Genomic DNA, 144,179 nt, shown 5'->3' with positions numbered 1-144,179 from the left:
ACACCCCAGAACCTCCAGGCAGGCTGGATAGGTTGGTGTGGCTCACTCCAGGGTCATCTCCAAGGACATCTGCAGACCTTACACATACACAAAGTGTAGTAACTACAGCACCAGTCACTCAGCCTCCTAATTGTTCTTCCAGGCATGATCCTGTGGGATACAGTAATAGTAAGAATGATTTTTTAAATTACACAAATCTGTCAAGAGGCATCTTCTGTTTCTAGAGGCACATTGTAAAAGAAAGTCTCCTTAAGCCTGTTACTTCAAGAGACTCTTTAAAGGTCTCATCAGGAACGAACAGTATTTGACTTTATTTAGTTCTCTTTCTTTCAGTGGTACTATTATCTTTGAGGGCATGTTAATGGATCTTGAATGTAATAACTTTTCTCTTGCCCAGGTTCTGGTAGTGTAATTGCCTAAAAACTCCTTAAATTTTTTACTCAGGATTCTTTGAGTGAGAATCATGAGGCAAGGGGGTGCATTTCCAACATCTGCAGCCCTCATTTCATGATATAAAATAAGGCAATAAAGTAACTGTCAATGGCAACACATTGTTAAGAAGTTCGCTCACCTTCCTCAAGGGGCTATAATCTTTATAGACTGACTCACAGTGGAAAAAAAAAGAGGTTTTCTTTTCCAGGGCCTGTCCCACTTCTCATAAAAAATTTTTGGATTTACTTGATTCCTGTCTCTGGGAAAGAGATTTATCTCACCTTTTAAGAGGATATTGGAAAACAGGAAGTTGTGTGTATCTTCCTAGCACGGGCAGGATCTTTATGCACACATCTTTCAGGGTGAAGCCATAGTGCTTGAGGACACTTTTCATTAAGAGTGTAATCGTGCACACAAAAGATTATGTCTGCACATGCTTCCAAATCATATACTGGCTTAAAATTAATAATTGGAAAAAAAATAAATCTGTTGTCTTTAGCTCTGAGAAGAGGTTGTTCAGAGTTAAGTGTGCCACATTTTAAGATAAACATGATGGTCTTTGTTTAGAATAAACTCTATTTCATAAACATGAACCCACAGGAGTTCACTGGAGCTGCAAAATTAAGATTTTCTAAAAGGCATACATACAAGTGTTAGAAAATAAAAGATTATGCAAAACTTATTAGAACAACACAGCTTATTTTCTGAAGATTCATGAGGCTATATTTTCACCTTACTATAAGTATAATCAACATATTACATTGATTATTTATGTATAGATTACTGCCAATTATGGGATTTTTATTGTCCAGTTCAAACTGCTGATGAAAGGTAAAACAAGCTGCATAGGGTTTGCTCAAAGAGGACAGCAAAGCAAACAAAAAAACCCACAGCAACACATATAGCCCACAAAAACAGACTATGAAATAGGAGTATGCACAAATTTCAAGTGTATCTACATTATAAAACACATTCTAATTACAGTACTTCTTCATTTGTAGGAGAAGAAATTTTAATACAAAGCTTTGATTTCTTGCTTTGGAAAAAGAAGTGATACCTTTGATCCATTTATTTTCCTCATTTTCCAAGTCCTTCAAATCTAAAAAACCCAGTTTGTTCTTTGAAGCGTAACTAAAATAAAAAGAACATCCCGGAAATCTCTACCTGACGCTAAATAGTTCTATGCCAAGTCTTTCAAATTTACAACTAGAGCACATATTTAACTTTTGTTCATTTCTCTTATTGCAAGTTTAACCTGTTTCTTTGTGTCCTTCCCAGATATAATGCACTTAAAAACACGCATCTCTGGCCTTAGAGGAGCCTATGGCCATAGGCTCAATATTATTAGAAAACAGGCACCTCTGCAGAGTGGTGCATGAACTTCTTGGTTATCTCTCATCTCCTTCAATGTGTATTTCTAGTGCTTAATGCAGCCAAGTTGTACCAAAAATAAAAAAATCTGAACACTTTTCCACCTAGAAAAAGAAAAGTCAGCATCTGCACCCAAGTAAAACAGATGGCTACAGCATGCACCTCAAAGGCCAACTCTCCCCTCAAACTGGCATTCATTTATTACAAGGCCTCCACAAGTCCCACTTGGTCACTCCACAACAGTCCATGTCCCACTTGGATGCTCCCCAATAGTCCAGTCCAGTGTGCAAACACCAGTGGGAACGTTCCTGTTCTGCCTTTGTTCCCATGCTCAAGTGCAGAAAGATTTTGGATTATATGTTGTGAGGTCTCCTGCCCGACCTGCAAGATGTAGGATGGTGTGGTAGAGCTTGCCAGCTCTAAACCTGTCTCCTTACAAATGGCAAGCTTTCCATTTTCTTTGTACTGTTATAGGGACTGACAATATTAGTGACACTTAACTCTTCTCCAAGCCTCTGCAGTTTTCTTTGTGTTCTCCCAGAAAACCACACAAGTCTGTGTGGTTCAGAAAGACTAATTTCTTACATTGGAGGAAATTGCTTCTGTTTCCAGTTACTGGTATTTTATTGCTATTTTCACACAACACAGCTATTCTGGTAAAAAGTCCACCATTTTCCCTATAGTTCATATATAAACACCACAGTTCACAACTTCTACACTGACACAGCTACATTTACATTAACTTTGCAAACTACTTCTAGTCAAATGCTGATCCAACTCAAATATAGCTGAGCTCCACAAGCCACCCCCAATTCCAGTGACAATTTGCTCTGGCAGGATGGTATTCCTGTGGTTGCCTGAAGCAAATTCCCACAATACTGCTTTGAAATAAGTCATAACATGCAGAGCCTGAACCTAAGGATGCAGTCTGAGGAGAGTCAGCGAAGACAGGGGCTACAATACACTCTAAAACATATCAAACATCATTTACTACTTTATCTCTGAGAGCACATAATAACAAACAGGATAGAATTGCAAACTCATTTTTACCTACCAAGTAGCAAATAACTCAGAACTCTAGCACATCTCATTACAGAAATCTCAAACTGCATGTGGAACATCTGAGATGTTAAAACAGCACTGCAAGGTACTTTAAGTAAGTGCTGTGGTTAGGAAGGTATTATGACTCCCTACAGAGATAGGTTAAGCTAATGCTAAATGAAGTGGAAACAAAGAAAGTGTTGTTTTGAAGCAGAATGGTTCCTAATTCCCCTTTCCACAGTAATTGGACATGCAACCCTGCTACAGTGCAGAGAAGCAAAAATGAGCCTTGAAGGGTACAAGGGATGTGTAGACTGGTACAACAGGAGTCCAGAAGTCATGATTCACTTTGTGGTTGCTGGGCTGTGCAAAGCTCCAGACACACTCCCTTGGGTACTTACGGACTAAGAGCAAGAGGCCAGGGCAGCCAGCCAGCCACATCTTAGCCCACCCTACAAACTCTTCCCTCTGCAATGTAAATATACTAAGGCAGTAGTATTGTGCTGGGAATCACTGGTTTTAGAAATCTGCTTGTTTTTCTGCTTGTTTCAGCTGTGAATCCCTAGGGACCCCTAGCACAGGCTGGCCCACGGTGTTTGGACAATGACAGCCACCAGATGATTAACCCCTTTGCCCTCTGCTGCTCAGTCTGTGTCTGACACGACATTGATTATTTGAGCTCCACATACTGACCATGTCAGCACAGCTCAGCACACACATCACATCTTACAACTTTCACCAGGGGCACAAGCACCAGGGTTTGGGCCCAGAGGTGAACTGGACCACCTTCCAACGTGGGTGAACCACTGAGGCAAGCAAACAGAGTGGTTCTTAACAGGAAAAAAAAAGAAAAATAAAGTGACTTTTCAAAAAACCCTCCTGTTCAAGCCCTACCCTCAGCCATGCTGCAAGCTCAGAGAAACACAGGCTTCAGTCTGAGATGGTCTTCTTTTGCCTAGTGACATTTATGCACAGCTACCAGCCATCACCCCTAAGAAACACGTGTGGTCAGTCATCTTTCTCCTTTGTTTTACTGCCCATAAGGTCTTTATAATATTAATATAAAGTAATTCAGGATTAATTTCATTCATAAATAATTTGTTATGAATTTAACAGCTAACTTTCTAGACAAAATCTGTATTTCAACCTCTATTAAACTTGTATTTTAAAACTGTAATATGCTAATTTGCTAATGCCTGCCTCCTTTTGAGTCATGAGAATGCTGAATACTAACTCACATCTTGAGCAATACAACATCAAGCATCATCTACTGATAAAACTGGTAGGAAAAGCCATGATGAGTAATGCAAGGAATCCCTCCACAGCCTGTGCAGGAGTACCTAGGAAAGTGTCACAATGCACTGTTGTTATTTGCAGTCCTGCAGTAATTTTTGTCAATGAGGCATCAGTCACCCAAGACCCAGTTCACGCAGCAAACAAGAGCCAGAGTTCAAATAGATGCAATCAGAAAGACAGCAATATTTTTGGGGTTTGTTTTTTGTCTGGAATATTTATTTTGGTTGGAAAGAGCTGATTTGTTGCAAGAGGAACACTTGCACTTTGAAAGTTAAAAGTTGATAAAAAACCCAAACCAAACCAAACCATACCAAACCATACCAAACCAAACAGAAGACTCAGGGAGAACAAGGAAACTAGGAGAGGATGCTGGTGAGCATGGCAATCACATAATTAATATAAGCCTGACACCAAGCTGGTTTTTAGACTTGTAGACATGCAACATTAATAATCAAATTAATATTATTTTTCTTGCAGCTCTCCACTATTCTGCACTTATTAAAAGAAGGAATACATTATTAGCTTTTATGTCAGTCTTTGTACATCGAGCATATTGTGTGTGTGCACAAGCACCATGAAAAGCCTAGTTATTTTCTCTGACAGAGAGTAAGATCCCAGTCTCTCTTCCTCCTTTCCCACAGAAGTATTAGTTTCTGAAGCAGGATGTAGTGTCCACAGCATCAGCTTACCAGAGAGACAGATTTCCATTTAAAGCCACAGGAGGCTGCACGTAGATGGTATCTCTAAAAATCCTGTTCATCAAGCCTGTATTTGTTTTTGTGAAAGCCATGAGGATGACATAAAAACAAAACATTCCCCGGATTAATGAAATGCTGAGCACTTTAAAACAATTTTCCCATTCCAATAAGGAACAAAGAAGTTTCCAAACCAATTTTCCTAAATGCATGTTGACAAGCTTCACAAGGGAAAGCTTTTTATTATTTTACTCCTCAATAAGACAAAATTGCTTTCAACTTAAAAATCCCCACAAATCTGGCAGACAGCAATCTTGGTAACATTCTAGAGGCTTACAAAATGCAGTAGAATAGAGGCCACTGCTTTCAGCGACCAACTGAAGGTGCAGAAACTGTGCCTTGTGATCCACTTTGTAGTTCACATTGTGGCAGCAGCGGAGCTCAGGTGCTGCAGTTGAAGCCCTAATTCTACAAGGGCACTGATGAGATTCCTGCCTGTGTGCTGAGCACTGGAAAGCTCTCAGGAGAGCACAGAAGGTGTAGGATCACTGTCAGGTCAAAGCCTGGCTGGGGGTTACTCTTGGCTTGGTAAGACATTTTCTTGACTTCTTGATTTAGAGCATTAGAAGCCAGCTACATCTCTGGCTGTAAATTCTGTTTATCTGGTGAGACACGTTGCAAAGAGTCACCTTTGGTTTGCCAGATATTTCTGTGCCTCAGTGGTATGGCACAAAAACAGAAGTGGCTTTAGATCCCATTTGCTGCTGTATTTTATGATCATGAAAATGCGCCTCCCCTGTTGTACCATTAACCTGCTTCCTCTGAGGCTTTCTTTATAAGGTAATGGCCAAATTTTGTGGTTTTCCATGTGTAATAGTTATACTACTTTAAAAATTATTTTCTTGCTAATGAACAGACTATATCCCTCTGTGTAGTATTAAGCCATCCTCTTAAACATCCACCTCACTTTATCTTCACACACATGTACAAAACTTTACAATGTGATCTCCACCAGCTAGAAAGCATTACAACTAGTGTTGATGAAGATACTGAAGATGTCACCAAAATCAAAGGCTTATGGAATAGAAATAATCTCTAATCTCAGCTATTCCAGGAACATAAAACTCTATAAGGAATATCTACAAGTTGACCATCAGATCCGAATTATTATTCAAGGCTTATTTTTAAATGATTCAGGAATATTTTTAAATTATTTTTAAATGCCTGTAAGGATGAGGAGAGACGGACGGGTTGCATGACTTCTTTTAATATATTGTTTTTTTGGAGGAAAAGTATTGAGAAAAGGAGGAGAAGAAGGGAAAACAGTGTCATGAGCTTTTAAACTATTGTAGAAATGCAATAAAAAGGAAGCCTGCCTGGTTCAGTAGCTGCCTTATTTCTAAAAGGCTACAGTACAAAACTGGGTATGACAATTTGCTAGACGCTCACATTTTTGTGTTTATTTAAGAGTATAAATTCTTGTGAGAATAATGACAGAGGGAAACCCTCAGGTTAAAATCTTCATCTGCACTGCCAACAAAACATCTCAAGAGAGGTGGTGCAGTTTCACAGGTAAAAGAAATATTTTATCAGGTAATCGAAAAGCACAAGGCTGGGTACAGGAGAGGAACTGATTTGAAAATATGGCTTTTGAGATTGCTGCTGGAAACACAACAATCCCTCTAGAAAGAACATTTTAAGTATTTAAGGGGGTAGACAAGACTTTTACTATTTCCTTAGCTTCGTAATTGCATTCAAGTTAGTAGAGTTATGATGAGTCTCTGACTTCTACCATCTGCTGCTGCTGAGGAAGGTCTGCCCTCACCTAGAAGTTCTGCTTTCACCCTTTGGCTTTCCAACAGAGCTGTCACTTCCCAGAAATGCTGCCTGCTGTTTGATCTGCCTGCAGTGCCTCGTCACCTCTCCCTGCTGAGTCTCCAAAGGCACCTCTGGCCAGCAGAGAGTGACACGGTGCTGCCATTGTCTATAAAACCAATTGAGTAAGATGTTAAAAGAATAAAGTGCTTAAAATGTTCATTAGTATTTAGAAGCACATATATCTTCCTAATTAGCTTTGTCACTGGATCAAATTAACAAGGTTTTAATGACAGTTAGTAAGTGATACATTCATTAATTTAGGAAATGATTAATTTTCTCTGACTTTTTAAATTCCCTTCCAATAAAATAAATTCTGGCATCAGTTTTTCAATTAGGCATGATGTCTTCATTTCACATGCTGTAATACTGCAGCTTGAACACCAGGATAGGGTGAGTACATTCAAGAAAAAAAAGTGATTAATTCCAAATAATTGTGTGATCTCTGAAGTTAAGTTTTTATTTTACAAAAAAAACTGTTCAATTTTGGCTAAAGTACATTAACTGTACTTAAAATTCTTCCATACCAACCTAAAATATGCTTAAGTATCACTTGATTAGTATTATTTCTTAGACGTTTTTACATATGCACAACATCAGCGCTATACAAAGAAAGAAAGAAAGAAAAAAGAAGCATTAAACATAATAAAGAGCCATTATTTCATCATAACCTGGCTTGACCATCTTCCTGTCCAAATCAATAAAACTGCTCACATTAGTACCAGGCTAGAGCTTAGTAAAACCTATTTATTATGATTATGCATTTTATCAGTATCTTTGCAGAAACATGCAAGAAGGTCAAGCTAGCATTCTTCTAGTAATTTTTAAAACACAAGAATTTCTGTTTTAACATCTCCAGCCTAAGAAATTGCATAAGACAGTCTGATCTGTGAGGTGTAGGAACTGCAGGATTCCATACAGTTTTGCTTAAAGGAATGCAGACTTTTATTTTATCAGATTATATGAAGAAAAAAAGAAAGGTACAGTATTAATTAGAGTATTAACAAGCTAATGCACATCCTATGCATTAAGTTTGCTCTGATTACCCAGAAAATTAATGCTTGCAAAAGATGCTCTCCCTTTCAATGCCGTGGGGTCCCCAGCCTTTAATAAAAATGTAAAACCTTAGCCATTAGTCATGGCTCTAAGAATTTACAGTGCTTCCCAAATGGCTTTTGAGGTAACATCTTTCCGTCCTTGAGAACTCTTTATAGCTGACAAACTTCTAACAATTGATTCCTGAGATATTAGAACTACTTCCAGTTTGCAGGGACTGTTCCAAGTCTCAGCAGCAGATGTGGCCATGTGACACTTCTCTGTGGTTTTGTTTTCTGACAGATGAGCAAATTCCTGCATCCCAACTGCACAAAGCTGTGCAGAGGCTGCTCAACAAGAAAACCCTAACATGGAAATGGGGGAGGTTCTGTCAGCCTAAGAAACTTTAAACCTGTCAGACTTTGACGGCTGTCAGACTTTGCATTAGCACTGCCACAACATCCCTCAGTACTGTGCCTCAGAGTGGCTTTAAATGCACCTTCTGGAAAGTACGTGTATTTAATCTGCTCACTGATATGACAGTGACCATTTGAGCTTCCCGAGATAATGCTTCTTCCTGTCCTAGAGAAAGCAAAAAAACCCAGAAATTCTTGGGAGCTAAGCAATCTCCAAAATTACTTAGGGCAATTTCATGCCATAGAAGTGAAAGAAATTTGTGCTTTCCAAGCTGCAAAAAGCTGACTTGAAATCAAATTTTTTAACCTATTTTTCAGTTCATAGTGAAATTTGAAGCCTTTTGAGTAGAAATATAGTGGTTATGTAGCTTGTTAGAAGCCATATGGCACACAGTTATAGGTGAAGTTTTTAACAGCCTGCTCTTCAGTGTACTTGGAGCAATGCAAATCAGGAACAGATTTACTGTGCCAGTAAAGCCAGGACCAGTAATACAAATCCAGGAAAAGGCTGGCAATATAATGGTGGCATATCAAGGCAGAAAAATACACAAATAATGCTACAAAGTAACTGTTTTCTGAGCAATTAAAAAGGGGCACATTTGCATCTAGTTATTAAAAAATTCTCCCTACTGCTTCAAGAAAAAAATATTCTTTTTTAATATTTGATTATGTTACATTTCAGTAGCAAGATCTGTAATATCTCTACAGGGAGCAGTGTACTGGAAAGACTCTATTTTACTGAAAAAGGCACTGCAAATCTGTTAAAAAATGAAGCACAGTTTTATGCTTGTTAATAAACCTCCAACTCTGTTCCCAAGCATTGGGATGGGATTGTATTTTTATTGATATTGAAGTGAATTGCACTTTCTGATTGGGATCTTCAGATCTTTCTGTAATACATAAGGCAAATAAAAATGAAAAGTGAGCCTGAAGTGCAGAGGCAGTGCCTCTGCCCACACCTTTTGTTGGCATTTGCTCAGCAATGTGAGAGGTGTTTGCACAGACCTCCAGACCCCCCAGCTTTGTCTAGACTGCCCTACTTTGTTTTAGGTTTTGCTTTGTAGTAGTGTGTGGTGCAAGGCATACATGACTGCATTTGCTAAACCTATCTAGTTTACCCTAATTAAAAATTTACAGAGGTGCCACAATAAAATTCTCTATGTTAATAACTTCATCTATCCCAGTTTTCCCTGTGACCTACCCTTTTCCAGCCGAGCAGCAGTATCTGGAAATTATGCTGTCATATGGCAAATTTAAGGAGATCTGCAAAGGAAGGACCAATGTACTCATAAGGTGCTTGATTCAATTCTTTTTAATATCCAGAAGCCACAAAAAATTTAATTTTTTAGGGCTTCTGTCCTGCAAAATCCAGACTATTTTTTTCTAAATTAAATTGGACCCAGGGAAAGGAAGAAAATCTCCCTGTAAAGATTAGACAAATATGAAATGACATTAGAAGTGACCTGGTAAATACTTCATGACGTCTAATTTCATGATACATCTGCTGCTTAACTAAAACTGTATTGCGCTGCAAAGCAATGGCTACTCAATCTATTTTCCTGGTGCCATTCTTTATAAATGCCTTCATTCTTGGGGCAGTATATTAGGGTCTTTAAAGCAAAAGGGGATTAGCAAAGATTGGTGCCAACCCAATCCTTCTCCCATATATAAGGTAAGAAGGGAGACGCTGTGTGCAACAGTGGCAACTAGAGCAGCGGCAGCTTCTGAACTGAAGTAATTTTGGGTTTTCACTTTCATGGCCAGTTTGTAAGTAGTAAGTGGATCAGGTGAATTTGAATTGTCTGCTGTGAAAGAATAGCTCAAGGCTATACATTTGCTGCAAAATTAATTTTGTTTCTCACACAAACACTCTCACATGCAGTTACCATAGTTTCTTCTGTAATACAGGAATTAAATAGTACCCATAGTACAATAGTACCCATTGTATTCAAATCGGTGTGATTACTCCTATTTGGAATTTTGCACCTCGTTGTAATCCAGCCATGAGGTTACCATCCAAGACCCTCCTAACGGCAGCGAGTCTGTGATGTTGTTGTGGCTTAGGAACAAAATTAACTCTATCCTAGCCACAACCAGAACACATTGGTGCCATCAAAAATACCTAGGCCTTTTCCTCACTGTATTTGGAGCCACTGACTTTGTCTAAGTCACAGGAACAAATTCTCGGTACTGTACTGATGGATCCAGCTGGGTGTGTGCTCTGCCCATGCTCCAGCCAGCTGCCTGCAAACCGTGGGCCAGAAGCCACGTAACTGCATTAGCCCTGACCGTGCCTGGGAGGGACAGAGGCTATCAGGGCCAGGATGGGCTGTCACCAGCAGCTCCTGTCCTCCAGAGGCAGGACGTGTCAGAGCAATGGGGATGGTGTGCTGGGTTGAAAGCTCAAGTTCTTACACCGGTTCCTGAAGAAAAGCTCATTAATTGCTAAAGGCTGAATGTGCCCCAAGCCTATTTTTGTCGTAAATAGGGCTATCACGAACAGTTAAAAGTGCCCCACACTGCACACAAGTATTTAGATTCTGTTCTGGTTTCCTGCAAGGACAGGGCTAAGTTTCTGCAGTAGCCATGAGGGAACAGTCTGGAGCTGTGTGGGCATGGCCAAGACATTGTGCTATTCCATAGCATCTTATGTCATGGTTGGGGAGTGGGCAAAAGGCACTCTCTCTCTTCCCAGGTCCCTTTTCCAGGGGAGGAAGCAGCAAACAGAGCAGTGGGGTAACACTGATCCCATCTGGAGGATCTGTCCATACTGTGTCCATTGTCCTGATCTGTGGGAAAGTTTTGCCTGTAAATCATTCTCTTTTTGTATGCTTTTATTTATATCGTTGCTGTTTGTTTTCTTATCTCATTGTAGTTTCCAGTAAATTGCTTTTATCTCAGTCTGTAACCTCTGACTTTTGTGTCTCCCACCAGAGTAGGGAGGAGAACAACTGTGGGAGGGATGGGGCACTGAATTAGGGAGTGCTGATCCTAAACCATGACAGATTCTCTTCAGATTAAATGTATTAAGTGACTGTGCATCTACCAGGGAACAAGAATTGACCTTGGTCAGCTTTAATGCATAGGCAAATTTCTCCCTATGGACAGTCAAGGATTTTAAGCATTTCTACACTTACTCCATCATTTTAAGTGATACATATCACTTTGTCCAAATTCATAACAATTACTCATAGTGACAGCATAGAACAATCATATGAGATATTGGTTCCTCAGTGAAATATTTCATAAAATTGTCAAATATACTATTATGTGAAGCATTACACATTGTTATATGCAAATAATGTAGTCAAATAAAGATAAATATCTTGGCACAAACACAGTAGAATAAATTTAATGACAAGCAAATGTTGAGAATAAAATTGCCTAGTTTTTGTTCTTACTGGTTATATATAGAAAAACAATTGTCATACTGATTTTTTGAAAGCAAAGCCCCTTTTATTTAGAAAGTCATTACAGAGCAAATATTTTAAATTTTCAAATAATTACTTGAAGTGCTTTTACTGTTTTTTGAAATGATAGAAAGTTGCAATAGAAGAACACCCACACAGAGAAAGCAGACAGAATTAGCTCCTGCCTCAAGTAAGGCTTATCTCAGGGAGAAAAACAGTCTACATCTGCTACAAGTATTTCCACTGGCAGAGAAGCCAGCTCTAGGAGAGAGTTTTCATGGTCAGTTGCACTTGCTTTTCAGAAACTCATCTTATTTTCACCTGAATTTGTCTAGTGTCAGTTTCTGGTCACTGCGATGCTCCCATGGGCAGCTCACACGTGCCAGTCACTGCCCAGGTGCAGGTTAGCTGGGACATGGATGCTGAGCTGGCTGCAGGAAGCCAGCCCAAGCCAGCCCCCCGACTCAGGACACAGCTGCAAGGGCTCATCTCACTCCTCCACACCTCTGGGGAATCCTACTCTCCCAGTATTTGAGACAACAGCAGGCAGACCAGGTTTTCCTGGTTTTTTAACTATTCCTGTGGCCCTTTCCTCAGTCTTTCAGAATTTTCAGTATTATTCCTTAGCTCAGGTCTTACTTGATATTCCTCTGAATTATACATTTGCAGAGCAATACCAGCTTTTCTAGCTACTTGTCCAGTACTTTGCAATGGGATTTCATGGTCAGTTAGCTTTCTATCATAAAGCTGCAGCACTCCCAAGTTCCCTATTTTGTAGAATGTTATGCAACAGCCTGGAAAAATGCCCTGCCTACTCTCATAGCTATTTGTGTAACTATATAAAAAATACAAAAAAAAAAAAAAAAAAAAAAAAAAAAAAGCATTCAGTTAGTGCATTTTTCCAACATCTTTAGATTTGCTTGGTATCCTAACTTTTGCTCAGTATCAACTTTTGCTTGTCCTAAGACCTCTGAGGTGAGATACAATACCATATTCTATTTAAAATTACTCCTCATTACTCCAAGAATTAAAACTATTTCTACATTATCACAGAAAATATTAACCCCCATTATATGAACTTCTCCCCAGAAGAGAACAGAAATATGTAATAAGCAATTCTTCCCTTGGTAGATTAAAATTATAAAATTCAAGCAATTGCACCTAAAGGGCTGCAGTATAATCACCAGACAATTCAAATAAGTATAACTCCTTTTGGTCTTCCTAGATTTGTTCACTTTTACTTTTGTATTTCAAAAAATGTTCTTTGTTTTTTCTGACTGTTCCTTAATTCTTGCTTTAGGATCTTGAACAATACTTCTAGAGGAAATATTTATTTTTTAAAATGTATCTGGATTGTGGGTTCAGCATCTTGTAAAATGCACTTGACTGACTACTAATTGTTACTTTCATTGTTCTGTTCAAATCCTCTCTCCACCTGATTTTGCTAACATTTATTTTTGAGCTTTTGGAAACCATTTCTTGTAAACCACCTAGTATGACTGTTCTTTAGAATGTGCATTGCACAGATCACATCAACATAACACACATGTAGTAGATTCCAGCTAATTATGCACCTTAAGTTTTCTTTATAATTTTGTCCCAAGAGTATTTAAGAACATTTGCTACAGAAAAGCAGGCTGGAGACTTGGAGTTCACCAGCAAATAATTTCCTCGTTGAACTAAATTTAAACAGCTAGGAAATATAAAAATAGAGTGTGCAATGCTGATGCCTAGTGGTGAAGAATGAAATAGAGCCACAGAATTGTAGAATTGTTAAGATTAGAAAAGATCTCTGAGATCATTGTGTCCAACCATTAACCCAAAACCTGCCAGGGACACTGCTACACCATGCAGCCCTTTTATCTAGCATGGTAGGAGGGAGGTAATTGGTGAATTAATCAGGACAAAGGCTATTATTGTCCAAATCCTCCTTTTTTCTCTGTGTGTGTTTACATGTATGTGTATGTTGAAAAAATGGAAGAAAATTGCCGGTGAAAGTAGACAAGTGTACAAAAAAATCTGATTGTCGAACAACTGGATTTGAGAAAAGGCCAAAGATTGTGATCACAAAGTGAAAACATCTCACCTCATGACAAACACTAGTGACAAGCTGATTAATTGAAAAATCAGTGGCAGACATATGACTTTCAGCAAGACAAATTGCTTGGTAATGGGAAAAAAAAAAAAAAAGGAATTTTGGGAAAAACTCAAAGCATGGCTTTCAGTAGGATACATAAGGCTTCCTCAGCCCAGCTTTTCAAATGGAACCTTTGCAAAATCATTAAATCACTGCCTGCTTGAAGCACTTGGGCATGGATAAGCATGAGTTGAAATCCAAAAGAGATGAGTGCATAGAAAACACTCTCAGACAATTTTCTTTTCACTTGCTTCAGGAGAAATGCAAATGCATAAGACATTAAACAATATCCACAGACAGAACTCACCCTGGGAAGGTGCTACTTACCCCCTCCAGCACTGCTGCAGGCGAAGCAAACCTGAGCCATCGGTGCTCTTCGGAGGGCTCAGCTCTTGGGCAGCTGGCACGGTGCTGGAGGGACCAGGAGAGATCTTGGGGTCACACAGGTCAGTAGGAGCCCTGCAACTAAAGTCCTTCAAGAATCCACAAGAAAACCTGCCCAACACAAAGGAGCTTGGTGGGTGAGGAAATGTAAGCAGAAGATGAGATTGGACATGTGTCTTAATGGGCACTTAAGTTACCTGCACATTAGTCCCTGGAGGCAGGTTGTATGGTGGTTGAGTTATTGCCAAAATGCTTCAAAATGTTTCATTCCCAGTGACAGTGGACAGCAACCTTTGATTTTCATTGAATTATGAAGCTACAAGCCTTTCTTTTTTGATTAATATCCTTATAAGTTTATTGTATGCTACATGAGTCAGCATCATTCATCTCTCGAGAGCTGAGGCAGGTACAAAAAAATCATTAGGATTTGACAAGTCCAAATTATCATACTGAGGTGACAAAGTGGTTAGTGGCTAAATCTTGTGAGAAATTTATATAAACATGTAAAAGAAAAACTTTATGAAAGAAACTGTCACTTACTGAATAATGAATATGTAACTACAGCTCTTAGATGAGAGATGCAATCATGAATACAGATATTTTTTTTTTGTGCTTATACAATGTGTAAATAACTTTAAAATACATTGCTCAATAGAGTTGCAATTTTTGTTTAAATTATTTTATTCTATAGAGTTGTCATTTTTGTTTACATCTATTTTCAATAGACTTATGACAACAGAGGGAAAAACAAAGAAAATTGAAATATTTGCTTATAGAATACCACATCAATTCTTTAAAAAGTTATGTTAGCGATTGTTTCAGTTCCTGCTCCGATACACGATTACTGTCTCATCACCATTCCTTTTAAGAGACCTCAGACAGTGTTTCTTTGCTTCTCCCTGCCCGGACTGGGTCCATGAGCAATCAGGCAGCACCCTCTACTGGGCATTTTTTCCTCCCTATGACATCCAAACGCCTCTTTTCTGAAATAATTTGGCAAGCAGGTGAAGGCAGAGCGGATCAGCTGAGGTCTGTGCAAAATCAAGCTTTCTCATGGGCTCTAATCTGTTCCCTCTGCGTCTCTTGGGTAGTAACTTCTTTACTTCAATTAAGGTGATTAAGATTTATTAACTAAAATCTAATTTTTGTTCCGTTTCAGAGCAGTATTTCAAAATAATTAAGGTGACCTAAAATAATAGGATTTATCTGCTTTCTACAAAGATGTAAGATCATCGGAGTGGTATTTAAGTTTTTTGCTATTACAGATGGGGGAAAAATCAGATATTGCCTTCTATAGGTTACAAGATTTTGCATCTCAAATCCAGCCATATATAGGAAGTAAATATAAAATTAGCAGAGAGCTTTCCAGCAGGGCATGCATGTGTTTTGTAACATATAAGCCTAATCCCAGACATAAACCTTTTTCCACCAACTCCTTGTTACGAAAGCGGCACCAGCTTCCATCTGCCACGAGGAATCCTGTCTGTAATCTTGGCACCAGATGTCACCAGCTGCACAATTAAAAATTGCAACTGTGTGGAAAGAAACCACTCTTCTGCTGGGAACCCCACACATATTTAGTAGTAAAGAGCCTGGCATCTAGTAAATGTGGCTTTGCTGCTCACAAAGGAGTATGTTCGGTGTGCACCTACTCCCTTTACAATCATTGAAATCTTTCATCAGTGTTAAGGAGAATAGGCCAAATGTAGTCTAGAAGGGAATAGGATGGGACACATGGTCACATATTGGAAAAATGGTTAAAAATACTAAGCCAGAAAATCATGTAATCTGTTTACATCAATGAGAAGGATCTGAAAGTGTTTCTGTTTGAGGTACTATGCAAATCGACAAGGAAGATTTTGTCCACAAGCACACATTTCTAGGGGCTTGGTTCCTCACCAGAAGTTTACTTTAGGATCAAATAAGCCAGAAGTTATTTCACCTCCTGCTGCTGCTGCTTATTCCCACATCTACATCAATCTCTCCTGCTGGCAAAAGCAATTATGAGGCCAAACTGGTCTGGGGAGATTATTGCTTCCTGCTGCTGTTGGATTGGTTTCAACTTGGATTAAGCCCTCAGTTCAGTTTCCTGCACAGCCAACACAAACTTGTGCTCTCACAAGGGAGGCTGCAAAGACAGGACAAGCAATTCTCTGCACATGGATAATAACATGCTGGTAACACACAAGTCAGCATGAGAAATTTGGGCAGGATGACATTTACCAGTAACAACAGCAATGGAGCATCTCCCTATCTCTGGTCCCTCCTAGTCTCCTTCATCAGTTACACCAATAGCCCCCACATCTATTCCAAGAATGAAAGTTTAAAGCTCTTACTTCAAAATATTACTTCTAGTACAAGAGGTACATTTTTATTTCATCCTACACATGGAGAAAAAATATTATTTGATTAAATCTTTTCCCTTTACAAAAGTTATATGAATAAGTCCAGTCACAAACTGCTGCCAGAAATGCCTGACATATTCCAGTCTTCTTACAAAAGAGTGAAATATTGTAGCAAAATAAAATAAAAAGTTCTAAAGCCAGGTTTAAACACATAGCATTTCTAAAAATAATACGGGGAACAAGTTCTCTTCCCTCAGCCAAGTTTGTTGAGTTACTGTAAAAAATAAGGCCACATCACACTGGGATTCAAACTACAAGTATACATCAGTAATGTGCTCACATCTAAAAGCAAAACTAAACAGCGAATGTGGTAATGGAACATTAAGCATTAGGGATGGACATGATTTATGCTGCTTACCAGATATATTTCTATCTGAGGTTGCCAAAAGTAACCCCAGAACATATTCCGGACTTCAAGAAGGCTGAAAGAAGGTCATATAAAAAAGAGATGGCAAATTCAGAAAAAAATAGTATTGTCAGAAATTAGTTCTGGAACAATGCTTTGAATGGTCTCACAACTTCTGAGATTAGACCCCTTTTGTTCAATTTACAGCCTATGTTCTAGGAGATGGAAACATCCTAAGATCCATGTAGTGCAGCTCCATAGGTGAAAGGAGATGCTTGGGGACCAAACAGGAAGAGCAACCACCTGAGTAAGCTGAAGGCTGGAGCAAGAATTTGGGCTGTGGAAACTGTTCAGGAAATGCTTTCCCTTTAGATTCATTAACTTGGTTCCTTGTTTCTGATCAGGCTTTAGAGATCTCATCATCGCACTCAAGGTTTTACAAAGGGAAAAACCTGGTTTGTGTCCAGACCCTTTGACCTCTAGTAGCTACTACACAAACCAGGGAAGCCTATGAAAATATAGAATAAAAAAATTGAAGAGATGGAAAAAAAACGTAGAAGTATATAATGAAATACATCAGCAAATTGAAATAATAATTATTAATACTTAGAGTAGCCATGCTATATCATTTTGAGACACACTGTTTTTTCTATATAGATTTGGGGTCCATGCATTTTTTGTAGTTTAAAAGCCATGATCGTTGGTACCAAATTTCTGTGGGCATCTCTGGGTAATGGCACCATCCTTTGTGCAAAGACATAAAGAGTGGGAGGTCCTAAGTAGTGCTCTATGTATGATGATTTGAAGTGCTTGAGATATTAGGGTAAAAAGACCATACTGACCCAGTTAGAGGAATCGGGGCATGTAGTGGACTATATCCAGAAAGCAGGGAAAAATATTATTTCCATAAAATTATTACAGAAATATGATGTGCTGTTATTAATTGAGAGTCCCTCACAAAATCAGTAAAAGACACCAGAGACTTACATGGTGGCAGAAGTAAGAAAATGTCAGGCTTAATATTAATACAGCCAGTTTTAAGGACTTCAGATCAGTGCAGAACAGACTGCTGTCATTTTGTGCTGTAGAGAGAACTAAAATTGGGATTTTTATCTGTCAAAAATATGAAAAGTGTTGTCTTGACAACCTTCATTCAGTTTAAAGCTGACTGCTTCTCTTTTGATAACTTAGGAGGCATAAGAACATTTTAAAACCAATAAAAGTTTCTATTCCAATAGTTTGTACCAGTTTAATCAAAGTGCAATTAAACCAAATTTTAATTCTGTTTGATGTGACTGATATTTGTTAATTTGGTGTGATATACCCATTTTCATTTATTTGCAACCAGACAGAAGTGCAATGCAGTTTATCATTATAAAGACTTTATAAATTACTAAGAAAATGTACCTGGATATCATGCATTAAGCTTCTCATTGTGACTAATGTGTGTTTTTATTTATATTTGAGATGTAACTCAATATGGTGATAATAACACAAAGAAATTTTAAAAGTCCTGATTGATACAAGTGAGGGGCATAAGCCAAGAATAACACAAAATTAAGATGCTTTAAAAATATCTGTTGGGGTTTTTTCTCTGTTATGCTTCTCTTTCATGTTTCTATTATGCTGCTCCTTCAATTGATGCATGTTCCACTACCTTGCCTTTTATCTCCAGTTTCCAAATCAGACACCTCTCATTAAATCAATGCTGGTTTTAATGCCACAAGTGAATTTATTAGCAGCATCGCTATGGAAGGGACATGGTTAAATTAGAGATAGATTTGGCTCACTTCACAGGAATAATTATCAGCACTCTGCAGTTGCCTATTCATTATGACCTGATTCAAACCCCAGCAGTCAGCTAGAAGTTATTACCAGTGGATTTAGACCTGATTGTCAATGAAGCTAAATAAAATCCAAAGAAAATTATGAAAGACAAGTAGATCATCTTACCTATCATACCCAAAAATATTATAGCCAGGTCCAACTGCCTGACTGAAATCAGCTTTTCAAAGAAAATATTACCTTGGAAAGTTATATATTGTGCAGTGTTTTTCATGCAGCAAATACGCAAGAGTGAGAGATAAACTGAAAATAGCTCAGTATGCTGAGATTAGCTCAGAGTGTGAGAGCATGGGGCTAATTACACCAAGAGTGTGGGTTCAATCTCCATACAGCCCATTTATTTAAGAGTTGAACTCAAGGACCCTTTTGTCCCTTCCAACTCAGAATATTCTGTGCACACTGTGAACCTGCAAGGAAAAATAATTAAAACAGTGCATGAAGAGTAAGAAACAAAGTATCAGTAAATCTCCTGGTAGAAAAGTTGGCACCAGGTTCCCAGGATGTGTTAATTAGGTTTAAGGGTGTGCGTTCAAAGATGATTATAAGAACCAATATAACATAACACTGTTACATGAAAGCAACATGACAGACTTGGATTGTGTGAAGCCGATATCCGCACTAGATAAGAAGAATGAGAAAGGCTGGGGTTAGTTTGTGCAGTCACCCATGCCATAAACCACTCTCCTTCCAGTCAAACTTCTCTAAACAAAGCAGGCACTTGCAATGTGTCACTGGCTCTCCAGGCGACGCGGTTTCATCGAGACCAGCCACCACCTGCAGAGCAGATGTACCCATGGAGGGTTTGAAAATTAACAATTTGCAGAAGAAAAAACATAATTACTCCATTTTATAGAATGGGAGAGAGATGTACAGTATGAAACAGCTTGTTAAAGATGAGAGTATAATGCCAAGATTAAATTTTGGAAGTTCCTGAATGTCCAGTCCCTTTTCAATCTATTTTTCTGATCTTCTGCCTTATTTAGCTCATTATTGTTGTTCTTTTACTGCTTTTAACTTCAGAACAGAATTACACTGAGGTTTGACTGATCTCACACAATAAATTGCACGTGTAACTCCATTTCCTTTCATAGTTTTTATTAACAAAAAAGTGAGAGAGGCATCTTACACACAAGATTTAGGTTTTGTTTTATGAGGATACTGAAATCTCATTATAATTTGCTTAACCCAAATTACTCACAGAACTCAGTTTGAACCTTGCTGGTGAAAGCTCATGAAAATGAAAGAGAATTTATTCCAGACAGGACGCTGAGTCCATCCTGACCAGGAGACTGCCCTACATGGAGGAGTAAGTGACCCACACTAACTTACTAACCTGAGTTAAGGTGCTGCAAACCCAGCAAGGCTGGGCTGTGCTCAGCCACATTCCTTGGCTGCAGGACAACCTCAGCCACCTCACTGCAACACTGCAGCCTGTGGGCAGCACGCCTTCAGTATCAGCACCACCTGCACTACCTCACCTGCGTCCAAAAGTACGGGAAGAAGTGCTCACCTGAATATCCCTTATGTTTTATTTTCTTGTAGGAAAATTATATAATAGCTCATTTGTATGGAAAGAAGGAGCCTCTGTCAATGGAGGGGATTCAGAGTGTCATGGGAATATCCATCTGGCGCTGAAAGAATGCTGTGTGCTCAGAATCTGAAGGGAATTTACTCACCATCTATAATCCTTTTTTTACAATATCTTATTAAAGAGCTATTTTATTAAGTCATTTGTTATTAGTCATTTCTTCAGAAAGAGCACTGCTCCATCTCTTTCTCACCTCGTGAACTCTGCTGCTGGTGAAGAATAAATTTAAGTATGAGTTTGCACTTATTTAAGTAAAATATAAATTAATATACAACTTCAGTTTCAACTTCTGCCAAGAATTCTTTAAGTCAAAGTGTACCTCTAAATCTAGCACCCGAATACACCTTTCATCACCTTTCTTTTTTTAATCTCATGGAAGGAACACCCAGCTACCTTCCTAAAAGGGTACTGTTTTTAAAATATGAAGCACCAAACATTGCCATTGAAAATTCTTGGGGCACGTGTTTCAGTCTGGAAGCTGTTGCTCAGTAACATGGTGAAGCCATAGCAGAGCTTCGTGCTGCCTTCTGAAGGAACTTCATGAGCTTGGAAAGACCCCTCAAGCCCTTCCTGCTTGATTTGCTCCTCCAATTACAAACTTCTTCCAATTACACACTTCCTCAAGGACAACCTAGCCCAAGGGTGACAGCAATGCTCCAAGTAATTAAAGAACAAAACCTGAGAAACAAAGGTTTAATTTAAAGAGCAGGTGGAAGTCCCACATTTCCTTCTGCCAGTGTGCCCAGCAGCAGGGCATGCCTTCAGTAAGACAGAACCTTTACTTTTAAAATGTGCCATCAGGTCTATTAGGGAAAGCATCAATAATTAAAGTTAATGCCTGGAAACTGGCATCAGCTACGGGCATGATGACTCAAGCTCTTGGAGATCCATTCATTATGTTCAACTACAAAAGCTAGAAGTTATAAAAAATGCATGAATAAATTCTTTAAGTATTAACACGCTACTTCTTTAAATGTTTGCTCTGACCCAGGTGGCGCTGCTCTGTCTTTTTCTGCAGCTTCTTTTCACTTAAATGATTTTAGATTATTGTAGCTATCTCTCAGGATTAAACAAATTACTCTCTTTAAAGCATATTACAAAAGGATCCTACTTAGTAAGAGATAGAAAATGGCCTCTGGCATCCTCTCCTCCAAGTCATTATAAAATGTTAGATTTCACAGCAAAATTTATAATCTCAAATTTAAGTCTCTTGAGCTAGATAATGCCATTTGCTAAATTCCCTTCTGGGCTTGGCAAAATTGAGTAAAAACAAGCTAAATACTACAGAAGAGATCCTGTTTTGTATTTCTAATAATTACCAAGGTAAAACAGTAGACACAGTGCCACAGTAAAACTTTTGGTCAAAGGTGATCACACTCAAGTGTCTTCCACATTAAATCAGCAGCAAAAACAGATAAAAAGAACTTTGTGGAAGTTTGCACATTTCTTATATGGTAGAGTGAAAAATTTTTGTTCTGCAGTTTTTGGGTTAATTTTCTAGATGGCATTCATTTCCTGTTTTGATTAAGTTTGCTTTTAGGGTGGTATTTCAAGATTCTTTGTTGATGCCAAATTTTGGTGTTTTTTTCATGCCTGTTAGGGCTTGGCTGAAGTTTTGAAATTCATAGATTTACAGAGTGTTTTCCATTTCTTTCTGCACTTGAATTTTCCTTTTCAGGACAAGAGGAGTCAGTAGCATTTTCCAGATGAAAGAAGAGCCAGATGTTTCAAAGAAGGAGAGTTTGAACCTTTCTGTTTCTGGCTCTGCGACCAAAAATCCAGAAGTTGCAAGCTACCCATCATTCTTTCTCAAAAAGGTAATCTAAAAAGAATCCAAAATTCCAAAGGGATTTGGATGGGCCAGAAATGTCTTTACAGATGAGATTAAAAATATGAGAGTTGCAAATTCGGTGCTTGTAATACTTTTGTAAAACAGAATTACATTTTAACTCAGCATGGTAGTTTTGCTTTACTGGACCTCATAAGACATCTGAATTTTTGTCATTGAATTCCTGAAGAATTCACAGCAGAAATCTACACAACTGAATAATAAACTGTTAGAACATTCGCTGCACTAACCAACTGTTTATTAAATCTAATTATTCTGCATACCTTATTTGTTTTAAAGCAATAACAATCATAAGCCAAGTAAAATTAGAGGATTGGCATTTAGCATTAAAACAGACACTGTCTGACCTTCACATGACTAACTATAGGAAAAAGCCTATACTGGGCACATAATTTCTTTAAAGAACATTCAGAGCTGAAAATGGATTAAGATATATCGTATTTTGACTTCAAACACATTTTATATGTGGTTTGAAATCCGTTTAATTGACTCTCCTGAACTCTTAGTGGCTGTTTTGTCCAGGAGTAAAAGGGCTGCCTTTGAGAGTGGGTGGGTCTGTCAGGATTTAGGGACCAGTACTTTGGTACCTAGAATTATGAAAGATTTCTGGGTTTTGGCCCAGAGGCCGGAAAATTATCACATTATCATAATGTGGTCAGTATCACAACTCCAAGAACAAATTAGCTGCCCCATCCTGTTTGTTTTGTCTTATCTGTTATGAAAAAATATCCAATTAAAGTGGTTCTAAAAACCTTTCTATGATCAAGTTCTTATGCTCCACTGTCTTTATAAAGAGTTGTTGAGTACTAATGCAAATCTTCTTGCTCTACATTTTGTTTTGATCCTTATAGGTATGACGTGACAATTTCATCACCCTAACCTTCACAGAAAGCTTCTATACACTCTGATAGTTTTATTTAGTCTGTATAGGAAAAACAATATGAAGGTGAAGCAAATTTTCTCCTCAACAATTTGATTTTCTAAATCTCTGATGATAGTTTTGTGGACCCTTGGTATTCCTCTTTCCTGTGTGTTTCAGGCACCAGTAATCTCCAGGAATGTCCTCAGGATTTGGATATCACAACGGTGGAAAGGATGTTCCTGCAGTGTTTATGGTAGAAAATGAGCCAGCAATGCGTCCTTGCTGCAGAGAAGGTAAAAGTGGTGTCTGGCTGTGCTAGAGAAAGCATTGCCTGCAGATCAAGGCAGGTAATTCCTCACCCTCTGCTGAGTGCTGGGGAGGCTGCCTGTGTACTGTGTCCAGTACTGGGGTGCTCAGGACAAAAGAGATATGAACATACTGGAGAGAGTCCAATGAAGGGTCATGAAGATGATTAAGAAACTGGAGCATTTCTTCTATTAGAAAAGGACTATTTAGCTCATGAAGAGAAAGCTCAACATGCATAAATGTCTGAAAGGAGGCTGCAAAGAGGACAGAACCAGGCCCCTTTCAGGGGTGCCCAGAGGCAGTGGGCACAGGCTGAAATGCAGGACTACCCCTCAGAAAACACTTTTTTACTGAGGGTGAGGGTGACAAGCACTGGAATGGGTTGCCCAAAGGTGTTTGGAGTTTCCATCTCCGCAGGTGTCAGAAGCTGTCTGGCCATGGCCTGGGTAGATGGCTCTTGGTGGCTGCGACTGAGCAGGGGGTTGGACAAGGTGACCTCCAGAGGTGCCCCCCTTCCTCAACCATACTGTGATTCTGTGATAACAATCTTGATGTGCTTCATGGAGAATTACTATAAAAGAAACCAAATTTGGTCTTTGCCTGTATATGACAAAACCTTTGCAATTTGCATCAGCTGTTACTGGACAGTGCTGACCACTATGTAGCAATATTGCAAAACGGGAAGTTTACAGCAGATGCTGCTGCTTTGAGATCTCTTCAACGTATCTGCTGACTGTAATTGCCATTGCTAAAGTGCTGAAGAAGTTTCTCCATGCTTTAAATTTCTTCTACATCAGTTTATTCATGCAAGAGCTGAAAACCTCCATACTGTACCTCCAAATCCCAAGAGCTGAGCAAGCTTTTAAACTCTTTTTCTATATTCCATTACCTAGTTCACCTTAAGTAGACAAATTCTTAAAGAGTTTAAACTTCAATCTCTTTCCCTGTAAAACAAAGAACCACAAGCCCTTGCTGACTGTATGACATTAATAATGCATAAAGATGTAGATGGACATCTACCATGTGAGTGAAAGACATTTTCTCTGCTTTAGAGGGTATTTCCCCATCAAAATATGCATAATGAAATTTGTAAGGAGCAAAGAAAACAGAAGAAACATTTCTTTAAAATGGCTAGACTACCATTCTTAAGCTATGAATATATTAAATACTTGTAAATGCAACAAAAAAGTTATTGTAAAAAGTTACATTTTTCTCAGGGCCACTTGAACTTTTAAAATGTATCTCTCATCATAAAGACGACTGCAAAGAAGTGAGAGGGTTTAGCAGTTCTGGAAGATTGTCACTTTCCCTGTATGGATGACTCAAAGCACAGATGTCTTCTAGTGGCTGGGTGGCAGCAGATGGAAGAGGTGGGTTTTATACCCTCCTGGGTATATCAAGTGAACAGCAGAGATCTGCAGACATGAAATCATACCTGTCTTCCATGCATACAGATCTAGTTTGTCCTTTGTGGAAAGTAATTTACACTACTGTGTGGGTCAATACCTGCCTTTTGAGCTATTGTGAGGCTTTCAAAGCAACCAAAGCAGCTTCCCTCTGGAAGCTACAGTATTACAAGACTGGCAAAAGACTGAGGTTGCCTGGAGAAGAGGAGCCACTAGGCATTTTCAGTCTTGACTGTGGTGCAGTAATTGAGACTAGACCTATTTCACCTGCAAAGGAAAGCTGTGAAAGTAGCTTCTGGATTAGCTTCTCCTTTATTACCCAATTTTCTGAGGTGTATGAGATACTTCTTCCAGTACACAAAAATTTTGACATTCAGCTCACAGAACCAGAAAAGTTATCTGTCTTGGAAAAAGTTAATGCTAAGGGAGTGAATTATTAAAAGTATAATCTTTTTGTCTCAGGACACAGGATGGTCTCCCACACTCATTCCTATCTCATGGTGAAATGGGATGAATCTCATCCTCTGCTCCTTTGAGCACCTCTGTCTCAAACAGCATTTTCAAATCTAAAATTAAACAAAAAACTTTGAATCATAGAGCAAAATACCAAAAACTTTCATCTGGTTTAGTAAGTATGTTACTCTCCAAAATTAAAATTAACATTTTTTTGGTTAAAAAAAAACAAAACAGGAGAGGGAAGGGAAAATATATTTAGCTTTTTCTGTGCCTCAAGGGCTCCACTGATCTCTTCTGGGTTTTCCTCAAGCTCTTCTGATTCCTGGATGCAGCTGAGTCTCCAGACTCCCCAGGGATGTGGGCACATCACCAAGCCTTACAGAGCTCAAGAAACATTTGGACAATGCTCTCAGGCACAGGGTGTGACTCCTGGGGTGCCCTGTGCACTGCCAGGAGCTGGACTCGATGGTCCTGATGGGTCCCTTCCAACTCAGGATACTCTATGATTCCTTCCCTATTACTCTCTACAGTATTTACATACAGAACAATATAATTTATTTAACGGCATATTCTGTAGCACTAGTGGTTATTATAAATTATGTGCTAATTTCAGTTTTTTGTAGAACAAGAAACAAGTTTTCAATATCTTGGTTAAATTATTTTTTTAAAAATCCACAAAACCATGACCATCATGAACCAATGCACTTTGCTAAAATTTACAACAAACAATGTTGCCGTTGACATTCTCAAATTGAGTTACATTATTGTAGAGTAGTTTGAGCATTATTCAAAGCCTGACTTATCTCTGAGAATATTAAATATTGAATTTTATTTGCTTAGCATTGACAAAAGAGTCTGATTAAAAACACTTAACCTTTTATACCCATCTAGAACCATTATTTGATTCCATTAAATAACTCTGTGAAGTCTCTCCTTGCTTTCCTGTATGTATCATTAAACACACCAACAACCAAAAGCACTTCTGGCCTATCACTGAAGACCACAAAGTATCCTACAGATACACTGCAGTGTTCTAAGAGGGTCAGTAAGTTTCCCCATTTCTCCATTCTCAATGGAGATAAATCAGGTTTCTTACTTCAAAGTTTCCTGCAGAGAACATAATCAATTAACTCCAGTACTTGCCATGTCTTGATCTAAAACCTACTGCTTTCATTAGAACAGGAATACGCTGGGTAAATAGCATTAGAAAACTACTTAGAGAGAATTCTGACCTCAGGGACTCATAATCTGAATAACAACTAAGACACTTAAAAATGTCTTTGGTAAATAGATTAGAAATACAAAAAAGAATCCTGGAGTGGGCAACAAAAACTTTTGGTTATTTGTAATCTTAAAAAGAAAAATAAATCTTCAGCCTTATATCTAAAATGACTGCTATATTAAATTGTAGGACATAGTTTTCCCCAGCTTGCCATTTCGTCCTGTACAGATGTTCTTTCTGTAGATGTAGAACAAATATTTCTGTCCTAGGGCTGCAATGCCATCTATAAAACAATGAGTTTTCCCATTCATCAATATAAATGAAGCTGTGCACACCAAAATTATCAGATACCACTCATCAATACACATTCATGTGTCCAAAAGTGCAGATTTCACTATTTTGACACGACTAATATTCAGTTATTAATGAAAAGGACAGAAAGTAATTGTTAAAGCACTACCTTCTTTGCCTTTGAAAAGTAAACTTTAAGGGTTTTTTAATTATTGTTTTTTTTAATTTTAAAGTACATACATAAAATCTCCCTCTTCAGCTTCCAGAGGCAAAAGTCTGAGCCTTGAAATTTTAACCGTTTCAGAATTTTCTGAACAGTATTAAATAGCATTCACCTGGTGCATGTCCTGGTCATGTAATCATGGTTCCAACTTCACATATAAAGGACACATACAGAAAACCAAAAAACTAAATGTGCTGAAATATCACAAGTAAATAAGTTTAACATATTGGCAGCAAAATGTAGACATTGGAACATTTCTTAGAAAACCAAAGATTTCCCTCGCTGAGACTTTATTAAGGGCTGTATGGTGAGCAAGATTATGTCACACCACCACCAAAACACTTGATTAGTACCTTGCAGTCACATTTACTTCAGCTGTTCTCCATCATACCAATCACACTTTTACATTAAAAACATAAATACCAATTTTCACCTAGAGCCTGAGCACACAGCAGTCTAAAAGACTGATTCTTATTTTTTTTACTGAAGTATTGATCTTCAAGGTCTTTCAAAGACCTAAAAAAAGGAAATAGCAAAGTAATTGGAAAAATTCACTTATGCTGTCTTGAGACATGTCACACATGCAGACAATGTGTGTTTCAGAAATGTTTACAAAGGAGGAAATTTTCCAGTGTAGTGGGTCCCCTAAACAGGGAGAGGAGAGGAGAGGAGAGGAGAGGAGAGGAGAGGAGAGGAGAGGAGAGGAGAGGAGAGGAGAGGAGAGGAGAGGAGAGGAGAGGAGAGGAGAGGAGAGGAGAGGAGAGGAGAGGAGAGGAGAGGAGAGGAGAGGAGAGGAGAGGAGAGGAGAGGCGAGGAGAGGCGAGGAGAGGAGAGGAGAGGAGAGGAGAGGAGAGGAGAGGAGAGGAGAGGAGAGGAGAGGAGAGGAGAGGAGAGGAGAGGAGAGGAGAGGAGAGGAGAGGAGAGGAGAGGAGAGGAGAGGAGAGGAGAGGAGAGGAGAGGAGAGGAGAGGAGAGGAGAGGAGAGGAGAGGAGAGGAGAGGAGAGGAGAGGAGAGGAGAGGAGAGGAGAGGAGAGGAGAGGAGAAATCTCTTGAACGGTTTGAAGGATTTTAAATTCAAATAATCATCCTTAACATTTTAGAGAGTATTCTATATGCCACACTGGTTTTGCTATGCAGCAGAACATTGATTTTGCTACAGTGGACATTTATTTCTTAACTACTTTGGACACAGTTTGATGGGGCTGTGGCTTAATTTGCAAAATATCAGAAAGGTACTTGTCAACATTTTACATCGCAAGGTCAAGAGCCTGAGGTACAATTAACATTTTTTGATTAGCCTTTGGATATGGTTTTATTTGAAAATACTGCTTGATTGGAGAGTGGTGCAGTGTCCTCCCCTTTAACTTTCAAAGAATTATAGCTTGGAGGTGTGTTTTATGAGATAAATACGACAATGTTCTGCTCTTCTCTGGAATTATTTGTAATAATAATAATAATAAAAGCCCTGTTTTTATTAAAAAAGGGCTCTTTGAAATTTAAGAAATATTAAGAAATATTTAAGAAATATTAAGTAGAACAGAACACTGATTATACTGCAAATTCTGTAAACTGACAAAAAAAGAGGTTAGCTTGAACTGTGAGCGTTAGAATATAACTAGTGATACTTAGTTTAACAGTCACCTTCATTTTAAGTCTGATGCATCTGATGCTGCAGCCTCTTAAAGGTGGCAGTATTTGTCTATATTTGCCAAATGCTATAGAACAAGTCTCATGCTTGCAGAAAAGGCTTATCCTATTTATGTAACTAAACAAAAACCTATTAACTCTAAAAAGCCTGTTTATTTTGTATCCACTAAAAAAATGGAATCAAAATTTCTTTGCTTTTAATAAAAGAGGATTACTCTATTTACATAAATGTATTAAACCTTGGAGTGCAGAAAAACATGTTGTCCCTCTATGTCTTTCTTGTCCTGCTTAATTGTGAGAAAAAAACTTGATAAACCTACAGAGAGTGTATTTGAACTGTTTGAAAGTCTAAAAAAACTCTCCCATAATCAGAAATAAATCTCCCATCTTGAATATTCATTGCCCTGGTATCAAAGAACTGTTTTCATGCATCCTTAATTATCTCATTTCACCCTTGTTCTCTCTTTACCCTCTGCAGAATGTAAAATAACAGCAAATACTCAAACCAAATTGCTGCCTCAATACGAGAAATAGCCACAGTTCTCTTAAAGTACTGCCATATTTTAGTACTCTAGTATTTATGTCTAATAATATATACTGAAGGGCCAAGTGTCCCCAGAGTATACACACTGCCAGTGTTCAATACTGTCATCTGCTCTTCTTTCATACCACAGCAAAGGTTGCCAAGTGCAGCTCCCTCAAGACTGGGGAACTGATATCAGATAGATCAGGGCTCTCACTCAAGGCAGGAGTGACAGCTCCAAGTGAAATAGTCTGAAACATCGGAACTGTCAATAATGTTGCACACTCTGAGCAAATGCTCTTTCTCCTTCTAAATTATATTTGCATAAATACAATGGTTATGTGTATGGGGCTGCAGCATTACTGGATTAATTATTTATCAACAGAAATCTATTTTCCTTACCTGCCTGCAGTCTTGCTGGCTTCTTTGCTTGGAGCAACTATTCGGTAAATACTTAAGCTTTTCAAAACCTGTGCTCTGAAACGAGGGGAGTATGTAAACCTTCAAATATGTGGGTTGCATCCCACTTTCTCCACAGACACTTAACATATTTTAATTATAAACGTTCTATGGAGGCTTGCTTTAGAGCAGGCTGTAGGCCCATGGCCTGACAGGCCTGCCTGAGAAACTAGCCTGGGAAATTCATGGGAGGATTCAAAACAATCCTCAAAGACACAAAACAGCCTGCAGGTGCTGTTTTCTGATTCCCGTGTTTTCCTTGCTTGAGAAGGTCAGGGGGTGGTGAACCCCACTGACCAATGATGGTAATGTAGTATTTTACTAACCAATAAGAGTTTCCTTTCTGTACTCTTCACGAACTAGTCTATATAACATGACTGAAGCAATAAACTAGAGATTCTCTCCTGTTCTGACTCCTTTGAGAGTCCGTGTCGTTCTTTCCGCCGTTCCCAATTAGAACGACATCTGGTGACCCCGCGTGATGACGGACCGACCCTCCGAGGTCTGATAACCCGACGTGATGTGCAGCCGACCCCCGAGGTCAGAAAACAACCGACGTGAAGACATCTGCTAATCCCCTGAGGGTAAGCAGCGAGCGGGAAAAACGCCAGCCCTTCCCCCTAGAGGGGTAAGTGGAATTCTCCCGGGCTTTCCAAGAGAAAGCTGGTTTTTAACCAACGGGATAGTGAGCCTGCCGGAGAGTGGGCTTGGAACGGCTATCTTGGTGAAGTAGAGCTTGAAATCCCGGGTCCAAGCCGATAGCGTTTGCATAATTGCATTCGCGGAGCCGCCAAGATAAAAAATTTTTTCATAATGGAGAACTGTGATTTAGCTGATAAGCAACTTGTCAGCTTTGCATGGCAAGACGCCTTGCTGAGCATGGGACTCTGTATTCCTGAAGAAGATATACGCGCTTTGTTCCACTGGGTGAAAGCGCAGGAGTTTGCTGTGACTGTGAATAATGTGTTTAACCTTGAGATTTGGTGGTCAGTGGGAGACCACCTGTGGACTAAGCTAGCTGCGGGAGATACCAGTGCGTGCAGCTTAGCAGCAACTTGGGGAGTGATTTTTAAGGCACTGGAACAGTGCCAGCCTAAAAACAGTGAAACCGAACTGTGTAGCAGTCCTTCAGCTCTGCCCGGACCCTTAGAGAACTTTAGCAGCGGGCAAGAGCAGTCCGTGAGCCGGAGATCTTCCTCTCCAGGAAAATTTGAGCGCCCGCCCTCCACGGAGCTCGGCGTGCAAGTTTTACCAGCAGAAAAACAACAGAAGAGCGAAAATCGCTCGGCTCTGCCTTTACCGCACCCACAAGCGCCGCCATCGCCAGCGCCGCGAGAGCCGCCTCAGCCTGCGCCCTCCGCGGAACCCCCGCTGCGAGCACTGCTGCCAGCGGCCGCCGTGGAGCCTCCGCCGGTGCCCCGCGTCGCCACAGCAGCAGCAGCAGCAGCGAGAAAAAAACGAGAAAAAAGGTGGAAAAGAAGGAAGAAAAAGCTAACTCAGGACGCCGCCCGCCGCCACCGGCCGCGGGCCGGGCGGCCGGCCGGGCCCCCTGGCTCCGGCCGGCTGCAAAAACCCCCTAAAAGCCGAGCCCAAGCCCGGATCTGGAGCCGGGGCCGGAGCCGTGGCGAGAATTCCCCCCCCACACACCCATCCAAAGTGCCGGCCGAAAAGCGGCGGGGGAGGGGGGGGGGGAGCCCAAACCCCCCTTTCGCTCGCGCACGCGCGCCCCCTGAGCTCCTTTCTTCTGTGCCGCGCGGAGCGAGCCGCGCGGGTCGGCGCGGAGCCGCGGGACCTACACAACACCCCCGCTCGCCCGCGCTCGCCCGCGCTCCAGCGGGGAAGCGGCGGGGAGGACGGGGAGCGAACTCCGCTCCCCCCCGCGCCCGTCAGTGCGGCCCGCGCGCGCGGACCGTGCTACAGGCGCCGGGCCGGGTTCTGCCAGCCTTGTGCTGCCGGGTTCTTCTGCGAACCCGAGCCGCCCCGCGAGACGGTGCCGAGGCTCGAGCAGTGCCCTGGCCAGCACACGTTCTCCCCCCGCCTTGCAGGGAGTGAGCCGCACCGAAGTCCTGCGGTCCCTGCGAAACCCAAATTTGCCCACCTTAAACCACTTTAGTGTTCTTTTAAACTACTATATTGACAAGTTAGACTGTCAGTTTGAACAGACTAACAATGTTTTGTATTAGTTCACTAAGTTAAGAATATTTGACTCAACCATCAAATCCTTGCAAGGAAAACAATCTTTAAACATCAAAATCATAAACCAAAATTCCAAATTAATATCCATTCCAATATCTAGAATAAAAAACCACTTGTGCCGTGTTTGTTCTCTCTCCTGCAAGGGCCCAGCAGGATGTTACAAACACTGTACATTTTTTATTTTTTTTCCTAAACCGAAAAGGTGAGTTATGGAGGCTTGCTTTAGAGCAGGCTGTAGGCCCATGGCCTGACAGGCCTGCCTGAGAAACTAGCCTGGGAAATTCATGGGAGGATTCAAAACAATCCTCAAAGACACAAAACAGCCTGCAGGTGCTGTTTTCTGATTCCCGTGTTTTCCTTGCTTGAGAAGGTCAGGGGGTGGTGAACCCCACTGACCAATGATGGTAATGTAGTATTTTACTAACCAATAAGAGTTTCCTTTCTGTACTCTTCACGAACTAGTCTATATAACATGACTGAAGCAATAAACTAGAGATTCTCTCCTGTTCTGACTCCTTTGAGAGTCCGTGTCGTTCTTTCCGCCGTTCCCAATTAGAACGACAACGTTCCTCCAGCAGTGATGGGGAAGTATCCGAGAAACAAATTTTTGGATTCTTCAGAAAAAGTCCTGAGATACATCTTAATCTATGAAACAAATTCTTTACAAAATACAATAATATACAGGTTGCGGAATAATTGATACTTAATATTGAACGCTTTCTACTACACAAATGAAAACTCAACCAAGATCTACAACCTTCTGAGTTTCATCTTTTATACAGTAGCTGAATTTTAACCTGCTCTGTCCACTACAGAGTCTGTGTCTGAAACATGTTAAACTTTCTGGTGTGATTTTTTTTCTTACTATCGCTTCAAGAATATAGGGAAAAGCAGAAAGAAATTGTTGTGATCTGTCCAGGCAGATCTCTACACCTGGCCACATCTCCTGTAAATGAAGGAGCCTTTATATATGTGCAGGATCAACCAGATGGGCAGACCACAGCAAAGTTTGGGACTGAATGGGTAAAATGAGGAATAAATCTCCATGAGTAGACAACATTTGACAACATTTTGTGTCTGACATTGCATAAAACAAGAATGTGTAGAAACTATATTATTTCACAGGATAAAAAGTATCTTGTGAAACAACTTATCACAGAAGAAACCATATGCTTTGCAGAGGATAAGTCATGGTTGTACATGTTTTAAACTGTCAAAAAAAGCAGACAATTCTGTGGTCATATTGTCCAGTTAAAGAAGAATACACAGGCTTCAGGGTAATGTCAGAACAAGACATTTCTCTGAAGAAAGCTAGAAATAAAGAAACTGACATAGGTAAGGCTGGCATGGGGTAAAAAATAAATTCCTCCCATGAACCCATGAAAACAGAGGAAACAAAAGGCAGAAACAAATAGTTTTCACAAAAAAACCCCTTACTTCAGGTCCTTCAGGGACCATTGGAACTTAAACTGTCCAATATATATAGACAAGCCAACTGGGAAAAAAGGTAAATAGTAAATAATTAGGTAACACAATTTATCAAGAATACAACCTTTTCCAGGTTGGCCAAATCTAGAGCTGACAGTGAGTGACAAATATTTGATGGGCTTCTACATTCAGCTGAGAAACACCCTTCAACAACAGGACAAGAAAAAGCTTGAGGCAAATGTAGGAAGACTGGTCAGAGATATAAGGAGACTGTAAAAAGGTTACAGTCTTTCAGTCTGCAAATTAAATAATTAGGGGCAAGGATATAGTGTAAGCTACAAAATCACAAACCACTTGAAAACAGAAAGTAACCAATCCTCCACTTCTTACAACAAGCATGAGGAAATGTCCAAAGATACTTTCAGATAGCAGGTTTAAAAAGAAAAAAAAAAGGAATACTTTTTTTATCCAACATATTAACAGAATTATGGAATTCATTTCCAAGGGATGTTAAGGACAAAAGTATAAATGATTTAAAAATTAAGTTAGCTAATTTCATAGAAGATAGGTCTACTGGTGGTTACTAAACATAATGTACTGAACACAATCTCAGAGTTAGAATGTCCCTAAGGTATTGATTAGCAGGATCCAGCTGATTTTAGGAAAGGCCACTTGCATGGGAGCAACCTGGATTCTCCAACCGATACTCCACTTTCTTTACTGCTACTCCAGAGTCAAGGCAGGATATTGAAAAGCAGGGAAAACTCTCCCTTTTGGCTTAATATGACTGTTTTATCTTCTTTGTATCAGAGCTACTCTTCTTGTGTACTCTTACTATGGAGAATAAATAGACAACAAGGTTAACCAGGTTACCTGTAAAATAATCACTGGATTTGAGTAACAGCTCTTCCAACATGAGACAGCCTAAACTGAACTTTGCCTAGGGCACTCCTGGGCAGTGTACCTAGTAAAAAGAAAAGCAGTACAAAGAGTTCTTATTTGAATGAAAGAAAAATACTTCAAAACATATTTATGTATGTACTTTGTTTTCAATGATAACAGTTAATCCAATGGGATTATTCATTTGCTTCAAGGGTAAGCAGCTGGAGAAAAGAGGAGCAAAGCAAAGCAATGAAAAAAAAAGTGCATTTCAAGGAAAGCAGTGGCATACTTGTTGCTATGTGTACATTATTTAAAATGTACATTTATAATTTAAACGATCATAATCATCTGCAACATTCTAGCATTGAAAACTTTTTTACAAAAGGCAATTGCACAAAAGGCACACATGCAAGTGCATGCAATCATTATTGCCACACACCCAATTTCCCCACTTCTTGATTAATGCTATTGACAGACATTCGAAAGGCCACACAAGAGAGAACACACCCAGACCAGTGCTTCAGCAGGAGTCCATGCTCTATCAAGGCACTCACTCCAGAAGAAACTGATGCTGGGGTAATGTGGACTCTCTGGTGTCCAAAATACATTGATTATGACCAAAACTTCTTCTGTGGTTAGAGATTCACAGCAGCCCTCACCAGCTTTGTCTGATGTCCAAGCAGGGAATAGGTCCCCCATAGCCATAATGGAACTCTGCTACAAAATCAACCACCCAGAGGCAGAAATTCTTTGGAAACCAGGTTTAATTTGTTGCAGAATAATTATTTCATTAGTTCAGTAAAAGGGCTTGATTCTGAAATGTTTTTATGTTTGGCAGACATAATGAAAATTCATTAACCTGTTGCAATATGCTTGAATTGTTGGGGTGGGAGGACAGATATATTTGATACTTTCACTCAGTAAAAGTACTTTTTATCAGTACTTTTACTTTGCCAGGCTATTGGAAAAATGTACCAAAATATGAAAACAAAATCAACAGTCTCTAGCTTGGATCCACTAAACAGTGCAATTGAACTAATCTTCTCATTATGCAATATTCCCTAGTTTTAACTCAAATTTCAGACAAAAAAAAGTTATGAAGCAGCTCCTAGTTTTATTTTATTGATCTTACAGCAATATGTAATTTTAGTTTTTTATTTTCAGTTCTGGAGTGAAATATAAGAATTGAATGAAGACCAAGAAGAAAAAAAACATAATGAATCCAAGTTTTCAACACCAAACTTTAAGGAGTTCACAAGTCATAAAAAGCAGAATTCTGGGCTGGACACCTACTCTGTCTTTAAAATACTCTGCATCAAGTTTTCCTCAGTTTATGCACCCAGAGAGTTTCAAGAACATCCACTGGGTGAAGCAAACAGAGGATTAGAAATCTTTAAGTGCTGCAGTTTGGTATGCAAGAAATTAGACTTTATTAGACTACAGAAGTTGTGGCCCTGGTTAGGAGCAGACCAGATCAATGAGCTAAATCAAGTAGCTCCTGCTATGAGAAAGGTAAATGGTCTACTAGTCCTGTGGACAGCTTCATCTTCAAGTAGTCTCTTCCATGTGCAGGACTCCACTAAACTGGACGGTGCAGAACGGCCATTTATCTTCATTTAAACACTCTAGGAAGAGGAAGCTAGAAACTTGTTTAAAGTCAGATCACACAATTTGCAAATGCTCATACATTTTCATTAATGTCATTACACCTGCATTTATTGTCCTTGTACTGAACTCTGTACTTTATAATTGACCAGTTGACCTCTTTGACAACAGTAGTGACCTCTGAAAGCATTTGGAGATGTGTCCACCATTCTTTTATTAGTATTGTTCCACGACAAATTAAAATTACTCTCAACATTTTTATGTTTTATTTCTTCTCTTAATGTATTTGACATTAACATTTTTGAGTAACTGACCGGATGAGAACTTACAAAGATCTATATAGAATAAAACATATTTTAAGCCACACAACTGTCAACTATGCGCTCATGGCCTAAATACAATATCCACGCAAATTACGCAGTTGTATAGATTCCCGACTCTATGAATTTTTTAAAAATGGATTAGATATCCATCAGAAGCTTATAGTGTTTTAAGAGTGCTCTGAATCACGTTGATGTATTGATTTAAAATATAAATCCACATTAATCTGAAGTAATTGACTATCTACATTAATAATAATGTTCAATTTTCATGAGGGAAGAGAATGGTTCTTGTGCCAAGACAAATGAAATTTATTACTTGCAACTACCGAGGTAGAGATGAAAATCATTATTAAAAAGTATAAAGAGGCTTTTGACAGAATATCTGTTAAAGTTTCTCTGGGTAACTCTGGAAGAAAGAATCCATTTATTAAAAAATTTACAAGAAAATGAGAACATAAAAGGACATTGTGATTGGCATCACAACCTAATTTACTTCTAATGTATTATCAAGATACTTCTTGACTTCTTGATCAATGTAACGCTCTACTGTGTGTTCTCCTCCATATTTTTATAGAACATGCTACAGCTGTCAAAATCCTGAACTAAAATTTCAAAAGCTTACAGAAGCATTCATCTGTCAGAAGATGAATGGCCATTTGTATACCTAGAAACTCATAGGATTTAACTTTTTTTCATTTTCTTTTTTTTTTCTTTATTCTTATCTTTATGGTTTTACCTCCACAAAGAAAAGTGTATGATATTTAATGGGTTATATTTGATTAACAGAGTGCTGAATCCATCATGCCAGGATTTCATGCTGTTAATTAAATGTGGCTGCAATTCATCCAAGTGTTATTAGGTGCTCTGCTTAACAGGAAATTAAGGTCTTATTGTTTAAGTTAATTTACTAACAGCCCTAATTTTTAGTTCATATGTGTGTATGATTCAACATGTGTAAATTTCTCATAGAAGAGTTGGATACTTCATACCTTTGTGTTATGTTTCAAAATATGCTTTCAGACTCCATCCATAAAACAGCATCTGGTTACTGTTCTATGAAGGACATGTTTATTTTCTGTTGAAAGGAATATTTTAGATGAGATGTTGGCATGGTGTGGGATTGTTTATCCCAGTGACAATCATATTATTTGAAAATAATAAACCAGTATAAAGTCAATATAAACCTGAGAAATTTGATCTTCAGTTAAAAAAAATCAAGAATAAACTCTTTTACCTATTTTCTTCCTAGAAAAGATTACAGTACTGCTTTTTAAAACCAAGTAATTACATCATACTGTTAGAGACACCAGCCATATTTAGGGCTTAATGTTCTTTACTAGAACTGATGAAATCTTGAGTCATTGTCTGTTTGAGCACCCAAATATCCTGGCATTGGTACAAGACTCTTAATGGGCTCCCCAAAACATCTGGGAGAAAAGCAGCTCTGCAAGAACATTTTAACTAACTGATGTCTTCTACTTAATGTATTTCTATGGTTCTATTTTAAAACTGAATGTTTCAAGCTGTTGCTTACTAAATAGCATTTCTGCATGAAACTCTGCTACCTCTGCTGCTTCAAAGAGTTTTCAGGACAATGCTACTAGGTTTATGCTTCCCTGCACAGAGGTCTGAGTTTACTGGCATAGCTACAAAACCATGGGAATAACTAGCCATAATTAAGAGCCAGATCCTCTATAAAGGCCAGTTGGGAAAGAAACCTGAAAAAAAATCATTAGCAAATCACAGGGAAAAAATTATGATCATTCAGAACTAGCTTTCTGAAGTCAGCTTTTGAAACTGCTGTGTGCAGCTAGGTCACTGTAGAATGTCATCCGTATTTTCTAGTTTACACTCTAAAATCTCATGTGTGATGTTAAAAAAGTGGTCTGGAGACTCGTATTTTCTAGTTTACACTCTAAAATCTCATGTGTGATGTTAAAAAAGTGGTCTGGAGACTCGTATTTTCTAGTTTACACTCTAAAATCTCATGTGTGATGTTAAAAGAGTGGTCTGGAGACTCAAAGCCATGAAGAATATTTAATAGTGTAAAATAAACCAGTTGTTAACAGAGAAAACTGTACCTGGCTGAAACCTCAAAGAGCAACAACAGCCATTGGAAAGTAAAGCCTATTGTACATTACATTTTTCAGTCTATAGGGATTCTTTGAAGCTCTGAGAAATTATTCTTCATGTTGCATTTTCTTTCACATTGTTTTGTGACATTGTCATACAAGGAACAATGGGAAAGGTGCTTCCAGCAAACACTACTTTGTAAGGTGTGCCAAGAACTAAGAGAAAGATCAAATGTACATCTTCTAGAGGGCTTCAACATGCAGATCACGATGAAGTCCCACCTAAACATGGTAGCTATTCTACTGTGCCTGTAATGACTAGTCTGAAGCCCACCAGAATCAAAGAAAATTTTGCCATTGACTTAATGCATTTTGGATCAAGCCTCAAATAATCACGCTACATGCATATACTAATGCCCAATCATAGATCCAAAGCAGTAGAGGGGCCAATCACAAATACTGTTTCTAAAGCTGGTGAATAGATTTTTACCAAAATAGTGTGACTGAGAAACAATGAAGATTAAAGAGATTTATCCTTTTAGGGTCTGCCACTACATCTGTTAAAGTTAATATCCTGGGTACAGTAAAGAAAACCATATGGAAAAAATTTCAAGGGAAAAATAGGGGGGAAAAAAGGTAAAGAAATAATTAATATTTAGCAGAAGAGCCTAAGACACTTCCCCAGTGACTACTGCTTCCTTTGTATACCACTGTGAGCCTGGGTTAGGGGTTGTGTGGCTTTCACAATCATCTGTAATTCATTTATTTGCCAGTTATGCGTAAACCCCAGTTAAATCTGGATGTAAATTCCTTTGTGGTCCTTGTAACAATTAATTTAGTTTGTTCTGATTTATGTCTATAAGATTCAGGGGTGGTATTATCTAAGGTGGGGATGGCTGGCTGGGATGTTGGGTGTCCCCTAAGTAGTTCCTGGTCCACAGTTAGTGTATCCTTGCTGGCTGTGTGAGTTACAGCTCAGATGTTGCCTTTCAGACCCTTACTATTTGGGCTTATACTGTCGCAGCTAAGGTGGATCTGAAATCTGCTATGTTGTAACAGAGGATGGGTGAATAAAGAATCAAAAGAATCAAGAGCAATAGTCAATTATAAATTGTTGTGTTTCCTATGAAAACATTACCCATTAAAACCATCATTGCGCCTTTATACCTATATACTCAGAGGGGTTGTTTAATGCAGCATTTGAGAATACAATAAAGGATATTGCAGAAGAATATTAATACCTCCCTCAAAACATTCTTGTGGAAACTCACAGTATGATCAAACAGTGAAAAAATGAAAATCTGATTCAAGAGAGATCAGATCTATGCACCACTTCTGTCTTAGCTCCATCAAGATGCCAGTGACACCTCACTTGCCCTCCAGGTAGTTTCTCTGATACCAGCTGAACCTCTAATAAGGGAAAATCTCATTGAAAATTATTCCAGAGCTACAAGTATTTTTCTGAAGGTATTTTTGTGTGTACTTTTGTTGCTTCAGAACTGAAAAAAAATATTGAAGAATCTGAGATGCAACATGAGCTACAGACAGGCGGAGCCAAAATTGGCTTCCTAATGAGGAGTCTGGCACTGAGTATGAGCACTGAAACCTCCACCCATGGCACTGTTAACGCCGGTGGTGATGAACTGAAGCCTGGGGTATCAGCCTTGACAATTCTGCCAACATCTGACCGACAGAGAGCGACAGTGAAGTGCAAGCCAATTTGTACAGCAGTCTCATATTCAAAGCGTGGCCAATCATCAAAACTGTGGGCAGAAACCTCAGCATCCCTGTGCCTCAGATATCCTCTGGAAAGTCTCCATAAGAAGGCATTTTCCTGATATGCAGATGTCTTGATCTGGAAGTGAGCATCTTGCTCTTTTCCTAAAATAAGGATTTAGAGCTAAGAGATTAAATTTATCCCTAAAACCCATACTTATAAAACTGCAGCTTAGAGTAACTTTACTCTCCCAAATCAGAGGTGGAAATTAATCTATATATCTAAAAATCACAACTGTGTTTCCAAATACAGTTTAGGACCAAAAGAAAGCATAATAAATCAAAACCTATTTTTTTTCAACCCTTTCCCACTTGTCAACCCAATATGCTTAGTACCTATAACAGAGGATGGTTCTCCCTAACTTTACATCATTTTAATTGATTCCATTTTGTTTCACATCATGAAAGCACCATGTAGACCTATGTTACTAAATTATCCTAATATTGCCAATTTTTAAAAAATTCACAGATTCTAAATCTTGCCTTCACTTTAGCACTCAGTTTCATTCCAAGATAACATTTCTTTCTATGTTCCATTGAGATCACAAGAATGAAAACCTCAGTAAGGTATTCAGATATACTAAGGTTGAAGATAAGAACTAGAAGAGGATAACTAAACTTCTATAAGCAGCCAGAAACTAGTCCAAAGGGCAAAACTCTAACACAGGCTGCCATGGATACCGGAATTAGAAGAGCACCCAACTCCAGCAACTTCACCCACACACTTGCAGAATGGCAGAAACAACCAAAATTTCTGCAAATTTGTATGTCTAATATGAAAGACTTCACACACGTGCAAACATTCTGGGGATGGTGCCCAGGCTGCACCTGCCCTCTGACGACTCTTCTGGAAGTGAGTTCACTTTCTGTTTATAAGGAATGGCATAAGGTAATTTTCTCCTGAACGCTATTAATAGCCAAAAAGCTATTACTGGAGGAACATTGGTGACAGCCATAATGCTAGCTAATTCCTTTATAAATTTTCAGCCCTTTCATCTACGGATAAAAAGAATCGCGTTGACAGCTCTCTTTTTTTGGTAAATCGCTTCTAGTGTGATTGCTTTGGTCCTTCCCCGCTCGTTGTCCCCTCCTCCGGCCGGGGGACAGCTCGGGCGGGGTCCCGAAGCACCTCCGGGACTTGGCCGCGGTACCGGGCCCGGCTGGGAGCGCCCCGCTGCCGCACGGAGGGCGGGGAGATCCGCGGCCCGGCCTCTCCCGGCGCCGGCGGCCCAAGTTTTAACGGCGGCTGCCCGGGGCGGAGGGAAGTGTCCGGGAGGGAGCGGGCTGGGAGCCGGCCATGCCTGCCCCGCGCCCCGCGGCCGTGCGCGGCCGGAGCGCAGCCCCCGCCGTGCTGCCCCGTGGCGGCTGCGGGGCGCGGGGGGCCGCTGCCCGGCGCTGAGCGGCCCCGCGGGTGCCATGTCCTCGCTGGTGAAGGAGGACCTGACCAAGAGGCTGTTCGGCCCCCGGCGGCAGAGGCTGCACGAGTTCATCGAGGTGGAGGGCGCGGGCGCCCAGCGCTACTACCTGTGCGCCGCAGGTACGGGGCAGCCGCCGGGCCGGGCCGGGCCGGGCTCCGGCGGCTCTGCGAGGGGAGGTGGGAGCGGGGGGATGCGGGGAGCGGAGCCGGGGCTCAGCGCTCCCGGCCCGTCCCCTCGGCGGAGCACGGAGCGCAGCTCTCTGCTCCCGCAGCGCCAGCAGCCCCGGTACGGCATTGTGTCCCGGGTCTCGTTCCCGCCGGCTCCGGTTTGGACGGCAGCGGAGAATCGCGGCATCTGCCCCGCAGCTGCGGCAGCGCCCTGGCCGTGGCAGTGCTGCGAGCGCCTGAACTGCTCCGGAAAGAGCAAACCCTTACAGTAGTTCTAATCAGGTTTTCTACAGAAAACTTCAACAGTGCATTAACATTGCAGGAAACATTTATAAATTTTTTGCAGTATCCCTCGTCTTGGTCTAATGTTTGGCATGTTGTCCCTATTACACTTTGAACAACAAATTAGACTTGTGCTTTAAATAAATACACATTGGAGTTAGTAATTAGCACAAACTTCGATTAGAACAAGATTGCTTTAAGTGGTAATTATGTGGCTATTTTCTAAATTTCTTTTCAAGTGAGTCATCTATTTCATATAGGTTTCAGAAAAGCTGGTTTGTGTGTGTGTTTTTGTCTGTGTAGGGCTTTTTAATAATTATTTCAAACCACTGAAAAATACTAAAAGGAGAAATGTCATCTGTAAGCAGTTAGGTTGAAGTGAATGATTCTTTCAGTCTGTTTCCTCTTCAGGTTCCAAATACATATAATCTGTAGAAATAATCTGTGTACTTGAGACATAGATGGCATCCAGTATTCTATGTTCATTATCTTTTCTAAACAACTGAAGTCCTTAGAATACATGAGCTGTTTTACTGATTATTGGAAACTCTGAGCCAGCTATGTTCCCTGTACTCCTTTAATTTTAGTAGAACAAGCATTGTATGTTAGAACTGTAAAAATAGTTTTAAGGAATTAATTCCTGAATATCATAGGGCTTCTAAACATACAGAAATGCCAATCTCATTCATAGTTTATGAAACTATCAGTAGAAGTATTTTTAGTTGCATGTTGGAGATCTATAAGCAGTTCACTGTTGTGAAACATCCAAAAAGGAGAAATAACATTATGCACCTTTAAAATCTTTACTAAAAATTTACCAAAAATTTCTTTTTCAGGTAGAGGAGAACACACCATTAAATAAGCCTCTAATCAGATTGGAAGTCTTTAAAGACATAAAGGAAAACTCATGTAGAGTATTCAGAGTAGGATCTCTCCACTATCAATATTAAACTCTCTTAATATATTCAGGCACAGTCGAGTAAGCGGTGAGTAGAGTGGAAATCTGATTCTGAAAGATGGGTTGCATCCAGCTGCCAGCAACTACTGTGTTCTACTGTGATTCTCTAGGAGCAAAACACATTATCTAAAATTTTATCCCTGCAAATGCAACATCTGTGTGTTTCTGTTGATTTCAAATTACCATTAAAAAAAGAAAAAATCAGTCAAATTATAGGCAAAACTTAAGAGGTGCCTTTTGAAATGTGTGTTATAAAAAAATCCTGTTGTGAGTAACTGAGTAATCTTTTTTTTTTTTTTTGCCATATGGCCAACACTATTTCCTTTCCTTTTCACAACAGCAAGTCCCAGTTCTTGCACCAAGGTGACAGTATCCTTTCACAAAACAGATTATAAGCCCTGGAAGAATGTAGAACTGAAATGCAACCCCATTCAGGGATTTTCACAACCCAGTATTGATGTACCCAAGAAAGAATGGTGGGGAGAACATTTTATCCTCCTACAGAGACATTGGAAAAGGTGTTTAGCCCATGAAAGGCTTTAAGAAATACTTTGTCCTCCATGAAGGTATTGCCATAGCTGTGCCCTCCTCAAGCAAAGCTTTTAGTGCCTAATAGAATGACATGGTAGATCTGAGCTCATGCTCTCTATAAAAATAATATGATTTTTTTGCCTCTTTTAACTGAGTGCAAGATCAAGCATTATGTAAAATGCAGGAAAACTATTTTTTTTTTTTTCTTAACTGAAAATAACCCACCCAAACATCTGAGTTCACCTGTGCTCTGTCCTTATGTCATAGGATTTCTGTTGTCAGAGGGGTGGAGCAGTGGCAGTGTGGGGCCCCTAAGACATCCCTTTGTATTTTTGAGAGGACTGGGGCTTGGGCTTGCTTCCTTTAGTTTTATCTCTGAGGGAGGGACAACATATTCCCTTACAAGCTAGCAAACCAACAAACAAAATGGGTGAAACTGAAAGTATGAAGAGGACTTCCTAGGATTAATCTTCTAGATTTGCTTGCAAATTAAACCCATTGTAATTTTTCCACGGAAGATAACACAGTTGTAGTCTTTTGGTTAAAAATGATTGAGTAACTATGATTCATAGGACCAGGAAGCTATAAGCTGAGAGAAATTATGATCAATTTCTATATTTTCCAGTTTTTCTTTGCAATGGCAAGAAGGAGTATCACCAACATATATACTTTGTTGTTATTTAATAACCATTTTCTTATAAACAGGTGAGAAGAAGAGATTTTTTAACAGGAGGAAGGTAAAACTGAAAAAGTTTCAAAATGGGACTTCAAAAATTCAGGCAGTATTTAGAAATAAAAGCATTTTGCTCCTGTGTTCCTAGCCTTGTGCTGTGAAGTCTAAATGCTCCTGCCAAGTGTAGGTGGCTTCTTGACCATAACTTGGGCTACCAGATAGCTTGGGAATGTGGCCTGCCCTGCAGCCATCAGCAGCTGGATGTGCAGGAGATTGTTCAAGCTCTGGTACTTTTCACACTCATAATGGTCTGTTACAGAAATCCAGGCTCCACCTCAGCACTCAAGGTAATCAATTAATAATGGTAGTTATTGCAAAGAGAAATCTTCATGCTCTTTTTAATCTAATTTCCTGCCTAAGTTGGAAAATACTAATTTCTTTAAATTTAGCACTGGACAACTTGAAGCTTTAAGAAAAAATGTCAATGTTAATTTCATTTACATATTATATAGGGAGTTTTACTTAAAAAAAGTGTTGGCTTCATTAGAGAACTTCATTCACAGACTGGAAAGTATAGCACAAGTCATGTAACAGAACCTTGATGGAGGTTTTGCAATTTTCTAACTGCAGCACCACAAAAAGTCTCCCTCTTGAAGTAAGTAGGGTGATGCAGACCCAGTGCCAGAATGAGGATTTCATGGAAGTGCTAGTGAATTCACACAAAAGCCTTTTGAACAGAGAAGACTCTTTCTTCACAGGGTGGGTAAGGTAAATCCTAAATTTACTAAAATATGACAGGTTTCATAGACTGACAACACTGCACTATTCCTAAATATGTGCAAAATAAAGCTATCAAGTCCAGTATAGCCCTATACAGCCCTGCCTGTCATGGTTTAATTATTGCAACTTTGGGAAGTACTTACATGTCTAAACTACTTTTTTCTTGCAGTAACTAAAAATAAAGAAGTAGAAATATGTATGGTTAAACATTGGCGAGTGGACCGAGAGGAGAAATACGAAATAGTTGAAAAGTGGTTTTTGAAAGATCTTGAGATGATTGATGGAAAAGAAGCAGATACAGTAAGTGTTACATTATGTGTGGATTATGTACATAGAGAATATTTTTCTTGTTTTGCAAGTCGGGATACAAGTCTTAAAATGTATTGTCTGAAAAACAGTTATGCTACTAAGGAATTTTGTCTTTATTGCATGTGAGAGGCTCCACATCGCATTTGTACTGTTGGAGGGGGAGAGGAAGGCAATATTTTTTTGTTTGTTAGTTTATTATTATAACCTTCATCTCTCTGATTGATATCTGAGGCAGAAGCTGGGTGTTTTCTAATTTGGTCATCATAACTGGTAACAAAATTCTCCATCTGCATCTTCCAGTGTAAACTGCAGTTACTGTAATAGATTTTAGAGCGTATTTGAAAACAAAATTTCATTGAACATTTTTATGGAGACTTTCTTCTGAAGTGTTGTGCTAAAATATTCTTCAGAAATTATTCAGCCTTTCACAACTGGGATGACAAAAGTCTGTCTCATTTTTGATTAAAGAAAAACCTAAATGAACCTCAGACTCATGGGGTAATTAACGCTGCTATAAATATTCATAATAGGTATTCATATCCATAGAATTTAAAAGAATTTATCTGTTGCTAGGATTAATTGTGTCAAAGAGCCAGAAAGCACAAAGAAATACAACTGAGGCAGGAAGAGCAATCAATATACTTCTCCCACAGAGATAGACAGTTATAGTACAAGGCAAGTGCTTTTCATATACTGTGTTTTAGGCAACATAACAAATTGATTCAGTTCAAAATGAGACTGTACAATCCCAATAAAGTACAGTGTATTGCTTGAGCAAACGTAGAAAGTTTTACTCAGAAAAAAATCCCAATGACAAAGAATTACAGCTGCTACTTTTTAAAGTTTTAAAAGACTGTTTAAGATGAATAACAGAGGTATGTCAAGTCCTTTAGAGCCCATTATACTGAGAAAAAGCCCTGCGGGCAGCTGTGCAGAGAACAACAGATTGCAATTCTAACACTGTAATGCATGTAGTAATTTCATTCTCTCTCAATTTTTATTTTTTTTTATTTTTAGGATAATCCATATTTTGATATGCATTTCAACAAAGTCTACAATATGGAAGCATATAGTTGTGCATCTAAATATACCTTTGCTCGAACACTAAACAAACTGAATGCGATGTACCTTAAGAAGGACTTCAAGATTGTGAACTTTGATGACACCTATCTAAATGATGATTCAATCTGGTCATCCAGTAATAGAGATTTCTTAGTAGTTATGAGGGTTTGCTTCTATGCTTCCAACCTTCTATGCCTCTCCCTCTGTCGTTTCTCCTAAAGATGTATTTTCTAACATTAAGGTGACTGATTGACTTTCACTGACCAGCATTTCATAAACCATCTGATCAAAAAGTTAGTAAGTGGTATGCAGTGTCTCCTCTTTAATTTTACATGTAAGTAAAAAGTGGAGCATACTTTTTACATAAATAGTTGATAATTCATTTATATATATATTAAGAGTTCCTCACTCTAGCAAATACTAATACATACAAGAGACTGGAAACATAGAACCAGTAATTATCATGGTCAGTGGGGATTGCTTATGTAAGCAGAGCTCAGCATTTGCTTATATGTTCATGGAGATATAAATTACTTTCATTATTAGCTTGAAATACTTTTGCAGCATTAAGAGCATTAACAGTTTATGTTTTGGAAGTAGGAAAAAAAAGTATTCAGTTGAGTTCTGTATGAGAATGATACACATTTCCATTTCCAACTGTGTTGAAACACAGAATTCCATTAAAGAGATCATATCTACATCCTTTCAAGAATCCAATTCTCATCCTGATGGATAGGAGTACTGCATTCAGGTACCATGGGACCAACTTTTCACCTATACAACTATATTGTTTTTCCCACAGAACATTTAGTACTCCCTTTGGCCTTGACATTATTTGTGATATTGTCTTAGAAAACAAATGTTCTTAAGCAACATTGCTTTATTTGTCAGACCTTTCAGAACTTCCGTATCACTAATGTCTCCTTTCTTGCCCTTCATTGCTTATGAACAGGTGTAGCTAGGGAACAGAAATTGTCTCTATCTCTGAACCAAAATATAAGAAAATACTACGTAAACAGTAGTTGTTCACTACTACAATTACTTTGTAGGCAAGTGATAGAGTTTTCAAAATTCATAGAATATTGATAATTATTTTCACCAGTTTCTAGCAAGGTGTAAGCATATTCAGTGCACTACATAAAGGCACATTAGTACTTAGAGCTACATTTGCTATGCGGTGGAGTCTACTTGAGGGGTTTGGAACAGCTCACAAAATGTAGCAGCTGAACTTGTGATAGCAGTATGCTATGGTAGAAACAGAGGAGAAATGGCAGCTGTGTTGAACAGTAGCTGAAGAGGAACAATGTTAATTAGAAGCATACTGTTCCTGCCCAATGTCAGTCAGCCAACTTAGCTGGCTGTTCATCCCATGGTAAATAAAATAATGCCAACCTGTTGTAGGGAGAAGATTGCAACACCAACCCAAAAGAATATCCATTCAGAGAAGCTTCTGGTCAGAATGTCCTGCAGGAGAAAACTAATTTTCTCCTTTGGCAGCCACGAGAGTTCAGGAAGGCAGGCTGGGGACTAGACCGGGTATGGACCTGGAGCTGAGTGATGTCAGCTCCCAGTAAATCAGAGTTTGTGTCCTCTCTCAGCACCTGCCATCTCTAAAATGGGATAGCTGTGCAAGGGTGCTGTGCTGTACTGTGCCTTGTACTTTGCTTTTGTCTTTCATGTGAACTCCCATCTTTGAAAATATTTGTGTAAATACGTTGTATTCCAAATTGAAATAACATCAAGTTAAGTGAGAATATATTTGAAAACCTGTAAAATGTACAGCTTTCTACTTTAAATGTTATCTTATTGCATGTACATAGGAAAGCCCATATCTTTGATTAGTTCGTATTAGTAAATTTTTATTCTAGGCATATATTGCAAATTACATTGGTTCTAACACAGATCTTTAATTATTACTGTATAGTAAGACAGCTGTGAGGGCAGTTTATGTGGGTAACACAAATCATCTGGCATTTTTAAGGACTTAGGTCTTAAATTTGCCACCTAAGTGCTGTTAGAGAGAAGAATTGTAATTTTAGTGATTGGTTGCAGAATGTAATTGTTCTTTTGAGAATGTCTTTGGGATAATGCTGTGCAAGTAGCTGTGTTGTGATGTTTGATTATTATCTGCAAGAACTATTTGCCCAACATCAAGGTTCCGCAAAACCATCTTATATAGAAAGTATAATTCATGCTACTGTTATCTATGATACATTGTCGTGTTTGAATTGTGTATTGGTTGCTGAGGTCACAATGTTTTCCACAATATCTACGAGTTCTGTGCTTAACAGGCACAAGGAAATGTTTCTGGGTGGAAAAGCTTTCATCATTCATCTTGTAATTGTAATAAACATAGAACTCTAAAAATGAGCACTTCAGAGCATTCTTTTGAAATAAAGTACATGCATACTGAATTCTTGCCCAATAATTGTCTGTGTCATTTCAGAAATTGATGATAGATAAAAAGTTACTATAATGTTCAACCATATTTAATGGACTTTCATCAGTAGTTTATACATTTTTATTCTTCTACTATACAAACATGTAATGGACTATATTGGAAGACATAAACCTTCATTTTATGTGGAAGAACATGCAATTAAAATCTCTCTGGAAATTCTTCTGTCTGATAATATCATATTTCAGACATTCTTAACTGATCAGTCAGTCTGAGCAAAAGGAATGGAAAAACCAGGGACAATGTAAATTACTTCAGTTCCTATCAAAAGGAAGAGTAGTTTAAAAGATCTTTGTGGACCTAATCTAGGGATTCCTTACTTTAATGCAATTCTCTATAAGATGTCAACTACCCAGGCACTGTAATTGCCTGTAAGTGCTGTGGGAAGTCTCAGGGACACTGTCACTTTGTGGTGAGCATAGCACAGCTGCACCACAGGACACAGAGAATATGCTAAATTATGAATGGAAAAGACTCAATAGCCTAAATAGCTCATCTTTCCGTTAATGTGGAATTCTTTCCTACATCACACTTCCTGACCTTAGATAAATGGAATGTAGTTTGAAATAAAGTATCTGGGGATTCATCTAGTTATCCTGGAAGAATTCTACAAAATTTGAATAGGAAGAAACTTACAGGAGTAAAGGATTAACACAAATGCATCTGTAGCATTCTTTTAAAAGGTTTCAATTACATGATGGAAAGAATACATGAGATTGAGGATATAATGCAGATTTTCTTCAAAAGGCAGGAACAGCTATTAGCCAAGTCTGTTCCTGAGAGAAGAAAATGAAGGAGAGTGATCATAAGCAAACAGAAATTCATGCTCACATAACAGGCAGAAGGGAAGCAGAAGCTGTCATAAAAGATAGGTGGCGTTTTTTTATATATATATATTTTCAAACACTCAAGCCAACATCAGAATTAAGAATATGGGAAAACGTAGAATTTATTTAAATTTTATTTATTTAAAGCAGAAATTCTCCTCTTCTACCACGGATAACTAATCTTCTCTTGAATCTTAAATTAAGTAGATACAGGTCAGTGCAGCATTTTAAAAAAAGTTTTGGAAGTGAAACAGAGCAGGGAACCTGTTCTAGACTGTTCCTTCTAGGTTCTCATACTTCTCCTTTGTGTTTTGGAGTCATACATGTACTAATGTACCTCTTTCCAACACAAGCCTATATTGCTTTCCCTTTTGCTACCTATTTCCCAATACTTTCAGTCACTTTCAGCATATAAATATTTTTCTAGTAAAGTGAGTAATTGTATTATGTATCATTAGTTAATATCTTTAATATGTAATTTAAGAATATTTTGTCATGACTTAAAGTCAGTATTGGAAGATCAAATACCCTTTTAAAAGAACATCTGTGGAAAGCTGAAGTAGAGGGGGAGAGGATGGCACTGTGCATCTTGATAGATGATCTCACATCAGTTTTAATGTGTAAACACATTTTAGCAGTAAAAAGTACATTTTTCTGTGGTTTCTTTCTTCTTTTAGTATAATTAAAGCTAAAAGATAGGAAACCAGAGGGTTCTGCCTAATAACAACAGCTTTATGAAACCTAGTCCAGTATTTTATGGCTGCCTTGTCCAGTCTTTATAGATCTAGACAGAGACAACTACATTTTGTGGCTGAATTGAGAAATTACCAAACTATGGCTTCCATTTTAACCATGGCCCTCATGAATGATATATTATAGACTTATACAGCATGTTGTTTTGTAAATCAGAAAATAAAAGTACATTCAGCAAGACTTAATTGGTCAGTCATATTTAATCACAGAATATTCTGGGAAGGGACACACAAGGATTATCAAATCCAGCTCTTAAGTGTATTGCCCATATGGGGCTCAAACCCACAATGTTGGTGATGTTAGCTGTAACCAACTGAGCTCATCTCAATTCTTCCGATTGAATGGAAATATGATACAGGAATTACAGAATCACAGTTCTACATGTTAAAAGTCCACATACTGGCAATTTGGAATAATCCCTTGGAAAAGATGTTTTCTGTTGTTCTTTATTGGTCATGGCCTCACAAATACATTTTATCAGCTACTACCTAAAGCGAATAAATCATACATAATTCAAGTAATCTGGAATGATTTCAGTCTGTCCTTAACTCTGTACTCCATTACATTAACAGTGCTAAAAATTAGGTAAATCTATTAATCATGTGGAGAACTTCTGCCACAGGGAAGGCTGAGTTTTCACAGAATTCATCAGTGGCTACAAATTCTCATGGTTAGATGCCAAATCCTAAATCTAGTCCCAGTATAATTTTCCCATCTGGATTATCACTGACATCAAAGACTGTCAATTAGTCCAGATTCCTCTACCTAGGAGCAAAGCAAAAATCTGAATGCTGTTCAGAAATTATGAGCTGAACATGAGCCAGCTGTGTCCAGGTGGCCAAGAAGGCCAATGGCACCTGGCCTGTGTCAGCAATAGTGTGGCCAGCAGGAGCAGGGCAGGGATTGTCCCCCTGTACTCGGAACTGGGGAGGCTGCCCCTCGACTGCTGTGTTCAATTCTGGGCCCCCCACTTTCAAAGGGAAATTGAGGCGCTGGAGTGAGTCCAGGGAAGAGCAACAAGGCTCATGAAGGATGTAGAAAACATGTCTTGTGGAGAACTGCTGCGTTTGTTTACCCTCGAGAAACCTCAGGAGGGACCTCACTACCCTCTACAACTCCCTGAAAGGAGGCTGTAGTGGGGAGGGGTTCGGTCTCTCCTGCTGGGCCTGCAGTGAGAGGACAAGAGGAGATGGCCTAAAGCTCAGACAGGGGAGATCCAGATTCCAGATTAGATACGAGAATTTCTTTTTCATTGTTAGTGTTGTCAGGCATTGGAATAGGTTGCCTGGGGTGGTGGAGTCACCACCCCTGGAAGTGGTCAAAAGGTGTCTGGATCTAGTACTGAGTGATAAGGTTGAATGCTTTAGGGGTTGCAGTGATAGTGCTGGGTGGATGGTTGGACGTGATGACCCTGAAGGTCTCTTTCGACTTTGCTGATTCTATGAAGCGCTCTTAGTCCTGATGCTGTGGCCAAATGGAATTACAGCATGCAGTCAGAGCTGGACATTGTAATTCGAAATTGAGATTGTTTGACACTGTAATGCACTGAATACATCTTTTAACACCAAGCTAACCTGCATTTCTTTTGTGGACTCTTGTGTCGCCCAACAGACCTGAACGCCCTCAGCGCCTCTGACGTGACGTCACTCGAGAACGCTGACGTCACTTTCGGCTCGCCCGCTGCTCTCTACGCCTCCCCGCCAGGGGGCGCTGCGCGGGCAGCCCGCCCCGAGCCGCGCGCCGCCGTCACGTGGGCGGAAGCCGTGGCGGGAGGAGCTGCGTCCCTGCCGGTGTTCGCTGCCCGGTGTTCGCTGCCCGGTGTTTCCTGCCCGGTGTTCCCTGCCCTTTTCCCGGCGCTTCCCGGCCCTTTCCCGGCCCTTCTCGGCGCCGCGGTGAGAGCGAGGAGGCCCCGGCACCCTCCGCCCCTTCCCCAGCCCGGGCGCGGGGGCTGTCGCGGTGCCGTGCCGCTGGGTTCGGGGCGGGAGCGGGTCGGGGCCGCTTGTGAGTGACTCGCAGGTGGGAGGCGGTGAAGCGGTGTCAGACGGGCCCTCGGGAGGCCGCCGCTGCTCTAGGTAGCTCTTCTGAGTTTTTCTGTTACATTACTGATCTTTCGATTGATTGCCGGGGATGCTGTGGTTGGGCTGCCCTTGAATTACGTCTGAGCCGGCAGGATGCAGGAGTAGCGTCTTTTCCTGTTTGCAGCCTAAGGGAGGCCAAGCAGCGCCGAGCAGCCTTACCACATTGCTATGCCCCATCTGGCGTGTGTTTCCTGGACAGGCCGCGTCTGTGATGTGGTGTCTCTGGCAGATCTCACGTTGCCTTTGTCTGGAACATTACAGGGGAAAACGCAGCAATGTCTAAAGGGATTTTTCTGAGTCTCGTGTGGTCTCTGCTTTCTTGAAGCTTTTTTTCTGAGGAAGGAGCTTTACTTCCAGCTCCTTAGTCTAAATTCTGTGTTCCTTTGAGACAGCAGGATTCAAGTGTGAAAAGCTTAATTTTGTGCTTGGTGCTGGCACTCTGTGAAGATTTTGGTGGCTGTGACTAAAGGTACTGAGTTTGTAACTCAGAAGTTAAACTGTATGTGAGAGCCAGTTTTGGATTTCAGATTTATCATGCTATGCTTTATGGGAAAGGTGTATTCTGCCTAACCTGGACAACTTGTGTTAGCACTGAAATGGGAGAGTTAGCAATTTTTAGCAGTTTGATTGTGACTTAGAGTGCAAGATAAAATCTTAAATAAGGAAGGAAAGAGGCATCTGAATCTGAAATGCAGCAGATTATTGGTATTTTTGTTATGTATTTGTTGAAGAGTAACAGGAATGGTAACCTGGTACAATTTGGAAAACAAAAGGTGGGCCCAGCATTTGATGAAGAGAAGGAAAATTATTAGCAGCTATGGAGTGGTGCATTGCCATAGGGTGTCATAAACAGTGTGCCCTGAGCTCTGTGCACTTGACAGTACTGTTTCCACTTTGACATGGTGGCCCTTGTGTGCACAAAGTTCTTGAGTTACTAATCTTCAAAATTACTGTTGTGGCCAAGATTTTGTCTTTTCTGTGAGTTTATCAGAGAAAGTAACTCAGGCATCTTCAAGACAAGCCAACCTGAAATTTACTCCATATATTGTCCCAGCATCAAGCAGTGTGGCATGTTGTGTGTACTAACCATGCTTTTAATGCACTGTAGAATTTTAAGGCACAGATAATATTGAAACTTCTTAAATGAAAACAATGGAATGTGATGTCTAATGTGTTTCTCTGTCCAGTCTAGATAAAATCTCTGTGTAGTGTGAGGAACTGTTCTGAATCAAGTGAATATTGCCAGAAAATTGCAAGTGAATATTGCAATTTTCTGGAGCTTGGCAGGATTTCTGGTTTTGTTTTTTTTCTGGTTTGTTGGGTTTTTTTTGCCTTTTTTTGTGATTGAATTCTACGAGCTTGAGCATTGGATGGTCTTTTTTTCTTGATTTCAACTTTTTTATGTTAATGCCTTGTATTTCCCTCTACCACAAAGAAACTTTTTGTACTCCATTAAATTAAGCTGAAGGATCATCCAGGTCTCAATAAATTACAATTTTCTTATTAAAATAAGTGAGTACGTTTTTTTTAATTTTTTTTCTAAAGTGGTCTGGTTTTCTACCCAAGTCATGCCTGTCTAGATTACAAGTCATTAAGTTACCTGTAAAATTAAATTTTAAAATTCCATAGTTACTGTAAGCACATGACTGGTTCTTCTTTTGTGTGTGCCTGTTAAACATGCTGGAGTTTATTTTTACCTCCTAAAATCTTTCAGCTGAGAAAAGATGACTGCAATCAAGCATGCTTTGCAGAGGGATATTTTCACTCCCAATGATGAACGTTTATTGAGCATTGTGAACGTGTGCAAAGCAGGCAAAAAGAAGAGGAACTGCTTTTTGTGTGCCACAGGTACATGGGAAAACCACACTGTGTTTCATATCTTCACCTTTGTTTTTTACTTGGTTGCATTTGTTTTAGCTTCATGTGCAATCCTTATTCTTGACTTGTGTAAAATGGGTGCTTTCCATTCCTAATGGAGAAAATTAGTTACAGTTTGTACTTTCATTGTGCTTCTACTAAAAAAAGAAACAAAGCCCACTACTTTTTTTGACAGATCTCATTGCAATTTCATTGTAGGAATCAAAAATTATTCTTTTGGGACTGGTGAGCTTCTGAATCAGGCTTTATATAGTGCTTAAAACAGGGTTTAGTAATCATCTAAGCTGATAAGCCTAAATAAAATGCTTTAAAGAATATTCATCAGGCTCCAAGGAAAGGCACAGCAACTGAATTGAGTTCTAATGTTCTTTTATGTGTGTGTTTGTTACATTATATCTCTTTAAAAAATTAGGTGCCTTGGGTTTATCTGACAATAAATTAACTTGCTGGAATATTTTTTGACTGAAAAATGTCTGAAAATGTTTTTATTCTGACTATACTCTTCAGTTATGTCTGTGCTTTGTCAGTTACATGGTCATGGTCCAAGATCTGCTGTATCAAAGAAATAGCTGTGAATTGAGTTCATTACCTCACAGGTTGTACAGAGATGTATACCTGTTTGGTTGAGACTTAAACTGAGCTGTGGTTATTGTGGATAAAAATGTTTCAAAGGGTCTCTTTCATCAAATAAATACTGCAAAATCTCTCCCACAGATAATTTGTTTGAGAAGTTGAAGTGCAGCAGAAACGGATGTGAAAGTAGTATGTGTGTTTTGATATTACTGTCTTACTTCATTTAATAGTGACAACGGAACGACCAGTCCAAGTAAACGTGGTAAAAGTGAAAAAATCTGACAAGGGAGATTTTTACAAAAGGCAGACTGCATGGGCACTTCGAGACCTTGCTATTGTTGATGCCAAAGATGCTGTTAAAGTATGTGTCACTTTTTTGTTTAGTCCTCTGATCACAACATCCTCTTCATTCCAAGTTAGACTTGATTTGCTTGATACTGGCTGCTTTAAAAATTTGATTAATAACAGGTTTATTAAGATAATACATTCCTGTGCTGCCTGTGCCCATGTTTTCTTCAGCCTTTACAAGAATATAACCCTGGTAAATTGAGTAAGAGTAGTCTAGATATGCTTTAATAGCAGTAGTCTTAATATCTGCCCTATTAGTTGTAGTGATCTTTCAGTGACTGTAGAGAGCATCTCCTAAGGACCAGTAGTATGTTTTTAAGTCTTATGTAAATTTTTTCACCCAAGCTTAATTTCCAGTAAGAAAATTTATGACTGTTCTACTAATGACAGTCATAAATTTCTCAAAATGTCCAAAATGTTCTGCTACACGTAATGTTTTTTGGCTGGACATTTAAAAAGTTCTTAATGAGCAATATATAAGCTTGAGGGTGAGCTGGAAGCGTACAGTCCTGATATGGTGGACTTTTCAACAGAACAACAGAGCAACCTATTTTTGACCATTTAAATACATTTGCTGTCATAAAACCTTGTTGAAAATCTTACACATCTCTGTATTGTGTTATTTTAGTCTTACCTGCCTTGACAAAATACTGCTGTCATAGCATGGGTTCTGGTTTTTCACTATTTTAAGGTATTTTGGGCATGAGGGCCCAAAAGTTGCTGTATGAGCTTAAGGTTGGCATCCGTGTAATTTAATTTTTATCCTGTCATCTCAGTAATTAAATGTGTGGACAATCTCTGCTGCTTAGAGAATTGTTTGACTGTAGAGTGGAGCCTGTAACATATTTCATCTTTTGCAGGAGAGTCCTGAATTTGATTTGCATTTTGACAAAGTGTACAAATGGGTCGCAAGCAGCACAGTGGAAAAGAACACCTTCATTTCATGTATCTGGAAACTCAATCAGAGATACCTTAGAAAGAAAATTGATTTTATTAATGTTAGTTCACAGCTGTTGGAAGGTAAATTTCTACAACTATATTTGAAGTATAAAGTTTCGTAATTACTGATATAAAACAGATATACCAAAAAAAAATACTCTTAATGCTGATGGGTTTTCGTATTTCTTTTCAACTTTGTATTTTCTAAGTCTTCAGATAAGCAAGATGGCTATATAACAGATTTTCTGTTAGAAAACTGAGAACCAAGACAAAATAATTAATGGAGGTCTAAATATTGATAAACTTACTGTTTTTCTAAGACATTCTGTTTTCTGAGCAAAATAAAATCTACTTCCAAGAACTGGTAGGTCTAAATGTGTAACAAATCTGCTTTTGTTCTTATTTACATTTTTCCTGAATTAGAAAAGTGCTTTAGAAAGTGAGCGTCTGCATTCTAGAAGGTAATGGGGTTTTATGTGAGATTTCTAGTTCATTGACTGTGAGGCATGTGCTAAATTGTGTTGGACTCTATTACAGTTTATGGGACTGATTGGTTGTTAGGAAGGCTTTCTATCTTGTTTACTTGTCCTGTCATAAATATTTTTACGGTTACATTATCTTTTAATAGTTAGCATTTTATAGTAAAGCTTAGCAAGTAAGAGTATATCCCATGGGGTCTGTCAGAAGCGGAGAAACCACTGATATTAAATACTAGATTGAAAAAATTGAATTAGAAATGTGAAAGAGGAAGGATAACATTTCTGTATTTTGGTGTTGACCAGAATTTGTTTTAAACCAACATCTAACATTTCAAGTTTGTGCAATAATAAAACACTCAAACTTAGTGCCACTTAAATGTATACACACTGTTCGTGCTTTGTCTAGCTAACATTCTCTGCTTCCTTTCCTCTGCTTTTCCATACCTTTTAATTCTTCAGAACTTCCTAAAGTTGCAGAAGGTGCGTAACACCTTTTTCCTTTATTTTGTCTTATAAGGAATTTTCTTAATTAATATGCTTTTATGCTTTTTGTTTGTTTGTTTGTTTTTTTAGTGCTTTGGTTAGCTTTTCAAGTTGCTAGACATAAGAGAGATGTTTCAGATGTCCTATACACTTTCTAGCTGGACTGTGTTGATATTAATTTTTCAGCCTTTGAGTGACTTGTTAAAATTATTAAGCAGTGCTGTGAGAAATTATAGTTAATGAAACCATTGTTTATTTGATTTTTCACTTAACTCTGTACTGATTTTCCTGCTGTGAAACTCATCTTGAGCATCAAAATAACTTTTATTTATTCAGTGGTATATATCTTAATCAAATTCAGTATGTTTCCCTAATGCTCTGTCAACCAAAATAGAGAATCTAGCTTGTGCTGATTTTCCACTAACAAATGGAGTTTAATAATGTAATAATATTCTGATGCTGGCTACCAGTGTAAGAGGTGAATAAACTGAGACTAGGTTTGTTCCTTGGAATAAAGGAAGGTGGATAATAGTGTTTTGCTTATGTTACATAATTTGGAAAACATCGCTGTTGATAATCAGTTCTGGAAATTGTAAGGAAGTGTGTGGAAGACTGAGACTTGAAAAAATGTGTTCATAGGCAGCAAGTGCTTTTTAGGAGAGTTGTTTAATGGATTAATTTGCTTAAAGATAGTTATGCATACTGAAGTACTCTTAAAATGCTTGTGACTTTCTGGACTTGATAATGTGTTTTATTTTCCTTCCCTGCCTAAGAATCTGTTCCAAGTGGAGAGAATCAAAGCGTAGCAGGAGGTGATGAAGAAGCTGTGGATGAATACCAAGAGTTAAATGCAAGAGAGGAACAGGATATTGAAATAATGATGGAAGGGTGTGAATATGCTATAGCTAATGCTGAAGCCTTTGCAGAGAAGTTGTCAAGAGAGCTGCAAGTGCTAGATGGGGTAAACATTCCTTCTAATGCACAGTGTGCCGGCATGTCGAACGGTTCTCTTTGATTCTGACCACATAGCATTCTCTGAAAAGGTAGTGAACGTGACCTGTCTAGACAACCCAGCACTCCAGAGGTCACTTGGAAGAGTGAGGAGATGAAGGGGGTACAGACTTGAGGGAGTCATCAATAACCTCCTCAAACTGTCATGTGTTTCGTGTATATTTTGAAAATTGGTGCTGTCATGGTGATGGCTGATCTTGTGACAGAAAATCTGAACTTATCACCTATGCACTTTTTTTATTCGGAACTGAAAATGTTCTTGTATAGTAGGGATTACTGTTTGGCTTTTTGTTTTTGTTTTTCTCCAGTACTTCAGCTCCAAGAACTTGAGCAAAGTTTTGGCTTGGTATCTTATCTTTTTGGAACAAGGGAGTGTCATAGATTGAGGAATTTCTGTGTTCAGTAACACTACGGCTTATATTATTTTGTTTTGTTGATTTCATCAAGAGTTTTGGAAACTATTTGACAGTTATAGAGGGAAAAGGTGATATCAGAATGCTTTTGAGATATAAAAATGTCTTCTAAAATGTGAATTTATTTTCTGTACAGGCAAATATTCAGTCCATTATGGCCTCAGAGAAACAGGTGAATATCTTGATGAAGTTGTTGGATGAAGCTCTAAAGGAAGTTGACCAAATCGAGCTAAAGCTGAGCAGTTATGAAGAAATGCTTCAGAGCGTAAAGGAGCAAATGGATCAAATTTCAGAAAGCAATCACCTAATTCATCTCAGCAACACAAATAATGTTAAACTACTGTCAGAGATAGAGTTCTTGGTGGTAAGCATTTTTGTTATGTTTACTATGGTTGCTCATGTCAGATATAAAATTCTTTTAGGTTACTATCCTCTTTAGCATGAGGTTCCTTTAAAAAAAATGAGCTTATTTTTCTATTTTGTTGTTGCACTGTTTTCAGTAAGTTATAATGACAAAATTGTATTTATTCTTCTTGGTTCACTAGCATAGCAGACTAATTTGCTTTCAGCTTATGGACAATACTATCCATTATTTTGTAGAACCACATGGATCTGGCTAAGGGCCATATAAAGGCCCTTCAAGAGGGAGATCTGACATCTTCTCGAGGCATTGAGGCCTGCACTAATGCAGCAGATGCCCTTCTGCAATGTATGAATGTAGCTCTTCGTCCAGGTAATGTTTTTATTAGACTACTGTCTAACAAACAAAATTTATTGTGGTAGTGCCTTGCAACTAGTCTTCTTGCAACAGAAGATTTTCTTCTGTTGATTGAAGGAATTGTGACCTCTGGTCTTCTTGGTTCCCTTAGACAATATATGACTCTGAATTTTGTACACTCTAAAGTCCTTTTTGTTTGTAGGACATGATATGCTTCATGCAGTGAAGCAGCAGCAGCAGCGGTTTAGTGACCTGCGTGAGCAGTTTGCACGGAGACTTGCCAGTCATTTGAACAGCGTATTTGTTCAGCAGGTATTATTTCTTACTATTGAATATGAAATTTTTGATCACAAACGTTTCTGGAGAAGAAAAAAAATCTAAAATTTGGCGTATTCTGTGCTGTAATCAGTAAATGCTAGAAGGTCTTCAGGCAAAGATATTGCTAAGCATACCAAACTATAACTGCCTGCGGAAGTCTCTTACACTTAGAAAAACCCCCAAACATCTCTCTTTAATAGGCTTGCTATCCAAATTAAATGCATTATGTGATATATGAGGATTTATTTTAATTGTAGAGCTTGATTGTTGAGGAGGAAAAGCATTGACATTTTTTAAGGATGTTATCGGCTGAAAACAGAAGGTCATCTTGTCTGAACCTCAAGGCCATTAAAAAAACCCTCAAAGCAAAACCAACCATACAAAATAAAACATCTGAACCTTGGTTTTGTTTCTTAACTTGAATTAGTCATAAACCACTGTCCTGACACTTGTTTCCTAAAGTCTGGGTGGTTTTTTTAGCCTCACCTTTTTAATTTATGTGTTTTTTTATCTTCTTAAATCAGTTTACTCAGACCCTCCTTCAACTCTATAACAGGTCCTCCTATCATTCAGTACCAGTGAGTACATTGAGTTTGATACAAGATTTTCTAACTAATTTTTTTCCTGAGCTTGAATTATCTAACTAGCAGCTGTATTTTTACTTTGCAAAAAGAAATTTGTCCTTACTGATTACAGAGCATCAGATTTACCTCCCTTTTCACTTCTATTATTTTTGTCAGCCCTTAAGCTTTGTTTTTCTGTTTATGAGCTAACATTCCTCTGATCTCATTTCCAAAAGTTGCTGAGAGACAGAATTGACATGCATGAAGGAAAAAAATTTTCAGGAAATAGTAATAAATGTACAACAGTACAGGTACTGCAATTGTGTGAAATTGCAGTATTTGTAAATTAAAAACAGTAATTCTGGTTTTATACATATTAGCACAATCAAAATTTTACAATTTTTAAAGTTTCTAAATTTTATGTATTAGACTGTGTGCAGAAAATGAAATAGAGTAATACTGTATAATTGTACAGAAAATTGCATTTAGAGCCTGGCTTTTTATAGCAAAGATAACTGCTTCCTACATTTTCTTCACTTTGCAGAAGAATTCCAGCTTTACAGCGTATTAATTTTTTTGCCTTTATCTTCTGTCCTTTAGAAAGTATTTTTCCTCTGTCACTTTCCGTATTTTGAAAACCTGGGTATAGATTGTGTCCCAGCCCTTAAATGAGCAAGTAGAAACTATGTTGTATAAGTCCCATATAAATGTGTCCACAAAGTTTGAATATAGGACTTGTGTATGGAAGTGGCCGTTTAACAGAATGTCTTTCTAATGTTCCCTTCTGAGGACTTTATTTTTTAAAAAACGGTAAGAGACTATTATTACTGTGTAATATTCTGTGTATTAGATGAAATCATTCTTAATACACTTTTCAGTGCTGTTGAAAGTGCTATTACTAATTGGCAGTTTACTTTTTTAAAGTTCTAATACTAGTACTGGCCTCACATTGTTTTTCATACACACTTGCCCTCTGAAAAGTTGTCTTGCTGTCAGCTGTGAGGTATTAATCAACAGACAGAAATTATGACTTCGTTAAGTTTAAGAGGAAGATGCAAGAGCTGATACTCTGTAAAGATTTTTCATTGTTGTAAAAGAGGAAAAAAAAAGTGTACTTCATTTTGAGATACAGATTCAAGTGCTGGAGGTATAACAGATTTTTGTATAATCTTACTAAAATGAGCTTGTTTTGTTAGTTTGAAGAATAGCAATTTTTTGGTCTGGTGTTGTTGAAAAGCTCAATTGCAATACTGTGTTACCTTTAACATCAGAAGAGTTGCATTATTTGTTTAGAATGTTTCTTTAAAAAGTAATCTAAAGCACTTCAGAAAAAACTAAAGGCAAAGAGTTCTGAATTAAAAGGACAAATGAAAACACAATGATGTCTAGGCAGTTGTTAATGTAAGCAAGACATTCTGATTTGGAAATTATTAGATGGAAAAACATAGTTATATTGACATTTGGGCCTAAACATATTTCCTTGAAAGTATGAAATTGCTCTTTATTTTTGAAAAGCAAAATAACTCAGTGCTTGATTAAAACTACTGATACTAAAGTGCTTCACCTCCTTTACATTAAAAGGAGAATAAAAGTTAAAAATTTTAAACAGAAATGCAACTTCAGATTGCCATTTGCTGCAGTGTTAAAAACTGTTTACTAACAGTTAATGTAGTTTTCTTTATTGTGTAATACTAATAATTAATTAACCTATTACTTTAAAGACTTTTTAACAGCCAGGTTCAGTACTCAATTTAAAGGCAACTCTGGGCCTTCTGCCTTTGAAATATGAAGTGGGTTGAAGCTGTGAAACTAAGAAATAGTTGAATAACAAATCCAGGGTGTCATTTGGTAACGGTATAAATTTATGTGTAATGAGAGAAAGCCCATTAATGAGATAGGAAAGGTACCTCTAGAAGCTCTGTAATGTTTTAGAGCAGTCTTGAACAGGACATAATTTACTATAACCAGAATGACTAATCTTGTGGAAAAGTTGGCCTGGAGAGAGAAATCAACCTTGTCAGGGAATTTGTCATCTAGCTTTATGAAGAATGCAACTACTAACCAGAAAAGTTGTGTGTAATAAAGGGACATGAATGAAATGGGGCTACGTGAAAGAAAAAAAAGTTTGGATAGCTTAGTGTTTCCTAGCAGTAATATGAACGGGCATTTGGACTGATGTAGTTGACGAAAACTGTGAAAGCCACCAGGTAAATTATGTTAAACTATAATGAACTTGAACATTAAAAATGCATGGTGTAGGAATGTAATAAATGGGTTAGAGGGAGTTTCTCTGATCTCTTTTTCATAGAGGCATATTAAAGATTTGTTGAAAATATTTGCTGTATGTGTGCCCAAAAGTATGCCCACAGTATCAAGTATGACCTCAGTAATCACAACAGCAGCTGTGTTACTAATGCTGGCTGGATTCCAATTCCAAATTATAAGTTCCAATAATTACAATATGTTAGCTTTTTGTTGAAGTCAGACTACAGGATTGTAAGCAAAATGTATAGTATTATCCTTCCCCATTTTCTGTGAGCATAAATTAATGAAGTTGGCCAGGACTTGGTTTTTTAGGTCTATTTTTGTATCAGTTTATATAGTTAAAAGAACAGGGCTCAGAGTAAGTTCACGCTCATATTGGATACAAAAAAGTACTGAAACAGGTTGCCAAAGAACTTGTGGATGCCCCATCACTGGAAGTTCAAGGCTTTGGGCAGCCTGGTCTAGTGAAGGTGTCCCTGCCCATTGCAGGGGAGCTGGAACTAGATCGTCTTTAAGATCCCTTACAACTCAAACTATTTTATGATTGTTATGTAGTAGTTCAGCTTTATCCAGAAGCTGGCACTTTTTGTGTTCCATTACTTTGTAAAAGCATTTTACAAACCTTAGATTTTTTTTTTTTAAACAAGTCTGTGAATGTATTGTGGAAGAGCTTTCTCTAACAAAAGGTTTGAACTGATTTACAACAGAAAAAGGGTAAGACAAAATTACTTTAGTTTTGATCCAAACTGGCTTCTATTTCAATTTAGGAACAGTTTTTACTATTTACAGTTTTTAAATGGTATAGCTTATTCTGCTGACGTCTTGGGCCAAGATGGAACTGACAGGAATGCTGCCTCTCTAAGGGATGGACATTGACTGACCTGCATAGACCACCTGCATCTGATGCAGGAATTTGAGACAAATTAGTACAATCTTCGTGAGCTGCAATGGAACAAAATACAAGTTCTGTTGCTGTATTTACTGCAAGCCCAGTAAAAAAAGACTTCACAGAAAATATTAAAGCTGTTTGGAAATTAAATCTTATCCTCTATTCTTTTAACCCAGGGATAATGGTTGTGTTCTGCTGTTTGGATAGAGGTGTTACCTTGCTTGCTCTTCCTGAATTGCTCAGGAAGCTTGTGAGTTCAAGCAAGTAAAAGCTTAAAAAAATGAAATCATATATTTTTCTAGCAATATGATGGGAGCTTTGTATAAAGGAGGAGCATGAAATGAGTAGCTTGTGTTAAATGGATTGGTTTATGCTGCACATTGTAAACTGTTTAGTAAATGTTCATTGACAATGTGTTGTGTGTGTCTGTTTGTGTGGAGGGAGAGGAATGTGTGTGCGCACTGGTGCTTTTAAGATATGATCAAGGAAGGCTTCACCAAAATGGACTAAAGTATGTTGAATTGGAGCAGGCTTTCAGAGGAGAGGTGTAAAGCTCGTCATTAACACCCAGGCCACCCATTAACTGGGGACTTGGAAATTATATATGGGAGAAACATCTTTAAACAGAAGCAGCTTTTTTTTTTTAAATTTTTTTTTAAATTTTTTTAGGAATAATGTGATAATTTCTAAAAATTTTTCAGGAGCAATTGAATGCTTGCCATTAAATTTTCATTCAGGTGTACATTGCATTCTTTTACAAAAAGGGCCAAAGTGACTCACCCTGAAGGCAAAGAGCCTTAAAATAAACACGCTTATTGAGATGCACTACCTGCCATGGCTGTAATAACTCAGTGTCTGTATTATGTTAGGTTAGATGTCTTTTTTAGTCTGTGTCTCTAGACCTTGCTGCTATGCAAGGTATTTTTATGCCTTTTTGTTTGTCTTCATATTAAATTTTTCAGGAAATGTCTGGTACATCTGTGTAGTGCTTCCAGATTTACTTTAATACTTTTTCTTATCAAGGGTCACGATCAGAGTTCCACTCTTGCTCAGCACTCTGCTGAATTGACATTACCCAATCATCATCCATTTCACAGAGATTTACTTCGATATGCTAAACTGATGGAGTGGCTCAAGAACACAGATTATGGAAAATATGAAGGGCTAACAAAGGTATGTGAAGTGATCAAATGATGCTAGAGAATGTACATAACAGACTGGGCTTGAGAGTCAGAAGAATTGCCTGTGTGTGTGTGCCTGCCATTTTAATATTGCTATATATTAAGTTAACTCACTACTCCTCTTATTTTTATTCCTTTTTAAAATAGGAAACTTTATTTTTTAGTATTTGTGTTCTCCTGCTCTGTTTGTTAGTTTTTTCCCTCAAGCATTCTATGCTGAAGTATCATAAGATACCTTAATATTTATGTAGAACAAGTTTGCTATTATACAGCCTAGTAAGAAAAATAATTAAGCTAATTTCAAATTGGTGTGCTTATTGCTTGTGCAACATCTCTATTTCAACAGACCTTAATTTCATTTGGGTGTGTCAAAAACTTCAGAGGTCTCTTGTACAGTAAATTAAATAGAAATATTTTTCCCTTGTATGTATGTTAACTTTTAACTACTATGTTTAAAACTAACATGAAGTAAAAAAATTACTACAGAATGTTCAGGTAGAAGTCAAGGAAAAGTTAATTCTTACAAAACAAGTATTTTTAGAATTAAAGTACTGTCATTCTTAAATGGAAGATTTAAATTAGACTTTGAAAATGGCTTTGCAATAGTTATTCCTTTGCCTTCAGGGTAAAGCAGATAGTGAATGGTTGGCATCTTTGTGATCTTCTGATAAAAAGTGTGAGAATTACATATTTATGTGTACTTTTGGGGGTACAGTAAGAGTCTGATGGAAGAAGAAGGGTGCTGAATTCTCTCTATTCTACCCTTGAACAGAATTCTGTGATGCTCTACCACTAGTAAACCTGTCTGTATGTACTGCATTGCATATTTTTCCTTATGAAGGAAAAGTAGAAGTTTCTGATTAATGATCAGTGAACTCACTATGAAAATGAATGTAAGATGTTTAAATATCATAAATATATTTTTGTGCATGCTGCATAAATATATACTTATGTAGTCCAGACTAGTTTGTTATTTAGTAGGACTTGAAAATGTCCAGGTTTTAAGACTTATTTACCTAAAATAGAGGAAAATTGGTATGAATGCCTGTTAACTAAATTTACATTTTCCTTTTAAGAATTATATGGATTATTTATCACGACTTTATGAAAGGGAAATAAAAGATTTCTTTGAAGTTGCCAAGATCAAGATGACAGGCACAACCAGAGAAGGAAAAAAGTTTGGTAAGCTTCCAGAAGGCACATATCTTGCTTTGAATCTTACTGTTTGCATATAAAACACTCACTACAACAGCTAGGGCTGATTTGGTAATGATGTAAAATTCTTTACTTTTGGAGAGATGGAAGAAGTTGGATGAAAAATATGATTGGTAAAACTTCTGACTTCCACAAGACCAAAGCAGCACAACTGAAATCTTGTGAAATTAGTCAAAATAAAAGTATAAAATACAGTATTTCTCTCAGTTTTCAAATCTACACTTACTTTTTATTACTTGAATTATCACACTTTATTACCCAAACAAATTTGAAAAATCAACTCTTGTAATTAAAGGGAGTTTGGGCGGCATTATTTTGTGTCCTTCTGCTGTTATTTCTGCTTTTAATAAATCTTGGTTGTTTTTTTAAGAAGCTAGTTGTAATGTTAATTCTGCCTAGTAAAACATACATATTTTAATGTGTTTTTCCAGGGGGATTTACCTATGTAGCCTGAGACTAGAAATCATAATTTGTTAACGTGTAGGTATTTATATTTAAGGGAGTATTCTTGCTTGGATTAGTCTAGTGTGAATATGGAAATAAAGCTTAAAACAAAAAAATAACCTGGATACTTATAAAGCAACAGTGGTACAGGTGTATTTATGTATTGTCAGTTCTGTACTTCTAGGTGCAGTGTTCCAAAGCTTGTTTGAAATATTTATATTTGCCACGGTTTATCAATTTGCAAATTCTGAATTCCAAAATTATGTGCAGCTGTGTCAGTAGTTACTTCTGTCAGCCTCTTTTGGGTCTGGAATTTATCCTTTGAAGTTTGATGGTAGAAACTAGAAAAATTTAGTGAAAGGAAGAAAGCAGGAAAGTGGTAAGGTGGTAAGGTTTGTTTGAGAGAGGGAAAACTGGAAAGGTAAAACTTGGCAAGCTGTTGGTCATAGAAAGCAAGAGATGCCATAAGATGTCATTGTCAGAACATTTTAATTCATTAATCTTGAAAAGCAATCTTACTGCAAGAAAAAAATACCTTTAGTCTAATGAAAATTGACTTCTGAAACATTCTAAACGCTTTGTCTTGATACTTGTTTTGTGATTTGTATTTGTGAAGAGACAGCTTTTGTAGCTGTTCCCTAACTTGTGTAAATATTACGGAGCAATCAGGCATTTTGGAGAAAGAGGTCCTTCAATTCACCAGAGTAAAAGCTGCACCTTGGGAAGACTGCTGTCATGTATTTGTGCAAATTTATTTCTGTTGCAACACCTCATAAGGGTGTGTAATTTCAAAGGCTTCTGTGTTCATCGTAGTGATTGTACTACTGCTAATTGCACATTTATTCAAAATACATCACTTCTTAATAGTAGTAAAGTTGTTTAAGGAGTAGCGTAGGTGCATAATGCTCCAGTTGTACTCAAACACTAAAGATGACCTGTTTCCAAGTTGTGTTGGTGTGTGTTCTTGCCTTTTTTTTGTGCTTTGGGAATAGCACTGCTATTTGAATGCCTCAAACGCAGAGGGGATGCTGGGAGAATTCTGGCATTCTGTGCTAGCGCAAGGTTCTTTGTCTGCATTTTTATGGCAAATAAAACCAGCCTGGGTCATGAGCATTCACACTCGTCTTAAGTAGTCTTTTTTTTCTTTTTTTTTCTTTTTTCTTTTCTGATGAAGCCAAGACTTTGATACTTAAATACCATAAAGTCAGTGTTGGAAAGAGTGCTACTACTGTCATATATTTATATGATGTAGCTTGTCAAAAGCCACTAAGACTCCCCTGATTGTCCAGGGCCTGATGTTTGTAGTTCTTCACATTCTGTAATAAGTCCCATGTGTTTAGAAATTGAGGATGATGAAGAAGTGGGACCAATGCATGACAGTTGCATATGCCAAATATATCATGTATAAACCTTTTTTATTCAAAATCCACCAAAACCCCCAAGATCTGAAAACTAGGCTGGAATTAAATTTGAATTTGATGTTAAAATTATCAGTAGTGTTGCCTACTTGAGAACATCTGGTATTTAAGACATGTTTGTGGCATTTAGAAGTATCTACTCATTCTATTACAGAAGGTTCTGCTTGCCTGCTCCATTTTGGGGGGCTTGTAGCATCCATCTTCATCAAGACCTTTTAAAACCACATATTGCTTTTAGTGTATGTATGCAAATGCCTTTTACTCTAGGGATTCTATATTTTCTACAAATTCCCATTTACTTTAAATTTCATATTGAAGTCCACTCGAGGAAACTTTAACTCTGAAAAAATCCCAGAAAAAATATAAAAACCTCTTTGAAAATTTTTTACTATATGTTTATTATATTTATCCTCTCCAAATTTGCAGTCATCTGTTTTTGTGCAGCATGAATGCAAAGAATGTATTCTCTATGTAAACATCCTGATTTGCAGCAACTAAGAAAACGTTAGCCAGACCTACTGTCGATATGAATTATTTTGCAGTAATTGTATGTGTGTTTTAAATTGAAAAGGTGGACAGTATCTCTGACTCAGTAAAAAAATTCCATAAGTACATTTTAATTTCTTTATGTCTATTTTTGATATGATTTCTCATGGAAACTGAGTCTGACAAATAATTTAATGGACTTCTCAATTTGAGAGAAGTTAAATAAGTGTTACCAAAAGTGTTCTTTGAACATACTGCATAAGAAAAATCAGATTTTAATACCTAGAAACTTACTCTATTTTCCATGTAGTTTAGATACTGAATTTCTAGAATAGTACCTCTCCAACTAAATGTGTTTGCAATGTAGTTACTTGCTGCTTATAGTTCTCTGCATGTTTCTTTCCAGTTAGAGCTTAACTTGCATCTTGTGCATGGTTTGTGCAAACTGCATTTTAACTTGTCTTTGTCTTTGATGCTTGCAACCTAATCCATCCCAGCTACACTGCCTCGAAAAGAAAGTGCTGTCAAACAGGAAACTGAGAGTGAGTATAACTAGTTGCATTAGTTGGTGTTGTCAATGCATGTGTGTCGATGTTACAATGTAGTGCTGCATTAGGGAGAATCTACCTAACACTGAAGCACTCTGTTCAGAATGAAATAAACATTAGCAGAACCATTGGGCTTGCAAGGCAAAAAGGAAGCACAGCTCTAAGTCCCAACACAGAATCTGAGAAGATTTGCACATAAAGGCAATATCTTTTGGTTTTCACATTCTACTAGTTGATAGTAAAAATAGTTTGTGCCTGAGAGCTTGTCACTGTTTTCCACTCCTCCAGTAGGTTGAAGTCACAATTTAAATTAGATCTATAGACTTTGTCTTGTGTCCCTAGACTAGATACCAACACAGCAGTTAAGTGAAACTTGCAGGATTGCTTTTGAGTTTCTTTGTGGCTTAGATGTGAGAAGTTTAGTTGGAGATCAAATAATGATAATTTTTTGGTCTTTTTTGTTATTAGCTTTCTCTGTCCTGGTCCAACATTTCTGAAAATTTTGGGGGAAAAAGAAATAAAAAAGAAAATACTTGCTCCTAGGAGAAGGCCCAGCAATATAATGAAGAAATGACTGAATGTTTATGATCAAAAGGAGGGGAGAGCATTAGCAGCAGAGTTACCATGGTGTTGTAGATCCAGCAAAATAGCTGGAACAAACTGTGTAGATAAAAGGATGTTAACAGCAGAAGGATCAAGTTCAAGATGAAAAAGTGCCTGTGTGTATATAAAACTTTTAAATTTTTTTTTCCTTCCTGTGGTTCAGTCCTTCTGCTTGTGGCAGCCTTTGCCCAAAATACATTCACAAATATAATAACTGGTCTTAGCTTTCAAGTCTTCAGTCCCCATGTTACTGTATTTTAGAGTTTAGTTCCTTTTACACCTTTTGCCATACTTTACCATGAGAATTTAAATAGTTATATTGTACTTTGAAAACTGCTGAAGAATATCAATTACCTTATAATGAGGAAAGAATATGTTTACAGCAGAAGCATTTATAAATTAGACAAAAGTTGTTTGATTTTAATATAGGACAACTAGCAACTCTTGATTTCATGTTCTGTAACAAACCTATTCTTCAGTATTTTATTCTGCCTTCACTTTCCTTCTTCATAGTGTCTTTATTTCACAGGTCTTCATGGAAGTTCTGGAAAATTAACTGGGTCTACTTCTAGTCTAAATAAACTCTCTGTTCAGAGTTCAGGAAACCGTAGATCTCAGTCATCCTCACTGTTAGACATGGGAAACATGTCTGCCTCTGACCTGGATGTGGCTGACAGAACAAAATTTGATAAGGTAAAGCCAAAAGATCGCATAGGATTCCTGCTTAGTTTTGTATTAGAAGTATCTTAAATATCCTTCTGATATAGTTCAAAAATCTCTTCTTCTAAAATCCTGAAACATGCCAATTTCAAAGTTTATATGTACCGTACCTCTAATAAAGGCAGTTCCTAAGAAATATGTAGATGAGAGTATTATTCTCAAATTATAAGAATGTGTTTAAATCCTTTATATGCTGTGTGTGGTCTTTAAGGAATATCAAGCATAAAAAATGGTCTTTTAAGTTTAAGCCAAATACGTGTTTTTAAGCAAGTAGGAATGGAACTGATATATTATCCATTGTTTTGTTTGTTTTTTTTTCAACTCATTCAGTATTCTATGACATTTTGCCAGTATGTAAGCAAAAGTAAAAGATAAGGAAGATAAGCATTTTAACCAGGACTTGAGTGTGACCCTAAAATTTTATTTATACTGGTTTCACATTAGTTATCATCAGTTTTCAACTTTTACCAATAGCACTAAGTTATTAAAGGAGTGGCCTCATCCTGTTTTAAAACCTGCTGTCCACGGCATCTGTTGACTTTTTTTCCTGAACCATTAAAAGTGACAGTATTCACCATTTCTTGTGGAATTAACTCCTCAGTGCTGTGGAAGGAAAACAAGCAGGAAAACAAGTCATCTCAGTCAGAGATGAAAATAGTTTTGTTGCTTTTTATTGAATTATTTGATGGAGATGAATGTTTTTCTTCTGACTTTTTCAAATCATTATTCAGTCTTTTTCTGGAGGAAATATATGCCTGAAACAATATTAACTGTTAAGTTATTATGAACTTGTAGCAGTAACCTGTCGAGAATTAAAAAGCTAGCTTGTTAAAGCAGGTTTATACAATTATTGCGCTATTATTATTTATTGTTATTATTTCTCACATATCTCACATCCATTGGGGATACCCGAATGTGATTTAATATACAGAATTATAAGCTATTAAGCTGATCTACTAGGTTTCTGGGATATTTTTCTTACAGGAATTTTCATCACCATGGATTTCCTATGTGGCTAGATTGGTTTAATTTATGTAAATTATTACATGCCTTAATTTTTAAATAACTGTAGAGAAAATTCTAAGAGAAATATGTTTAACATCTGACTTAAAAATTCCTTATTTTGTATTAATAAAATTTAATCATTGTAATTGCTTATTACCAAAATAGTGTTTTGCTTTAGTTTAAATCTAAAAATTGTGTTGCATACTTTGTTGCAAAACCTACTTATTTGTTTCTGTAGCAGCTATGTAGAAACTTTTTCTGCTTTTTCTGCAGAGCAGTTAACTTCAACATAGACAGATGACCTGTTTTTCTTCCCTGAGTCTTTTAATTTTGTCTTCCTTCACTTAGCAACCCAGGCAGAAAAGATGGTGGCAGAACCCAGGACTTGCTATTAAAATGCAAGTGCTTCCATTGTAGCACAAAAGTGCTTCCTCAGGCCATGACTAGAAAACTTCTAGTTGTGGAAAAACATAGCTTGTTCTTTTCTTTAGAGTATTACATGGATAAGAAAGGACTATGTTGAAGATGCAGCTATTACTTTTAGAGAGCTAAGTACAAGCTGTTTCCATTTCTGTTAAGCAGTAGTAAGCCTTCTAAAGCTTTGTGAAGATAGAAAGTATATGCAAAAACAATTAAAGTTAGTATTGCTAGCTATCCATAGTATTTGGTATGTTAATAAAATATTTTAACTTTCTTTAGATTTTTGAACAAGTATTAAGTGAACTAGAGCCTCTGTGTCTGGCAGAACAGGACTTCATTAGTAAATTTTTCAAACTACAACAACATCAGACCACCTCTGGAACAACAACGGTATGACTTACATTCTCTGTCACTGAAGTAAAAAGTATTGACCAGGCCTCAAAAGAGATCTGTTTAAAAGAGAACTTCAGAATTTATTGGGGATTGTGTGATCCAGGTGATAAGTAATTAGTTTTTCTTCTATAACTGGAAGGATCTTTATTTTTGGCTGATAAATACAAAAGTTATGAAAGGACTGACATATTTCCTATGCCATGGCTTTGTCTCCTCATAAGATGACAACACTCCATCATGCTATGTAGGAGGACAGTGGGGATTTATTATGGATAATGTTGAATTCAGTGGAACATGACTAGAAAACTACCAGAAACTTGCAAACTGCTCTATTTTCTACTCTGGAGGCAGGGGGTACTGGGGGTATGGAACTGCTACTTCTGTTGCTTTTGTCAGATATAGTAACTGCTTTGATATAGATTGGAGACAAACCTTATATTTATATGCATTCCTTATTCTTACAGAATGAAGTGGAGGAAGTGGATGGAGTAGCTTTATCTCGTTCATACGCTTCTGGTGTTCCGCAAACAGTATCATCTGAGTATGTGCTGCTATTTTTAATTATTGATTCTTAAGCCTATGTTTAAGTTTATTTGGAATATAAAACTTTTTTCTCTAGAATCAGAAATTATTCCCTTTCAGTGAAAGTGAATAGTGAACTTCTAATTTTTACCTAGACACTGAGTGTATCAGAAAAAAGAATATTTTTTGTGTATAAGATGGCTGTTTCTGTATATAGTTGTTCTCTTAATAGCTTGCAAATTGAAATTAGGCACTATTATATAAAAATATGCTTAGGAAAGTTCTGAGAGTGTGTGGCAGCTTCCACGGAGAAAATACTTTTTGGAATATTTTATACCTTTGACTGTTGATTTTTACTGTGTGCTACTGACTTTCTGAAAGTCAGGAAACTTGTTGTGTGCAAATGAGACTACTACATCAAATAAATATTCAGAAAACCATGTAAAATAGCCTGGTAAACTGTCAGAGTAATATTTTCCTCTTACACATTTTTAATAGGAAGGACATGATCCGACAAATGATGACAAAAATATTTCGTTGTATTGAACCTGAGCTGAATAACCTTATAGCACTGGGAGACAAGATTGATAGCTTCAATTCCCTTTATATGTTAGTTAAGATGAGCCATCATGTATGGACAGCTCAAAATGTGGACCCTGCATCCTTTCTCAGCACAACACTTGGAAATGTTTTGGTGACTGTCAAAAGGAACTTTGATAAGTGCATTGTAAGTGCATTTAGTTATTCTGATTAAGCTAATTATAAAATTATAGGAAGCCCACTTCTACCCAGTTTGATTTAACATGTCTGTATATTTTAATTATTGCTTTAAATTTTAAGTGAAAATTAGTAATTCATTTGAAGGCTTTTCTACTGGCCAAGCCTTCAAATAAATGGTGGTTGTATTTTGTTTTTCCTCTCCATTCCAGTTTTCCCCAATAAGTAGATTTTTGTAACAAATAAGACCACTTGTTCACAGTTCTGAACTAGTTGACATTCTTAGTTTGCTTAAACTTGTCCTCCTACTGAGGTTACTGAAGTCCATTAAGTAGCTCTCTGACTTTTTTACTTGCCAAAACCAAACCTTGTTGACTTAAGAGGGTGTGAGTTCTTTTGGCAGTAGCAGAGGCGGTCTCTACTGTCTGAAACTTCCTTTTGCTGCAGTTGCAACCATTGTATTAAATATGGCAGGTTTACTGAAAACAGAGTTGTTGGTATAACTTTGTTTTATTGTCATAAATGTAATTTGACTCAAAGCAAACGTCATAAAACCGACCATTCTTGATAAGTTTTAATGCTTAAAATATTTGGAAACTGATTTCTGATTATACTCAGAAATAAAATTTCTTCAAAAGGAGACTAAGGAAACTTCCTGCAGCAAAAGGAAGCATTAGCTTGGCTGAATCAGAAAAGTGAAGTTCTTGTTAGATTATGAAATAAAAATTGTTAATTGCTTCTGGTGCATAAATTTGTTTCTTTTTTTTCATTGGGTGTTTGTTTTCGTAATACTAAGTAAATAAAGGGGAATAAAAGAGCATCTTTCATTTTTCTTTCCAAGTATTTTGCTTAAAAAAAATTAAGGGTAAAAAGGGTGAAAGACTAAATAGGTGTACTAATTGAAAGAATTATTTCTGTCTTTGGTGAATAAACGTTGATTTTTCAGTATGCCTGCATTTTTCTTTTAATAGTTGTTACATAATCTGGAGCCTAACACTTGTTCTTGTTTTAAATTAAAGAGTAATCAGATGAAGCAGATGGATGAAGTGAAAATCTCAAAGAAGAGTAAAGTTGGGATCCTTCCATTTGTTGCTGAATTTGAAGAGTTTGCAGCCCTTGCTGAATCAATTTTCAAAAATGCAGAACGACGAGGAGATCTAGATAAAGCCTACATAAAACTTATTAGAGCTGTCTTTGACAGTGGTAGGTCTTCCAAGGCTGTCATAGTTATTAGAATAATTGTTTCCACCTGTTTATATATACTTTTTCCCTAATAGGTGATTTTTTTAAGACTGTGCTGAAATCTTGGTTGTCTCTGTTATTGTGAGCAAGTGTAATCCTTTTGATTGTGATACACTTTTAGATACTTCCCTTTGTACATACCTGTAAAGTAAATTTGAGTTGTGACAGAAAGAAGTGGTTAAGACTCTGAAGAGGGAGGGGAGATGGCAGCAATGTGGCATGCTCAGTCTGAAGTGGTTTCTTGTCTATATTTTTCCCCCTGTAAAAAAATCATATAGGAAGAATAAAAATCGGCAGTAGCAGATTTTTCCTTCTTAGCAGCTCAGTGTCTTGACTGGAATGAATCTGTGCTCATTACTGATATTCTGGTGCTTTGGATCACTTTTATAATGGGCATCCTGGTAGTCTCAGCAAAATGATTAATGGATGAACAGGCATGGAGACTTAACTGCTCTTGGTTGAAGCCATCCTCTTTCAACCTGCACTTAGGTGCAGTAAGGGAGGGATAGGTGGATTTTTTTTTGCCTGCTTGTTGTTTTTTTGGGTTTGGTTTTTTTTTTTTTTTGGCAGGGGGAGGGGGAAGTGAAAGATCTATGTGCAGGATTATACATTTTTATTAAATTTAGGGACGGATGGTAATTTTGCCCATAAAGCTAAAAAGCAAAAACTGAGATTAAAAAGTACTTTTAAAAAAACCCCACTACCTTATTGAAGATTTTTGTCCTAGTGAAGATGGGAATTGAATTTGCTGTGACTTCTCTTAAATAGTTCTATCATGTACAATTTATTAGGGATACTGAAAGCATGCTTGTAAGCCTTCCCAGAATGTGACTTTTTCCTCATACCTGTAAATGAGACCATACATACTCATTAATTTGTATCTGTTTATAAGTGACTTTCTTGCCATACAAATTTAATCGTCTTAGAGCCTGTATTTATCTGTTGCTTCTTTTGAAGGCTCTTAGGTAGTGTTTTATTTAGTGGCAATTCTGACAATTACTCATACAAATGGCAATCAGCTACATGAAATTCAAAATTCCTTTTTTGATAGTATTATGGTTACTTATGTTTTTCTGAATTTGGTTGTCCTTTTGGTGTTCTGAGTATTTTGTTTCTCATTTCTTTCAGTTGAGAAAGTAGCTAATGAAAGCCAGAAGACACCCAGGGATGTCGTCATGATGGAGAACTTCCATCATATTTTTGCAACACTTTCTCGCTTGAAAATTTCTTGTCTGGAGGCTGAGAAAAAAGAAGCCAAACAGAAATACACTGATCATCTTCAGTCTTATGTAATCTACTCACTTGGACAGCCTCTTGAGAAATTAAATGTGAGTATGTTTGAGTATTCATTTAAATGGTACAGGAGAGGTTTTGAATGTATCATTTACAGTATTTGATTTATCACTGCATCTATCATAATCTCTTACTTTATTATTTTGGACTGGAGCATGTCTGGCAAGAGTACTCATGAAGGTAACAGTCTTGGATGAAAATAACTAAATTTTTCATGGCAATTAATAGTACTGACTAAACATCAGTGCCTTAAGGAAATGGTTTTGAGGAAGAAAAAAGTGAAGGGACAAGTCATCAGGATTTTTGGGACAATCTTCCTCACCTCAGCTGCAGAGAAATTTGCTGTAGTTTCTGAGCTGTTCAACAAGATGAAAAGTTGTAGGAAAATTCTGTATGTCTGAACTAAATGTGAAACTAAGTGGTGACTTAGGTTCAGACTCAGGTCTATCCACTTGGATGTCTCATGGCTTCTTCTATAAACAGAATTTCAGACATCCATTTTCAGAGACATTTTAAGATGTATTCCCTTTCTGAAAATTAAATTGCTTTATTTCTGTTTCCCACTTGTGGATTGACTCTAATACCTGAGCTGCCATGTAGCTAACTGCTGCTCAGTCCCCCTCTCCAGGGGAGACAATAAAGAGAACAAGTGAAAAAATTTGGGGGCAGAGATCAAGACAGTTTAATCAGAGAAGGGGAGAGAGAAAGATAGTGGGGAAAAAAAAAAGTAAGTGATGCAAAAGCAGTCATTAATTACCTCTCACAAGCAGATTGATGCCCAGGCAATTTCTGAGCAACAGCCACCTTGAAGCCAAATACCAACCCTGCCTTCTCCAACCCTAATTTTTATAGCTGAGCATGATGTTATGTGCTATGATTTGGTCAGATTTGACCTGTTCAGCAGTAACCAAAACATTGTTGTGTTATCAGCCTAGTTTTAGCCACAAATCCAAAACACAGCACCATAAAGGCTGCTGTGAAGAAAGTTAGCTAGAGAGTTACCTCTGTCCTAGCAAGACCTGCTGCACTCTTGAGCTCAACCTGCATGTTCATAGAAATACTTGCCTCTATTTACTACAACTTTTATATTTACTATGTTGAGAAAACTGGTCAATGGCAGTGAGAAGGGAGGGGAATTGTGAACAAATACGGTCTTGTGTAATTATGATTTAAAAGATGCTCAGGTGCTTAGGGAGTTCATCCAAAAGATCCAATATTTGGATCCCTGGCTATGAGCTCTTGAATTGAGGATTTTGAGGCTGATTGGTTATTAGTTACAAGGTTGCAAAGAAAAGATCAATTACTTCTAGAAATTACTGGTTTCAGTTTTATTCTAGTACTTGGACTGCTGTATTGTTGGGCTGTGTTTTAATGTTTATGGCTGAGCAGTACTTCATGCCCAATTCAAAAACAAAAATTGGGAGAACACAACAGTCATGAAGCAGAATCAAGATTTAACCACACATATCCTTGTCAAATGAAGTTAATTAGCTCAGATTTGTGATAGTGACTAATGCTTTTACTTGCTGTTAGCATTTTTTTGAAGGTGTTGAAGCTCGTGTGGCACAAGGTATACGAGAGGAGGAAGTAAGCTATCAGCTGGCTTTTAATAAACAAGAGCTTCGTAAAGTTATAAAGGAATATCCCGGTAAAGAGGTGAAGAAGGGATTGGATAATCTCTACAAGAAGGTAGATAAACATCTCTGTGAAGAAGAAAACTTACTTCAGGTAAACTAAATCATGTCCTAAAAACCCTATGATGTTACACAGAGGCTTTTTATTACTGCTTTTGCGTATGTATTCTGTGAAAATGTTCAGCCTAACTCTAAAAACATAAATTTTGAGTACAGCTTTTGGGGTTTTTTTTTATAATTCTACTCTGTTTCTATTTGTTCAATACCAATTTGGACCAGAGTGGTAGGAAAAAAGTTCAGAAAGAAACTTCCTTTATGATGCCCTAGCTAACCATTAATGGTTAACCAAAATATGTTGGAAGTAGAGAGTAGATTTAAATGAATGGGTAACTGATGTCAAACTTAGCTGGTGCATTGCAGCAGAATACTTTCAATTATATGTTTTCTGATAGTTGTATTATCCAATGTTTTTCTTATACTCTGTAAACTTTTTCACTGGATTAAATTATAAGTAGACTGGAGTTAAACTTGTTTAAACAGCTTTTTAAAGTCTGAAACGTGAATTATAGCACTCTTCTGGCTCAGGCTGTTTTCCTGATGGACAAAAGATACACCTCTATTATGAAAACTTCCCCATCTTCTTTACAATTTTCTGCTTTGCACATTTATTACAAGTCATGTCAGCATTACAGATCTTAATGGGTAAAAAAATCAACCTTCTTTTAAATGCAGTAACTCCATCAATTGAACTTTATTGGTAATCTTTAACTGTAAAATGACAGCTGAACTGAGAATCAATTAATGAGCCAATGTTTTGTAGTTCACCTATGTAGTGTATTGTGCCACCTCACTTTTCCTAAAGTTTGCTTTTCTTTGGCAGGTTGTGTGGCATTCCATGCAAGATGAATTCATACGACAATACAAGCACTTTGAAGGGCTGATAGCTCGCTGCTACCCTGGATCAGGAATTACTATGGAATTCACTATACAGGATATTCTAGACTACTGCTCCAGTATTGCACAGTCTCATTAAGTTCTAGAAAGGGAAAGAGAAGCTAGCAAAGCGTGTGCCTGTGTATAAGGGAATCAAACACTATAAATAATACTGGGTTTTAAAAGGTGGATTTCTAGGTGTGTGTAGTTAACTGCCATCTATGTTGAGTAACACTCCTGTTTCAAATGCCTTTCAGGGCAAAATAAAACCTTCGGGGATTTGTTGTGCTTCTACCGGGCTGAAGTACTGTTTAAAAGCATTAATTCTGTGAAACACTTTGGATACAGTTTTTCCCTTTCCCTAATCTTAAAATATTTTTATTTATAATCCCTTCTCTTGCCAAAAGCAGTAAGCACTACCTTCATAGAATGCCAAAAGAATATTACTGTTTTCGCTAATATTTTGCATCTTAGAAATTATGTAAGCATTTTGAAGACTATCAGATATTTTCCCTTCCTTGTTCTAGGAAGTATGGATGTAGAACTTTATGCAGTGGGAAGACTGAACTCATGTTCTGAGATGTAATGTGACTATGGCTATAATTCTTAATTAAACTATGTTCATCATATTCTTTATTTCTGTGGAGAGTTATTTCAGCAAGATGAAAATACCTGAAGGAGTTCATTCCATTGTTTTGCTACTGGATATTAAAGCATTTTTCCATTTCTGCACCCATGTTGTTTTTCTTCCTTTTAGTAAATATGATGTAGTATCAGTATACTCTAGCCTCATGTAAACCCTTCCTCCTCCTGGAGCTTCAGCTGCCAGGGATTCAGGACCTAGGTTTTCTGTACAGCTTTGATGAAATTTCCAAGTTGTTGGATACAGATGGGGTGTATATAGGATAAAAAGGTAAAATAAACATGCAAATAGAGGTAAAATGTTAATTCTGAGATACAGCTGCAAGAATAAAAATTTTTAAAAAATGAAATGAATGTGAGCTTTTTCTTCTGAGTTTTGTAACCTGTTAGATGGAACTCACTAACATTGAACACCTGGATTTCACAGATTCATAGAACTGCCTGCGTTGGAAGGGACCTTAAAGATCCTCTAGTTCCAACCACCCTGGGCGGGGACACCTCCCAGTACACCAGGTTGTTCAAAACCCCATTCAGCCTGGCCTGGAACACTTTCAGGAGTGGGGCACCCACAAATTCTCTGGGCAATCTGTTCAGCGTCTCGCCACCCTTACAGTAAAGACACTATCTTTCAAGCTCCTCCTATCCAGTCTAAACCTATTCCTCCTTCACTCTGCACCCTTTGCCCCTTCTCCTGCGACATGCAGGACTACATCCCCCCCACATGCGCACTGAAAACGTCCCTCTGTCTCTCCCCTAGGCTCTCGGGGCCGGGCCGCTCGTCCCGGATCTACCGGCGCACTGGGCCGCGGCCACACCAAGCCTTCCGCCCGCCGCGCGCGGGCTACCGGGCCGGGAAGGGGCGGGCAGGGATGGGAAGGAACGGAAGGGGCGGGCAGGGATGGGAAGGAACGGAAGGGGCGGGCAGGGATGGGAAGGAACGGAAGGGGCGGGCAGGGCCGGGCCGAGGCGGGGCAGGGTCCCCCCCGTTGCTGCGGTGACGGGCCGGAAGCGGCCGCTGCTCCGCGCGCCATTTTCAAAGGTTTTCAAACGCTGGGACATCGCGGCCACTCCGCAGCGGCCCCGCTTGCCGGCGCCTTCTTTTAGTGGTAAGTGTGGGGGAAAAGCGGCCTAAACCTGTTTGGAGAGGGACCGACCGCCCCTCTGTTGGTACAGATTGGGGTTGCTGGAAATCTTCCAGTTTAGGGAGACGGGTGATGAGCAGGCTCATAACCGAAAGAGTTTTCTTGTGCTGTAGTGGGAACTTAGAGGTGACTTATGGTGACAGGCTGCCCAGGGAGCTCTTGGAGGCTTCCTCTCTGGAGCCATTCCAAACGCAGCTGGACGTGTTCACGTCACCTGCTCCAGGTGACCCTGCCTTGGCTGGATGATCTCCAGAGCTGCCTTCCACCCTAGCCATTCTGGCATTCCATGACACTTTAGCGCAGAAATCTGTGTTTTTCAGCAAGTGGTGTATTTACATTTGCAAAGTGCTGAGACTTCGCAACAAACGTGTTGCGTGAATATCTTAGTCAGAAATGAACTCCCAGCTCATCCACTTGGAATCAGACTTCCCTAAAGCAAGTGCTGGCTGTTTGGGTGTTTCTTGAAGATGATGTTGCAGCAGCTGCATGTCACGGCACAGCCCTAAAGCACTGCAGTAGTCAAATATGAGGTCCCCTGACTGCCTTTGGTACCTGGGCAAACAGGACAGGAACAAAAAGGAAAAAACGTTTAACATGTAAGTTCTGTTGAATGAAAATTTTTGGTATTTCCCAAAACTGAGACTGAAACTGCAGTTCATAATTGTCTTTGGTGTTAATGTTACAGACTCAATTTAAAAAAAAATAAATTTGTTTCATAGCATATACGTTTGTCCATAGAAATTTCTTTGTGTTCATCTGTTAGCGATGTAGTTTTGTTGTCCACATGGCTCAATGACTGCATTATTTCTTCCATGGCCAAAATCTACCTTTGCTCTGCTTTTTTATTATTACATTTTCTTATTGATAACACAAGTATTGCATCTGCAACAGTTCTTAACCTGTACTCACCATCAGCTTTGCTGTGTTGTTCTCCAAACAGAAGGAGGACTTCAATCTGCTAATCTAATACCTATAAACATTGCTTCTTTTGCACGATTTTATGCCAGCTGATTCTCTGCTTAAAGCCTAGAACAGCTGGATATAAGGTTCCACTGTTGCCCATCTTTCACATCAAGGTTCAGTTTTAGACACTGGTGATGTAAAACAGTAGGGAACAGTTCTTAGGGGCTACACATATCTATTACATAAACATTTATATCTTCAAAAGTCTGCTCACAGCCATCCAAGCATGTTATGAAATGAAGCATGTGAATATTGTCACCTTCAGCAGTCTTCATGAGCAAAGAGGGAACAAAAAATGAGCCTATTGGACCTGAATACTCTTCAACAAGCAACTGAGAAATGTAATCATTTAGACATATTAATAAATCCTGTTAAGTAAATGACTAATTTAAAGTAGTGTTCAATTTTTTCTTTTCTATTTTTTGTCGAAAATGGGAATTTTATTTTCTTCACAGCAGCACTAAATTGCAATAAATATTTAGATGACAAATGATGTGAACTATGCAGCTAACGGTAGCCTCTCTCATGGGAAATACCAAAGCTTTTAAGAGTGTTTTCCAGTATTTTGCAAACTTACAGACATTTAGTAGGTGTGACATACCTTTCATCAGGACTCAGTTGTGATTCACAAGGCTGTTAAGCTTCTTTAAAGAAAAGCATATTCTGGATTGAATTGACTGGGTGCAAATAATGTAGAAAACTTGGATTTCCAAAAAACTTTTTGAGAAGTTTTTTTACCAAATGCTTTTAAGGAAGCAGGTCTCTGTCAGAAATGGAGAAAAGAAGCTAGTGTTAAAAGAGAGAGTAGAAAGTACTACCTCACAGTGAATGTGTGAGTGAGTGATTGTCTGCTATTTAAGACTGACTAGTGACCTGAAAGAATGGGTTAAACAGCAAGGGACAAAATTTGCTCATTTTAGCTCATTTAGATATGTTAAGTGCAATCTCAAGGATTGCAGGAGAGTTTCACCGGACTGAGTAATAAATGGGAATTGAAGAATATTGTTAATAAAAGCAAAGTGCTTTTAAAAATGCCTTGCTCTCTAAAATGGCAGTAACTGCTCAGAAAGATGTGTCACTGTGAATTCATCTAATCTATGGTTTAGAGCCAAGACCAAGTGCCCTGGTTTCAGCTGGGATAAAGTTAGTTTCCTTCCTAGCAATGTTGTGTTTTGGATTCAGCATGAGAATAATGTTGATAACACTCTGGTGTTTTGGTTGTTGCTAGGTAGTGCTTGCTCTCAGCAAAGGGCTTCTCAGTGCCAGTGAGGAGCTGCATGGAAAGCCATGAGGGAACATAGCTAGGACAGATGGTATGAGCTGGCCAGAGGGGTACTCCACACCTCAGAACTTCATGTCCAGTATATAAACTGGGGGAATTACCCAGAGAAGGGCTGATTGTGGTTCTGGGACAGGCTGGACATCAGTCATCAGCTGGTGAGCAATTGCATTGTGCATCTCTTGGGTTTTGTCAATATCTCTCACTTTTCTTGTTGTTGTTATTATTATTATTATTATTATTATTATTATTATTATTATCATCATTATTATCATTACTACTACTACTACTACTGTTACTGTTACTACTACTACTATAATATTTTGTTTCAAGTCTTAATCTGTTCCTATGACAATCCACAAGTTTTGCCTTTTTCCCCCTGGTTCTCCTCTCCATCCCTGGGGGAGTGGGGGGAGTAACCAAGCCAACTGTGTGGTGCTTGGTTGCAAGCTGGGGTTAAGCCATGACAAACACAGATCAGTAATGTGGAAGAGGGGGTTAAACAGCAGGGGACAGAATTTCCTCATTATGTGGACATGTTGAGTGCAGTCCGAGGGTGTCAGAAGAATTTCACCAGGCTGAGTAATGATTCCAGAGTTAAGGAGCAGTGTTAGTAAAGACAAGGTAATACATGCTGTGGTCTCTAAAGTGGTAGCAACCACTCAGTGAGATGTGTCACTGTGAGTGCCTCTAATTGATGCTTTAGAGTGATCCAAAAGGCCAATGGTAAGTTAGGAATCAACATGAATAGTAAAGGCTGCAGCCGAGTATCAATATGACTGCTCAGAGAAAGGTCTGTCAGGTACTATTATAATTATTTCAGTCCAACTTTGAGCCCTTCAAGGCCCTGCATTGTCGGCTTATATGAAGCAAATGTATGTAGGGAGTAAGATTTGGCTCGTTTTATTTAGGTTTTTATACTCTTGCTGTCAAGAGATGTAGGATATTGTGTCAGACAGGTCTTGGATTCAACCGAATCAATTAATTATTATTAATATATTGATTTTATGTTCCAGAAAAACAAATTTTCCTCATGTAGAAGTTACTAGATACTTTTTCATGTCATGGTAAGACTAGTGATCAACTAAATTTAGGATATAAGATTTAAATTATGGTAGTCTGTAATGGCAGAGGTCTGGAATTACTGACACATATTTTTTTTCCAGCAAGGGGTATATGACAATTACTGTCTTTGAAGACATTAATATCTATGTTAAGCTCTCTGGAATAACAACCCAAATTCTTATATTCATTCCAGGATGCCTCGTGAACCTATACTACAGCTATTCATTTCCTGGGCTTATTGTGGATCAGATGTGGCTCTAGGGGATATAAGATAATACCCTTTCTGGGTTGATTCCAGTGGTAATAATGAGTTAAATTAAAAATTTCAGGTTTTAGGAAGGAGAGTGATTCAACCAGCAGCAATTTATCAGTACTTCCTTATATTTATGTTTATTATGTTTAGGTTACTATATCTTAAATGCTCATTGTAGGGATTTAAATGTAAGATTATATATGTACTTCCTCGCCACAGTTACTGAATTGCTAACATATGTCCATTTATTTTTCTTTGCAGTTACTGCAGAAAATTCTCTTCCTGTACAAACTGACACGGTTTTGTTCATGATATTTCTTCTGCAAAAGTTTCTCGATTAGATTAGTAAAAAAATCTTTGTTCTTTCTAAAACACGAGCTCTTAAGCAAATCTGATGAACTATTTTAAGGTAATTTAATATTTTTAACTGATACAAGTCTTCTTAAGGAGAAGATGAGATCAGGAGTTACCAGTTTTCTTCTGTAGTAGTATAATATGTATTCCTGAGACTCAGTCTAGACACAGTAACACAATCACACTTTTCCTGAATTCAACAAAGAATTTTCAACTTTAATGCAGAAATACCAAGGACTTGTTTCTTTAATCTTTGAAGACCATTTACTACACATCAGGACATTGACTTCCACTTAGCACACTGGTGGAAAGAAACTGCGCCACCGCTTCCTTCAGCCATCCCAGCACAGCATGTAAGGGATTGTTGGCCATACCATTGCTTAGTTAATATCCCAGCAACCTGAACCTCTTCAAGCAAATATTTTTGGTGGTACCCAGAACAGATGCCGTGCTTATAGGACTGGTGATTCTCATCTACAGAGCAGTACCCAGCAACCACAGGTCTGTTGCTAGACTTCTTTGTAACTTTTTAATAAAATGAGATGAAATCTTAACTTTCCACCGTTAGGTATGAGAGAAACATGCGCATTTTCCTCACTATTATTGATAATTCATTTTATTTTCTAATACCTCCATATTATTATTTAATAACTTTTTAAAATCTGGAGGACTGTGATGACAGTTTGGTGGTCTCTATATTCTGTTCCTTTTATATGAGATGCAAACAACACCTCCTTGAATTGGTAGTTTGGCTGCTGAGGTCTTTGCAGCCAGTAGGTTAATGCTGAAACTTCTAAAGAAATGTGGGGGAAGATGTTTTACAGAAATAACTACTTTTCAAAAATACTTAAAACTATTGAGCAGATGTTTTCACAGATTAAGAAATATAAGCTTTAGTACTTGATTTGTCTTCTCATTCTATGTCTAAATTCAGAAGGACATAATGATGTAAAAGTTCTTCCCTCAAATGTACTTGGAAAGACCAAAATTATCATTTGGATTCAGACACAATAATGCTGATCTAGTCCCCTTTAGATCAGCTTTGTAATAAAGAGATAACTAATCAGTCAATTGAAAAAAACCCAACTCTCTGATCCTTGAACTGTGTTTTCCAGAAAATGATGCAAGTACATCAATTTTTTTTTATATATTTACAGTACACCAATACTGTTTTCTCTTATAAAATATAGATGTTGAAAGTTAATCTGTCTTTAAAATTTTACACATTTTATGTAGTTTTAGAAATGGTTGGCATAAGTTATATTAAGTACTTGCTTATAAACTTTGAAAGTAGGATTTATATATGAAAGAAAAAAGTATGAGTTTTTCAGAGTAATGTGTCAGTTTGTATTGTGCAAGATACAATGATGACCATGATTCAAAAAAAAATCAGAATATAATGAGGAAACTAACTGCCAAGACAAATATTTATTTTTAAAGGAATATATAAATATGTTTAAAACTTTTCAGTTGCAGTGATCCTGTTTTGATTTACCTAAATTTTAAGAGCATGCTCATGCACTGGATTTCCTACAGAATGAAAAGGTTTTTTTCATTTTTTTTCTATATATTTTTCTATATGTATTTTTCCTTCTCTAAAGCGCAGATGATGTAACCATCAATCTTTTGCAGGTGTTCTGTTTTTCTTGACTGACAAAAGCAGCTTTGGAGGTGTGTTTACAATGAATACAAGTGCAGAGCGAAGGTTCCTTAATCTCAGGAAACGTCTGGATCAGCTGGGCTATCGGCAGTCACTGGGAGTGGAGAGTTTACCTTTGGTGGAAAAGCTTTTCAGGTATTCAAAGGAGAATTCATTAAAAAGATAGTAATCATATAGTAGGTATTGTTTGATTTTTGACATGTAAGGAAGAAGGCTTAATCTGAGTATTATTTTGTAGCAGTGTTATTTCAGAGCTAACATTAAGTTCCAGTGTCTGATGAAGTCAGATGGGTTTGCTTAAATGATGGGAACATCTTAAGATTTAGTTTAATTCAGTAGAATCGCTTCTAAGGATCTGTGGCATAGGAAAAAGTCAACTTTTCTAACCTCGTAAGAGAGCCAAGAATAGTCATTATTGATATGTGCTTAAAAGGATACACTCTTATAACTGGTTGTATAAAAAATAATCCCTATTGCCTGTTCTGCAACTCAAAATAAAACAAGCACATCTTCATTTATTATGGCCTCATTTAGAGAATTTTAAATTTGTTGTTTCTGCCCTTTTGACAAGATACATAACAGAAAAATACCCCCAAATTTTCAGATTTCTTTCTTATTACATCTGCCATTTTTTTGGCTTTGATGTTATTAAGCACATAGTAGTTTCCATAGTAATCCAGTTATATTTGACTGAACATGCAAATGTAGCTATTCTGGATCTGTTGCTCTCTAGTATGTAATACAGATGGAGGAACCATAGGTAGGCAAATATGGAGCAATCTGTCTTCAACATAGTCTCATTCATGTATCTACCAGGTAGGTTTACTCTCTCCATCATAGTTTTGATACTTAACAGTAAACTCCTGATACACTTTGTAACTATCCTGTTTTCTTTTTTTTTTCTGTTCTTTCCTATTTACTGTTTTTTTAAACAGATGGTTCCTATCTTTTGGTTTTTCTTACATTACATGAATGTTTTGTTGCCTTTGTTTGAACTCAATTGTTCCCCATCTTGGGGAAAGGGTTTTGTTTCTCAGATCATACCTAATGTTTGCATCTGCAGTATGAAGGCTGATAATGTTGCTAACACATCTGATGCTCCTTTCTCCTAGTGACTTAGTTCATACAACAGAGAGCTTGCGCAGAGCAAAGTTATCTTCTGGAAAAACTGAGAAAGAATGCAACAATTATGATACTATTTTGGAACCTTATAAAACAGAGAATGCTAGACTTACCAGGGAAAATAATGATCTACATTTAGAAATATTAAAACTTAAAGAGCAGTCTGATCATCATATTAAAGGTAATATACAAATGATGACTTTTTTTTTTTCTTTAATCCTTCCATGCCAAAATAAAATTGTGGCTAAATCCTTGATCTTCAGATTCTTTTATCTATACTTTTAAGTGAGTGTGACTGGTCATGAAGTTTGGTGCCTTAATGAATTAAGCTTCATGCTCAGACATTTCTTTTGCAGTCAAAAAACTTTGGAAGTTCTGCAAATTATTGTTTTTATAAGATATGAGAATGTTAGAAATCTTAACATATACTTTCGTACCTTGAAATGGTATTTTTTAATTGAAAACTAAATACTGCTCTTAAATGTGCCTTTGTTCCACAATGGGTGTTAATTTGTGAAACATGTATAAATACATCTTTTTGTGTGTTTGTTTGTAATAGTATGCTCATATGTATGTGTATTTGATAATTTTATGCTATGGAAAAAGAATGTAGGATTTTCTTTATACTTATTTTGGTGCTACTAGGAAAAATAATAGTGAATAAGAGAGATAATACTGCTTTTCTCTCCCTTGAAGATTTGAAAGCTTCCTTAAGGAGGGTTGAACATGAAACATCTGACTTGAAATTTTTGAATAACCAGTATGTACATAAAATTAAAATGCTGGAAAAAGAGACCAAAGCCAAGAATGAAAAAATTCAGCAGCTTCAGGAGAAGAATCTGCAAGCAGTGGTGCAAACACCTGGTTAGTGTAAATAATCACAGATATTTCACCTTTTTTTTGGGCTTTTTTGGATCTTCAGAACATAGTATCTTTTCCTCTGAGAGAAGTTACTGTAGTAAAAGATCCAGTAGAGTAACATTACCCTTTGAAAGTTTGGGCTCTGAATTCTGTGATTTCTCTGTATGAAGTTTCATTAGGTCATCACTTGTGTTAGGGACGAATTTGAATGCAGTAGAATAAATAGGAAAATTAATTTTGTATTAAGGAAGATGACTCCCTTGCTTTAACTCCAAGTAATGTATCTCTGGGTTTGGGCTTTTAGGTGGCAGGAGGAAAAGCATTCCCTTCAGGCGTCAGCGCATGCAGATAGACCACCTTGTGCCCCCATCAGGTGTCAGTGCCTACCCAGTGCCTCAGCCAGAGGACCCTTACATCGCAGACCTTCTCCAGGTGGCTGATAATCGGTGAGCCAAAGAGCTTTTTAACTCTGAAGTGTTGAGGTGTGTCTTTGATTCTCACTGTTCTACTCCTTTTGATTGATAAGTTCAAGTAATCTTCCCCCACTTGAGTCTGTCACTGGTGAGAGTAATGGGGAGATGATCTCCCTGTCTTTGTCTTGACCCTTGAGCTTTTTCGTCTTTTCTCCCCCATTCTGTTGAGGAAGGAAAGTAAGAGAGCATCTGGGTGGGAGACTGGCAGCCATACAAGGTCAACCTGCTGCAATATCTCAAACAACAGCTTCTGCATTAATATTTTGTATGAGCGAAACTCTTTCTCCATGAAATATTTGGGTTCAGGAACAAAGAGAAAATGCAGGTATTCAATTGTATACATACAGTTCTTCCATGAATTCGCATAAAAAAATATAGTGCTACATTTCAGAATTCAAGAACTGCAGTCAGAAGTAACAGAGCTACAGGAAAAACTGGAGGCATCTGAAAGTGGAATGAAAAATTATAGCAAACAGGTATGTTTATGTCATCAGTAGTAGTGGTATTGTTGTTTTATTATTAATATTAATGTTAATATTATTGTTATTATTTGGGTGTCATAGCCATGGCAATGGCCTTGGTGTCTTAAAAACCTTGGGAATGCATTGTAGGGCTTGTGAAATATAATTCTAACTTGCCTATGTTGAGCAGTCTCCCTCCTCTGCTTTTGGAGACAGCAGCAATGACAAAATACTTGCCTGATGGTTTTGCTGATAAATTTTGTGTATTGAAATTACATTAAATAAGCTAAACTTGACAAACATAAGTAGAATTTGTCTGCATTTTTTAGTGTGTAAGTATTAAATTGTCCAAAACAGCAATTTGATCTACATATATCTTAGGATAATTTTTTCACTTCTTGGACTGGTTATATTTTTTTCAATTTTTGATAGCTAATTTATGAACAACAGATTTTACGTTTTAATGAGAGGTGATTGATAAGATATGTACAATTTTTAAGTAATGGAATTACATCAAATGTTCATATGTTATGTCTTTCAAAATCTAGGGATTGGTGGACACTGTTGTCATTCCTTTTTCTTTGTATCTTGGTTTTCCTCTTCCAATATTTCCTTTTTTCCAGGGACTGGAATAGTCACTGAGTTAGCTTACTTGGAAGTTTTTTCCCCAAATTTAAGTGCTAGCCTCAGTTAAGTTGTAGCATTTGTTAACTTTAAATTTAAATTATTTTATTTTCTTTAAGAATGTAATCTAGTAGGAACTGTTTCAGTTTTTCCTTTCAAATTGTGTTTGATTAATTTATTTCTCTTTCAAAGATACAACTTCTATCAGAAGAACCAAAAATTAAAAAAATAAAATATATAAATTGCATTTTCAGTTGCATGTCTTTTTACGGAATGTTATGTGTTTGTCTATATAAATGAAGGGTCTATTAATGGTGTATAAGGATACCAGAGCATTTTTTTTGTCCCTCAAAGGTTGAGATAAGAGACAAAGAAATCGAGCGCTTAATGCTGGCATTGAATGGTGGGCGTTCTCATGAGGTTCTCTCTCTGGAATCAAGAGCTAAAAGTAATGAGAAGCTTATTTCCCACTTGAATTTACAGGTAATTAATTTATTACAGTTGTTTAGTCAGACCTAAAAATATAGCAATTTAAAAAAACCCACAAAACTTCTAGCTCTTCAAAAAATCACTATAGATATAAAATCAATCGATGGAACTTGCCTTTCTTTTTAGGCGGCAGTGTTTCTTTTCTAAGGAAATTTAATTTCCTGTTTTAAGTCTGTCAGAAAGGTTTTGGTAAAGAATTCAGTGAACTCACATCTATAGATAGTATGTTAATCTGAAAGTATTCAGCAAATTTTTGTTTGACATACTGTTTTGAGCAAATTTGAAAATCTTTTATTTAGTTAGGAGGTTATTGCATACATGCCATTTATGCTTTAGAAAGTAACAATGGTATTTGTAATTATGATAAGGAGTAGCCCTGTAGATACTCATGAGAGAGTGGAGAATCTTCCTTATGGGTTTCAAATGGTCCCCACCTTCACCCCAACGCAAACTTGTGAGGAAAGGATAAGCTTAGGATAAAGGTGTTTGTGTTTACAGTGTGTGTTAGCATGCATTCAGTACAGGTCTCCGAAGAAGAATTTAGAGATGGGCTGGAGTATAAATCAAGTAAATCAAGTAAAGCCTATCTTGATTTACACTATCAATTCTCAGGTTTTTCTCACGTGAGTTAGATGTTTTGTGTACTGATTGTGCATGATGTGCAGTGGTATGGGAGCCACACTGAAGAGTTTATTAGTTTAGGTTCAGTGCTGCAAAAATGCAGAATGATCTATGACTTGGAAGCAGGACAGCTGTGCTCAGTGATCCTGAATTAGTAAGTCATGGTGAATACAAATTGATTGTAGAGGGAGTGAGCCCAGAGCTGCATGAAGCTGGTTTTGCACCATCAAGACTATTTGTTCAGGCTTGGTCCCAGTATACGATTTTTATTTGACAAGAAATGTTTGGTTGTCTTTAGATAACAGTATTCATGAATATGAGAGAGCTTATAACATTGTATTTCTTTTTCAAGTTGATAAGCATTAAGTTCTAAAAACAGAAAATTTTTAACAGGATATCACTTTTTTACTTTGGATATAGAGATACAGTATTTCAGAAGATTGGGAGGAACTTCTGCTACCTAATTTAACAATGCATATTAATATTTTAATGAAAAATGTCTTTCAGGTTGAATATCTTCAGCAAAAAAACAAAGAACTTGAAAATCGCATTCAAGATCTCTTGAACACTAAACAAAATGTGACTAGTGAGGTAGTGGATTTAAGCAATAAAAATGAAGAACTGTGTCAAGAACTGAATGAAATAGATCACTTGGCACAGCAGTTGGAAAGACACAAAGAAATAGTGCTTGAGACTGCAGATAAGGAAATAGGAGAAGCAAAGGTAATCACTATCGTGTCACAGAGTGAAGGATCTGCTCCATTTTACTTGGCTTTATATCTTCTTATTGCAATGAAAGACTTATTGGCTTGTGAAAGGAAGATTAAAAGTATTTTTTTTCCTGTTTTCTTAACATTTCACTGAATTTCTCACTTAAAATGGATTAATCACAACAATTTTGTCTCTTTACTGTATTAGGTTGAGATGATTTTAGTTAAGGGGAAATCTTTTTTCTTCTGTTAGCTTAGTATGAAATAAAACGCTGAGGTATGTACTTAAAGGTATTGCTAGGTATGCATATTTGCAACAGCAGTACATATATTTGGAGAGTTTTTTTCTATGAGAAATCATGTAGTGATTCATTTAATCATTGTGCTTCAAAAGAGCATGGGTGTTTATACCACAATTTTTTTGTGCTTTTTGTGCTTTACTGTTTTATTACAAGAAACTAACTATACTTCATTTCTTACCAAAATAGTCTCCTTCCTTATTTTTTTGTAACAAAGGGATTTTTGTCATTTTGAATATGTAACTCTTAACATATAGGTTAATTTTGGTTGATAGAAAGAAATTGAAAGAAAAGTCAGTGAAATACAGGATCTACAAGAAACAGTAACAAGGCTTAAATCAGTAAGTAAAAATATTTTCAGTTCTTGTTTGTACCGTTTTTATCATGTTGTCATCTACATGATTGTTTCATTTATTATAAAAAAATACCATCTATTAACAAGAGAACTTCTTTAGTACCCTGAACCTCTGATGTAAAAGTTACTAAGTAATAAATGAAAGAGCTAGAGAAGCTACATCATATAGTTGCAAAAAAATAAACCGAAGGAAATCTCTGTAGACAGTATGATTGACTATGTCCATACCGTACATTTCCTTATTTCTGCTATCTGAAGCTATAATTGCCATTACAAATAACATCCTAGAGGATTTTCATTGTTTAGAAACTACTTTGTCTCTTAATCGGGATGTGAAAAATTATTCAATACTTGGCTTGCTCAGAAACAAACATAGGCTCCAGATGAAAAATATCACTCTTATCAATTTTTTTAAGACCAAACTCTTTCTAGGATACGTAGCAACCTGTGTATTAGCTGAGTACAGTGTTTTGTTTAGTATGTCTAGGGAACTTGCAAAAATGAAAATAATTTTCATGACATCACACGATAGGAAATGTGTGCCAAATAGCCTTTGATTGGCTTCATAGGTGCTTTGACTGAGATGCTGTATTGTAGTGTACTTTAAGACCAAAACTGTTACCAAATGCTGTTAAAATTATTTCTTGCTTTAGTCATTAATTTTTTCCCATGTTTGTATCCTGCTATCTTACTGGCTGGTTTGCTTTTCTTGTTACTGATTGCAAACCATGTAGAAAATAATGCTTACTTGGATTTACTAAAATGTAGTATACATACAATGACAGCCTGCAACAAATGTTAAAGCATAAAGCACCCAGGTCAAGCAGAAATAAACAGTGTTGTATATTAAAAGTTGAACAAAATGTTAATTTTTTTTCCCAAGTGTCTTTATTGGCACTTCTAATTTTTATAATAATACTTGTTACTTCAGGAGTTGTGCTCATGTCAAAAGGAGAATGACAGACTGAATGAAGAGCTCATTGGGAAAAAAGATGAAAAAGGGAATCTTGAGTTGTTGTTAAGCCAGCTTCAACAAGAGAAGCAAAGGCTGACAGAAAAAACAGAGCACTTAGAAAGAAAAGGTAAATCATCAAATGTAGATTCTTGGAAACTACCTTTCTGTAATTTTTGAAATAGAATACTTACATATTTAACATACAGTTGGTAGTACTAAAACACTTTTAATATATGTAAATTAAAAGAAGACCATGTGTCTCCAGTCGTAGTTGAGGTGAACATTCTTGTCATAAAAGATACTTTCATTCTGTATGTGAGAACTGAAAGCTGAGCTTTTACTGTGATCCCACAGGACATCCTTATCCTAACTCTGTGGTAGGTTCATACAAAGTAATTTCCAAAACTCTACAGACTCTGTTTCTTGAGAGATTTAGCCATTTAGATTTGAAAACCTCCAGGGATGAGGATTTCAGATCTCTAATGTTCTTCAGTTCTCAGAGTAAAATATTTTTTCCCCATATTTTTTGTAATTGCTTGTAGCAAATAATTTTCACTGTTCCTTATTTACTTACTCTGCACCTGTGAAGAAATTTGCTCCATGTTATCTCTAAGTCTCTCATGGTACTGTCAGTCTACTCTTGACTCTCCAGCTCTTCTCCAGGCTGAATAAATCCAGTTCCCTCAGCTATTCCCACAGAGCCAGTATTCTGCTCCCTGAACACCTTGGCTTGCCTTGGATTTAATTTATCCACATCTTTCTTGTTGTAGGAGGGGCAAACTGTAAAACAGTATTTAAAGTGCAGTCTCATGGGTGCTAAATAAAGGGGAATAGTCACATCCCTCTGTCTCTGCTGATACAGCCCAGGGTGCTGGGAGGCCTCTGTTGGTCTTACACTACACTAGGCATTTGTGTTTAGCCTACTTTAGCCTTTAGAATTCTTCCATCCTTTTCAGCAGGATTGCTGCCTGGATGGTTGGTGGGAGTTAATCCATCCCAAATGCAAGTGTCTTTGAGGAAATGCATGATTTCCCTATAGAGTTGTTTCTCTTCTTTTTTTTTTTTTTCTTCCAGAACGAGAATTTGTCCTAGAAATTGAAAGAATGAGATTAGACTACGGTATTGCCCTAGGAGACAAATCTCCATCTCGCCTAGATGCATTTGTAAAGACCTTAGAAGATGACAGAGACTACTATAAGCGAGAATTAGACTATCTTCAGAAAATGGTAAAACTAAGGCCTAGCCCAAGCCGCAGGACTGCAGAGAAGGTAGAGTTCATGCTGTCAAAATAAGTGAAAAAAATACTTTAGAAACATTTAAGAAGCCATATAAAATATATTTTCAAATTCAGTGGCATTAAATGACTGAAGTAGTTTTCTAAATTGCATTCTTGATGCAAAAAATCGATTGAGAGAAACTCCACTGAACTTGCCTTTGTCTCTCCTTGTCACATTTTACAGTAACATTGATTACTTATTGATCACTTTATTTGAAATAAATAGAACCAGATAATAATCAGAAAAGGGCTGACATCTTGCTAGCTCCTTTGCTTTTTCTTTTTAAAAGCTGGTTCTTGTTGTTTAGATTACAACACCAGGGCAAAGCTTTTTCTTGTGATTAAAATTACTTTGAATATATTTTTTATGTATTACTAATAGGAGGAATTCTTTTCTGGTATTGATTTTTCAGATGTTTTAATTAGCAAATTTTAACATAAATTTATCGATCACTTTTCAGAGCGAAGAGGTTAAATCAATCACCAGAGAAAGAGATGAGCTGCGGTCTGTGTTAGACAGATTTGAAAAACACATGATAGAAATTCAGTCCAATGTCAAATTATTGACTGCAGAAAGAGATAGATTAAATGTTCTTTATGAGCAGGTAAGAAGAAATTGTTTGTAGTTAACATTGAAATAACTAATTAACACTTTTGTTGTACTGTTGGTTATTTAAAATGAAAAACCTAGTAGAACACAACCAACACTGATAAAATACATACCTATTTTTATTACTTGATAATAAAATTATGTATTCTAGTTAGTTTATTAACTTGAAAGCTATTAAAAGTTTTTGTACTGACATTTGGACATGATAAACATCAGGAAAAAAAACAATAGAATGCATGAGAAAAATGTGTAAAGATACAGGAAGAAAGCAAGAAAGGAGTAGTTAACTGATAAGAGAACAGTGAAGTTAGGCTATACTTGGGACAATAAAAGAATGATGATTATTTTGATAGTGTAAATTGTCATGCCACTGAGTGATTTAGAGAATACATTTTAGTTATCTAGGGAAAAATAAGATTATAACAGGACTTCTATTGTAATTGCAGCATTTTGTTAGTGTGTACACTATATTGCAATCCATGTATGCTAACAAACTATCTTTTTACAAAAATCTTTTAAAGTCTCAGAGTGAATTGAACAGGATGAGAAGAGAAGCAAAACACAGCTTAGTTTCTCAAAGTACCTTAGAAGAAGAAAGAGACATTGCACTGACTGATTTTAAAATACTAATGGCAGAAAAAGAAAGTCTTGGAGAAAAATTGAAGGTGAGCTTTTATAGCTTCATTGCTTACATTAAGGTAGCATATAGGAAAGGTTTGTACAATAATGCTGTGTTTGTGTTTGGCTCTCTGTTCCCTGTTTCAATTACTTTTGATTTCAAACTCACTTGAGAGCTCAATGAGTTTATATTATTATTGAATATATCATATTATTGTTACTGGTATTGTTATGAATTACTAATTTTCCTATAAACATAGTCCCAAGCTGGGAGCAGGGGGAAAGGAAGATGCTTTAAGGTATTTAAGGGCAAACGTGTCATCACCTTGTGTGGGAGACCTAGATATGGAGGCCCAGCCATAGAATACTTTTTGCACATGCACTGCTTTAAAGATGCTTGGGTGTCGTGGAAGAAGTCGTGCACTTCACTCACAAGAGAGAATCAGCAATATATTTTATTCACTTAAGGCAATGAGTTTGAGAAATTCAATGTTGAATGCCATGGTGGTTTAACAAGATTTCATGGTAAGGTACATTTGAGTATTTGCTGCTTAGAGGCCAAGGTCAGACAAAACTGTCAGGGAGACCCTCCCAGTGAATCATGAGGTTCAGAAGGGTCTTGACTTCCAAACTCCTCAGAGGAGTGTGCCTGGATCCGTATTGGTCAATAGTCTGTGTCTAAAGGGTTATAGCAATCAATACTTTATATCTCTTAGCAAACATTTCAACATTTCAGTGCTCTCACTCCCAACTCACTTGCTGAGTATGAGATGCAGTAAGGATTCACTGTGCCTTAACAAGCTTCAGAAGTTTCCCAGCTCAAAAGGGGATCCTGGTGTGCAGCCTGCTGCCATGCAGGAGAGCTCAGTGGGCCTTGGGCCATCCACTCTTCATGGACTAAGATGACTGACTTATATTTAATACCAGCAGTATTTCAGCAGCCACATGCTCAACTAGCCCTGTTAGCTCTCATCCCAGAGTCCTCCTTAAGCTGGATGCAGAAGGACCATTAGTGGCTATTGCTTTACCAAAAAAAAAGGAGGGGGTGGAGCATGCTGGCACAGTCACATATGGTTCTTATCATACAAATTTAGGACTATATGGGCTTTTTAATTTTTTGCTGATCTTTAATTAGTGTTGCGTTTTGTTGCAGAGTATATTTTAAATGGCATATAACTGAACCATGAAACATAAATTCATTGCAATCCAAGTTTCAGTATTTTTGACCTTCGAAAAAAATATCTGTTAATGCAATGATTTTCCTTTTACCCTGACCTTGACAGGCAGCCCAGGAATGTCATGGAATCACTGACCCTGGAAATGTTCAAAAAGCTTGTGGATATGGCACTTAGGGACATGGTTTAGAGTTGAATGTGGCAGTGCTGGGTTAATAGTTAGACTTAATGTCTTGGCGGTCTTCTCCAACTTAAATGATTCTATGGTTCTATGACCATGTGATATCTGGTATTAATATGCATTAATGTCTTATTTGGTTGTAGTCAAGAGCATATGATTTCAGAGGACTTATTTCCATGACTTCTTTATTGGTCATTAATATAATGTTTTAAAACTTCTTGAAAATTCAGAAATTTAAAATAATTTTAATGGGCTAATTCCAAGACAACATATGTCTATACTGACTGTATGATGAATGCTTCCATAGTTTGATTTTACTGCCACAAAAATAAAGACCTGTTGTATATCTGAATGCAGTGGCAGTAAATCTGACCTCTTTGCTTAAAGCATGTGCATGCAGTAGTAAAGATGTGTTTCCAGCTCCATCCTTTCTTCTTGTATGTGACTACCAATGTTTTATATGTGTGCCACTTTGAAATACCTTTACAAACACATTAATGGAAGGCATTTCTAGGAAGTTTGAGACTTTGTTTCACTGCAGTTGCGTACAGAAATCAGGGAACAGATAAGTAATCTTTAAAAGTTTCTTCATAGATTTAGGGAAAGGCCAGTTAGCTTTGTAGTGTGCCTTACATACTGTAATTAATAATAGTTGAATAAATTTATTCAAAATGTTTTAGGCCACTAAGTTATACATGTGTGCAAGCTCATGTAGCTGCATAAACTCTACAACAGTTCACATATATTAATTTAGTCGGGACCAAATACATTATATTATATTGTAAATATACTATTTAAAAAAATCTAAACCAAGAACCAAACCCAAAATCAGTGATGTTATATTAAACTACAATAATGTATTTTCAACTAATGTTCTGTAGTTTTACAGAAAGAGCTTTGCTTTTGGTCATTCATCTAAGAATGTAAAGTAGTATTTTCTGAAACATGAAGCTTAAATTTCTCTGATTAAAAATGTCTGTCTTGTTACAAAATGTAATTTTATATTTCTCAGATGCATCAAGAAGCAGCAAACCATGAAAAATTAAAGCTGCAGCATGATATTTCAGAATTGGAGAACAGAATTCAAGGAGTAAGTGTGTTTTTAGGAAATATGCTTTTATTATTTCTAAAATAGGATAAACTGTTCCAGAAATTATTTTAATATCTGTTTTCAACTTTAACTTATTTAAAAGCTAAGTTGTAATAGCTTTCTGCAATAATAACATTTGGTTATTTATTTTAAATTGCAGCTTAAGATTGAAAAGTGTGAACTAAGGACTACAGTCTCTATCCTGAAAGAAAGAATAAACTATTTGGAAAATGACTTAAAACTGAAGTCAAATAAACTTGCCCAGACTTCTGATGATTCTTCTCAATTTAAAGTTGAGATATGCTCACTTCAGTAAGTCTGATACAAAATGTGGTGATCTTTTACAGGTGCTAGAATAATTTTGTTTATTCTGTGACTGTATAGCAGAGTTGAGTTCCTGGGAAAGACTATAATTATAAGTGTTTTAAAAATCACTTGGTACAGCTTGTATGTTAAGGAAAAGTAGGTGTAAGTAAGGAAAGTGCTGTGGTAGCTTTTCACAGCAAGCTTTTCCTGGACTTATTAATGACCAGATATACTGATAATTTTTATGTCTCATTCTAGAATTGTTTCCTCCAATAACTATATTTTCTGGTTATGAATATATCAGAACTGAAAATTTCTAAAAGGATTCCCAAACACTGTTTGGTAAAAGATGGCAAATGCCTTTGCAAACTGCAGCAGTAGGACCTACTGTTTTTAGAACTGATATCTTATATAGACATATCATATATCATATGTCATATATCATAGACACAGTTTGTGGGAATTCGACCAGCTTGCTTAGAACTGGAGGATTCAAGTATCTTCCTGTATTTGTAAGGCCTATTCCAACTTGCAGGATCATTGTGCTTTTTTAAGCTTGTTTTAGTAAAGAGCTCTCTCTCATCAGCTGTCTAAATGCCATAGAACAAGGAAAAAGCTTAGAGAAAGTGAAAACAGTATTGAATAAATTTGGGCAGAAATCTGAAAACAGTGGTGGAAATGAGAGCCGTTGATGTAACAGATCATTACAGGATAGGTAATGCTGTAAATGACATCTTTTGCATGTTTTACACGGGAAACCCAGGGTCTGTGTGGCATCTCCCATTCCCCACCTGAGCAGTACCACACTGCACTCTGTAACAGCACAGCACCTGGGGGACTACTAGGAAGAACCGAAGCTGAGCAGCAGGCCTTGCAGTTCACCTAATGCTCCCAAAGCAAAACAAAGAGGACTCTTGGTTAACAAATTAGTGGTTTTGTCGGTAAAATTGTGACAACAATCATAAAAATTAAAAATCTTGTTAGGTTGATATAATTTCAGTGTAAAGCATTGATATTAAAAAAAGAAGAAAATAATGAGGAGTAGGGCTACAGTCATTTTAGCATTTGGTTTTATTTTGTACATGGTGGAAATGCTGTGTTTGCCCCCCTGCCCTTCTTTTTTCCCTCTAAAGTTGTACTTTGAACTGGATGAAAGCAATCTTTATTATAGAGAGACATTCTGCATTCTGCAGTGGTGAGGTTTATTTAAGAATGAAAAGCTTCTCTAGCTTTTGTGGGATCCCACTTGAGAGGGATTTTTTTTTTACCTGTTTCATAAATAATCCCTTTATTTACTTTGGAATTTTGTTTTGTTTGGTTTTCCTAAGTCACTTTGATATTTCTTTCCAGAAAAAGAAGTATCTAGGTAGATGATTTCAAATATCTTTCAGGTTCTTTATTTTTTAAAAGTAGGATCAAAACTGTAGCTGTCAATCTGGTTGCTTCTTAAAATGCGGCATAGCTGATAATCACTGCTATGAGCTACATATCAAAAATTACAAAGTAAGAGTCAAAAGATACAAGTAACATTATGAAGAGTAACAGAAATCAGAGGGAGTGAATGTTTCAGGTTGACATGGTTGCTCCACCAATGGAGTTCCATTACTCCATTTTGCACTGGTTTTGAGGTGGACTTGCAGCAAGAGTCCAGAGCAACCAGTGGTGTTGGCTTCAGCTATCCTTAAGATCTGCCTCTCCTCAAGGGAGAGGATGGTTAGTATGGCACAACCCCATGCTACTGGTTGGTGATACATCCCTGTCAGGAGGTTATGCTGGAATTGTTCCAGCACTTGAAGCATCTTAACAGCAGAAGTTGAAGACCCAGAATAGGTCCCAAAATTCTTACAATTGTATACTGATTTTCCAGGCTCTTAAATGACCAACTCCAGAAGTCTGTTGAAGATTTACGGGACAGATTGTCCCTCAAAGAGGATGAACTGCAAACAGCTCATGAAGAAATTATAAAGCTGAAGGAGATAATAGGTAATCTGTAACTATTTTTGTTCTTATATCTTGTTTTTAAAATAGAAAGCACTTACTCTTTTGTTTTTAGATAGGTTAAACCAGAGGAGCACTTCACAGGATGAAGCAGTCAGTGTGCTGAGAAGTACAATTAGTGTTTTGGACAAAGAAAAGGACAGTCTTCAAGAAACCGTAGATGAAAAAACAGAAAGAATTGCATGCTTAGATGACAACTTAGCTAACAGGGTATGTCCAGTAAAAGTACTACTTTACATTCCACCTGGGGATTTTTTTAGGGAGACATTTTGCCTTGATGCCAAAGTCTGGGTAGAGCACATAAATGCTATGCTTGGACCCAATGCAGGGTCATTTGCCAACTCAATAGAACTTTAATTATGAATGTTACTGTATTCCCTAAATGCTCCAAGAAAATAAAGAAGCATATGTTTGCATTTTGCATGTGGAGGTATTTATTAAGATATAAAGTACTAGCCTGAGGTGACAAAATTTATAGCTGACTGCCACCTGTTTGAATGAAAGACAATCCTTTGTTGGTACAGAAAAGAAACTTGGAAATTACGTATTGGTGAAGAATTAACATAAAGGTTTACATTAAAAGTTCTTTAACTTGAAGTATTCTCTTATGTTCTAATATAATAATACCTAATACAACGTTTTATTTTTTTTTTGATAGGAAAAAACAATTGCTCATTTACGTTTAACTCTCTCTGAGCTGGAGTCCTCAACAGAGTAAGTAAAGAGTAGGATGCCTTTTTTGGAGGTTTTACGTAGTAGTTTCAAAGTGAAAGTATTTGAGTTATTTTGATGAAATTGAGTTAATTCCATTTGAGTCAAATTGAGGAGAGTGCTATGTTGAGAAAGAGGTACACAAGTCTCAAAAACATTTCCTATGCAATTAGATTGCAGGTGCTAAGAAACTGTTACAACAATCATTAACAATTGCTTGTCTGTATTTATTTCCCTGAACTGGTAACAGTTCCTAACTCTTGGTCAAGAGGTAGTTTGCTAGCACTCCACTAGATATTAGATTGACCCAGGTAAGATTCAGAGCTGAATTCTTAATGATTGGCAATCTAATTCTTCTAGGTTAAGATACCAGTACAGTCTTAATTAAAATGTATTTATGTAGTTTTTAGCTGGGCTTCCTCTCATCTTTCATTCTTTCCTCTTTTTAAGCATGACTTTTCAAACATTAGCATCTTAAAAGCAAAAATTTAAACACCAATATTTAAATATTTGAAGACCAATGTAACTGAATATTTGCTACTATGATGCATGAACTATATGTGACCAAAAAAAATTACAAAATATTTATGGATATTTCTATTTCTAATTTTTTGTTTAATATTTTCATTACTCTTTTGATAATTGTCTTTCAAGTGTACATTATTTGTTTTCTTCCTTTATGGCTTATAAAATAAGCAATTACCATAATCACTACAAAACACAGATAAACATAGGTATCTGTAATTGCTCTTTGTCTAATAACATACATCTTACCAGATACATCTTCAAAACTGAAGATTAAATCCATCTTATTGACATTTTACATACATTATATTTAGACTCAGTTTGTCATCATTCATAGAGCAAGAATTTTACCTGATTATTTCCAGCAGTATGTGGTATAGTACAAGAAGGGTCAACTTTGGTAATGTTTTCAATTGATAGCCAGATGCAGGGCATGCTGAGCAACAGAGACCGTGAGATATCCAGCTTACATCGCCAGCTTGATACATCCCAGGTAGAGCTTGCAGAAATGGGAAGGGTAAAGGAAATGGCTCTGAAAGAAAACAGAAGACTGCAAGATGACCTGGCTACAATGGCCAGAGAAAACCAGGTATGAAGACAGTATGTGACACCGATGTATTAAACCATTCATTGCTTGTTTGCATCAGAACTGCTACGTCCTCAGTTTTGATTGATGTGTTTAATTATTGCTATTTCTTAAGGACTGGGGTATTGAAAATCACTGGGCAGAAATTGTAAAAGCAATACTTCAGATACTTCAGTGCAGTCAAAATAGTGAGGGAGAAATAGACAAGCTTTCAGTTTGGTAACTGTTCCTCAGATTAAAAAAGAAATCTAAAATAAATCTAGGACATTATTGTTTATAATATAATGAAATTGTTCTATCACTTAGCAATTTGTATTTAATTGGTAAAGTCTGGGTTTTATTATCTGTGGAAATGATTATTGAGAGAGAAAAAGAAGCTCCAAAACCAGACATGAGATTATCAGGTGGAAGTGGAGGGAGCGAAAGGAGATTGGTAGCAGATCTGAATTTGTTCCGGTGTAGCGATTCATTAATTTCATCCATCAACTGTCCACGAAGCACTGGATTTATTGAGTGAGGTATGCCATATTTGAGATTAGGGTGTTTTTGAGATTAGGGTGTTGGAGGAATGAGTTGGTTTTGTGCATCAGCTGGTTATTGCTGACCAAAAAGCCTCCCAGCTCCGAGTGCATGACATGGATGTCCCTGTAGTATAGAATGTCTCTATGGACAATACATAACAAAAATGTCCAGTGTTTTATAGGGTATGTAACATATTTTATTGGGCTGAACATTAGAAAGTCTATGTAGAAGGTATGTGAGAGTTATCTTAAGAGGAATTTTGTTGCAACTCATTACATTCAATTTGTATAGCAAATAAAACTATTGCAGCTCCTCATAAGACTCAAATGCCTTTTACATTTGTGATACAAATGTTTGTTTGAATTCACTGTAAGTGCCAACACTAAAAACAGTCAGGGCACTGTTAACTAAACAATTTATTTCGGTTCCCCTCAGTCAACCTGAGTCTGACGCCAGAAAGTATAATGTAGCAACATGTTTCAAGGAAGAGATGTAGGACCTTGAACAGTTCCTACAAAACCTATAATACAATATATAAATACGTGGATGTATTATGGAAATTAGGCCTGCTCTTCACAGGTGTCTAATAAGATGAAATATTAAATATTATCATAACACAATGACAAAAGTTTTGCCAGTTTTTGGGAAAGCTACCACAGAGACAAGCAGAGTGATTTTAGCATATGTTAAATGAGTCATACAGTAAAAAGGCAGATGAATAGTAATATACCACAAAAAGAAGAAGGGGAAGAAATAAGGCAGCATCCTTTATTTTCCCCACATTTGACCATGGAGATAGAAAAAGATACTTGCAGTTTTGGCTCTCTGGGCTAGAGGACTCAGAGGGAGATGAGAACTGAACCTGAGAGGGACAGATTTAGGAGTTCAAATATCTCAAACAAATTCCAAGGTGCATTTTTGATGTTTAAATATGATCTTAGTAGTGCATTTAGTTAATTTATCTTGCAATTCTACTTTAAAATAAATATTATTTTGTTATAAAGTTGGCTTTCTATTGATCTTAGACTTTCCTTTATGCAGGGATAGTGAATCTTAAGGCTGTAAAAATTCCAGCTCTCAAACATCAGTATGTCAAATTTTCCAAAGATCAGTGGGATGTGTCATCAGGGAAGCTGCATGTTTTATGAACTGCTGGGATAGTCATTGTTTTTTGTGATTATTCTTCCCTGGAAACTCTTTGGTGTATCTAAGGTAACAGGGGATATTTCTGAACCCTACAAATCCCAAAGAGCTTTGTAAGTAGGATAGAAAAAAATCTAGGCATATGCAATTACTTTGATTTAATCTGATAGAGTATAATATAGTGATTAATTTACTGCAAAGCACAATTTTACCTTTATGCAATCTCTTTAGGCTATCAGTACTGAGCTTGAAGATGCAATACGTGAAAAAGAAGAAATGAAAACCAGGGTTCATAATTATATAGCTGAAGTCTCCAGATTTGAGACCTTGATAGCTTCAAAGGTAAAAATGTAATCTCTAGGCAGTCATTACTGCATTCAGTAAAACAAAGTAAGAATTACATGGTTTGGGTGCTGTTCTCCCTGCCTGTCCTATTTTCTTTTATTTTTCCTGCTTTTCTCTGCAGTGTTTAAAGCTACTAGTGAGGGATTCATGTAACACCTTGTTAGATCTGAAGCACTGATTAATTCTATTAAGTATTCTATTCTAATAATTAATATTAATTCTATTAACTTTTCCATTCTAATTAACATCACAATTTCATCGATCGTGTTTCAGTTAGCCATAATGCTGGAGAATGAGAAACATGTCATGTTTGAATGTTATTTTGCTTTTTGGGTTTTGACAGGCAGTCAGTAAAGTAACAGGTACTGTTTCATTATTGTGGGCAGCTTATACAATTATTTTAATTATTTTACCCTTTTGGAAAAGAAAAAAATTTATCTGTTGTTCTGCATGAAAATGTAAAAATAGTACTGTTAAAATAGTGCTCTGGTTAAATGTCCTTTATCCTGATACTTGGATTCAAAAGTGTGATATACATGAGTTAAAACTTAAAATCATTTAAAACAAATAGGATTTATGTCAAGACAACATGAACTGGGAAATTTATTACGTGACTTTGAATTGGGAAGAATAAATTTTAGTCTGACTTCAACTTGCATGTCTAGATGAATGCATGTAAATTCAACCACTTTTTACAAGTGGAAACTGAAGCATGGAGAAAAACTTAAGGTCAGTTGTAGATCAGCTTAAAACTATCAATCTAAAATACTTGAAGTTTATGTCCAAAGTACACATCATATCATGTACTTCAGCTACAGACTTGGCTACAGCTTTGGCAAATGATAATCTAGTTACTCAAGTTGGGCACCCGGCAGCTATAGAATGCACAGTCAGCAAGCAAGTATGAATAATTGATAGGGATGCTTGCAGGGATTTTTCTTGGATTATATCTGGATTATGCCTATGGAGACAAGGATTTACTTTTCTGCACGATGTTCGCTTGCTAAATCACAGGTTTCTATTTCCTAATGCTCCACCTGATCTTGTCTGCATTTTCCAAGTTCTGCAGGATACACAGAAGGAATTGCAGAACAGTAGCCTTTCTCATTAGATAAATCTGACTTATACTACCAACCTGCATATCCCACTGCACATTACATGAGCAGGGAATGGAGATAAATAAGAAAAATTTATCACTGCCTTATAATACGTACTTGGCCAAACTAAAATTCACAAGCAACATTTGTTCTATCACTGCACAAATGGTGAGCACCGAAGCTTGCATTTTTGTATCTCTGTGATAGACTGCTTAGGTATATATGCTCTAGTGGATTACCAGTGTTTCAGGCACTGCTGTAATACAAATATTTATAGGAGCACAGTAACTAAAAGACCTGAAAATGGAATTTCTTGGAAAGGGAAGCATGCAGTATATCTCAGTAACTTGACCCTTGACAATGCAGAGAGATCCAAAATAACCCCTCTCCTAGGAGCTAAAAACTCATTAACAACTTCTAAGTGTAAGTACATACATTTTAATAAAACTGAATGCCATCATTGTATTTATCTGCTATTTGGACTTGGAAAAGGGATGATCCCCTTTAGTAGTTGCCAGACAGTGGGATTAAGAAAATGAAGGAGGTTATACTTTCTGTGGGAAAAAAAAGAAGAGATACTGTAAGGAGTAGGCATGAAATAAGATCAAACAACTTGAGGGTATTTTGATCATCGCAGAGCAATTTACTGTTTCATTAGGAAAAAGAAAACCAAGAATTGTTAGAGAAGTTCCGGATGCTCCATACACAAGCTGAAGACTGGGAAATGAAGGCTCATCAAGCTGAAGGAGAAAGCAGCTCAATACGACTGGAGCTCCTTTCAGTAGATACAGATCGGAGACATCTTCGAGAGAGAGTAGAATTTCTGGAAAAAGAGATTCAAGGGGTAATAACTTGTGCAATGAAATTCCATCTGGGAAAGCAGGATACATCCAAGTGCTTTTTAATAAAATAAATGTATGATTTTAAATGCCTGAAAATAAGTTCTATATGTGAATGTTTCAAATATGAACACTGGAGTTTTTGAAACAGTAACTGATTTTGTTTAGATGTGCTTTCCTTCACCTCTGCTTGCCCAAAATTAGAATAATGCCATATATTTTCATAGTTTTAGATCTCTTCTGTTGGGTTATCACTTACTATGACATTGTAAGAAACTTTTGTTTAGTTGCTAGAGAATATTTACATATAGCTTTATAAGTATTTTGCAAGCTTAGTTCTTATGTTTCTTTGAAGCTTTGAATGATTTATTTGAAGTACTGGTGGTTGGAGTCAAGGTAAAAATCTGGTAGACATCCAAATTCAGAATCAGTATTCCATAATACTGAATCCTAGACCAATATCATAGAATATAATGAGGTTTATATTTTAGAAGCAATAACTTCATAGAGATCAGAGAAATTCTAGAGCATAATTGTTGTGGATTGACTACATTTTGTCCCATGCTTTTAATTAGCCAGAAAGAGTTAGAGACTATATTACAAGCTGAGTTAAAAATAAACTGTATGTTTTGGGTTTAAGCTTTTTCATTCTTGTTCCACCCTTTTACAGTACTTGTATTATTATTCAAGTTGGTGATTAAAATTGCAAAGATGGTTTATTAGTTGCCCTTAGCTATATTTTAGAGGGAGGGAAGGAATACTAAGTTAATTTTATAGGTAAAATTAACTTTGAAGTGAAAATAGTGTTAAAAAACCCAGGTTATTCAACAGTAAACTCTTAAATTTAACGCTGAAAATGTGTCCATATTTGCTTTTGTTCAGCATATTGTTGCACATCAAGTATATGAATCTCAGATCTCCTCCATAACGAAAAATATATCCAGACTGGAAGAGGATCTTAAACGTGAAAATCAGGAAAAGGCTTCTGTGTTGGCAGACCTCACTTCTGTGAGAGAACTCTGTGTGAAACTTGAGGCTAACAAAGAACTTGTAGCTCGACAGCTGATGTCCAAAAGCATGGATTATGAAAGGGTAAGCAGCAAAGGCAAATTTAATTTGCTATAGCAGAGTAACTTCTTTTGCTTTTAATAGTTTTTGGAGAAAATAATTACTTCTGAGAGCAAGGTAAGTTAATTTATATCACTAGTTTTGTGTTTTCATATAAATTATAAATTTTACAATATACATATCTGTAGCTGTGGGTTTTGTACAAAAAGAGGGAGTTTCTTTGATTAATTATCACTGCAAAATGTTGCAGTTGTAGTTTTAGCTGTACCACAGACAGATTATAAATATTTCTTTTTTGTTTTTAATTTACTCAAACTTTATAAAAAGCAAATAGTGCACTTCTTATTTAGATAGTAAAGACATTACCCTAATAGCTTCTTTACGAAATTTAGATAAAGCTGGAATTAATTGAATATTTTAAAGTAGTTTAAACAGTTCTAAATATTCATATTTTCTGAATATTTTTCTTTACAGCTGATTTTGCCTTCATTTAGGGACTTGGTCAGCCTTTCCTTTCTGGGACTGTAATATTCAAGACCCTGAGAACAGTAAAATGTCTTTATATTCACAGAATTGAAGAGGAAAACAAGTATTCCTACGTTTTCAGCAAAAGCCGAGAGGCTAATTGTGAGCTGACCTAGTCAAATAGAATGACTGTAAATACTATTTTTGTACTTGTGCAAAGTTCTACTGTTAAAAGCTAATTTGTGTTCCAGGTACTTACCTAAACATTTCCAGCACTCAGTAATGCAGCTCCCATTAAAACATTTGATAGATGTACAGCTTGAATAGTTTTAAATTAAATATAATTTAAAATAATTGTAGGCTTTACATTATTTTGTGAGCTCAGTTTCCTGTTCTGTTTTATGAAACTTTGGATCATTTCAGTCTTTGTAACAGCTCTTCACAAAATAATTTTTTCTGTATTTGTAAATTAGTGTATTAATAACATATAAAATTTGTTCTTAGGTTCTAGGAGAATTAGAAGATATAAAATCAGAAACAGAGTTGCTGAAAAAGCAGCTATCCAGTGAGAGACTTACAGTTCAGAATCTTGAAACGTTATTGGCTACTAGTAGAGACAAAGAATTTCAAAATCAATTAATGTCCCAAGAGAAAGATACCGATATTCAGTTACTGAAAGACAAGCTGACGCTGGCTGAGAGTAAACTGTAAGTTTTAACAAATGTGTGTGTGTGTTATGTGGTTTTGCAAAAGAGCTTTCTATGTGAGAATACTTATTCACAAAATCTGGGTGTTCGGTGTGGCTGAGCAGGTTTTTTGCAGCACTGTCTTCTGGCTTTTCATTGCATCAATTACTTTAAGTTTCTTTACAGGTCTTTCATATTGCTTTCAATTAATCAGCACCTTGGTGGACATCGGTTTAGTCCAAACAGTATACTTAAACAGGAGCTCCAAAGGAACAGTGTTTACTGCTCACAAAAAAACCCCAAGTATATTAAATTCATGATAAATATGAATTGCTTATCTACTGAAGATGCCTGTTGTCCTGGCTTTGGTTAAAGAGTCACTTACATAATAAATAGTGAAGTTGTAGTGGTTTAAAAAAAGCAAAAGTACTTTTGCTGCTGTTGATATTAACTGTTAGGGGAAAAGTCCTGTATCACTTATTATTCCTTTGAAATACAAACAGAACTAAACCTGACACCTACACTAAATGTGGCCAGCAACTTCTGCTGGGGATCTGCCTAAAGAAGCAATAACTTTTAGCAACACTTGTATAAGAAAGACTAATCTATTTGGAACAATGAAGTTAAGAGGTATTTGTGTGTGAAAATCACGTACAAGAGAACTGGGAGATTTAAAAATTTGTCTTCATGGTATGAAGCAGGGAATTTGAAGTTTCCTGATGTGTCATCTTAGAATTATTTGGGTTGAAAAAGGTCCTTAAGATCATCAAATCAAGCTGTTAAACAAAACCTGCAAGTATCAAGTAATAATTGTAATAAATGTAATAATTCTCCTAAGGATACATCAGCAGGGATTAGTGGTACCTCTGCATTAAATAGCAAGAAGGAGGAGTAGCAGCTGAATGCAGATGGTGGTGAAGAGTAAAGTCAAAGCAGAACTTCAGACAAAGAGTAAAGTCAAAATCAGAATTTCACCCATTTAATAAACATTAAAATAGGGAGAGAAAGGAAACATGGAAGTTAATGAAACAGGTAATACTTCTTATGAGATATAGAATATTTTGATATAGAATATCTTGGAACTTGGTGATGCAGATGTACAGGAAATGTGCTTTTGGTTGAATTATATAGAAGCTACAACTTGTGGCTTATGATAGTCCACGTGAAGTAGCAGTGATCTCACTGAATCTGGAGATGATGACATTAATATTGCCCCTACACAGATAATTGCTTCATGTTTTAGTATTGTTAGTTTTTGTTTATTTGGGGAAAAAGTGTTAATGGCATACAATGAACATAAGCTAATAGACTGCCCTGATTATGAAGTTCAATGTGAAAGTTAGAGAAAACACAAACTTAACAAAATCCCAAAATACCCAAACAAAACAAAAAGGAAAGAAGCAATTTTTAAATTACATTTTTAAAGTTAAATTGAATTCAGTTACTTTGTGTACAAACATTATTGAACAGTGATTAACTATGTACAAAGTAATTTTTTCACTCTTTTGCGCACATTGTAGGGTTCATTTGTTTTGTGTAAATGTCAATACTTGCAGTGTTAATAGGGGGGATATTGCAGGAAGAAGGAAAATGTTCTCTTGGAGAAAGAGAGGCCATTCTGTTGAATTGCTTTCCACTGATTATCTCAGAGGTTCTACATATTACTAGGCAAGTGTTCAGGTGTGAGAACTAGTTGTATATACCTTATTTTCTACTATTTGGTTTGTGGTAGTTGCAGTCTAAAGAGCAGGAACTTTAAATGATCACAGCTGTGACTTAATTATGTGACAATGATGTTTGTGTCTTGCAAAATACAGAAATTAATTTGGCTTGTCAGAGTTTCAGCTCTAACTGACAAAAAAACATGTGCCAATATTTTTGAATATTATTTAAAGTTTTGGCTTTATAGTACCTGTCCTTCCACTTTCTTTAGAAAATGGCACTGCTACAACCTTTGACTTTAGAAGGATTCTCAGAATTAAGTTTAACTTGTGAAATTCTCCACTGCTGTAATTATGAGTTGGGTAAGGAGTAAATAGCTGTGTTACTTTGAGTACTACAAGGGTGATAGTACAGTAAGTGAGATCTTGATGCTCTAGAGTGATTAAAGAATTAAATAAACAGAGAATATGGAATAGCTAAACTACTTGTTGAGAGCTATGTGTATCTACTGTAAAAGAGACATGTCCTCTGAAAATCATGCATCGTAATGTAAACTTATATGATGATTACTGTGCATAAAGGGTTTAAAAATATTTCTAAACTTTGGAGTTATTTACTTAATGCTCTTGATTTTGTTTAAATGTCATTGACATGGAATAACCTTAGAACTCACAAACTGTTTGCTTTCTTTCCTTATTTTACAATAATGATATTGGGCCCTGAATTCTTACCTCCATCCTGAAAGTGTATGCCTGTCTTTGAAGGACTTATAAAATATCATCAAGATGTCTTGTCTTCTGCATCTGTTCTCAACATACTGGATCAAGATACCATTCTAGGAATTTTGATGAATAGGGAACATGGGAAAAATATTCTGCAATTCTATTTGGAACAAATATCTTAAGTAGTTTTCATCTTCCTGGAACGGGTGCCAGACAGGAAGTCTGTGACTGAGCTAGGAGTGGAACTCATTTTTCAGAATTCCAATCCAGTGCTTTAGCAATAAGCAAGTACAACTTTGCTTCTCCAGAAGTGACTTTTCAGCACTCCACCTCACAGTGGCTTTGAAGACTGTATGGAATGACTGTCTAGATTCTTGTTTAGACAACTTATTTTGCATACAACGATTTCTTTTTCTTCCTTTATAATGTAATTGATGGTATTTTGCAACCAAGCATTGAATAGGCCAAGCTGATGATTTACTAAGAAGTATATTAATCATGTTTATTAAGATTTCAATCTTAATCAAGATTAAATTCAATCTCCTTTTAATTTTGATTCTTGCAATTGAAACAGTTGTGCCCAAATACCAGGGGTGTAGTTAACAAGCTTTCAGACTCTGGGTCTTGCTGGTCTGGTATTTGCTTTAATGCAATTTTTACGTAGATTTGATCCAGTTGTATTCATGGCTAGCCAGATAATTCCAGCCTACTTGATACAATTTTTACTGAAGTAGTATCTGTTAAGTTTGTATTTTTTTGTAGTTACTTACTGCTTTTTTCTTCTTTTTTTACATAAAGACCATGTAAAGTTGCAACAGAGGACAGCAAAGCAATAAACTAATGTTTTAATTATTTTGTCTGTTTTTATCAAACATGTTTGTGTTTACCTTTATATGAAGAAAAGCACAATGTAGTCAGGATGTAGTGAGAGGCTTGCCAGCTTCTTGCTACATTCTCACCTTGGGTTCTTCCAGAAACATTGTGTTGCATTTTTTTGATTCTTGCTGCTTCTAATTTGTCTTTGGTTTAGTCTGTGAAACAACATGCTCTGTATCTGGTTTTGTTTTATCTTTCTGTAACTTCTCTAAGCTCCTAGCTGACATTGTTCGAAGAAAACTTTGTTGCTTCTCATGATTTCTTTTTTTAGAAGCAGCAATAATAGAGAGGTTTCCATACTTCGAAGTAAAGTTGCACAAATGCAGACTGAGTGTGATGTTTTAAAAAGGAAACTGACAACTGAGCGCTTTGAACGGTAAGATTCAGGTTTTTCAGTGAGTTGACTTTTCCTCCTTATTTCTTTTTTCTCACTTTTAAAACTGTTGCTTTTTTCAATAGTGAGGAACTTTTATGGAAAACTCTCTTCCTCTTGTTCTGCAAAATCTAGTATTTTCATCCTGAAAACTGCATAATTAAAAAATAAAAAAATCATATACATTTTCTGAATTTCGTTGTAAGTTTTGTGAGTTTACCACTGCCTGTAAAAAAAAAAAAAAAATCCCTTCTCATGAAAATAAAATAGAACTGAGTGACTTTACAAGAAAGTGATAGTTTGTGCAAAGTTGTATTTTCTCCCTTTACGACCGTGCAGCACCCAGGTGTTGTGTAACGGAGGTTGCTGTCTGTTGGCAGAGAGCGAGCGATTCAGGAGATGCGTCGCCACGGCCTCTCCACGTCCTCACTCCGGGCTTCGCCTCCCCTCAGCTCCACACTGAGATCTCCCTCGCATTCTCCAGAACGCAGCGCTGGGAGAACTGATCAAGCAGCAGCTGAAAAGTAAGGGATTTGATTTTAGCAGATCGTTTCTATTTAAGAGTTACATTTAAACTGTTTCTAAATGATACTTTCGTGATTAAATGAAATTGTTACACATTTTAGAGGTTTCTAAGTTCTGCTTTTGCTGTCTCTCCTACTATAAAATATTGATTACAACCAATAAATGCAAAGTACTCTCCAAAGACCATATAATATAATGTATTCTCATTCTTCTTTCTTCTTAATGGTCTTGCATCACCTGACAACTGGCAAATATATGTTGCCTGTGTATTACCACCATTAATTATATCCAAATATACTTTACCACTTTATTATTGTTAATAGTTATCTCAAACAATGAATGGTTCATATTAAGAGGAATGCCATGAAATTCTCCTGAGTACAGCAATGAGGGAAAGACAATCCACAGAAGAGTATGACTAAAATGCATTTGAACCCTATGCATTAGATAAAACTATCTCCAAAACAAGTGCATACAAATAATTAATAGATTTTTCATTGTTAGTGCTTAAATCTACAAATGTCTAAGATTAGTGTGATCACTATAGTCCATGAAAAAGAAATTGAAAATACCCTCTAACCTGTTAATTTTCACTGTCATTTTTGTTCTTTTAGAGATCGTTGCTTTAGATGATGCCAGTTATGTGTTACAAGCCTGATTACTGACTGTATATCCTGCCTGTCCTATACTGAATAATAAACTGTAGTGAAAAGGGACAGGGAGGGATAAGAGTGATTGTTGTAGGAAATATGTGTGCTCTGACAGCTCATGAATCTAACTAATAGATTTTAAAGTTTATTTTTATTGGTAAATACATATGGCTTGTTCTAAGCTTACTTTTGTTAACAAAAATACAGGTTTCTTGAGAACTGAGCTCAGCGTGGCATGAACCCACATTGTCAGCAGTTTTTCTCTTCTGCGAATTTTTGGGCAAAGCAGAAAGTGGAAACTGTAGCAAATGAGATACTGACAGTGGGGATGAAACAGCAGATAAGCCTTTTGCTTTACTGGTGAGCCCCTAGGCATACCCTGTTGTGTCGCAAAACAACATTTTGACTGAGATGATGACAGATACTGTATTTCTGAGAATGAGTATCATCAGTAGAGAATTGTCTTTAGTCTTCCTTGCTTTACAGTGAGTCCTGAGAACAATAAAAAGTCCAGTTGCTATGTTTGGAGGATACCATGTAGTAGCTATTTTTATCTAATATTTGTATCCCTAGTTTTCACAGTCTCAACTCTGTCCTATATCTTACCAGAAAATATCCCATTTTCATGAAGTGTGTATTTTTAAAGAAGGTGGTTTTTAACAACTGAATTCACATACAGTTGTTATGCATATCTTGCCTTTTAAATGTAGCAATTACCGTAGAGTGATCTCAGCAGTACTGTTACCATCTTTCATCCTTGTTTATTCCTTCTTGGGAGCTTACCAGAGTGAAGTGTAGTCTGTAATTACTGTTCTGTAGTGTTACTGCTGTCTTTCTCTAACCTGATTAATCTTCTCAAGAAATTTTCTCTTCCTCCTCATCTCACTTTTACTTTGGTAAATCATTTTAGCTATGGGCCAGTGGTGTAGAGTTTTAAGTAATATGCTAATTGTTGATATTTGGGAATAACAGAAGAGCATCTGAGGAGGCTAAAGCTAATTACTACTTTTTATCCTAATATTAAGTAGTAAAATATAATAGTTACCTTTATTTTGACATCTTTTCTTTCTCCACAGAAGTGTGACCTTCAAGGAATAACCAGTACTTGAGTAACTGAAGCATTACCTTGTTACAAGGACTTTTTTTTTATAAATTATGAATACTGTCTTGTATTTTACCTCTGTTTTCTTCAAATCAGTGATTATCTTTGAAACCTCTGAGAACGGGTGAAGTAATCAACTTTGCAAAATTCTGCTTTCCCAACTGGCAGGAGTGACTGACTTTTTCCTGGCTGTTTGACAGGTTTTAGATCAAGCCTGGATAAGTTTGGTTACTATTTTGGAAACATAGTAATTATAAGAAGGAAATGAGTACTTGATTTGACAATCTTTTACTATTTTATTTGTTTGTTTATCTCATATGATTGCAGAAGTTTATTCATCTTAATGTGAGCTAACATAGAATAAAATCCCCAACTGTGTTAAAAATGGTGAGCCAGTTTTCTACTCATGATGATTTCCTATGTTTGTGCTTCTAACAAGTGTTTTCTGTTTTCAGGTTATTCTTTATGGTATTTAAAAGTATTGATTATCTATTCTGTGAATGCATTTTGTTTACTGAACCTTTTCTTAATAAAAAATACATATCAATTATTCTTTATTACTGTTTCTGTCAATCTCCTTTTGTTTCACCTTTGTGTGAAATTGCATTTTAAATATGTCCATATTTAATAAAAAGTGAAGAGAATACTTTAAATACTGAAATAAATCAAAGTATTTTATATTCAAACTTTTCAATCACATCTGGAGATGTTTTTCAAATTTTTATATTAAAAGCTCAGAGCAACACCTGGAATCATTCACAGTTAAACTCAAGCTGTTGGAGAGGTGACAGAGGGCTTTATGTTGTGACATACATATTAGGTAAATGAAGTGAAAACTGATCTTGAAAATATCTGGTGTGTTTAGAACAGGAGCATTTCAAACTTAGGCTTTGAAGTAAGATGCAATTAGGAATATACAGTTTTCTAATAATTACACACCAGCAGGGTGGCATGATGTGGATTCATAAGAATTATACAGAGCACTAGAAATGGGAGGATGCATTGCTGCACATCTTTGCACTGGCCAAAAGGTCCTGTTCTGCTTGTGTAACATCCAGTAAAAAACTGATTACCAGCTAACATTGCAAGCATCTCTAAGATGCAAACATATTAAATAACATGGGGAAAAAAAGAATTTATTTTTTTCTCTTAGATTTTACCTAGTTTGCAACAAGATTGTTCCACTTAAAAATTATATATAATTATATTATATATATATAACATATTATGTACATTATCTGTGGTATTATATATAAAATAATATTGTGCTAACCAGAAATATTGTATCATATATATTAAATTTTACTGATTAAAACCAGCTTAGAACACCATTTCAGAAGTACCTGAAAATACTTGTATCACTTTAGGTTTCTCAGCCATGTAGGAAACTGTGTATCCATGGTGGGTGCATCTTGTGCATTTTACTTTCTAGATCTTTCATTTGCCACATACAGTAATGAGGAGGTTGTTGTCTCTAACTCTTACTTACCTATTAATACTGTTCGTAATTAAATCAGTAGTTTCCACTGATGCTAATTGGTGTTAATTATTCAGGTTGATTTAGTAAGAAGGAAAAAACTCATGTCCTGCTCTCAATGTCTTCAGTGGTGACTTTTAAACTTCCTATTTTGTAAATTAACCCTTTTAAATTGGAATTATTTTTTTAAAAGCTAGTGTTCCACATTATTGAAAACAGTGTATTTCATCTTACTGAAAAATGGATATTTTTGCATTGCAGTTAAAACCACAAGACTTCAATTAATAGTAATTCCTACATGGCTATATCAATTACAAAGAATTAGGACCTCAATGAACACAGTGTTATATTGGTATCATTTTGGTGACCAAAGCCTGTGCAGATTTCTAGTATTAAAACAGTACTAATATTCAGACTGTAATATAGCTGTCAACTTGCCTTTGTGTTACTATTATTTTATATACACTTTTATAAGCAACTAGAGTAAAACAAAGGTCATTTTTTAATAACTTTGCTTTGAAATCAAGTGTTTCAATTAATGAAGTAGAAAGCAAGCACAAATTTGTGGAAGATTTAAATCTGTGGACTACTGCATATGCCATGTACGAAATGAGCCTTATTTGGGCAGGATGTTAACGTGACTCACCTGGACTCTGCTGCAGGAGGTGTCCATGCTGTTCTCACCTTCTGGAAGATCAAAATCACCCTTGGCTGTTGTGTGTAGCCTTCAGCTGGGGTGAGTTGCAGGGGGAGTGTGGCAGACACGAAATTGTGATAAAACTCCATATACTCAAGTTGTCTGTCTTACTGTCTGCACCTAGGAAGGGGGGAGAATAGCTTTAAAGAAATAATAAAGGAGAAGCAATAATCGATGGGGGTGTTTTTCTACAGAACAAAGTCGAGCATCAGAAGCAGGGGAATCTAGAGATAATAAAAGGACAGGTGTTTTCAGTTTATTAAAACCTGAATTTCTCAATTAAACATCATAACGTGTTTTTGAGAAATTCTTAGAATTAGTTGGTTTTGGGGTTTTTGTGTCTTACATTATGTCCCTAACATTTAGGTGACTGACCTGAAGATAAGTAAGTAATTCCAGGATTCAGTTGGAAAGCCCAATTTGTTTTTTTGTCTCAATCTGAGAAGCACTGACATTCGTTCCTGTGTGATGCTAATTAAAAAAAAAAAAACAACAACAACAACAAAAAAAAAACAACAACAAAAAAACCCCAAAAACCCATGAGCAATTCAGTCTTTCAATTTAAAATATTTTATACAGAAATTGATGTATATATGGCAGCATGTCAAATGCTGTTATTCCTTAATGAAACCTGCAGGATTTGGCGGGGGGGGGGGGGTTTAAATCATTCCTTGGGAGAGAACTTTATACTTCTTTGTCTTTGCTAGCAGTGTAAGAAACCAGGGTTGTGTGGTTTCGGTACCCTAGTCTTGCAACTTTATATAAAATGTTACTCCAGTTTCATTTCATCCTCTCACCATAGGCCACACAAAGACTGTAGTAGCTGCAGCAATATTAATTCCTAGACCCAAAGCCTTACCCTTCATCCTGCAGTGTAAATGGTGTGGGGGAGAGAAAGCCTTGATGCTGTGCAAGCACTGATCAGCAGTAGCTGAACGGTATCCATGGCTGCTGTGTTACCGCAGGGCTTTAGCCACAAAGAGCCAGCCCCATCCATCTCCTGTCAGGCTGCAGGGTTGTCTCTGGCACAGCGCAGCAGCAGAGCTGGCACAGGGGGCTCCAGCAGATTCCCTGCACAGGGGCAGCCCCTGCCCACATATGGGCTGCAGACATGGCTTGCCCAAAGTAACCAATTCCCCAGCACACAGTGTCTTCCAAAGGCTCCCAAGACAATGCAGACATGGATGTTCTTGGAAAGTGCGGCAAAGAGCCCAAAGATGATTAAGGGATTGGAGCATCTCTCACATGAGGACAGTCTGAACAAGCTGGGGGTGTTGAGCCTTGAGGAGAGAAGGCTCAAGGGGCAGAGCCATCTCCATGTGTAACTGTGGGAGTGGGAGTAAAGCATCTGAGACAGTCTCCTCTTAGTTGTATCCAGGGGAGGTACAAGACAATGAGCACAAATTGAAACACAGGGAATTCAACTGAAACGTAGGACTGGGGCTTTTTCCCATGAAGGTGATCAAACAGTGCAACAGGCTGCCCAGAGAAGTTGTGGAGTCTCCTCCACACAAGTATTCAAAACCCTCTTGGGAACAGTCCCGGACAGCCTGCTTGTAGCTGACCCTGTTTTGAGCAAGGGTTGGACAGTCTTCAAAGGGGCAGCAATCCTTCCTACAATTCCCCACAGTGTGATCAGGTGAGTGCTTATCCAGCTGTGGTGAAATTGACCCTTATTATCTATATTATGACCTGACGTTTAAAAAATTACAAGTATACTGGCAATTATTTGGAAATTGGCAAGTATAAAAAAAATTGCCAATGTTTTGTCTTGATATAAATAATATCTGTGCTAGAGCTTGGGTGAGTTTTGGAATTTATTGTGGTGGTTGCCTCTCCCACCTGTGTGTGCTGCAAGCTTAACATCATCCAAGCCGAGCTGCCCCACCAGTGCTGTCAGTGGTGTGTCCTTTACCATTTCAAGGTGATGGATCAGGAATTAAACTAAGTAGAATGGCATGATGGCAAATGGAGGAAAAGGGGGAAAATGAGAATATCAGTAGCCTCTTCTTGGTTTAAATACTCTTGAGCAGGGGTGGCTGTATCTTCATGGATACAAAGACAGAAATGAGTTTCAGCATGGTTACTCAGCTGTGAGTCAGTCAAGGTCTGCAGAAGCAGATACTGCTCTTTGGGGAGATTTTCTCTGAGCTTCTAGTCCAAAGGAGCACAGTGTCATCTAAACTTGTTTTTGAAAACTTATTTGAAAATACATATGCGGGTTGCTGGACTATAGCTGTGTCTGCAATCTTTATCTGTACCCATTTGCTTTGCATAAATACATAAAGATGTCGAAGGGAAGGGAAGGCACTCCCGGTTTGCTGCTGGTTTTCACGTGGCGTCTTTGTGCCACCTAGTGGAGCTGAGTCTTTTCCAGCGATCATGGCACATCCTGAAAATGTTTGGGTTTCTCCACAGAAATTCTAGATTGTTAATATTTCTATAATAAGATACACTAAACTCAAAGTATAAGATTTGCTAATAAAGCTATGCATGTCTGAAGCCCATTCATCATTTTTCTGCTGAGATCTGTGATTGCATCGCTTTCCAAAAATTGTTGGCTCTTAAGAAAAAAAAAAAACAACTTTTTTACTTATTTCCTGCTCCAGGAAAGTGAAAACTTTGACCTTTGCCAACAAAGGTCTGATGCAATTGAGAAATTTGACTGATATGAAGGAATTAGCAAAAGCTTCTAAATCAAGATCAAAAGATTCACCTCTTTCCTGGTGGCTATTTCTGAAGTTTTCTATCTCTACCACCCAATTTTACCTCCTAAAAATGTGTAGGTGCTACAAAAAAATGTGTGATTGCTACAAAATTCAGCTCTGGTAATCAAAGTGCTTTGTATCTATATATTTTGGATATAAATCCATATAGGTAGCAGTCAATATACTTAACAGCCACCTAAACAGACCTGGTGCATGAGCTTAAACTTCTGAATTATCAGTGCCCTGTAGATTGTCCCACCACAACTAAATCCCTGTGGCTTTAGTTGTGATGGGACTGAACAGGGAACAGACTGCACCTCTCAGGGCCTGTATGACTAGTCATCTCTAGACTGCAGGTGAAAAAGTGCTTTCTAGCAATTAGTGTTTATTTCAGTCATAGACTAGTTTTTTACACAAATATCACTTTGACACAGGAATTCACTGAGCAACAGCTCACTAAGGAGTGGGAGAATATCAGTTAATGCCCACCTAAACTTGTATTCTTCCTTTAAAACCTCTCCTATCAGGCACAGTTGGAGAAAAAAAAAAAAAGGCAAGGTATCTCTGGTCCAACCCAGCATGAGTCTTATGGACTCATTTCTTTTTAAGAATATCAGAAGGTCCACTTCTGACTGGGCCAAAAAATTAAGGAGCAGACAAAATCTAAAGCTGCAAGCCCTTTTTCTCCAGGGACCATCTGAATCTGGAGAGCTGGCTGACAAAACACATCTTTATCAGTGGTGGAGGACCTTGAGTCGTGTCATGAATTTTGGTTCCAAAAGTGGAATAGTCTGGATTGGACTAGGTGCAGCATGTGCTTTTACCATGTTTTCCCTGGGAAACTCAGGAAACAGGTGTCCAGAACTGGTAAAATCTTGCAGTAGAGAGCTGAGTTGGAAGAGTGGGGCCCCAGAAGAGCTGGTACAAATAACAGATTTAAGGCTATGAGAAAGAAGGGATGCTGAATTCTGTGCTTCTGGTTTGGGGGACAGTTGGTTTTGGTTTTTTTTCTTGCAGTTCCTCCTGTTTTTCAGTAAACTAAGGGGGAAAGTATTTGCCTAGCTACAGCATAGGCGCTGGGTTCAGACTTCGGTCTCGCTGTGAGGAGAGAACAAACGGGGGTCCAGAGCACGGTGCATCTGGAGCTGCAGACCTCTCCTCGGTCAGTGCAACAGCGCTGGGTCCCGGTGAGTGCGGATAAACCCAGCTTTACCCCTTCCTTGCCAACAGCAGGGGCCGAACGCCGCGGGGCGCAGGCAAGGATGCGGGCAGGGATGCGGGCAGCGATTCGGACAGGGATGCGGGCAGCGATTCGGACAGGGATGCGGGCAGGGATGCGGGCAGGGATGCAGGCAGGGATGCGGGCAGCGATCCGGACAGGGATGCGGGCAGGGATGCAGGCAGGGATGCGGGCAGGGATGCAGGCAGGGATGCGGGCAGCGATCCGGACAGGGATGCGGGCAGGGATGCGGGCGCGGCGCTGCGGGGCGCCCGTGAGCGGCGGCGGCCGCGCTGCCATGGGGCGGCCGCCGCGGGGGCGGCATCCGACGGGCTGGGCGGCACCGCGCCCGCAGCAGCCACCGGCGCTTCCTTCTGGCAGCAGGGAGAGGGAGCACAGGTAGGACCCTGCGCCCCATCCCTTCCTCCGCGCAAGGGCCGCTGCGGTGCCGGGAGCGGGAGGGAGCCTCGCCGCAGACCGGAGCTCCGCAGCCTCCCGCGGGGCTCCGCATCCCGGCCTCGCCGCTCCGGGAGCGCTGGCCGTGCGGAGCCGCCCGCTGTTGTGCGGGGCCGCGCGGGGCTGTCCCTGCCCTCCGCGCTGCCCGGTCCGTGCTGCATGTGCCCTTCGGCTCGGCAACGCCAGCGGCAAGCAGCCCAGGGGCAGGAGGCTGCGCCGGGAGCACGGCCAGAAAACCCCCCCCGTAAGTAGTTCCCTGCCGGTGTCGGGCTGCCTTTGTTCGGTGGAAGGTGTAAGGAGGCGTGCAGGGTGATTTTCAGAAGGTGTCACTTCACCGCTGCCGCGGAATTCAATGGCTGGGGCTGGTTCTCTCCGATTCCTTCTGCTTCCCCTTTGTTAGCGTCTTCCCGGGGACTCCTGTATTGTTTCAGCTCCACTGAAAAAAAGCAGGAGCTGTCAAAGAGATGACTTTGTTCCCTGCGATGCTCCTCTAGAGCTGCATGGCTTTGTTCAAGCTCCCGTAAACCATTTGTCACCCGAGTGCCGCCGCTCTGCCGTAACCCGCGGGCTGCGCTCCGCGCCTGCCGGGGCCGCGTCCCCCTTCCTTCCCCTTCCCAACAGCTGGAGCAGGTAAGGCAGAGGTAGTACCATTTCACATGGGAAATCCATCTCCTTAGTTACGCCATCTCCTCGGTTAGAAAACGTCTGTTTCAGCGACAGAAATGTGTGTAACGCGCATCTTTTCTGTGTCACGGAATGATTTTTAATGAATGACGGTTTGGGGGGTTTTAATTAATTTTGCTGGTATTGCCACTAGTCAGTTGCAAATCTGGTTCTCGTAGCTGTAGTATGTAAAACACTATTATACCTCTGCTCTGTCATTTTAAGTGTAAAAATGTCAAGTTAAAACACAGTTCAGGGGGTAAATAGAGACCTGGAAACCACAACTGTCCATCCTGAAAATTTAATATGCCTGACAATAATGGCACTGAAAATGATCTGCTGTTGGGGGGATGGGACCATGGAGAAAGGGAAGAGTAATTTGCAACCACGGGCCTAATAATAGATATTCTGTCGATAGTAGATACATAGATAATATAATTTGTTACACTCCCAAACAGATTTTCTGTACATACCTTAAACGGTATTATATGAAAAGAGCTCTTTTCTTGGTCTCTGGATTATTTAAGATAGCTGACAGCAGTAACATATTTTAACAAATTAAAGGTGATAAATTAGAGCCAGAACTGACTTTTATTCAATATTTAGTAATGCATACTCAGTAAGTTCCCATCATTGAAATAAATCTAATTGCACCTTGCATAGACAATTAAGTCTTGTAACTATACCAAAACATTAATCAATAGGTGTAAATGTTATCATGAGTTTCTTTAATGAAGCCATTGATATGGCAGTAATTAGCAGTTCTGTGTATTATTTACTTTGTGTGGTCTAAATCCAGGTCAGGAATTCATGAAACAGGCAAATTCAACTCTTCCTTGGCTGCTATCAGTTTATCAGATTAGATGTTGTTTTTGGAGTTGAATATTTCATTGTAACAATTAGCTTGAATTGAACACTGTGAAGTGTATCGAAATTTTATGTGAAAGTGATTTGTATATTTATTTGTGTTCCAGTTGGATAACTGGAAGAATTACTTTGGAAATATTTATTGGAAAATATGGTACATAGCACAGAGGTTGCTACTGGTTGGTATTGGGTCTATTTTTCTCCAATAGGAAAATTTTTCTTAGTGCACCCTGTTCTAAAATTAAGGGCCATTTTCAAATACCCACTTTGGCAACCCTGCATTTTAGAGAGAATTGCTTCACACTTAAAATCAAATATTATTTTTTATTTATATACTGTATAACAAAATTTTTAGAAGTGCACTGGTAGCAAACACAGTTAGTCTGAAGTATAAATGTCTTGCTGGGTCCTGTGCTAAGATACTGACTTTTTTTCTTCCTTTTTTTCCCTCCTCCCAAAGTTTGTTCCTTATATGTCTTATTTTGGTCTGTTGTTATGTGAGTTTATGCAGGTAGTGTAGCACTTGTGGAATCGAAAGGCATATGGTAAAATCTTTTTTTAAATTTTTTTTATTTAACATACAGTTCCTTAAAACCTTAACAAAATTTATTAACTATTAACAATATTGTTTGGCAGTAATATTTCACTTTAAGTACAGATACTAAAAAGCAGCTGTTTTGGTTTCACACTTCTGATTACAGCAATAAAAATAACTTTTGCAGTTTCTTCTGCTTTGGCTCTTAGTCACTCTGAATGGTGTCTTGCCAGGTATCTCAGTTTCTGAAAATGGATTTGTCTGTGACTAATGTAGTTTAGAGTTATTTCAATATTCTTATTATAGATGTGTCAGGTAAGCTCTTTTTAAATAAGAAACACATGGCATAATAACTGTTGAATGAAATGTGATGATGAATTTATGGATATGAATATATTTGGTTGTTATTTTAGAATGAAATCTAACACAAACAGAATTTTTATAGACAGTGTAAGCTTGCATGACTATGTTTTGACTTTATGTCCTCACAAGCCAAGAGACAAGACTTTTTTTCATATTCTGAATTATTCATATTTGAAAATTGCTGACTCTGATAGTTGAGAGGGATTTTTTTTCCCCTCCCATAAAATCAATGCAGTCTTTATTCCATAAACACCCAAATAAGAGAATCATGGCAAAAATGGATAAACCTTCTGTTGGCATGTTGGAAAAGTACAGTAAATTTCTTTGGAATCAACAGATTCTGGGCAATGTAGTTGCATAATAGCTGCCATCAGCATGATGTAAATAAATGTTGAGATGCTCTAAACACCTGCATGTTGTCATCCAGCCAGTGTGTTTGAACAAGATATAACAAAGTTGTATAAAGTACACTGTAAAATATAATTAATTTGTGTTAAGTAGTATGATAGAAGGCAACCTAAAGTTATGGGGTTAACTTTAATTACATTACTGCTTGCTTCTACTGGAGGAGCCAAATTATTTTTTATCTGTTATTTAAATTAGCTAGTGATGGATAAAAACTGTGTTTGTTTCTGTGCAGACTCGATGAGTTCTGCCTTTAGGGAACAATCAGTTGTTTTGTAGATCTTACACTTATTGAATCCCATTATTTCATGAAGGAACTTCCACTCCTTCTGACTTTCTGCATCACACAACTTCTCTCTTTAAGAGCTAAAATATATTTTGTCAGAAGCGTACAGCATTTACCTTGCTTCACATGCAGATGATTTTAGTTCATTCAATTTGCATCCCAACGTTGTTTTGATATGGCTTATTGTTTTAATGTTAACGCATGTGAAATCTTTATTTTCTTCTCCATTACTGCCTTAAGAAAATTACAAAGAAAATGATTGAAATAAGTAAAAACTTTCCTCACACTTTGGTGTTTGGGAGTGCAAACTGCTGTGCATTTTGCTGGCATGCTTGACCATCTCTTTCATTACTCAGCATGTTTTGAAAGTCAGCTGTCAGACTTGGGCAACTTCATAAAGCAGCTCAGTCTAGTGATTTGTGCTAAGGCTTCTGTGGGAGGATGCTGCACGCTAGAGATTATATTTACTGCTAAGTTGAAATGTAGAGGGAGTGTGATGAAAAGAATTGAAGTGAAATGAACCATACAAAATTCTGACTTTCATGTTGGTCTTCAAAGAAAGTTGATTTTCTTCAAAGTAACATGCTGTCTTTCTCTGCGGCTTTTAAGAAAGCCACGTTAGAAACTTAGCTCAGAAAATAAAAAAGAAAAAGGTACAATTACAGAGATCTGTGGAACAGTTTGGGCCAGATGAGGAAAACAGTGACAGAAAGCCCAGTAAATAAATCTGTATTATCTTTGGGTATCTGTTGGCACATATGTGAGATAGCTGAGTGGATTCATCTGCCGACAAAACCAAACTGCCTTTCATGTTATAGAACCTCTTTTCTGTTGCTTACAACTTTGGCAAATTTTAGCCACGTGGTATTTGTGACTCATGTCAATTTTTATTTTGCTTAATTAATTAGCTGAGAATTAGACTAGTTGTTTTGCCTTGCTAAAAAATCCTAAGGTAGCTCAGAAACATGGTATTGTTCTGTTTTTTAGCTAGGCTCTGGATCCAGCTAAGGCAGTGTCCTTCTGTCCAGTCTTCATTTTTACTGTCTTCATGAAAGTCTGCCCAAATTTTCTGTCCTAAGTCTACAAAAGGCTAGTCTACAAATAAAGTTAAAATACAAAGTCTACAAACTATTGTAGTTTTTGTACACTTTCAACGCTGTAGTTCTCACATACCTGTGAAAATTTTAGCAAATACAGTGCGAGATTACACGTTAATTTAACTCCCAGTGCTACAGAGTATTTTTAACAGTGGCCTCAGTGGTAACTGCTGTATCTGCAGTAGCAGTTGAAGTGGGACTGTGACTATGCTGGAGAGAGAATTAAAATTAAGGTTTCCAACAGGACAGAGATGTAGTTATGAGCTGTATAAGGAAGGGGTTAGGTAGTCATTCTTTGGAAGAGCTGTGGTTTATGGTAGAACACTCAAATTGCTGCTGCAATAAAAGCAAATTCTGTATGATGATACATAGACAGGATAACAGCATGGAAGACATGAGAAGTCCTCAATTGTAACACCATGTCCAAGCAGACTACACACTTCAACAAAAGTGTGTATGAATTGGAAAGTATCCAGAGGAGAGGAATGAAAATAATTAAAATATTTAGAATATATGGCCTATGAAAGAATGCTGAAATGTCTGGAGCTGTTTCAGCTGAAGGAGTGAAGAGAGTCATGGTTAACAAAGGTGATGACTTTCTAATATCACAAAGCCATTGTAAAGCAATGTTGTCCATGCCTGTGCCCAACCAGATGATATGTAGTGGGCTCAGCAATAATGAGGTTAAAGCAATGGAATGGATTACTGAATTTGGTGTTTCATGATTTTAGCATCATTAATGTTGTTTGGGTATTAATCAGGAATGACATAAAAGTTTTTCTGGAGCAGTGTGGTGGAGCAGATTACTCTTCGAGGTCTCTTTTGGTCTCCTCCTGAATCTTCAATATCTGTGCACCCTGGTGTTGATCAGACTGTGCCTTGCTCCCTCATCAGTGCTGCATGTGGTGTGTTTGGCGTCTCCAAAGTGAGCAGGGTCTGTGAGCAGAGCAGTTCAGAGCTTTTGCTGTGATCTCTTGATCCAGATCAACTCTGACATCCACTCCTCTCTCCTTTCATAGTGATCCCTCTGCCGGTGCTTGGGCAGAAAGTGTGAGGGAGGAAAGTTCCATGGGACCCTGGGAGGAGCCTGAGATCCAGCTGGCATAGGGAAAAGCAGGTTTGGAGAGCACAGGTACAGATTTCACAAGGAACTGGGCTGGTAGGATAGTACATGAACATGGGACATGATGAATGTGAAGGGGAGCTAAGACTTAGGGACAGATGACTGGGACTTGAGAGAGAGTAGGATCCAGAGTGAGCTAGTAGGTGGGAAGTTGGGTGTGCTGGTAGAGACTCCAGTATGCCAGAAGCCTTGACAATTGCAAAGTGGGATTGACAAAGTAAGAAGAGCAAAGAGACAAAAGAGATAAAATTAATAACTAGGAAAGTTATGTTGGAAACTTTGGGACAGAAGTAATTAAAAGCCAGAATAAAATTCTAGACTCTTTCTTAAGATCACATTGTCTTCTCAATCTTAGCTGAAACCCCACAATTCTACCTTATCATTTGTTCTTTAGGAGACCCATCATACATGATTTCTTGGTTTTTTCAAATGGAGAATGACCACCTGTTACTCCAGAGATCAGTGCCGGGAATGTAGAGACTATTCTGTACCATATTGGTCTTAGGTGGGTGAGCAAAATAAAAGATGTAAAAGAAGCATTTTCAATTTATTTTGGTTTTCTTGTGTTTTGTGGTCTTTTTTTGGGTTTTTTTGAGATTGACAAGTTTGCAAGTGAAAGAAAGGAAGTGCCAGTACTTCATGGAGCTGTCAGAGATGTAAGTTGCTAAGAAAAAAAAAGAAAAAAGAAATCTGATTTGTTTGTCCTTTCCGGATCCTGTTCCAAGCTTGGTAGATATTTTGCAGTAGCCTACGCTGGCCCATCTGGGGGCTGTGACGATGAGCAGTGCCATACTGCTCTCAGCCCTGAGGCTTTGGCAGGCGTTGCTTCATCCGCTGCTCGTGTTTGCAGGAAGGACAGACACCCTCAGCTCATACATGTGGGTTTTGATGTTCTTCCCAACCATCCTGTTCCAACATCCCCTGTTGACAGCACAAGGGTGGGCTGTACTAAAGAGCCCTGCTGTGTTTTTTCTGGCAAGTAGATTAATCTTTCAGCCACCCACACAGCCTGCTGAACACTGTCACGAGTTACTGGGATCTGGTAGCCTGATAGCAACACCTGATATCTGACAAACCGTGTGCTTCGGGTTATTGTGTTTCCTTGGATAGCAGGCAGGGAAAAAAACGAAGTAGGTAATCTTTGGAGCACACAAATGTTACTTCAGATGTGAAGTGAAGGCTCCTTTTGGCCCAAGGTTACATCCCCTCATGCTGCCTGCTGGAACACCCTTTCCAGCAGTTAAAGGATAGATTCCCAATGACTTAAAGCTCCCGATTCCTGGAACTCTTCCGGAGCCTTTCCGGACAGAGGCTGCATCAGTAAGAGGCAGATGGGCTGTAAGCCAGAAGGGTCACTGAAGTAATTCTTTCCCAGCCCAAGTGTTTTTGTGGGACTATTCTACATCGTCAGAGTGAAAGAGAAGCTGAAGACCTATTTGTGACTCTGACGAGATGTTGAATGCTTTTGTTTGTCAAGCAGAACTGTGACAGTGGCATTAGCTGCTAGACTGCATTTTGCCCCATTTTATCTGCAGTGTGCTTATTTATAAATTGCAGCTTGTCTGGTTTGAGAAATCACCTTTGTAATGCCCTGGCCCACTCAGCAGGTTCAATGGAAGGTAGTTTGATTCACTCTGGGTGATACACAGAAGAAAAAACAAAATTCTCAGGGAATTCGACTATAAATTTTTACTTGCAAGTTTTTAGAACTTTTGGGTAGAATAATGTACTTGGCAAATTTTAAAACAACATCCAGACAAAGTAAGACACTTCACACACTTAGCAAACTTTTACTTGGTGAACTAAAACCTATCCAGAAACAACAAGGCACTTACTAAAATATGGACTGGAATTTTTTAGTCAGGTTTACAATATATTTTGAGAAGGAAAGAAAGGTATATAATCACCACCCTAGGATCCAGTGGAGCGTGCCAACTCAGCACCAGTGCTCCTATCCTTTTTTCTGCTCTGATCCTCTGGGCCCTCCCCCAGTGCTGTGCTTTAGTGTTTCCCAGATGTGACTGGCATCGTCTGGGGGCTCACCACAGGCCATGAGGTCAGGCTGCCATTCTGCATACCTCTGCGTCCTTTGGGCTAACCTGTTCACATGGGCCTAAATTCCATGTCCTTACCTTTGCAGATAGTTTTCATAATTTTAATCAAATCCAATGAATAGAATTGCTGAACATCTTAACTGACTGCAGTTAACAGTTGCATTTTAAATGTGTCAATAACTACGTAGCATTAAGAAGTCTCAAAAAGGCAAGCATAGGCATTTCAAATTGGACACTAAATATTAGTGACCATGTGTTTGCTATAATCTCATTGTGGCTTTACTTCTGTCAGGTGGGTCAAAAACACCCTCCTTGCCTCCAGTGTTAACCCTTCCCTTTGAGGTTTTTTGGCCCCATGTCCAGTCTGTCCCACCGACCACATTTGAACTTTGGGAATCTTTAACTCTAGAGATTTACACTCTTTTTTGTTGCTACTCATTCGTGGCACAACTGACTACAAGTGTCTAACTCCATTTTTCCCAGGGACCACACTCAGTTTTGCCCAGCCATGGAACTAAACTGCACATCAAATTTGTCACGTGCATTTTTTTTTATGCAAAACTTCATTGCCTATGGCAAGAGAAGCAGTACTCTATAATGTGTGACCGAGTCCTGCTGTCCAGCGGTAAATCCACAAAAGCCCAAGCAGCAACTCTGTTAAGAACATGCAATCAGTTCTTCACAGATGGTACTATGGACTCTGCTGTTGATTATGATTGTGATTACTGTGCAGCTTTTACAAATTTTCATTCATTGCTTTTATGACATGTAAACTACTAATGCAAGTTCCCCACACTAGTGGCACTGCTGCCTTTTCATGTTATGTAGCTGTTAGAAGGTGCTATTCTCAAGTTTGACTGCTCTAGTTGGAGAGCTCTAATAATTAGCATAATTTAATATTTGTTTTCTATACAGAGAAAGATATGTTCCATAAATTCTAAGTATTTTTATAGTGTAGAGCCATGACTAGATCTGCATGGCTAGAGCCTGCATGTGGCATTCTGATGTTACAATACTGACTGCACCAGAACGGTTTGTGAGGAAATGAATCATTTGGTCTACAGAGCAGAGCATGGCTGCTGTGTTGTAAATCTAGACTTTGTTTCAAAACAAGAAGAAAAAGATGTTGCCTGACTGACCATTAAGTCAGCTTCAGTTTTTCAGTTCTCTAACATGTTAATTTTTATTTAATTAATAATAATAATAATAATAATAATAATAATAATAATAATAATTTAAGTAATGTTTTGAGTGCAAAATTGTGTATGCTTGTATGCCTTTGGATAAGTTTGTGCAGTGTTTTGTTTTTTTGGGCAGAGCATGCCAAGAAGATGTCTTATCTTCTTTATAGCTGCTGCCTATAATTCACTTTACTCTTCCTCTAATGCATTTGCTTTATTTGGGCCACAGAGTCATAGAATTATTAAAGCTGGAGAGGACCTTGAGCCCAATCTTTGACTGAACACCGTGGCTAGTTGACTGGCTTGTCAATAGATGGTACCACTAAGTGTCACATCCAGTTGCTTCTTGGACACTTCCAGGGACAGTGACTCCAGCACCTCCTGGGGCAGCCCATTCTAATCCTTGATGACTGTTTGAGGGAAAAAATTCTTCCTGATGTCCAACCTGGCATGGCTTGAGGCTGTGTCTTCTTGTCCTGTTGAAAGGCTTCAAACCTCAGAACGAGTTAGCCAAATAATGAATATTCTTACTTTTGAAAGGCAGTTGATGTTCCAAACACCTAAACTGAAACATTTAGGATTTTCTTAAAACAAAATGTTAAAATAAGAGTTTTTTTTAAAAAATGTAGATAACTCTAAATGAATATGAGAGAAATTGGATTGGATTGTAAAAAAAAAAAATAAAAAAAATTTTTAAAGCAACGCCCAAATCTCAGCCTTAATTTCTGGAAGGGAGAGAAGAAAATCAAACCAAAAAACTATTGACAAGTCTTTTTTTTAATATTCATTTCACCTTTGCACTGCTGTATGGTTTAGGATAAAATATTGAGTTCATAATTTAGTTTTAGAGTATTGTAAATTTAGCATTTTCAGACAATGAGGTTGCTTGATTCACAATGAAATGAAAGGAAAATGGGGATAATAGGAGAAACACCTTAGGAAATGCTTCGGCTTGGCTTTATTTTTTGTCATTTTGTGAATCAACTTAATTCCCTTCAATCCTCTCTTCCAAATGAAAGAATAACTCCCCCTCCCCAAAAATCCTGCTTCTTTTTTTTCTTTTATCTTCAAAAAAGATACAAGTGCAGGAAGAATGCTGGCACTACTAGTAGTTTTGTAAAAGTTGATTCTACATCTGCAGTTCTAATTATTAGTAGATATTGAATTATAGACTAATGTATTTATTAAAATACAACACAGTAAGGGTGTGTGCATATAAATTCACAAGTATGTAATTGAATATAATGTAATACATAATATAATTAATATTTTATCCCAAATAACAAATTAGGGAAATTTTATAGATCAGCACTAGCCTACCCAATCTCATTTCTGCAGTCCTTGTGCAAATATCAGCCTTACAGCACCTGCTTAAAGAGCAACCTCACTGCACTGCCATCCCAAAGTGCCAGTGCTGGGAGAAGGGATTTCAGCAGGGAGAAATACATTCCAGCATGGGAGCAGAAGCAGAGCATGCAAGGTTTCACTACATGCTCACTGGAGCAGTGCCAGATTTGCTTGAGGAAAGAGGCAAAAGGAGTGTGTGTTTCTATTACACACTTCAAAAGTGAGCTCTGTGAGGAGCTGGTGGAGTCAGCTCGGCCCCTGGGGAACATGAGTTACTCTTCTATGGACATGTTTATTGCTGTGTCTTGAAGAGCATCAGCGATTTCACATCTGAGAGATTTGTTCTGCTGGGGAAGGTGGCTGGTGTCAAAATTTAAAGGAATAGACAGCTGTACCATCACAAGTAAACCTACAAATGGTGGCAAGACGAGGCTGCTTGGGGACTGGTGCTGGGAAGGGCTCTAGCTGTGTTTAATCATTCAGACTGTTATCTGGTGACCTTCACGCGTGCTGCTTTGTGTGTGTTTGCTTTGGTCTCTGTGCTCCATGGCTGGAGCTCACGCTGAATTCTGCCTCTGCTCCTCATGCCTACAGGGACCGCAGTGCCAGCTTTGCTCTCATCACAATTAATTGCAATTACTCATTGTTCTCTTGTCACTTACAAGTTTCAACTCTCTCCTGTGGTTTTTAGCTCAGAAGTTTTTGCTAACCTATCAGTCTGCAAACAAAGAGGACATTTGGATACCTGTTTTGTGCCCTTTCCCGAGTGCACTTGTGTTTTTTTTTTAAAGCCCCATTAGTAACATTTGTAGGACTTTGCATTCTTGGTCTCAGTCAGCAGAAAAAAAGGCAGCTTGGTCTTTTTTTCTAAACTATCTTATGAAGTTGCAGAAAAAACTCATTGTTACAATGAGTTATCAAATTTCAATAAGCAACCTATAAAATATCAGTAAGTAAGCCCTAAACTTCCAATAATTTATAATATTAAAAATAAACCAAAAATACTTAGTGGTGCTGCATGGTAAGTAATGAACTACATTGATTAGAATCATGTAGTGGTTACTACATGGGTAAGAAGATAACTGATGTCAGACTTTCCCTAGAGAGGTAAGAAGCTGAAGACATTAATTTCTTTGAGAAACTTATTTTTTTTTAACCTCTTTGTGTATGGGGATGGGAAGAAGTCTCCTGTTTCAGTAAAAATGGAGAGGAATTAAAACCTCAATAGGTGTTTCCAGGCTTTTCACTGGATATTTAAATCAGGAAAATAGGAGCTGTTTATGCCATGTGCTGGCACTTTGTAATCTTCTGGAAATGGTAACTGAAGAAAGTGAGTTCTTTTCTTCTTTTACTGTTCAAAGATTGCCCTCAAAAACATTCCAGTGATGTTTACCTTTGATATTTCTGTTAAACACTACCAGAAATCCCCTGTGAAGTGGGAAGCAGCTACAGATGGCTGCAAACAACTGCAGGTGTCTGGTAGTCAGCTCTTGACTTCTGATGAAGGATTTTGGAACAGGAATGAAATGTCACTGATATGCTGAAATACTTATGTGGTGAGTCCATAGGTTTAAGTGACTGCATTTTGTGAGTTTTTTTATTTAATAGAAGAATGAATATCTTATGGCTTTGAGCTTCAGGAAAGTGTAGTGTTTTATTCTTCGTTACTTTTGCGTTAATTTTCTGATAAACCAGAGATGTTATTGGTGTGAGGAAAACAGTTTTCATTTGTGGATCTTGGATATGGATGATGGTGGCAGCAGCTTTGTCTTTTCATTTTACTCCTTGTCAAGAGCCTCATGAACTGGTTAGAGAGACATTTTGCTCTTGGACAGAGGTCTGGCTCCTAGGTATTTTTTGCTGGGCTTTTTTAACCATTGCCAAGATCTGGAAGGCTGCTTGATCAGTGATATTAAAATAATGTCAGAAGTAAATAAATTAACTTGCAGCTGCTTAGTAGGTTTAGAAATTAGGGAGGACAAGAAGGAGGTTATACATTTTGTGTGGTCTGTTTGGTCTTTCATCATTCCCACAGATAAAAGAAGTATACCAGTTTTTCACTTGGTTGATAGCCATGTAATTTGGTGTGTGTGGTCAGACTGGGGAGAAAGCAGCGTGAAAGCACAGAGACTGGCCTTTAAAGCAGCAGTTTGCCACTTCAGGTAATTCTCAAGGTAATCTCTTGGTCTGTGCTGCCGAATCTGGATCCCCCCGATAAATGGTTTATTTATTTTACATATGGGTTAAATGCATAAGTGAACAATAAATGACAGCTTTCTTACTTAAATGGCAACAATTCTGATATCAGTGTAAAGCACGGGACACCTTGCTGTTCTGGCACAGGCAGCTGCTGGCCCAGTGGCCCCGTCCCCAGCTGGTGAGCAGGCAGTAAAGTGCTGCTGAGCGTGAGGGAATGCTTCTGCTGGGATGGCTCCACTGGTCAGCAGCTTTTATCCTCCCCACAAAACCCTCGGGTAAATTTGTAAAGGATTAAAAGGAGAAGCAGCACCGTGCTGCACACAGATTTGCTTTCTTGTCAGCGAAATATGTTGTCTCCACCTGACTGACCGTGGTTCATTTGCTCTTTTTCTTAGCTGTTGTTATTCTTATAACTTCTGCCTGCTTTGATCTTTTCCCTTTTTCTGATGACGGCATGCCTAAGATCTTGCCAATGTGCGGTACATAGTGCCTCATTCTTTAAGTTTTCATAAAATTCAGTCTTATTTGTTATGGGCTTTTCTCAACAAATAATTGGTATTCTTGTTTTTCTTCTGTCTCCTACAAGCTGCACTAATATTTTGCATCTCCCCTGGGATTCCAGTGTCATAATATTCAAGTTGGTGGGTTTTTTTGTTTGTTTGTTTTTTGGTGTTTTTTTTTGGAAGAGACAAATAAATATCCCTCATTTGCCTTGCAAACTATTCCTTATTTTATAAATATTTAAAGTGCTAATGTTCATCAACAGTCATTAATTCTGCCATACAAACTTATTCATTAGTATTTTCTATTTTCGATGTGTACATCTGTTCTATGCCTGGGGAGATGTGTTGGTCTAAACCCAAATTATTTTCCAGTGGAGGAAACCCTGGGACTGAGAGTGAAACTCAGGTTCTTCCCAGTGCTTAAGTGTGTAAATAAACACTGTGTCTCACAGCAGACTTCACAGTAAATGGCAAGGCCAATAGAAATACACATCTGTTTACAAAAGGGATATTTTCTCTTTGTTTTGTATGCAGCACATCTAGAGGAGGAATGCAAAATTGGTTCACAGTATGAAATGAAATGTTCTCACTATGTAAGTTATTTGTTCTTTTGCTTCACGTGAAAACACTTTGAAAGAGGGTGTAATAAAGTAGTGCCTAAGGCAAATCTAACTCATTTATTATCTCTCTACTGCCTCTATTTTTGCTCATCTATTGCTTAATGCATTAATACCATACTTACTACACTGGCTTTTTAATATTCTAACAAATTATGGGTTGGTACATGCTACAATGATTTGACACTTCCAACTCCAGCACACTGTGACCACAGAGTGGTTTGGGTTGAAAGGGACGTTAAGGATCATCCAGTTCCAACTGCCCTGCCATGGGCAGGGACACCTTCCACTAAACCAGGCTGCTCATAGTCCTGTCCAACCTTGCCCTGATTATTAGATCAGATAACCACTATATCAGATATCATTGTATCATATGACCATTATATCAGACAGTGGAATAAGGAAGAATATTTTGCTTTAGGAAAAATAATTCTTCACTATAAATTCTATTGTCTGCTACGGAGACATTAGAATAGAAAAAAATATATGTAAAGTATATGTAAAAATAACACAGAATATGGAGAATAATATTTTTTCTTTATAAATTCTAATGTATGTTAAATTCACATCTTAATATTTCACATGCTGTTACGCATCCATTCATAAAGCCATTTACAAGGAGTTCTTTACAGATCATTTTCATATCTGAAGGACATAAAGCACATTCTCGGGTCACATACACATATTTAGGACACAGGCTTGTCTTTAGTAGTCTTAGGTAATTGTCAAAGTATACTAGACCTCTCCAAAAAGGCACTAGTAAACATTGCTTTCCGCAAATACTTTCCTGATCACCTACATAATTAATGTGTTCTGTAAAAGACATGAGTCCATATACATATATATATATATATACACATCCGTTTAGGTGCATCTGTTGCTCTAAGCTCTTTTTCTTTTGTAATATATGTAAATCTTTTCTGACAACGTTCATAAACTTCATTAAAAAATCAAGTAGACTGTACCTAATCAGATTTTACCCACTTTTTCCCAAAAGTAACAGATGGATTTTTGCTCTGTGCATCTTCTTCCTACATCTGTGTCTGTTTTTAATTATGAACAGTTGAATATAGCAAAAGTGTCGTGCCAGTTATTGTCATAATGAAAAATAAGAAACAATATAGAAATATTTTCCCCCACAATATATGTTTTCAGTGCTAGCAAAGGAAACATAATTAAAACTTTCAGGTTATTTGCATTTTCTTGTAATTAAATGTGAACTCTAGCTGGTCTCCAAGTTGCAGGGAGCAACTGAGGGATCCGGGGTTGTTCATCTTGGAGTAAAAAAGGGTCAGAGGAGACTTTTTTTCTTTCTACAAACACCTGAAAGGAGGGTGCAGCCAGGTGGGGATCAGCCTCTTCTCCCAGTTGACTAGAAGATGAGTTCAGTAGGACAAGTGGAAATGGTTTTGAGTTTCACCAGAGAAGGTTCAGGTTGGACATCAGAAAGACTTTCTTTACAGGAAGGGTTCTTAAGCATTGGAACAGACTGCACACAGGAAGCTGATGGAGTCACCATCCATGGAGGTGCTCAAGAAACACCTGGATGTGGCACTCAGTGCTATGGCCTAATTGAAAAGGTGGTGACCAGTCCAAGGTTGGGCTTGATAGTCTCAGAGGGCTTTTGTTATCTTAATCATTCTGTGATTTTTGCAGCCTCAGGTTGTGGGCGCAGTGCTAAGGAGGGAGCATCCACTTCTGGGTTCACAGCTGGCTGGTGTTGTGCTCTTCCCAATTATGAGTGACTTATTTCGAAGGCTATGCAGACATTTTTAGGGTAGCACTCTGCTAATCATCAGAAGTGTTGGATCCATTGAGAAACTACGGGTGAAGAATCTGGACCTGTCATTCACACTGTCAAATTAGAACACTTCTGATTGAAGATCTTTATTCTGCAAAAGAAATACAGCAAACACAATGGTCTATCCTGGTCTAATCGAAAAAGGGAACCTTTCTCTGCTTGTCCGATGCCTGGATGGGGCAGCTGAGGCAGTGTGAGGGTTGCCTTGTGTCCTGTAGCCAGGCCCTCCAACTTCCCAGTCTCAAACTCTTCTCATTTGCTGGTCCTCTCTGAGTTATTGGAGTTGGCTTTGATGTTTGCATGCAGATTCATACTCATTGCAAAATGGCAGCCTTTCCCCTTGTGTGGAAAGTTTAACCCAGCCATTTACTTTTAGGAGCATAAGTGTTTACGTGCTTTTTGCCCCACTGAAAGCCATGGACATCTCATTGGCGGTGGGATATGGTGATACCCTGTGCCCAATTACTGGAAAACATGCTCCTCCTCTTGCTTGCTTTTGTAAGGCAGCACTCAGCTTTCTCTCAGCCAGCAGATCTCCCATTGACAAGAGCCTGGGACTAAGGTACTGGGGTAAGGAAGAATGATTGTGGAGGTTGCTGACATTTGGAATTGAGAAAAGAGCTTTCCAATGCATTAGAAAATACAGAATGATCTAGAACTCTAGGATGTACCATATACAGAAGTGCTGGAGTCTCCTACACTTATGTGCTTATGTAAAGAGCTGTTTTCTAAACATTACCTTTTTTTTTCCCTCATTATTAATGTAACCAGGAAGACTAGTTTGATTTTTTTTTTTTTTTTTTTTACATAAGTGGGCTAGTGGTGGACTTCTTGGAAAAGCCAGATTCTTATTAAAAAAAAAAACCCGAAAAGTGAAACGGTGATCACATGAAATAGGTCTGCTCTTTCAGGCAAGTGAAGCATTTTTTTTCTGCACCTACTAATTGCTGAAGAGTAATGCTCACCCAAATCTATCTTTTCCTGCTTTAGAAAAAAGCTTTCAGAAAAGTGGGTGACAGCTTGATCTGCGAAGATATTTTAAAGCTGATTAAATTGAAAGGTATCATGAATATTTTTTTATTTCTTTTCTTTTATAATTGAAGTTGTTTTGTAACTGATCTAGGTTGCATAAAATTTAAAGTACATACAAAGTTTATCCTATTTATTCCTTTTTTTGCAGACAAAGCTTATTTATGTATGCATTTAAGAAAAGTAATACAAGTGACTTAATGCCCAGTGGGGGGTGGCAAATGACTCATGACATTAAATCAACAGATGAGGAATATCAGGCAGGTCATGACCAAGCACTGATAAATGCAGAACCAGGTTAGAGTCGAAAGAATTTTGTGTAGTTTTGGCTTTTATGCACGTGTAGCTTTAGATCAAGCAGTTAACAATTGCTCTTCTGCTTGATTATCAAGCAGAAAGTGAAAATATATGCAGCAACATCTGTACTGCTTCATCTGGTAAGTCAACAATTTGATTAAATTGTTTAATGCCTTTGTGCTTCTCAGCTTCTCAAAGTCATCTGTTGGTGATCTGGTGATCAGATTTCTCTTGAAGGCATACATAAAAATAGAGAGGATCCTGGAGATGCTCTTGCATCTTGGGCTGTATGTTTGCGTGTGCCTGTGCATACCCATGTTTAATATGCAGGATGTGTTTGTGCTGGTAGTGTCCAGTCTGCCAGCACGGCCACTGATAGCTGTGAGGCTGGAGCTGCATTGGGCCAGACCAGGAAAACAGCAGCCCTCTCTGCTCAGTACAGGAGATAGCAAGGCTTGACTCAGACAAGAATTCTGGGTTTGTAAATGAAAAAGGATCTGCTCCTTGCCAAGACTTACAAGAAGTGATGACTTAGCTATGACAGTCCAAGCCAGATGTTAAATTTATTGTCTAAAACAAAAAAAGAGGTCTCAGTGATATGCCTGGGAGCAAGAAGTCATCTGAGCTATGCTGACCTCAAGCTGACTTTGTCTCTGTGAAGAGGAGGCAAAAAAGAAACCAGCTTCCTAGAAACTATTCTCTTGTCTTGCTGAAGGATTCATGACTTGAGTAAGCAAATCTAGATTAAGGCAGAAGAACTTGGAGCATCAGCTTTGAGCCTTAAACTCAGAAGATTATCAGAATTTTTGAAAATTAATCTGTAGCCCTCTTAGTTACTTCTATGCAGAAACTGGCATCCCCTCTTCCTATCTTCATAATAAGTCTGGCATATTTTCCTGCCAGTACAGTATCCTGGCATATATATAGTAAGGGTCAGTGAGCCTTTACATTGGATTCTTATTGATAATAATAGTGATTTATTTATTTTTCATTCAAAGATTTCCTGGTATTGAAATATTCATTCAAACATCTCTGATTTAGCTTGATTTCCGAAGATCTCTTTCTACCCTGCAAAGGTTTGGAATGGTCCCCAGGACATCAATGGGTTAGTGATGCTGCCTTGTATAAAGAGTATGTTTTCATAGATGCTGTGTATCCAGCATTGCTGGACTACAAAAATACTCTGTTTTTACTTTTTAATGCCCGAGACAGCCATCTAATGCATGTAACGAATAAGACAAAGGTACAAAAAGAAATGGTGCAAGATGACAAATAAGTCACAGAAGCTGCCTGTTGCAAATGAAGAGCTTTCAAAACTGTGGGGATAACCAGCAGACTTTGTAACTTGCATCATAAGCCATTACTGGTTTTATATGATATTTTTTGTGCTGAAGTGATTTGCTATGCACATTACAGATTAAATGTGACACAACACAAAATTTGGAGCTCGTGTGTAACCCAGCTCCCAAGGGAAGGCTTGCTGTCAAGCAGCCCCAGCTTGCCCTGTGTGCTTTCCATCCACAGCAATCATTTCAAGTGGGCTCTTTGCAAATGGAGTAAACAAAATATAATGTCAGAAAACGCTTTTGTTGTTGAAAGCAGATATTGTGCTGTGCTAGAAAACAGACTAAATCAAGCCATTCTGGGGCATGAGACTGTGCTGTATGACAAACTAGAATCTAAATAAATGTGTTCTGTCACCCCAAGGACAAAGTCACAATGCCACTGGTATGGACTGCAGGCTTGGGTAGCATATCAGTACAGGCATTAAAAATGTGCCATATAAAAATGAATTTTTTGTTCTTGGTGGGCAACTAGGTTGTTCAAACCTTTTGTTTACCTATGCTTACTGATTGTTAAACCTTACAATTAGTAATTTACAATTTACCAACATTGTCAGTTTTCTATCCAGATAAATGAGAGATGATTTTTGATGTTTTTTTTTTTGTAAAATGCTATATTTCAAGTGCAGACTAATAAGTTTCTTTTCCACAAAAGAACTTTTGAAAAAGAAAGCATGCTGTCTGTTTTGCAGTGAACATGGTGTCTCAGAATTCAGAAAATGCATGCTTATGTGACAGAGAATAGGGAATGTCCTCGTGTCCACTTTGCATATCTTGTATGAAAGAGAATTCATTTATCATGAAACAGATATGTGTTTCTGGGCCTTTTGCTGGCTTGATTTCAGCATGGTAAATGTTTATGAAGACAGCTTTTCTTCCATCAAGGAAAATCCTTCTAAGTTTTTCTAAGTTTTTATCCTACTCTAAAGGAGTAGGATAGAAATCTTCAGCAGGTTCACAGAAACCAAGAGTTAAGTTTTCCCTGTGCATTTCAGATTTTCTAGTGATTTTTTAAACTCAGAAAGCAGAAGATATGAACCCAGTATCTGGATACACTTTTGATTAAATTGGGAGCCTTTTCACCAATAGTTATTTAGAACAGTAAGTTCTAAACTTTAATTTTAGAGTTTTTTGTTTTCTGCGACTGTGATGTAAAAGCTAACTCTATAATTTGTATTATACCTATCAAAAATTTTGTAGTAAAACTACTTCTTCTGCTAAAGAGAAGTGATGTGTGGAAGTAATGAAGGAAATGTAGAGTTACTGGAGAACATGAAAGAGAGAAAGACTTTGTGTGTGAATTTTTAATATCCTATACAGTTCAGCCCAGTTCCTATATGTGAATCTTTTTGAAAATGCCACCTTAACATGACAATACTTTTTTTTAAATATGTATTTTAAGCCTGTCTCAGCTGCCAGTATTCAGCCCTTATGAAATTGTTCGTTCCTTATACATTGAAACTCTTTCAGTGATTATTTTAGCCATGAGTCTCCTGCAGCACACTCAGGAGTGGAACCTTACAGATGCAGCTGCAAGGGCTGTGCAGGAAAAAAGAACATTTTGCTCTGGTGTCTGGTGGTGGGAGACAAGGAGGTTCATCTCCAGCTTTGACTGGGGAAGAGGTGCTGGAGCAGCAAAGCTCGGAGGTACCCTCCTAAGGCACTGAAACTTTTAGAAGGCAGAGTGTGCACGGCAGCGACGGCCAAGCCCAGCTGGTTTGCTCCATGGCTGCCTACGTGGATTTGCAGCTGATGGCAGTAGAGGCTGGCAGGACATTTTCAGTTAGTGTAACAAGGATGTTCCCTCTTCTTTTCACCAAGGTGATGAACCTCCTTCTGCTCTCTGGATGGGGACCTTCACTGTGCTGCCACCTCTGTGCTCTCTGGCCTGGACCAGCCTGTTGTCAAGGTCTGGATGGTGCCAGAAGCTGGAAAGGTGTTTCCTGCTGCCAGGAGCATAGACAGCACAGGCGTGGGCAGGAGGAACGCTCTCTGTGTCTGAGGTACAGCAGGCATAGCTTAGTAATAGAGAAAGGTCCTACTTTGCACAGAGAGTGCAGGATACTCCTTCTATTGAGAAGGTAATTGGCACTGTTTGTTTTCTTTGTAGATGGGGAAAATCTGATATTTTTGTCATTGCTGTCCAGTCTGAACATCATGATTGAAAAATGTCAAGGCTCCAGTGGTCCATTTACAGTAGTGCTACAACTGATGCTCCTGTGTCAGGGCATGAGGGGGTCAGCAGCTGTGGATGCCTTTAGGGGGAAAACCAGTTCATAGAAAAATATATAGGTCAGATATATTAGAATATTGTCTTCTGAAAGTTTACATTTTGTGGATTCTTGTGCCAGTCTGCAAATACATTTCTCCATTTATATTAAGAATTGCTTAGGGTTTGTTGTTTTAGGCAACATGTGTAAACAGGAAGTGCTCAGAGCACTGAAGCAGCTAATGCAACAAAAAGAGGTTGTAAAACAAGTACATCTGGATAAAGGGGGAAAAAAATCAATGGGTGTGTTTGGGGGGGTCCCTTTAGCTACAAATATATACTGTCTTGTATAATATAGTTCTCTTCACATGAAGCACTATTCACATTATGAATAGCCTTTTCAGAAAAATATGGCTTCCTGGCATGAGCATCAAGAATTGCTATGGCTGTCAGCATCTGTTCTTTTATTCTCAGAACAATTTTTCCATCTAACATTAGAGGCCAAAAGGATTTTTAACTATGGTGTAGCATTACATTGTAATTTTCCTACTACAGTCAGTCTGGCAAGAAAACTTCTTTCAATGAGAAAACGAAGAAAGTAAGGTTGTTTGTATGAATCCAGTGCAACAAACCTCTTCCTCCACAACATTGTTAGCAGAGAAAGCATTCATTTTGTGACACACAAATTTTATGTAAATAAGGGACAGTTCCTTCAAAACAGATGTTTAATACTTAATGAAAGTATTTTCATTTATCACCCAGAAAAATTACATTTTATTCTAAATAATTGTCTGATTGTGATTGACTTTTAAAATGCAGAAGTCTATGAGCAACATTTAAAAGAAAAGGCCCTCTTTGTGTGAGCTTTTTAAACAAGTGCATACATCATTTGTGCTTTGTTTCTAGCACAGTCTCTGCCAGCAACTGTGTGAGCTTCACCAAGGAAGCATCACTGGGGTCTTTGGAAGCTATTCTGGTCAGCTCTGATCCTCTGTAAAGAGGTGGTGTCTGATTGTAACACCCCATGCAGGAGGCAGATTTTGCAGCTGGAGCTAGCACAGTCCTGAGCAATAAGGTCCAGGATCTATTTTTACTACTTCAGTAGGACGACCAACAAACAGCAAAGGGGAAAAGCCTGCACGTTGTATCCAGTGCTATTGGCTGAGGTGAGTGTCCAAACTGAAAGGCACTTTTCCTTCCTACCCAGTGGTGGGAGGCTGGATCTGCTCCTTGTGTTCCTTGTGAGGCAGGTGAGATGCAGAGGCTGAGATGGCAGTGGGTGGATGTGCTCTACCCCAGGTAGCGCTTTTGCTGCTGCAAGGAATTTCTGCTGCTGGTTGTTGGCAGGAGCCTCTTGCCCTCCTTTTGGTCTGGTGTGGATTACACCTGCCTCCAGCTTTGTCTCCAAATCATAGATATTTCTGGTGTCTGTCGCCAAGGCATCCTAGCAACTGCGACAAAAATAAAGGTGGGTGAGTGCAAAGCTTTTGCTAGAAAGTGGAAGAATTCAGAGAGGTTATAAAGCCTTTTTCACTGTAGCGCTCTCCATCAGCTGAAATTGCTGAAATTCCAGCAAGCCACAGGCACAGAGCTGCCACTGCCCCAGCAGAGAGGAAGGATGTTGAAATAACCACCCACAACCTGATGGGAAAGGTAAATTTATATTGTTTTATTAACCAAACTGCATTTCCACAGCAGAATACTTAGTGATATTGATGGCAGTTCAAAAGACCCTAGCAGTTTAAATTTTTCATTGATTTATTATTATTGATATAATTTAAACATCTATTAGCAGAACAAGTAGATTTTCAGCCTTTCATAGCGGTTGCCTTGTGTACTTTTCTTTAGTCCCAGATTACTGGGTGATGTGTTAAACTGACATATAATGGCATTTTAGGTAGAAGCATTTGATCAGTCTGTCTCTAACTGCTGTTGCTCTGCATATACTTTCTGTTTTGAAGAATGGTAATCCTTCATATTACACAATCCTCTTTTGGAAAAATAATCCTGGTGTTATATAAGTGATAAGTAATGTGTCCTTAATATATTATCGTGGGTGGGAACGTTTCATCACGAATACTTTTATCTGCATAACTATCAGTGAAAATGAGGGGGAATAACATAAAAATAAGAGTCACACAATGTCATTAGGCAGCCAGTGGTTCAATCAGGCTATGAGAGTCCTTTTCCAGACCACAAGTTTCATATAATTTCAGATCCCCTTGCTAAATATTGCTGCATATTGCTGTGCCTCCCTTTCCATAAGCATGTTTTCATCAGAGTTCACATCTCTGCTGTGGAAGAATTTTCAATAAAGTGTTCAGTAAGTTTAATTATTACGAGGCAATATCTGCGATTTGATTGTGCCCATTTCCAAATCTGGACTGTTCTTGAAACAACTTCTTGCTTTTTCTTGTGCTTGCAGGATGCTAGGATGTACTAACTCTGGATAACACCATCTGTGCACATAGAAGATATTTGAATGCATGATAGAACAACCTCAACAAATCCTTAAAGGAGTATTTTGGGGTTTTTTATCTCATAAATCAAAGTGTCAGAATGATGCTCTTCCACGTAGTAAGGCACCGAGAATCTATAAAAGCTTGAAAACTTGCTTAAAAAAAGAGAAACATGCAGCAGAAGAATTGTATTTTATTCTGTGCTAATCATCCTTCTTGACTATCCCTTGTCTGATTATTGCACTGTGTTCTTGCATACACAAACAGTCCCAAGTAGGAAATCCTTTATTTAAACAAATGCTGTGTTGTACTTTTGTCTTTTGGATTAGGAAAAGAAGATTATTTTCTGTTCACTAGGGAAAATTGTCTTTGTAAGAATTAGAAAGTCATTATCATCTCATAAAAAGTCATATCTGATTTTTCACTCTGATGTGAAATGTCTTTACTAGAGTGACGACTCCACACCAAAATAATAAATATATGCAGGATGTCATGCTACGTCATGGTATCAGGCTGTTAGTTTCAATTAACAGCAGCAAGTGGAGAAGCAGTTATCATTTCTGTCCTCACTGTGTAGGACACAGAACAGGTCTGGAAACTCTTGGGTTAAGTGAAACAGAGGTGCTCTTAGACTGGATGAATGGGAATCCACTTATACTTTGAAATGCTTTGGACTTGCAGTGTTGTTTCCCTTATCTGAAGGCAAAATCTTGGAGCAGTAATGAAATGTAATGTCCAGAAATCTATTCAGCTTAAAGAAATTATTTTTCATTGTTAGAAAATGGAGGATATGAACAAAACAACCTATTGGACCATAATAGAAAGTCCAGATTTGAAAGTTTTTGCATGCTCAGTGTTAACATTGCTTTTTCTTTTTCAAATGTCTGCCTTTGGTTAAAGAACAAGGACTTGTTTAACAAGGAATGGGAGATGCAGTTCATGCAGCTGACCAAGTTGTGCAGTCAGGCTATCCAAATGTCTTCTCTAATCTAATTATGATATATTGTTGGGAGACTAATTGAAGACCCTAGGAAAGCTCATCTGCAAATCTTGCTTAGTGCCAGTCCTTGGATGGTATCATAATCCTGCTTGTAGGATCCAAGTTATGCACTTCTCTGCTAAGTCATGTCTGGGATGCCATTCTTCCTATGTTCCTCTCCTTTCCCTTTCCAGCCCAGAGCAGCAGGAATCCCCACCTGCTGCTGGCTCTCACTGATAGTAGAGAGGGACCAGCTTCCATCTCCCGCTAGGGAGGACCAGGACACAGCAGCTGTAACCCACAAAGTCCTTCACAAGTCTGCAAACAGAGCTCTGGGGCACAGAGATCCTTACAGCCAGCAGCTGCCAGGGTGTACTGTGGAGATTGGAGGGCTTCTGTGGATTTTATTTGGAGTTGGTGGTTCCAACACCTACTGACTGCCCAGTCTCGGAAAAGTCTCTGCTCTGGTGATGATAAGATCTCATAGGTCTGAAGATATCTGTAATATGTGGTCTTATAGGTCTTACCTACTCTTTGTAGGTCAGGTGAACAGGCTCTGACTTTAGAAATTTGTCCGTCTGGAATGCTTAATGGAAGGAAAAAGTCTTAAGATCTCAGTAGCTTGAGAACACACAGGAAAAAGCTTTCTCTGACAAGGAAAGGGAAATCCTTTGTGGACCAGAATGATCTGGTGTGGTTGCACACACTCAGGTGTCAGGGGCCAATAAACCTGCTCTGAACTTTTCTTTAGATCTGACATTCCACACAGATACTTTAATGAGTTTGTCTGGCGCTTTTTGAGTTTGCTTTGATCAAATTTGTATTATTTTATCAATGTCTTGCCTCCCATCTACTAGACTAGTCTTTATTTTTAATACATAGAATAGTTTATTACAGCTTGAACAGCTGCCACTTGGAGAAAGCACCTTCCTGTCGGAAGCAGCACAAGGTCTTTACATGCTTTGCCATGAGAAGGCTGTGCCTGGTGGGGGGTTCTGTCACTGAGAGAACTGACAATATCCCACACCCTGGGATCA

At 37.7% G+C, this 144,179-nt stretch overlaps 3 protein-coding genes across 14 annotated transcripts; all 3 read left to right on the top strand.

The window, feature by feature from the left end:
* Positions 1-41,023: 41,023 nt before the first annotated feature.
* On the top strand, positions 41,024-48,396 carry EXOC1L (exocyst complex component 1 like). Of its 3 annotated transcripts, XM_058838205.1 has the most exons (4): positions 41,228-41,339; positions 42,506-42,655; positions 44,781-44,911; positions 45,938-48,396. In XM_058838205.1, exons 3-4 carry the CDS (start codon positions 44,810-44,812, stop codon positions 46,199-46,201), a joined length of 366 nt encoding a protein of 121 aa, XP_058694188.1. In that variant the 5' UTR covers positions 41,228-41,339; positions 42,506-42,655; positions 44,781-44,809; the 3' UTR covers positions 46,202-48,396. The 3 variants fall into 3 exon arrangements, with proteins under 3 accessions (XP_058694187.1, XP_058694188.1, XP_058694189.1); XM_058838204.1 differs by lacking the exon at positions 42,506-42,655 and having other exon boundaries at positions 41,024-41,339; XM_058838206.1 differs by lacking the exons at positions 41,228-41,339; positions 42,506-42,655 and adding an exon at positions 44,573-44,599.
* A 3,425-nt stretch (positions 48,397-51,821) lies between these two features.
* On the top strand, positions 51,822-78,041 carry EXOC1 (exocyst complex component 1). Of its 9 annotated transcripts, none has more exons than XM_058838180.1 (21): positions 51,822-51,912; positions 53,813-53,946; positions 54,780-54,910; positions 55,758-55,917; positions 56,775-56,795; positions 57,572-57,759; positions 58,359-58,586; positions 58,823-58,955; positions 59,143-59,252; positions 59,783-59,836; positions 63,999-64,148; positions 65,233-65,338; positions 68,217-68,261; positions 69,400-69,563; positions 71,295-71,405; positions 71,873-71,949; positions 72,429-72,657; positions 73,667-73,850; positions 75,018-75,217; positions 76,716-76,910; positions 77,697-78,041. In XM_058838180.1, the coding sequence occupies exons 2-21, from the start codon at positions 53,823-53,825 to the stop codon at positions 77,847-77,849; spliced, it is 2,763 nt and encodes a 920-aa protein (XP_058694163.1). In that variant the 5' UTR covers positions 51,822-51,912; positions 53,813-53,822; the 3' UTR covers positions 77,850-78,041. The 9 variants fall into 9 exon arrangements, with proteins under 9 accessions (XP_058694163.1, XP_058694162.1, XP_058694167.1 ...); XM_058838179.1 differs by having other exon boundaries at positions 51,828-52,092; XM_058838184.1 differs by lacking the exon at positions 59,783-59,836 and having other exon boundaries at positions 51,843-52,092.
* Positions 78,042-79,389: 1,348 nt separating this feature from the next.
* On the top strand, positions 79,390-113,774 carry CEP135 (centrosomal protein 135). 2 transcript variants are annotated; one of them, XM_058838177.1, is made up of 27 exons: positions 79,390-79,497; positions 83,355-83,948; positions 85,080-85,242; positions 86,220-86,410; positions 86,926-87,093; positions 87,395-87,536; positions 87,955-88,039; positions 89,003-89,131; positions 90,266-90,481; positions 91,043-91,108; positions 92,054-92,204; positions 93,152-93,345; positions 93,815-93,958; positions 94,485-94,628; positions 96,950-97,027; positions 97,188-97,339; positions 99,201-99,316; positions 99,387-99,541; positions 99,990-100,045; positions 100,988-101,156; positions 103,050-103,160; positions 104,919-105,104; positions 105,982-106,191; positions 107,137-107,339; positions 110,850-110,954; positions 111,332-111,475; positions 113,203-113,774. In XM_058838177.1, exons 3-27 carry the CDS (start codon positions 85,130-85,132, stop codon positions 113,222-113,224), a joined length of 3,450 nt encoding a protein of 1,149 aa, XP_058694160.1. In that variant the 5' UTR covers positions 79,390-79,497; positions 83,355-83,948; positions 85,080-85,129; the 3' UTR covers positions 113,225-113,774. The 2 variants fall into 2 exon arrangements, with proteins under 2 accessions (XP_058694160.1, XP_058694161.1); XM_058838178.1 differs by having other exon boundaries at positions 112,334-113,768.
* Positions 113,775-144,179: the final 30,405 nt, after the last annotated feature.

The sequence above is a fragment of the Poecile atricapillus genome, chromosome 4, assembly GCF_030490865.1.
Source record: "Poecile atricapillus isolate bPoeAtr1 chromosome 4, bPoeAtr1.hap1, whole genome shotgun sequence".
In the NCBI taxonomy this organism is placed as follows: Eukaryota; Metazoa; Chordata; class Aves; order Passeriformes; family Paridae; genus Poecile; species Poecile atricapillus.
This window is presented reverse-complemented; position numbering and strand designations above follow the sequence as displayed.

What these genes read in the sequence shown, in the direction of transcription:
- EXOC1L (XM_058838204.1), top strand. Translation starts at nt 41,219, where the DNA reads ATGTCCTCGCTGGTGAAGGAGGACCTGACCAAGAGGCTGTTCGGCCCC. An exon ending in CTACTACCTGTGCGCCGCAG is followed by an intron (nt 41,340 to 44,780) that starts GTACGGGGCAGC and finishes TTTTTCTTGCAG; the next exon opens with TAACTAAAAATAAAGAAGTA. An exon ending in ATGGAAAAGAAGCAGATACA is followed by an intron (nt 44,912 to 45,937) that starts GTAAGTGTTACA and finishes TTTTATTTTTAG; the next exon opens with GATAATCCATATTTTGATAT.
- EXOC1 (XM_058838180.1), top strand. Translation starts at nt 53,823, where the DNA reads ATGACTGCAATCAAGCATGCTTTGCAGAGGGATATTTTCACTCCCAAT. An exon ending in CTGCTTTTTGTGTGCCACAG is followed by an intron (nt 53,947 to 54,779) that starts GTACATGGGAAA and finishes TTCATTTAATAG; the next exon opens with TGACAACGGAACGACCAGTC. An exon ending in TAGAGCTGTCTTTGACAGTG is followed by an intron (nt 73,851 to 75,017) that starts GTAGGTCTTCCA and finishes CATTTCTTTCAG; the next exon opens with TTGAGAAAGTAGCTAATGAA.
- CEP135 (XM_058838177.1), top strand. Translation starts at nt 85,130, where the DNA reads ATGAATACAAGTGCAGAGCGAAGGTTCCTTAATCTCAGGAAACGTCTG. An exon ending in AGAGCACTTAGAAAGAAAAG is followed by an intron (nt 92,205 to 93,151) that starts GTAAATCATCAA and finishes TTTTTCTTCCAG; the next exon opens with AACGAGAATTTGTCCTAGAA. An exon ending in CAATGGCCAGAGAAAACCAG is followed by an intron (nt 101,157 to 103,049) that starts GTATGAAGACAG and finishes CAATCTCTTTAG; the next exon opens with GCTATCAGTACTGAGCTTGA.